Source organism: Marmota monax, unplaced genomic scaffold (genome assembly GCF_021218885.2).
Source record: "Marmota monax isolate L192 unplaced genomic scaffold, Marmota_monax_Labrador192_F-V1.1 WCK01_AAM20220418_F8-fsc00151, whole genome shotgun sequence".
NCBI classification, from domain to species: Eukaryota; Metazoa; Chordata; class Mammalia; order Rodentia; family Sciuridae; genus Marmota; species Marmota monax.
In genome coordinates this window covers 4,138,347-4,282,525 of record NW_026694226.1, presented here as the reverse complement: position 1 = coordinate 4,282,525, position 144,179 = coordinate 4,138,347, and the positions used below count along the sequence as shown (strand labels likewise).

The following is a 144,179-nucleotide window of genomic DNA, read 5'->3' as shown; positions in this document are numbered from 1 at the left end:
CTGGTTTCTGCTAACTCTTACACAAATAGCTCATCTTCCCCTAATAGTTGCTCTTTATCTTTGTTCAATTGTTCAGTGACATACTAATGTTTAAGGATGTTATGTTCTAAATTCTCACCAACAGCTCTTTCATAATTTTTAACAGTAACACATCTTTTAAACATTTTTTGAGTATACCATTTCATTAATTTCCAGGATAAATTTAACATTGCTTAATATGAACATGTTTGAAACTTGTAATAGCCCTTTTTTGAGGAGAAAGATAACAATTGAGAATTTTACATAACTCACACAAAATTTCACAAATTTTAATATATTTTTATTGAAAAATGTACTTTAACCATATATCTGTGAAACTGCAGGTAACATATCCCTTATCTCTCCAGTCTTGTTTCCAAGAAGAAGAAAGAAAACTACAACAAAAAGGGCTGTGCTCGAATTAAAAAGCTTCTGCTCAGCAAAACAAATGATCAGCAGATCAAGGAGATAATCTACAGAATGGGAGAAAATCTTGCCAGCTCTTCTTCCAGAATATATATAAAGACCTCAAAAACTTACAAAGAATCCAATAAAAAATGGGCAAGTGATCTGAATAGATACTTCTCAAAAGAAGAAATAAAATGGCCAAAAAAAAAATGAAGAAATGCCCAATATTGTAGGGATTTTGACCATGGAAATAACCAGGGAAGCGTTCCTCTGGTGAGCAAACTCCCAGTGGGTAACTGTCACTCTGTTTACTACCCTTAGAATGCCCTGCAGTTTCTCCTAGGAACTAGTAAAATAACTAATACATGTGCTATGTCTAGCTGCTACGGCAATGCCAGTAGAGTCTTATCAGCCTTGCCCTTGATCTCAGGCATACAGCTCCTGGGAATAAAGGAACTCTCTTATTAGACAACCACAGTGTTCACTGAGCCTAAACCTGTGCTCACAACAGTAACTTTATACAATGGACTTTCTTGAGAGCTACACAAAGCTCCTAACATTTCACATTGCAACTTAGCATGTAACTGAGGAATAAACTGCATAATGTTGCTAAATCTGTAATCTGCCTGGTAACACAATGAACAATATGTACTAATGATGCCAATGACCTAATGTAACCTATTGATATATCTAATAAGAGCTGGGAGCTTGGCCATTCTGCCATTCTGCCGTATTTCTCTTCTGCCTCTGCATCTTGTCCTTTTTTAAAAAATTTCCCTTTCACAATCTTTTTAGCAACCAAGGAAATGAAAATCAAAGCTACTATAAGGTTTTGTCTTACCACAGTTAATGGTTATTATCAAAACAACAACAAATATCAAATGCTGGCAAGGATGTGGACAAAAAGGAATTGTTCTACATTGTTGGTGAGGTTGTAAATTAGTACAATTACTGTGGAAATAGTATGGAAGTGCCTCAAGAAACTGAAAAATATGAAAAAAAGGATGTTTGGATATATAGGCCTGAGTATTTTCACATTTTGAACCCTATGAACAATTGGAATTATAACTGTGATGCATTCTTCCTTAGTAAGAAGTGGTAAGCAGGTGGTTCAGGGGTCTATACTATGCAAGAGAGGAAAGACTTCCCTCTGGAGCTGTCCTCATCTCCTTTCCTAGGTGCTAAGCTAATGCATTAAATCCCATATCATGTATGTGGAGACATGGTGACTTAAGAGGTAAAAAAAAAATCTATACACTGAAATAGTTGTAATCACCAAATGATGGTGGGAGAGATAGATGGTCATGGGGGACATAAATAGCCATAGAGTTGGGATTGTTAATATTCTTGAGGATGTCAGATGCCAGGTGGTTCCACTTAAGCAGAGAAGCCAGGGGTCTACCATCCTCACAATGATGGGCAAGGTCAGAGGGGTATCCAATGGACCTTCAAGCAGGAGCTGTGGAGACCATGACATAGCATCCTTATTAACAACCCTAACTGCCCCAGAATCATCTATAAATGTGTCCTCTAAATGTTAGGCACAGCCTTGTTACACTCTTGTCTTGGTGGATTTTTATCATTGCCAAAATTCCCTGTGAGTAAAATAAAATAAAAGGAGTATCTTCATAAATAAAGCTGTTTAAAACCATAGAAAAAGTGTTCTTGTAGAGTATTTTTGGGCATAGTTTATGAACAATCTCTTCTGAGAAACAGCCAGTCATATTTAACACAGTACATTTACAACTTTTTGATAATAATAAAATAATTACTATTTTTTTTTACTTCCGAACATTCTAGAAAAGTGTTCTATCATCGACCTGTATCCACACTCTGATAATTAGTGATGAGTCCTAGAGCTCCTTGGGGGATAGAGAGTTGATCATTCAGCTTGTCATATTTATGATAAGCAAAAAAGTTTTCAAGCACATTTTTTTGGTTTTTGTTTGTTTGTTCATTTTGTCTGTGTTTGCATGGTTTTAAAAATACTCTCCTCTTTTTTTAAATCTAAAAGTTATCCCCTGAACAAATTTGAATTAACCTTCTTTAATTAACCATTTTTTTTGGTGGAAATTTAATCTAAACTTCAATAGGTACTTACATTGAATTCATCTAAGAAATCACTTTAACAACTGAAGAGCACCTTCAGGAACATCTTTTAACAATTTTCATTCGTTTTGAGGCCACTAAAATAAATGAAGATGCACAATTTTTCTGGCCATTTCCTTGAAGGCTTGTTTTACCTGTTTATTCCTTAGAGTGTAAATGAATGGATTCAGTAAAGGGGCAACAGAATTATTGAGCACAGCTACTCCCTTATTGAAAGCAACTCCTTCTTTCACTGAAGGCTTTATGTACATGAAGATGCAGCTTCCATAAGAGAGGGAGATGACAATCATGTGGGAAGAACATGTGGAAAAGGCCTTTTTCCTTTGCTGAGCAGAAGGGATCTTCAGAATGGTCCTGATGATGTTTGTGTAGGAGAGGATCACCAGCACCAGTGTGACTACCAGTGTCAGAAGTGCTAAGATAAAGTCGAATAGTTCCAGTAGACTAGTGTCTGAGCAAGAGATTTCTATGAGGGGTCCATAGTCACAGTAATAATGATTTAGCACATTGGACCCACAGAAATCCAGATGACTGGTCAGGATGATTGGGAACAAGATGATCAGGAAGCCACACAGCCAAGAGCAGAGAACCATCTGGAGGCAAATCCTGCTGTTCATAATGGTGGTATAATGCAGAGGTTTGCAGATGGCCACATAGCGATCAAAGGACATGGCAGTCAGAAGGTAAAATTCAGTGGCCCCAAAGAAAATAGCAAAGAAATATTGAGTGAAGCATCCAGCAAAGCTGATAGTCTTGATCCCAGTTGAGATGCTGAATAGCAGCCTAGGAGTGAAAGTGGATGTAAAGGAAATTTCTAGGAAGGAGAAATTCCGGAGGAAGAAATACATGGGAGTCTGGAGGTGGGAGTCCAGCAGGGTGAGGATGATGATTGTCAGATTCCCAATGATGCTGAACAGGTATGTGAGGAGGAGAAATATGAAAATGATAATCTGAAGCTCTGGAATATCTGTTAGTCCAAGAAGGATGAATTCAGTCAAAGAGTGGTTTTTCATTGCAACTTCAATTTGCTGTGAAGCTGAGAAAGGGAAAAGCAGTATTGGGAAGGGGGAAGTAGCTGAGGAATATTGAGCAGAATATTGAGAATATTTAGATATCCCTTGAAACTTATTTAGAGGAAATACCTCTGTTTAAACCAGCCCTCATTTTTTTTACTTCATGCTTAATTGATCATTAAAAATATTTCAAACAAGATTTTAAATAAAAATACCCCAAAGATTAGTAGAAATTCAAATTGATAAAGATCTGATAATTCACCACTATGGAAGGGTAACATTGATGACCTCTGTACATACTCACTTTTTGACATCGAAAAGATGATGAGAGATTGTATCTCTGGAGCTACATAATGTCAGAACTGAGATGTCAGGTGTGCATGAAAAGGGTCTAATAAATTATCACATATTTTATTTCTTAATCCTAATGTATGCCCTGATTACTCACAAAGTATTCAGGCAGGCTTTGAGAAGAAGGCATTTCTGTCTGTCCCTTCATTTAACAATTGCTTATTACTGCCCTTCCTCCATTGATTCAAATCAGAACTCCTCTTACAATTTCTTAAGAAGCTGGCTTATTTAAAATCATCATAGATCAGGGACACACCCTCTTCTTTAAAGTCTTATTTTCTCCATTTTGTCTGAAGATTGGTAATGAACTTCATTGCAATTTTATACCAGTTTCAGTGGCTCACATTTCTTCTGGTTTAATCAGCAGAGTCATTGGGGGATAAATTATTGCCCAGGGACCTAGGTCCAGAAATGCTAATTAGCTCCTGGAAAAAAATAATTCTGAGAATTAACTTTGAACAGGAAGCTAGGAAAGACGTTCCAAACCGACCCAAGAGGGAGCCGACACTGAGCATCACTAAGAGGGTAAAAACCTTGTGGGAACTGATGCAGTGAACATGGCAATAGTGAAAAATGAAACATGACAAGCTTCTTTATAGTAATAATATTTTTATTAAAGCATAGGGTTATACATAAGAGTGGTGCTTATTCTAACCTGATCATACATGCATGAATACATTTTGCTCCATTTTAGTCCCCAGTACAGTTTATTCCCTCTTTTTCTCTCCTCTCCCCTCCCTGGTTCCCTTTTTTACTTTACTTGCCCTCTATTAATTTATGATTTTCATTAGTGCTTCATAGATATACATAAAGGTGAAATTCACTGTGGTATGTTCATATATGTATAAAGCATAATTTCGTAAGTTTCATTCTTCAGTTCCTCCCCTTTCCTATTTATCTTCTCCCCCCTCAATCCCCTTCCTCTATTCCACTGATGTCCATCCTATTTTAATGGAACCAATCTTTTCCCTTCTGTTTGCTCTAACTTCCATATTTGAGAGAAAACATTTGATCCTTGATTTTCTGTGTCTGGCCCATATCTGTAAGAATGTTGTTCTTCATTTCCATCCATTTACATAAATGTCATAATTTCATTTCTCTTTATTTCTAAGTAAAACCCTATTGTATACACATACCACATTTTCATAATCTGTTCATCTGTTGATAGTCTCCTGGGTTGATTCCTTAACTCCATTATTGTGAATTCTGTTGCTATAAACAATGATGTCCCTGTATCACTGGAGTAATGCTGATTTTTATTTTTTCAGAAAAATATCAAAGAGTAGAAAACCTGAGTCATAGGGATCTGGTCCTAGTTTTTTTGTTTTGTTTTGTTTTTTTAGAAATATTCATAATACAGTGATTGTATAAATTTTCATTCCCACCAACAATTTATGAGTGTACCTTTTCCTATATCCTGGCCAGTATTTATTATTATTTGTATTTTTGATGATTGCCATTCTAAATAGAGTAAGATGAAATCTGAATGAATTTTTTTCTTTCCTAATTTGCTGATTTTATTTATACATGACAATAGAATCTATTGTGACACATGTGTAGAAACATGCAATATATCTTATTCTAATTAGAACCTCAGTCTTGTGATTTACATGATAGTGAGATTCACTGCAGTGTATTTATATACGTACATAGGAAAGTTATATCAGATTCATTCCACTGTTCTCCCTATTCTTCCCTCCCTTTCCTTCATTACCTTTTATCTAATCTGCTGAACTTCCATTCTTCCTCTCCCCCTATATTGTGGGTTAGCTTCCACTTATCAGAAGTTTATTGGCTTTGGATTATTTCACTTAGCATGATAGGCTTTAGATCCATCCATTTACTGGCGATGTCATAAAGTCATTCTTTCTTTATAATTCCTATGGGTGAGTAATATTCCATTGTGTATATAAGCCACATTTTATTTATGCATTCATCTGTTGATGGGCGTGTAGGGTTGGTTCCATAGCTTAGCTATTGTGAATTGTATTGCTATTAACATTGATGTGGTGATGTCACTGTAGTATGCTTTTAATTCCTTTGGATATATACCAAGGAGTCATATAATTGGGTCAAATTATATACACATTCTATCTTTCTGAGGAATCTCCAAACTGATTTCCAGAATGGTTGCACAAATTGTTGCACCCACAATGGTGCAATGGTTGCACCCACTAACAATGTCTTAGTGGACTCTTTCCCCCACATCCTTACTAACATTTATTTGTACTTATACTCTTGATAATTGTCAGTCTGACTGGAGTGAGGTGAGATTTCTGTTTTAATTTACATTTCTCTGATTGCTAGAGATGTTTACCTTTTTTTCATATATTTGGTGACTGTTTATATTTTTTCTTTTGAGAAGTATCTGTTTTGTCCCATTGTCCATTTATTGATTGGGTTATTATTATTATTTATGTGTGTGTGTGTTAAGTTTTTTGAATTCTTTGTATATCATGGAGATTAATACCTTTTTTGAGATGAAGTTTCTAAGATGTTCTCTAATTCTGTAGGCTCTTCATGTTCTTGATTGTTTCCTTTTGTATAAAGAAGTTTTTAACCATCCAATTTGTTTATATTTTATTTTACTGCTTGTACTTTGGGCATCTTGTTAAGTATTGGGCCTGCACTTTTTTTCTAGTAGGTGCAGGGTTTCTTGTCTAATTCCTAGGTCTTTAATTCACTTATAGTTGATTTTTGTTCAGGGTGAGAGACAGGGATTAAATTTTATTCTGTTATATATGGATTTCCAGTTTTCCAGCAACATTTGTTGATCAGGCTATCTTTTCTCCAATGTATGTTTATGTTGCCTTTGTCTAGTATCAGATAATTGTATTCATGTGGGTTTGTCTCTGTTTTATCTATTCAGTTCCATTGGTCTTCATGCCTATTTTGGTGTCAATACCTTGCTGATTTTGTTACAATAGCTCTGTAGTATAATTTAAGGTCTGGTATTGTGATACCTCCTGCTTCATTATTCACACTAAAGATTGCTTTGGCTATTCTGGGACCCTAATTGTTCCAAATAAATTTTGTAACTACTTCTTCTATTTACATTAAAAATATCTTTGGAATTTTAATGGAAATTGCATTGAATCTGTATAGCACTTTTGGTTGCATGGCCATTTTTTTTAATATATATATTTTGACACAATACCTTTATTTTATTTGTTTATTTGTATGTGGTGCTGGGGATTGAACTCAGTGTTTCATGCATGCTAAGCAAGCACTCTACCACTGAGCCACAACCCTGGTCCAGTATAACCATTTTGCCAATATTAATTCTGCTTATCCAAAAATATGGAAGATCTTTCCATCTTTGAAGGTCTTCTTCAATTTTATTCTTTAATATTTTGTAGTTTTTATTGTAGAGGTCTTTCACCTCTTTTGCTAGATGAGTCCCAAATATTTTATTTTATTTTTGTAACTATGATGAATGAGATAGTTTACGCAATTTCTCTTTCAGCTGATTCATCCTTGGAATATAGGAATGCAATTGATTTATGTGTGCTAATTTTGAGTCTTTCTAGTTTGGTGAATTTATTTATGAATTCTAGATGTGTTCTGGTAGAGTTCTTAGGGTTTTCTAAATGCAGGATGAAATGTTTGGCTTTACAGATAGTTTACGCTTATCTTTTCCTATTTGTGTCCCTATAATTTCTTTCATTTGCTTAATTGCTATGACTAGAGTTTCAAGGACTATGTTTGAATACAAGTGATGATAGAAAGCATCCCTGTATTTTTGCAGTTTTTAGAGGGAATGCATTCAGTTTTGTTTGTTTGTTTGTTTGTTTGTTTTGTTGTTGTTGTTTAGAATAATGTAGGCTTTGAGTTTGATGTGCATAGCTTTCACAATGTGTTGAGGTACATTTTTTTTTACCCTAGTCTTTCTAGTGCTTTAAACATAAATGGATGTTGTATTTTGTCAATTGTTTTACCTGCATCTATTGAGATAATCACATGATTTTTGTCTTTAAGTCTGTTTATGTGGTGAATTGCATTGAATTTTGTATGTTGAAATAACCTTTCATTTCTGAGATGAACCCCACTTAATCATAGTGTAATATCTTTTTAATGTGTTTTCATATGTGTTTTGCCAGTACTTTATTAAGAATTTTTGCATCTATGTTCATCATGGAGGTATATTGTTCTGAAGTTTTATTTCCTGGATGTGTTTTTGGTTTGGGTGTTAGGGTGATACTCTCTTCATAGAAAGAATTTAAAAGGGTTTCCTCTTTTTCTATTTCATGGAATACTAGGAGGAGTGCTGGTTTCAGTTCTTTCAAGGTCTTGTAGAACTCACCTGAGATGCCATTCTGGTTGTAGGCTTTTTTGTTGGTGGTGGTGGACTTTTGATGGTGTCTTCAATTTCATTACCTAAAATTGATGTTTAAAGTTTTCTACATCATCCTGGTTCAATTTAGGTAGGTCATATGTCTTTGGAAATTTATCAATGTCTTCATGATTTTCTAATTTATTAGAGTATAAATTTTCAAAATTTCTTCTGAGTATCTTCTGTATTTCAGTAATTTCTGTGGTTATAAATTTTCTTTTTCATTACTGATTTTAATAGTGAGTTCTTCCCTGTATTTTTTAGCTTATCTAAGGATTTATAAATTTTATTTATGCTTTCAAAGAGCCAACATTTTGTTTCATAACATTTTTGAATTTTTATTCAAATTATATTGATTCTGGCTCTGATTTTAATTATGTCCTGTTTTCTACTGATTTTAGAGAAATTTTTCTTTTTCTAGTGCCTTACGATGTAATATTGGATTGTTTATATAGTGTCTTTCAATTCTTTTAATGAATGAGCTCAATGCAACAAATGAACTTTCCTCTTAGAAAAACCATCATAGTGTCCCAGAGATTGTGATATGTTGTATCACTCTTCTTATTTACCTCAGTATTTTTATTTCCCCCAGACTTCTTCTGCTAGCATTTATCATTATAAATCTATTATAGCATATTTTTTAGTCTCCAGGTTTTACAGTAGCTTCTATTTTTTTAATTTATCCTTGACTTCAAATTTTATTCTATTTAATCTCACAGAATGCAAGGTATTATCTGTATTTTTTTTTGTATTTGTTAAGAGTTACTTTGTGGTCTAGCATATAGTCTATTTTAGAAATTAATACATATGCTGCTGGGAAGAAAGTGTATGCAACATTGATGGATGAAGTATTCTATAGTGTCTGTTAGGTATAAATTATAAATTGTAATTTTTAGTGTTATAGCTATAGCTTCTTAGTTGTTTTTTTTTTTTTTTTGAAGATCTGTCCAGTTTTGTTGAGAGAAGCACATATTCACCCAGAATAATTGTGTTGTGATCTGTTTGATCCTTGATATCAATAAGGTTTTGTTTGATGTACATAGGTGCTCCACAGTTTGGGGTATAAATATTTACAATTGTTATGTCTTGTTGACATATAATTCCCTTAAGTGGTGTGAAATGACCTTTTTTGTCTCTTCTGATTAACTTAACTTGAAGTCCATTTCATCTTATATGGGAATAGAAATTTTTGAGATTCATGTGAATGATATATTTGTTTGTTTGTTTTCCAATTTTTACCTTCAGTCTGTGGATGTCTTTGCCAATGAGGTGAGTTTCTTGTAGGCAACATATTGTTGAGTCTTATTTTTTAATCAAATATGCCAAATAAAGTCTTTTGATAGATGAGTTTAGGCTTTTATATTCAATTTCAGTATTGGAGGTGACTTTTTCTTCCCTGTCTTTTGATTTATTTCTTGTTTTTAATTTGTAATAGTTTTTCCCTTGATGGACTACTCTTTTAGTATAGTTTTTCCAACTGTTGTTTTTCATTTTTATTTGTTGTTTCTTCTTCCTGAAATAATTTATTGTGTATGTTTTGTAGTGCAGACTTTATATTTGTGAATTCTTTTAGCTTTTGTTTATTATGGAAGTTTTGTATTTCATCTACAAATATGAAGCTTAATTTTGCTGGGTGTAGTGCTCTTGGCTAGCATCCATTTTCTTTCAGAGCTTGCTAATATTATTCCAAGATCTCCTAGCTTGAGCTTCTGGGCTGATTTATCAATCCAGATTGGTCTACCTCTAAATGTGACCTATTGTTCCAGCTAGCAGCATTTAAAACTCTATCCTTATTCTGTATGTTAGTCATTTTCATTATAGTATGCTTTGGTGTGGATCTGTTGTAATTTTGTACATTTGGGTTCTGTAAGCCTCTTATATTTGATTTTCCATGTAATATTTCAGGTTTGGGAAATTTTCTGATATTATTTTATTAAAAATATTGTGCTTTCTTTTGTTTGTATCTCTACAGATTCCTCTATCCTGATAAATATTAAATTTGACCTTTTTATGCTATCCCATAATTCTTGGAATTTTTTTTATGATTTCTTGCCATCATCTCTGTGTAGTCAACTTTATTTTCAAGACTGTGTATTTTTTCTTCATTGTCTGGGGTTCTGTCTTCCAAGTGGTGATACTTTCTATTGAATTTTTAATTTGGTTTATTGATTTCTTCATTTCAAGGATTTCTGCTTGATTTCTTTTTATAATCTTTCTGTTTATTGAACTGATCTTTCACCTCCTGAAATTTATCTCTGATTTTACTCCTTACATTGTCCATTATGTCATGGATCAGTTTAACTATGAACATTGTAAAATGTGTTCAAATATTTTCTACAATATAAATGATAAGTTTGCAAGTGGGTGTATGATTTCAAATGATGAACAAAGAGAACAGAAATGGTGTAGGCTGTGATGTATTAAGAAGTAGAAGGTAAGGTAGAAGTAAATAATTATAGAAAGAGTGAAGAGGAATAAATAAAGATTGGCTGCTAGCAGGAGAAAAGAGAGAAACAGAATCCAGGGAGACAGATAAGTGAGATGAGAAATATAAAAAAAATTAAAAACAAATTAAAGGAAAAAGTAAAAATAAAAGAATACATAACAAAACTTAATATATTTATTCAGACATGCTCATCCTCAATAACTGATGCATGGAAATACTTGGTTTCAAAAATAGTTGAAATGTGAGAGAGAGAGAAAGGGGAAAACAGGATCTCAACGGAAAATTAAACAATTGTTTCCATTGGAGTTCAAGTTTCTCAGTTTCCCTTCTTAGCCAACAGGTGGAGTTGTCTGTACTTTGCTGGTAGCTTCACCCTCAAGTTGCTAGGGTTGAAGGGTTAGTCCTGGAAGTGGAACTCATGGAGGTAGGGTATAGCATTTGCCACTCCATGCTAGAAAACTGCTCCCCAGGAATCTCCTTTGTGTTCCACTTGAATGATGTAAAAGCCTGATCTTAGCCCTTATGTCACCTGTGGACCCCACAATTCCTGGTCCCTGATATAGTCTACAAACTTGATCTTTCCTGCTCCCACCCTTTTGAATTTCCAGATAGTCACTACTCTCCAAGGTTGTCCTGATGGCTGAGCACTGAGACTTCTGTGCCTGTCTCAGAGAGCTGTTTAGTATTGGGTAGATAAAGACGAGGTGATGAAAGCTGCAGGCTGGCCATGTAGCTGCAAGCACTGGGCTGGGTTGGTGGCTAGGGAGGGTTAGGAAGACTGGGGATTGGTTGCCAGACTGATGCTGAATCTGGCAGGGCCAAGGGATTGGTGGATGTTGGGCTGGGAAGGAAGATGGGGACTAGTGTCAGGGTCCATTGAGTGCTGCCCTGAGTGGGCCCCAGGAACCCAGTTGGTGCTGGACCAGCTAATTGGGTGAGCCAAGAGCCTCTTCTAACCTTCCGACCCACTACAGGCAGCCTGTCTATCCCCTTGCACCTTATGACTTGGGTTTTTGGGGAGAGTCTTCCTGTCTTTAGCCTTTCTAACCTGTGTTCCCCTGGGTAAAATGCTGCCAGCATCTGCCTTTTTTCAGGATTGCTAGACCCACATAGACTTAGCTGCTAACTCACAGATCTGGGTTTCCGTTTCTGTATGCTCCACTATGCTGCAGGCCCAAGGTCTCAAAGTTATTTTAATTTGCAATGAGAGATACTACCAGGGATATGCTAACATAAAGAAGTGACCATGTGAAGAAGCAACACAATGGTGGCTATTAGCACACCTAGCATTATTAGTCTATATAATTTGTGAATCTTTTAATTTTAAAATTTTAGCATTTTATATGTATGCAAATATTACATACTTAGCAATAAACTTTAGGATCCTAAATATCAAATCTACTCAAAACACATTTATTTGGATGTGCATTTATTTTAATTTTCTTTACTTTTTAATTATATCATGTCCCTTATTGATAATTGTAATTTAAAAAAAATCTTTAGATATAGAAGATTATTAGTGAGCTAAATAAATTGAAGAATATTATAAATATTTTTCTTTTGGGTGTCAAGAGATAGGTGCTCAAAAAATTTTTTAAAAAAAAACGTATAGCATCATTTAGAGTGGAAGAGGAACTGAGAAATCTATATGAATTATTTTCTTAGAAATACAAGTACATACAAGCTAAGCTATTTATTTCCTTGTTGGGTTTTGCTTTTGTTTTATTTTGCTTTATTTTATTTCTTCTTTCTTTTATTTATTTATTTTTGGGGGGGTAGATTAAAAGTAGTGAACCAGGTTTACATTAATTACAAAAACATTATCACTCCTTTAGATTGGGAACTTAGCTTGAAAAGGGTTTGTTTGAAGGGGGACTAAAGGAGTGAATTTATGTGATGGAGACTATTTGTTCTGGGTGTAAGAAATGTTTGAGAAGGTTTATGTGAATTGAGTTCAGATCAAGCATAGATAAATAGATAAGGAATTTAATGGTTTATCCTTAGTTAATATTTTATTTCTATATTTGAACATTTTCTTTCCTCTTTGAGACCAAAGCAAGTTTTTTGAAGGAATCACTGAAAACTTGTCTTACCTGTTTGTTTCTCAGAGTGTAAATGAATAGATTCAATATGGGAGCAATGGACGTAATTAGCACTGCCACATCTTTATTGATAGCCACACATTTTTTTACTGAAGGTTTGACATAGATGAAGATAGAGCTTCTATAGGTGATGGACACTACAATCATGTGAGAAGAACAAGTGGAAAAGGCTCTTTTTCTTTGCTGGGCAGGGGGGAATCCTAGATTGGTCTTGATGATGTATATGTAGGACAGAACAACACACACAAGGGTCAGAATGAAGGTCAGCACGGCACAAACAATCACTAACTGCTCTATGAGCCATGTGTCTGAGCATGAAATCTTCGAGATAGGAGATGCATCACAGAAAAAATAATCAATAACATTTGAATCACAATATTTCAAATTTAGGAAGAGAATAAGTGGTGGGAGTATGGTCAACAAACCATCCATCCAACAGCAGAGGACAAGCTTCCTGCAGACTCTGTGGCTCATGATGGTGACATAAAGCAGGGGTTTGCATATGGCCACATAGTGATCCTAGGACATAATGGCCAGAAGAAAAAAAATTCTATTACTCTAAAGATGTCAATAAGAAACACTTGAACCACACAAATATTATAAGTAATGGACCTGTCATTGGTTACTATGTTGTACAAATATCTAGGGATACAAGCAGATGTAAATGAAATTTCTAATAGGGCAAAATTTTGTAGGAAAAAGTAAATGGATGCTTTAAGGTGGGGGTCCAATAAAGTGAGGGATATGATGCTCAGATTCCCAGTTATACTCAACATGTAAGTGAGAAATAGAAATGCAAAAATTGGAATCTGAAGTTGAGAGTCATCTGTTAGTCCCAACAGAGTGAAGGTTGTTATTGTGTAGTTTTTCATTCTAACTATTGAGGTTTATTTAGTCAAACTTCATGTAAAATTTAGAGCTATTTTATCTGACAAGAGTGACATGAAATCCTGACAGAAATAGTCACTACTAGAGACAGAAAACTAATGTACATATAATTTCTTCTGTAAGTTGCAATTGATGTTGTCAATACCCTGATGGGCGTGGCTACTCCTTTTATGCTACATTTGTAATTTATATCTAACTGGATTATTCTGCGTTGTTGGCTTTGGCTCACAATCTCTTGTGATTCAATAAAATTATAAATTCTTTTTATGGTTAAGATCTTCTGTATTTTAAAGGTGAATATTTAAATGTAATTATTTTTTTCCAGTCTTTCCTAGAATATTTGGTCTAAAATGTAAATATCTAACATCTCATCTGGACTTCATGAATAGGTTGTCAGTCCACTATGACCTGAATATCATGTTTTGCCAACTATGACAAAGCCTGTGTGTATGTAGTTTGTTTTGTATTTTAAAATGTAACTGCCACATTGTTGGCTCACTCCTTTGATTCTCCTTACATTTCTCTGCTAGTGTGTAATTTATTGCAGTGTCCACTGGGATACAAATGGGGCTACAAGTGAAGAAATGCTTGATTGAAGGATATACAGCTAGAAAAACATTACTTGTATACTTTCAGCTTGTTAAGGATGGAAAATATCCTAATCCCTTGATAACAATAAGATCAAGTAAAACATCAAATTCCAAATGCTAAATAAACTCTCCACAGTCTGCCTGTGTACATTTACTTATTGTGATTTTCAGTTTCAGCATCTGCTCTATTGGAAAGTCTTCTAAAAATCCATGTTAACTGTTCATTTTTGTTCCTGTGACAAGTAATTTTTATTTCAATTTGAGCATTTCCTCTGAGAAACTGAGTTTGTTGAAATTAGGATGTTATCTTTTTTGTTTAAACTAGGATATCTACCCAAACTAACACAATCCTAGATTTATGATCAGTTGTGTAAGAAATATTGTATGAATAGATACATATCTATATAATTTGCCTACACATTCAAAGCTAGCTTCAGTTCTATTTGGGCTTCATCTTGAAATTACTTTGTCATTGATTTTAATTATTTAAATTTCATATGTCCCGGTATTTGACATTTTTTTTCCTTTGCTAGTGAATAAAGTCATACTGTGAAAGTATCACTCATGTGCTTATGATGTTATGTTCCATGCCAACCAAACTGTTGATTGTCATCTCTTCCTTGTTTTAGCTCTTGAACAGACAAGTGTATCTTTGGTGAATTTTTGTTTTCTTGAGGCATCTGTCAGTAATGTATTCAAACCAGAAGGCAAGAAATTTGCATATCTGAATTCACAATGTTACATGCTAGTCATCTTAAAATGAATATTTTAAATACTTAAAAAGAATATTTTTACATATCTATAAGTGCAATTAATTCTAATTTCAGCCCATTGTATGTTTGTTATCAGTTTATAAATTTCTTTTTAGTTTTGCGAATTCTTATTTTTTCAAAATTTCACCTATATTAAAATAAACTTAAGAAATATGCCACAAGTTTTAAACCAATTCCTAACACAATATTATACATCTTTTTGTTTCTACAATTGTGAAGAAGTCTAAAATAAGCATATGTTTATAAACATTTCATGATTTGCAAAATACACAATTTCATAATTCTCAGGAATATAATTTCAAAGAAAAATAAAATATATATCTAATTTTCTTCAACTCTGCAACACTCAAAGCACTGTACCATATGGTAGATCTTTTTGAAAAATTATTGACACCTTTAGTTGATACAGGTTTTGGTCACATTTGGTTTTAATTCATACAATTACACCATGGTTAATCCTCTATTCAGTTTATATTTAAGGATTTCATCATTGTCTTCTACAAAAATGTTTCCCCTAGATTTTTTACTTACACCTCTTCAATCAATATTTTAATAATATTTCACAATGAGAGTTAAGGAATTTTTAGTTCTTGAATAAAGTTTTCTAGAGATTTTCCTCAGCTGTCACACAATTTTATTGCCATATTCAGGTTCATATCTCCAGTGTTTATCTTACGTAGATGAACGGGAACAGCCTCCTGCCCACCACCATTTTCTAACAAGACTCAATAAGCATATTATGTGAATGTCATTTGTTTTTAAAAATAGTCACTATTTCAAGAGATCAGGGTGGATAACCTCTTAATTATATGACCAGTTACTGCAATTAAATCCCATGTTTTGTTGCACCACCATTGAGAAGAAAAGCCAACAAAGACTTTTTGAAGACCTGTGTTATTCCTATGAACTATAGGACACAATAACTACAATGGATCATTTTTATTGAAGGGAAGGATACTCTTTTCAGCTTCCTTCTTCTCAACCCAGTTGCTCCTAGAGGTATCATATGGTAGTAAGCTCTTTCCTGAACTCTTTCCTGCATGTTAGCCCTTTTCCCCAAAATGTCCCTTACTTATTCCACTCATTAATATGTCTTGTTTTTAAGAGGCAAAGACTAGGGAAATGGTTGTAAGTTTAAAGATTTTTATATTTAAAAATGCAGGTATAACTAATTTTTTCAATAGCAAATACAGTGTCACATTGGATATTTTTAGTGCAGATACTCATTTTTTTTCCTTTAAAAAGGAAAGTTACGGTGTGAAAATAATAATGTTCCCTCGTCTATAATTTCATATTATTGTTTCATAACAATAAAAATCAGCATTCCAAAAGACAACCCAATAAGACCTGTGAATCTTTATATAATAATTCAAATAACTAATCAAATGTAATTTGGTTAAATCATGTCAAACCAGCTTCTTAGAGAAAATCATTATACAAATTTATAAAAGATGAACTTAAATGAAATAAAATAGCCATTGTATTTATTCTTCTGAGACTTAACAATAGCTTGAACTGATTCTTTAGCAAGAGTCCTAATGGCTAATTTGATGAAGATGACTTAATAGCAAAAGTTTATGAATGGTTTTCTTGTCTTAGTGTATGCCCTCTACCCCCATTTCCTATGATTGGTGCTTGGAAAATGTTAGAATTCTTGACTGCTATTTTTTTTTTTTGTACAAGTGATTGAACTTAGCAGCACTTAAACACTTAGCCACCTCTTTAGTCCTTTTTTATTTTTTATTTTGAGACAGGGTCTCACTAAGTTGCTTAGGGTCTCACTAAGTTGCTTAGGGTCTCACTAAGTGTCTTAGGGTCTTGCTAAGTTGCTAAGACTGGCAAATTACAGTTCTCCTGCCTGAGCCTCTGGAGACACTGAAATTATATGTGTGCATCACTATGCCTGGCTTCTTCAAGTGTTTCATCTCCAACAAACTGTAAAGATTTTCTAACCAATAACTTTAGTCCAATTTTACCTAGGAAATATTTTCTAGTTCTCTTTGGATTAAAAATAAAATATTGTTTCAAGTATTTCCCTCTCCTGATTTCAAGGCATTGGTATTATGGTCTCTGGATGGGGTGAAGGTTTTTTACACTATTAAAATTGCATTTATTTGTTAAACCTAAAACTAAATAAATAAATTTCAGAATAAAAATATATTCACATATTGAGGCTTTGATATTAATTTACTAAAGTACTCTCAAAAAGGTTAAACCAAATTATACAGTTGAATTTTATTTATGACCTAGCTATGTAACACACTTAATCTAACACTTGTGACTATCTCATGATCACATACAATGAGACAAATTTTCATCAGTTTATCATTTTTAAAACTTTGTTGTTTATGTTGTTATGATGTATAAAAACTCATGTTTTGGATTTTTTTTATTTTTCTAAACAGTATGGTTTCATGTTAATTTCTATGTCCTAAAGCATAGGACACAGCAAAACATAAGACACAATAAAAATTCCACATACTTAGAGCTGTCTGACACTTAACAAGGGTTCCCAAATATACATGTTGAAGAAAAGATAGACTGTTTCATAAATGGTTCTGGGAAAACTGAGCATCTATATGGACAAGAATAAAATTAGATTTCAATCTCTCACCCTCCACAAAAGTGAAATCAAAGTGGATCAAAGACCTAATTCTGGAATTAAATTAAAATTTCTGCAACTGTTAGAATAGAACAAAGAGTTAACACTCCAACATATTGGTACAGCTTCCAATTTCCTTAACAAAACCACCAGAACTCAAAAAATAAAACAAAGAATCAATATGTGGAATGGCCTCAACTTAAAATCTTCTACATAGCAAAGGAAATGATTAAGAGCATGCACAGAGAATCTAAATAAAGGGAGAAAGTCATTGTCAGCTTCTCTTCTGATAAGAGATTAATATCTATAATACATAAAGAACTCAAAATGCTTAACAACAAAACAAAATAACCAATCAATAAGTGGGAAAAAGAACTAGACAGAAATTTCTCAAAAGAAAAAACACAAATGATCAACATATGAAAAACTATTTAAAAACTCTAGTGATCAGTAAAATGCAAAACAAAACTACCAGAAGATTTCATCTTACTCTTGTTGTAATGGCAATATCAAGAAATGAAATAATATAAACACTAGAGAGGATGTGGTGAAAAAGGTACAATTATATATTATTTGTGGAACTGTAAAACAGAACAACCACTTTGGAAAGCAGTATGCAGATTCCTCAAAAAATCAGGAATGGGCCACCATATGACCCAGCTATTCCACTCGTTGGTATTTATGCAAAATAACTAAAATAAGCATATGATAATGATATAGTTTCATCACTTTTATAGCATACAATTTACAATAGCCAAGTTACAGAAGCAGTGCAGGTCAACAAATGAATATGCTAAGAAAATGTGGTATATATACATAATAAAGTTTTACTGAGCCATAAAAAAGAATGAAATTATGGCATTTTCTAGTAAACTAATGTAGCTGTATAACATCATACTAAGTGAAATAAGCCAGACTCAGACAATCAAGATTGGATTTTTATTTTTATATTTTCATATGCAGAAGCTAGAGCAAAATAAGAAGAAAATGTAAGGGGTCATAAAGGTATGGGAAAAATTTACTGGAGGAGAGGAAGATGAGAGAGAGAGAGAGGGAGGAGGGAGAGGAGTGATAGGAAAAGGGGAGGAAATATTGAATGGCCATATGAACTGGGTTCAAAGGGGCTGACTGTATCAATAACTAATAAAAGGGTGAAGAAATCACACAGCACACAAACCTAAGTTTCTAAGGCAGGATGGCTCAGCTCTGCCAAGTGACCCCAAGGGTCAGCTCCAGCGCTGGAAGAAGCAAGACAGCAAGCACACCTGAAACCTTCTATTTATTGGGGAAAAGACATTCAAAAAAGTTCCAGCCAAATAAGGCAAGGTTTCAAAGCAAGCAGTCTTGTTGGTGATGTCTTGTGGTCAGCAGTTTGACTGACATCTTGTAAGGCCACACCCATCTCAAGTGTTGTGTGGGATCAAAGGCAGAGTGAGAGAAATGGCACACATAGGTTGCACACCCCAATTAGGCAGCAATGTCAGTCCAGGTCCCTCATACACTGAAATGCGCAGAGCTCTCACACACAACTCATGGATGGCGTGCAACAACGTACATGTATAAATATACCACAGTAAATTCCACCTTTATGCATATCTATAAAGCACAAACAATAATAAATAAATAAGTGAGGGAAAGTAAAACCAGAAAGGAAGGAGAAGGAGAATAGGGGAAGGGAGGAGAGTAGGGAATGGGGGAGGGGGCACTCGGGACTGAAGTGGGATAAATTAAATTCCCTGCAGGTATGATTGTAGCAAAATGAACCTATTTACAACTATAATTGACTAATAAAAATAAATATTTTAATTACTTTGAAAATTACCAAAAATAGGAAAGATACATTATTTTTATAAAGTGAGTGCTTTTTCTTTAGCAATCTATCAATTTTTACTACCACTCATGAGCTTTTCCAACCTTTACTACTAACCCATTGGAAGTCAGAAATACTAAAGGAATTGCCCTAAACAGCCTCAGGTGTCAGGGATAGAGGGGAGAAAGAGGTAGAAAAATAATATATCTTGGAAGGCTGGAATCTGAGTTCTATATCATGTGAACTTCTTGTAAAATTTCATGATGGTTTGGTAGATCTGAGTGTTGTTTTATGACCTTTGTGCCTTTATTTATTTTTTAAAATGGTAAGTTTTTATCCTTTGAAAATGATTTGGCCAGGTGAGTGGTACATGTCTGTAATCCTATAAATTCAGGGGACTGACACAGAGGATGATCACTTGTTCAAATCCAGCCTCAGCAACTTAGTGAGACCCTTTCTCAAAATAAAAGATAAAATGGGCTGTGTTTCAATCTCTGCTATCAAAATAAATAAATAGATAGATAGATAAGATAGATGATAGATAAATGATTGGGGATAGTTCAGTCTTAAAGCACCCCTGAGTTGCATCCACAGTGCCAGAAAAAAGAAAGAAAAAAAGCAAGAAAGAAAGAAAGAAAGAAAGGTAAATTGTATTGCCATAGATATTTCCGTAGAAAGGAATGAGAACATATAGTTTTGAAACCATTGCATTTTTTAGGTCAGAAAACTACATATTCCTCTGTGCTTAGTTTCACCATTTAGAAATTAAAAGAGAGATTAAAAGCAAAACACCCTGAAGTCACAAACTACCTTTTCATTAAAGAAACTAGTTACAGTTTCTATTGAAGAAACTTAAATTACTTACAGATGTGGAAGGTTCTTATTTTATAAATATATATTACATTATTGTTACATAGTGAAAAAGTTTTTCAACATGCTTCAACTTTATTGTGCATCTATTTTATTCTTAAATGACTCCTTTTTGTTTGTTTGTTTGTTACTGATTAAAGCTGTGAAGGAATGTGGAAGGAGATATGAGGGTGCCACAGTCTGGCTGGGCACAAAATAACCGAGCCACCACAAAGCCTTGTAGATTTAAACAGCAACTCTTTATTCCTGAACTCTCACTGACACTCTGCCCACACTACCTGGGAATACACTCCCTTCACTGGGCTCTGTGTACCAATTCTTCAGAACCCCGCGAGAACTCAATGGGAACTCCAAAGGAGCAGGCACCAGAGGCAGCAGGATATGCCCTAATCCCACCAGGGTCCGCCCTAATCCCAGAGCTGCCCTATTCCCAGCAGGATCCACCCTAAACCTGGAGCCACCCTATTCCCAGCAGGATCCACCCTAAACCCGGAGCCACACTAATCCTAATCCCTGAGCAGGGTCACCTATCAACCCAAAAATGCCATGCGTCATTCCTACTTGGCTATGGCTCTCAGCATCTCCCCCCTTCTGTTTAATTAAACAACAAGCAATGTGGCTTAGGGACCGTGCCTGTTAGGTTGTCCAATTCAACATATGGTTCTTACCCGTCATCGGATGAGCTGACCTCAAGACGTCAGCTTCCTGTCTTAGGTTGGTACCATTGCAATTGGATCATACCCGTCACTGACTACCGGTCCAGAATACAGCCATACTTGTGGATAGGCCTATGCACCAGTGGGGGGGTGAGTTTCTTTGCCTCACCTCTGTTGGCCCCCAAATTTGGCCTTGGTGCCAGTGGGGGGGTGAGGTTCTTTGCCTCACCTCTGTTGGCCCCAAAATTTTAGACCATCACTAGCAGAAGGGAGGAGGATACAGAAATGCCACGACACCAAGCCAATTGACGGCTCCTTTGGAAAAATTGTATCACCATCAGCAAAGATACGCCCATTATACAAAGTCTAATCTGGGACAGAAAAGATCCATTCTTTATAGGACATATCAGGGCACATACAGGATTGCCTGGAGCCCTTAGTTTGGGCAATGATTTAGCAGATAAAACTACACATGACGTACATATTTTCTCTACACTAGAAGAAGCTACAAATTTTCATAAAAGGTTCCATGTCAATGCTAATACTTTACAAAAGCACTTTAAAATAACTAAGGAACAAGCCAGACATATAATAAAACAATGTCAAAATTGTGTGACCTTTTTACCACAAGTTAATCTTGGAGTCAATCCTAGAGGATTGATACCTAACCATATTTGGCAGATTGACGTCACACACTTGCCAGAATTTGGAAAATTAAAATATTTGCATGTTACTGTTGATACTTCTTCTGGATTTTTCATGGGCTCCCTTCATGCCGGAGAAAAAACTAAAGATGTTATAGCTCATTGCTTACAAAATTTTGCCACTGTGGGCGTTCCAAAACAGTTAAAAACAGATAATGGTCCTGGTTATACTTCTACCTCTTTTAAACAATTTTGCTCATCATTTGGCATTACTCATATAACAGGAATCCCATACAATCCACAGGGACAAGGCATAGTTGAAAGAGCTCATCAAACTATTAAAATGTACTTATTAAAGCAAAAAGAGGGAATTGGAAAGGGGTATATATCCCCCAAAGATAAACTTAAAATAACATTTTTTACTCTAAATTTTTTAAATTTGGATTCATCAGGACTTAGTGCTGCGGAAAAGACATATGTATTCAAAAAATGTACATAAACCTAAGGTACTTTGGAAAGATATTTTAACAGAACAATGGAAAGGTCCTGACCCAGTGATTGTCTGGAGTCGGGGTTCTGTTTGTGTGTTTCCATAGGGAGAACAGCAGCCGATTTGGATTCCAGAGAGACTAACCAAAGCAATTTGTACAGACAAAAAAGAAGATGATTTGACTCAAATCCATAACAGCTGATATCCAGAGCTCCAGCTTGGCTATTCTTACATCTGTGACAGTGATTAATCAGGATGCTTTTTTCAATATCTATTTTATTATTGCCTTTTCCCACATCATAAAGTTCTATTTTATTTTTTGAGTTCATACAGACCTAGGTTAATGTTTTTCTGATGACTTTTATTTTTTGACTATGGAGTTTTTAAACATTGCAATGGAGATTTCACCTGTGTAAAGCTACAAGGCCTTTACTATTGTCTTATGTGTTGTACATTTGTGTGCACACTTGTGTTTTGTGTTGTATGTCTGTGTGTGCGTATGTCCATATATCATGAGGAGCGCTCATGAAAAAATGGATCCGAATTTTTTTTTTTAATTCATGTGATTTTAATGGTTTAATTTAAATTATGTAAACAGCTGTTAAGGATTGTTTTTAAAGGTGGTTAACAGATCTGTTTGTTTACTTTCACCTTTCCTTTTCATTATATTTAATAATTCTGTTCAGGATAATGTAAATTGTTCATAAAATTGTTTTCTTAGTACCTGTTGGAATGTTACATAATTTCTTTTTAGCATCATTGCCAGAATTCCTATCTTCATCCCAGTGCCGGTGAAGACAAAGATAAAACCAAACTACAGCTTCTATGATAGCTATCACAGTAAACTGTATAAACTGATGCATCCATGAATAATAAATCAACAAGTAATGCTCAATCAAGGAATCGATTTACTTTGGGAGGAAATGGACATATTGATAGATTCCTCTGCTTTGAACTGCTTGCAGAACTTGCCTGGACTGTGTATCACTTGTATGCATTGTGAACTATCGGTTGGTGCAGTGAATTGTGGTAGTGTTGTCATATCTTTGCTGATGGTGTCACCTGTGATACAATTTTTCCAAAGGAGCCGTCAATTGGCTTGGTGTCGTGGCATTTCTGTATCCTCCTCCCTTCTGCTAGTGATGGTCTAAAATTTTGGGGCCAACAGAGGTGAGGCAAAGAACCTCACCCCCCCACTGGCACCAAGGCCAAATTTGGGGGCCAACAGAGGTGAGGCAAAGAAACTCACCCCCCCACTGGTGCATAGGCCTATCCACAAGTATGGCTGTATGCTGGACTGGTAGTCAGTGACGGGTATGATCCAATTGCAGTGGTACCAACCTAAGACAGGAGGCTGATGCCTAGAGGTCAGCTCATCTGATGGCGGGTAAGGACCATATGTTGAATTGGACAACCTAACAGGCACGGTTCCTAAGCCACATTGCTTGTTGTTTAATTAAACAGAAGGGGGGGAGATGCTGAGAGCCATAGCCAAGTAGGAATGACGCATGGCATTTTGGGTTGAAAGGTGACCCTGTTTAGGGTTTAGGGTGGATCCTGCTGAGAATAGGGCGTATCCTGCTGCCTCAGGCGCCTGCTCCTTTGGAGTTCCCATTGAGTTCTCTCGGGGTTCTCAGATAATTGGTGCACGGAGCCGAGTGGAGGCAGTATGTTCCCAGGAAGTGTGGGCAGAGTGTCGGTGAGAGTTCAAGGAATAAAGAGTTGCTGTTTGAATCTACAAGGCTTTGTGGTGGCTCAGTTATTTTGTGCCCAGCCAGACTGCGGCATGAGGGAAGACATCAATAAGTACAGGAGGGGTTCATGAGACCATCAAAACAATGAACATTTCCATAGAAATTCTTCACAGACCAGAGACAATACTTGAAGAAACTTTAGTATCAGATGGTCTATAATAAAGAATTAAGGGTGAAATACTATGCTTTTCATTTGCCAATATTAAATAAGATTAATAAAATTATGAGCATTTATACAACTTTTATGCTTAATAAGGTGCATGTGATTTTCAGCCTTTAACTATTTCAAGAACTTACTTGTGTAACACATGATGTATATCTCCAAACACTTAACTCATCATTCCAGCTTTCATATCTGATATGGTTTATGTTATTCAATACCATTTTTTAACCCATTACATCAAAATGACTTCTTATTTTCCTTCAAAGATCAGACAGATCCCTTTTATCATTCAAAATGAAAATGAAGGGTGATATTTAATATTTGTTAAATAAGAGGCAACAAAACATGGTCAGGACTTTCCAATTCCTTCTTAATGCTTACCATAAAAATAATATTAACAATGGTCCTCCAAATAGTTTAGATCAGATGTGGGCAATATATTTGATACCCAATGTGAAAAAAAATTCTCACTAAAGAATACATTATGTTTTAGTGCCTCTATCAGAGCTACCAATCTAGCAGGTACTGGTCAGGGGTTTAATGGGGATAAGAAAAATAAAAACTCACAGATGCATATCTTGAGATAATAGCTGGGGTCAGGTGCAGTGCTGCTCTCTGATGGAAAATTAGGTTTAAAGAGTTATGCCAGCAATTTTTATTTATATACATACCATTATTAGATTTAAGACTATGCAAGCATTATTCTTTGTATTTAGGAAATTTATAGCATTGGCAATATTATGCAACTTTCTCAATGTTGCTTCTACAGTTGCAATGTGCAATATTAGAAGCTTTGTGTAGCTCTCAAGAAAGTCTGTTGTCTGAAATTACTGTTAGGCAGGCAGGTTCAGGAGCAGTGGAGCTGGTGAAACATTGTGATTGTCTAGCAAGAAAGTTCCTCTATTCCCAGGAGTTGTGTGCCTGACATCAAGGTTGAGGCTAATAAGACTCTAGCACAGAGCCTCCTCATGGAGGACATTACCATAGCAGCTAGGTATCCTGCACCTTTGCACAGAAACTTTCCCAGGCACCAAGCATGCCACAGCCATGAGGTCATCAGAGACGCCAATCTCAGACACTGCTCTGCTCTCCCATTCTTTATCATCCCTCTCCACATTGGGTATCAAGGAGATAACTTAGAGTATCAAAGAGATCCTTATCTTTAAAGACTGTGATAAGACACTTTGGTTCCATTTGATTTCTGATCTCTCTCTCTCTCTCTCTCTCTCTCTCTCTCGCTCTCTCTCATTTGTAATATTTTTTGTTTGTTTGTTTTTGCATTGGGTTGAAATCTTTTTTAGAAATGAAATAACTTAAATGCTACTTTTAAAAACTGTTCAGAGTCTAGGTTAACTCATTAGACAACAGTCTAATTATTTAATACAATGTGTGGGCAATTCTAGATTATCTTCATAACCACACTAAAATGCACTCCTGGCATTGCTTAGGCATTCCAGGTTCTGGGCCATGCCATGGGAGTTGGTTCCTTTGAAAATGTCTGTCAGCATGAATAAAGCAAAGATTCCTCAAAAGCACTGATTGAGTACTTAGAATACTTATTAGAATCCATTTTTACTGTTCATCACAATCATTTAGGTGACTTTCTGTAGAGAAATAAAAATGATTTATATTTATTAATTTTTGTAATGATGGGCAGGTTTAATTCTGTGCATTTGTAGCAGTGCATAATAAAAACAACCCATGGGAAAAAATAGATTATCAAATAACATTTGACAATTATTTCATATATACTAACACTCATATATGTAAGGGATCATATTTTTATTCCATTAATTAGCCATCTATAATTTAAACAAGAAAGGGAGGGGAAATAATAATAAAATTATCATATCTAAATGTGCTTAATTTCTCATTTATGATATAAAGCCATTTTTTTCACAGAAAATATTTGTGCTTTTCTGTTAGAGAGGCATAGATTTAAAATACAAATGTACCATACAATGGATTTGTTACTTTGAGTTACTCAATTTCATTAAGCTTTTGTTTCTCTCTTGAAAAATGTAGTAGGAATTTTAAGAGTATTTTTGATAATTAAATGAATTATATAAGCAAATGTGCTGACACATAGACTCTAAGAATAGATGTATTAATTATTTTATTTTTATTTTAGCCAGAAATAATTCTCAATTCTGGAAAGTGAATTTGTAGTACTTGTGGTTTACTAAATGCACTATTTATTCCGGTGACTGAAAACTTATATTTTATCTCAATTCATATAACACAAGTATGAAATTGTTGTCCTTAAAGCTAAATAAAGTATTGAAGTTCAGAGATATGTAACTTCCTTTAATTCATATAACTATCAAATGTCAAATATAATCTCAGACTATCCAAAAGTACAGTCTATACTCTTAAGCACAGTATTAAAAGTTTGTATTTAATTAAAAACACAGAGATACAGATAGTGATTTCCAGGTTTTATCAATGGAAAATGAATAACCTAATATAATAAAAAATACTAATCATTTTTTTAATATTTTTAATATATTATTTTAAAATATAACCCAAATATATTCTATTTAATATGATTGAATGAATGTTATTGCATCAGTGCTGAAATTTGAGCCTTCTTATAACTTCTATATGTTCAATTTACCTCTGATTTTCTTGTAATTTCACTATTACTCAGAATGGCTATTGAACACTAGAAATATTAAACAATGCCATTAATGTAATCTAGTAAAACCAGCAGTTCTAAAGTTCTAAAAAATATTCCCTCTTTCATTCACTAAACTAGTTTGCTTTTGGCCATCAATGTTTTTATCTTTTTTTTTTTCCATTTTATTCAGAGTGCATCTATTTCTTTGGCTTTGGAGATTAAGAAGCAAAAATATAAAATACAGAAAATATCAGAATGTGTTTTAAAATCATTTATCATGTTTTATACATAAATTGTGTGAAGCATGAGCTACTTAATGTTTTATCCATGTTACCTCCACTTGCTCAAGGGACTCATTCAGTGAGTAAAACTTGCAAGAAGAATGTGCACCATACTCAAAGGAATATAAAGCATAATACATATTAGTATTGGATTTCAAAAAGGAAGCTGGGGAACAGTGTCCATTGAGACAGAGAAAAAATGATAACAAGAAAATAGCAATGTTGGGGGGGCTGGGATACAGCTCAGTTGGTAAGGTGCTTGCTTCACATGCACAAGGCCCTGGGTTCAATCCCAAGCCCCACCAAAATAATAATAATAATACAACACAAAGTCTGAAAAATTTTTCCCTTGATGATATTTTCTGGATAGAGACAGCAACAAAATACAGAATCTTAATTCCTACTGTGATCTCTCCTCAATGTCCATGACACTTTTCAAATTGAGGAACTGCTATATTTTACTAAATACATTTATTATATTCATTATTTTTAATCTGTCTTCATTAAATAATTTTAGCTATCATAATAATGTTCATAATTTATATATATATATATATATACACATATATATGTATATATTCTTGCTTATTCAACTGCTCATTAGCACTAAAGTTTTTTTTGATTGATTAATGCCGTAATTTATATGTTAAGTATAATATTTTAAGCTAGTATCCTCTTTGAAACAACTGCAATATAGTCATGCTTAAAAGAAATAATAGTCATATTTAAAAGAAATAAAATGATAGAATAAAAGCAAAAAATAACAGTGCACAGTATAAAAATATGGCAGACTTTTTTATTTGTTTGTTTTTAAATCAGGTTATTTTATTGGCCATTATTGCTCTATAATCTTAAGTAACTAAATTCTTAAAGCATCAATATACATATTTATAAAAAGGACATAACCTCTTCTAAATTGCCACATAACTGTGATGATTAAGTAAGATATGATACAGAACACACATAGTCCAAAAAAAAGATATGAAATAGTGTGTTTTGTAAAATAGCAATTCTTTTATAAAGGAATTTCTATCTTATCTAAAAGGAACAACAATAAAATAAGTAAATAAATTTCTATCAGATTTGCATGTTGCATAAGAGCAATGGTGGCAACCTAAACATTCATTTTTATATACAGTTTTGAAGAACAAATATATAAAGGAGAACATATAAAACTGCATAGAACATATACTATCAGCATAACTAGGAAATACAGAATATTTTCCAATTACTTCTATGGGGAAAAACAAATGTCCAAGTCCATCAATGTCTGGAAAGAATTGGACAGATGCAAAAAAACAGCATGGAAGTAGTTTGTGGCAGAAATTACTTTCATAGTTCATGTAATTTTAAAAAGGAAACTGTATGCTAGTGACAGAAAAAAGAAATTTTAATATTATTAAAACACCATTGAAATATAAAATATTTTCATTATAAGAATAACTAGTGGGGCTGGGGCTGTAGCTGTGATACAGCACTTGACTAGCATGTGTGAGGCACTGAATTTGATTCTGACCACCACATATAAACAAATAAATAAATAAAGGTTCATTGATAACTAATAAAAAATACAAAAAAGAATAACTAGCAAAGTTATTTAAATTCTACAGTAGCTGGTTTTCTATTCAGAATTATAAATCAACAATTACATAGAACCCACAGATAAATCTTCACACATGCTAAGCCATCATCCATTGGTTGCTTTAAATATCCAGCCATAGAACTCAGTACACATTTGCATGTGAGATATATTTCTAATTTCTTTTTTGCTTTTCCAATGGATAACCAATTTTCCTAACACTGTTAGGCTTGAGACAATGGTAGAGTCCGGAGAGTGAGCTGCACGAGCACCAGTGTCATGTTATGCTCTATCCCAGGATTTTCACAATAAGATCCATATGCAGTCTTACAGCTGGAGATGGAACTGAATCTATTGAAATATAACTTTGAGCTGAGACATTTATCTTTATCATTTTTGTGGGGAACAAAAGTTTCTTTCTTGCAAGGGCTTTGGCCTCTTATCATTTCAGACCATTTATATTATAATTGCCTTTTTAAAAAATATGTTTTTTGTTGTAGGTGGACACAATACTTTTATTTTGGTTTTATGTGTGGTGCTGAGGATCAAAACCAGTGCCTCACATGTGTCAGGAGAGAGCTCTACCACTGAGCCCCAGTCCCAGCCTCTAAAATTGTCTTTTGTAAAGCTGCAAATATACTCTTCTTGAATCTACTTTTTCTTTCTCCCTACCTATCATGAGGTAATATGCCAAAATACGCAGCAATCTTTACATTAATGATTCCTAATTTTATTTATGTAAACTGCAAGTGCTCATATTGCCTTAGAAAATTGTATGTTTCATTATGATCTATGACTTCACAAGAAGAAGAAACAAAAGTACAAAGTAATGGGGATTAACATTCTCTAAAGAGCAACACACAAAACAATGAATGGGCAAAGTTTTCTATTTTAGGGAAAAATTAAGAATTCATTCTGATCATTTAGAATGGCCTAAAACAATCTCCCTTATTCTACATTATAAAAGATGTATGATTTATCTTTAAGGTTTTATATTTCCTCTGACTGATAACATAGAAAACTTGGTTATGATTATAATAACTACCATTTATTCATTCAATCATTCTTTTGGAATACATCTTATGTGTTGAATTTAATCATAGTTTGTAACTTTTTACTCTTATTAAAAGTAGTGAGAATTTTACATTATTTTTAAATCTCAGATTGACTTCCCTAACTTCAATGCATATAATATTTCTCCACAGGTTATATTATTATTCATTGGTTTGACCTGAAAAGTCTCCATTCACATTATTATTTTGAGACTTTTATTTAGTTGATATTTAACTCAGAGCCCCATATATTTCAAACTCAATGAAAATTCGGATTGATTATTGTTTCTTATTCAAAACATAAGATTACTATGATAATAAAAAGTGGAGAAATACAGAGTGCACGGTAAAAAAAAAGAATCAACACAAAATGTATATTAAATTCTATGTACATCAAAATAATGTATCAAAGATAAAAATCCAGAACTTGAGTAATATGCCACAAAAAATGCTGATATTTAATTGCAATTATTATTGCAAGAATATATGATGCTTGTCCATAGACCTAAATCATTTGTAATCATACAGTATAGAGGACCTGTTAAATGAAGACAAGTAGAAAACTTGCTATAATGTATATGACTGTTTATATCTTAACTTGATTTTATCTTCAAAGTTCCTATTTTCCAAGATCATCTCCATAGTTTCCAGGAGGGCCTGACTGTCAAAGGGTATTGCTAAACTAGTTAAAATTCCAATATCATGCATATCATAAAAAATTTAAGCAAAACTTATATCTCTTGAGAATATAACAATTTATGTGCTTTCAAAATTTTTAGCAGAATCTTCCTTTATTTTGACATTTTCCATAATGGATTATTGGAACATGCATAATATAAGTAATTAAATGTAGTTAATTGAGATTAAATACACAATTTACAATAAGATATAACTGAAGGGAGGACTGATGGTGGATTAGAGTAAGGATGCACTCTCCAATTGCTCCTCAATTTGAGATTCCAGCAGCAGTATTGCTTTTTGATGAAGTGAATACCAGAGGGAATTTACTGAAATTCAACCTTGGACAGGAAAATAATCTTAGGGACAAAGACATTCAGAAGTTTTGAATGTAAAGAAATAAATAATACACTAGAGATATGCTAGCTTTGTTAGTATTAGCATCAGTGTCATAGTTCACTGCAGAAGGGAGGGATAACCCAGTCACAAAAAAGAGGAGAACCTTTGGAATAGAGAGGGATCTTAACCAACCCAGAGATAGTTGTCAAATTGATAATTCAAAAGTGATCAGAATGTCTTGACTTTCGAGTGGAGAGTCATGTTGAGAACCATCTACAAGTATCCAGGCAGGAGTTTGCAGAGGTGGGAGATTAGGAGTTCATAAAGGGTGTCAAGAGTATGTCACAGGACACTCTGTTGTAGGATCCAGAATGTGCCCGGACCAGTGTGACTAAAACACTTTACAAGAGGATGATACCCAGAGAAATTCAGGCTTGAGATACAGAGGAGACAGAAGCTGAGTTTCTGATGTTGCTGGAGGCCAATGCAACCAGCTGGGAAGAGACCAGAAAACTGGACCAACAGCTATACTTGCACTCCAGGCCTGATCTTGGGAAAATTCACATTCATGGCAGTGGAGTAAGTGAGAGTTGTGGAGGGTTACTCTGAAAGTGGCATTTTAACAAGATTCCTGAGCCCCAGACATCTGGCAAAGATTGTTCTCTGCCCAGAAATAGTGCATGTGAATCTATCTCATATATCTTCTGACAAAGTTCCAAATGCTGGCCACAATTAAATCCCTCCTAGTGGAATTTCCCATTTAGAGCCCTAAATGATTCATGGTCTAGGAGTTTGTTGATATATTTTATCCAGGTAAAACTCAATTTTCAGTATCCTTTTAAACTTCTGTTAACTTTTCAAATTTTATTTTGCCTCCCTACCTCATTTTCTCTTCACTTAAAGGACCATAATTTTATTGTCTGTTTAAATTATTTAATTTATATAATTCCTGTCTCTCATCATTCATGTTTTTGGTGGTTATTTATATGGTGATCCTCGTAGTTGACAACTTCTGTTTAATGTTAGATCTAGTTCATAGCTGTTTATTGTTAATGCTAAGCCCATTATTTTCATATGGCAATTGTGATAAAAATGTCATATTAAGTATTAGACATTTATTATAATCTGTATATTGGTTGCTACCCTTATTGCTATTCTTTGTTCCATGTTTTTTGTAAGAAGAGTTTGGAAGTAATTGGGATGCTACAAGTTCACAGCATAGAGATCCTACTGCTGAGAAACACAACTGAATCAAGTAACAATATACAGAGAATGATAAAAATTTGATTATTAAAATGTTCAAAGAGCTAGCAAAAGATCTAAGGAATGAATTAAGAAAGCAAATGCAGAAGGTAGTGGATTATTTCAATAAAGAAATAGAAATACTGAAAATCAACCAATCAGAACTTGAAATGAAAACACAATGAATCAAATAACAAATTTACTTCACCCTGTCACCAACAGATTAGATTACTTAGAAAATAAAATTTCAGCCTTGAAGACAGTAAATCAGTCCTTTAAGACAAGGTAAGTAAATTTGAACATTCAGCATGCAATAAAGGAAAAAAGAACAGACCATGATCAGAGTATACAAGAACTCTGGTACAACATCTGGTACAAGTCATCCAGACCAAATTTTGGAGTCACTATAATAGAAAAGAATATTAAGATACATGCTAATAGCATTAAGAAACTTTAAGTGAAATAATAGTGAAAAAAACACTTTTAACCTGAAAAATGAGATGGTCATCCCCACATATAAGGCATATAGATAGAATTCTAAATAGACAAGATCATAACAGGACCTTTCCAAAACATAGCATAATTTTTAAGGCAGAATATAGAATATAAAGAAAGAATTAAAACATCTGGTCACATTTAGAGGCAAACCAATAAGACTAATTTCTGAGATCTTAATTCAGATTCAAAAATCAAGGAGGGCCTAAATTGAGATATTCCAAGCTCTAAAAGAAAACAATTGCCATCAAATACTTCTAAATCTAACAAAACTGCTTTTTAGAATTGAATAAGAAAGGAAAACTTTCCATGATGAAAATAAAACTAAATAAATTCATAACCACTAATCCAGCACTACCAAAAGCACATATAGATATACTACACACAGAAATTAAAAAAACAAACTCCCAGATGGATGAACCTCTCTGGAAGAGCTAGTAACTACATAAAAATTAAGGCCAAATTAATTATAATAAACTGACCAAAATGACAGGAAAAAGTGTAACTAAAAGTTTGCAAGAGACTCATCTGATAGGCCAAGACATCCACAGTTGAAAGTAAAAGAAAAAAAACTAAAAATCCATACAAATGGAGTTTCAAAACAAGTAGTAGTAGTGATTCTTATACCTGACAAAGCAAATAAATAAATAAAAACAATCAGAAGAGACAAAGAAGGCTATTACATACTGGTAAAGGAAACAATCCAACCAGAAGATGTCATGATAGTAAATACTTATTTCACAAATGTTAGTGCACATAATTATATAAAACAAATACTTCTTAATATTAATTCCCAGATGGGCCATAATATGAAAATATTGGATAATTTAATACCCCCTTTCAATAATAGACAAGTCATCCAGACATAAAATTAATAAAGATAGTCTGACCTAAATAATACTATAAGTCAAATGGACTCAACAGATACCTACAGAATTTTTCACAGATTAAAGCCAGCTTAATTTATTTTGTTCTTAGTAGCCAGTGTAACAATATCCAAAATGGACCACATTCTAAGTCACAATGTGAACTTTATCAAATAAAAAATTATATAACCCCATTATCTTATCAGATTGTAATAGAATGAAATTAGAATCCAACAGCAAAAAAATGGAATATATATATATATATATATATATATATATATATATATATATATATATACACTACATAAACATATTGAGATTGAATCATATTCCTTTAAGTGAGAAAAATATATAAAAGCAATGAGATAAGAAAAAAGAGATTCTTGGTAACAAATGAGAACAGAGATACAGCATATCAAAATCTCAGAGATAGTATGCAAGAAGTTTTAAGAATAAAGTTACACCACTGAGTTTTTAGATTAAAAAAAAAACAGAAAGATTCCACTAAATAACTGAGTGGTACACCTCAAATCCCTAGAAAAGCAATAAGAAACTCATTCCAAAATCAGAAGAGAGGAAATAATTATCAGATCTGAAATTAATAAAATTGAGAAAAAATACAAAATATAGGTGCAAAAAGTGTTGGTTATTTGAAAAGATAAATCTAATTGAAAAAGCCTTAGCTAAACGTACCAAAAGAAAGACAGAAAAGATCCAAATCAATGAAATTAGATAAGAAAAAGGAGGTAACACCAAAGATACTTCAGAAATCTAGAGGATTTTTAAAAACTATTTTAAAATTTATACTCACAAAAATAGAAAATGTAGTAAATATGGGAATTTCTAGATGCATGACATGCCCAAATTAATACATGAGGATATAGAAAACCTAAACAGAACAATATCAAGCAATGACATTGAGCAGCATTTAAAACCCTTTCAACAACAACAGAAAAGCACAGGACCAGATAGATTCTCAGCTGACTTCTGCCAGACCTCTGAAGAAAAACTGATGATAATGTTTTTCAAAATTTTCCATGAAATAGAAATGTAGGGAACACTTCCAACTTTATTCTATGATAACAGTATCACTCTGATACCAAAACCAGACAAACACACCTCAAGGAATGAAAATCACAGGCCAAATTCTTGCTGAAAAACAATGTAAAAATTCTTTTTTTTAAAGAGAGAGAGAGAGAGAGAGAGAGAGAGAGAGAGAGAGAGAGATTGATTTTTAATATTTATTTTACAGCTTTTTGGTGGACACAATATCTTTATTTTATGTGGTGTTGAGGATCAAACCCAGCACCCCGCACATGCCAGGCAAGTGTGTTACTACTTGAGCCACATCCCCAGCCCTGTAAAAATTCTTAATAAAATATTAGCATATGAATTAAAAAATGCATTAAGAATATAGTAGACAATTATCAAAAAGTTTTCATTCCTGGGATGCAAGTTTTGTTCAACATATGCAAATCAATAAATGTAATTCCCCAATAAATAGAATTGAGGACAAAAATCACAGAACAATCTCAATAGAAATAGAAAACATTTCAGACAAAATTCAGTACTGATTCATGCTAAAAATATGGGAGAAACTAGTGATAGAAGAGACTTACCTCAACATTATAAAGGCTATATATTGCCAACCCAAAGCCAATATCATACTGAACATAAGAAAACAATGCATTTCATCTAAAATCATATACAAGACAAGGATTTTCCTTCTCAACACTGCTATTCAATATAGTTGTTGAAATTCGAATCCAGGCAATCATGTGATAGAAGGAAACTAAGGGGATATAAACAGAAAAAACAAAGTCAAATTATTTGTTTATTAATGACACAACCCTACATGTAGAAGACTCTAAAAACCCAGCAGAAGATTTATATAATTGATACACAAAGTCAGCAAAGTAGCATGATACATAGTCAACATACAAAAATCAATAGTTTTCTTATATTCCAACAATGAATCTGATATGAAAAAATAATCAGGGGAACTATCCCATTCACAATAACCACACACACACACACACACACACACACACACACACACACAAAATACTTGGGAATAAATCAAATGAAGGAGGTGAAAGACCAACCTTTACAATAAAAACTATAGAACATTGAAGTAAGAAATTGAAGATCTCATGAAACACCTTCTATGTTTTTGGATAGGCAGAATTAATATTTTCAAAATGGCCATATTACCAAAATCACTGGGCATATTCAATGCAATACCTTTTAAAATACCATTGAAATTCTTCATAGACCTAGAAAAAACAGTCCTAAATTTATCTGGAAAAAAAAAGATCCAGAATAGCCAAAGCAATGTTCACAAATAACAGTGGTGATGGATTCATCACAATTCCTGATAAAACATTATACCACAGTTACAAAAACAAAAACAGTATAGTATTGGAAGTGAAACATAAAGACAAATGGGAAAAAAATAGAATAGAACAGAGATAAACCCACACAGATATAGTTATCTGATATTTGGCAAAGTTGTCAAAAAATATGTTGGAGAGAAGTTAGCCTTTTAAACAACTGGTGCTGGAAAAAGTGAACATAGATATATCATCTGAAAATAGAAAAAATTCAAATTTTTTCTTTCTTATCCATGTTCCTTTTATTTCTTTCTCATCTCCAATTCCTCTTTTAAAATGATTAAATACTCTAGGGACATAATAATAATAAAAATAACTATTAACCTGAAACTGGAAAAAAAAACAGACATAGACCAATGACCAATGGAATAGAGTACAACACAGAGAGACAAAACAACAAAGCTATAGTAATTTGACTCTTGAAGAAGACACCAAAAAGATACATTAGGGAAAAGACAGACTCTTTAGCAAATGGGGCTGGAAAAAATGGATATCCTCATGCAGAAGAATGAAACTAGACCCTCACTAGTCACCTGAACACACACAAAAGGAAACCACCTCCAAGTGGATCAAAGACATAGGTGTATGGTGTATGACTCCCAAATTTGCAAATGTTATTTTAAAAAAATAGGGGAAACTCCAAAACATAGACAAAGGCAAGATTTCCTGAATAGAACTCCTATAGCTCAGAAAATATCGAAGCTTGATAAATGCAGTGACACCAAATTAAAAATCTTCTGCACATGAAATGAAACAACAGAGTGAAAAGACAGCCTATGCAATTGAGAAAAAATTTGCTCACTATTCTCTGGGAAGAGTATTCATATCAAGAATAAATATATGACTCAAAAAACACAATAGAATCAACAAAAAATTACAAATCACCTATTAAGTGAGAAAATTAACTACAGAGATATTTTTCAAAAAAAATAGTACAAATGATCAATAATTTTATAAAATTTTCAACATTTTTATCCATTAGGAAAATGAAAATCAAAATTTCATCAAGATTTGATCTCATTTCAATCAGAATTGGAATCATCAAGAATACAAACATCACCCAAAATAGTCAAAGAAATCCTTAGTAAGAAGAGTTAAGTAGGTGGCATCACTATACCAGGCCTTAAACTATACTGTAGAACAATAGAAACAAAAACATCATGGTATTATCACCAAAACAGATATGTAGACAATTAAATAGAATAGAAGACACAGAGACAAACCTACAGAAATACAGTAATCTCAGACTAGACAAAGGTGCCAAAAACATATATCGGAGAAAAGATAGCCTCTTCAATAAATGATGCTGGTAAAACTGGAAATTCATATGCATGCAAGAAATTCAACTCAAAGTGAATCAAGGAGCTAGGATTTAGACCAGAGACCCTGTGCCTAATAGAAGAAAAAGTAGGCCCAAATCTTCACCTTGTGGGATTTGATTCTGACTTTATTAATAAGAATCCTACAGCACAAGAATTAAAACCAAGAGTCAATAAATATGTAAATGAATGTAAATAAGTACAGCCACTATGGAAATACATATGGAAGTTCCTAAAAATGAAAGATTAAAGTACCCATGATCCAGTTGTACCAGTGCTCAATATTTATGCAAAGAATTAAAGTCAGTGTACTTTTAACATATTTATCACAGTATAATTCTCAAAAGCTAACTCAAACACTAGAAAAAGATTTGTTAGAACAGTATAATAAAATATAAAAACATTTTTTAATACAATGACATACACACTGATTTTTTGACATAAAATGTTATTGGAGATCAATGAGTTTATTTCACACAAAAAATGTTTCCCTAGGTATCCATCTATGCTTGAATACATAAAGAAAATGTGGTATATATGCACAATGAGGTTTTAATCAGCCATAAAGAATGAAATGAACTCATTTATCAGGAAAATAGAAGGAATTGGAGGACATCATATTAAGTAAAATAGGCCAAACTCAGAAAGACAAGTATCAAATATTTTTCTCACATAGACGATAGAAGGAAATAAAAGGACATAAGGAGACTATTAGGAAAGAGGAAAGAATTGGATCAGGGTAAGGCAACGAAAATACTGTATAATAAAATTGATAAAATGATATTATATGTATGTACAGATATGCCACACTGAAACCTACTCTTCTGTAAAATTAATATGTACTAGTGGAAAAACATTTTCCCCAGGATGTTTCTTAGAGCTTTTTTTAGTATCTTTATTTCTTACAGAGTAAATAAAAAGATTAATGTGGGAATGATCAGCATATACAATATGGAGGCCACACTCTGTTTTGATGACTCCCTTCATTCCTCTTTTAATTGTTCCTTGGCAATAATTAACACAAGACAAAATTATAAAGATCTGAATTAAAGGAATGAGTACTCAAAAGTATTTTCAGTTTCTATTTCCCTTCCAGCTTTTGGATTAGGATCCAGTAACTAAGTGCTTCAGAGTATCCAAAATTCCTGGCATGCTAGAAATCAAACTTTCCAAATTAATGTACATAGTGAAGCTATTTATATTTGGATCATTACTATTATTATTTCCTTTGTGTTCAACACATATAAAATATTTAATCAAGGTGAAAATTTAATTACCACTACATATACTAATGGAACTAGCTATATAGTTGAAAAATATAGTATTTTAAAAAAATAGGCATCTGTGAATTATCCATAATTGTAGGTATGAGGGAAGGACAAACCTAAAGACACATACTAGTTAAAGATTTGTTTGAACAGTATAATAAAATATGAAAACATTGTTCAACAATATGGCATACACATTGATTCTGTGAAATAAAATGTAATTAGGGATCAGTGCGAGGGTTTATCATGAAAATAATTCCCTAATCTCCAGAACATCTCTCATATCCGGGACTTTCAGGATTAATGATGTCTAAGAAGGGGAAAAAGGAAACTTGGGCAAGGAAACATCACCTGGAAAATTGTACTAACAGTACTTTTTTCATATTAAGAACAATATCATTAGTGGTCACAAGAGTTATGAAATAAATGCCACAATACAACTGTTGGAAGAGAAATAATAATCATAGGATACCATTTTTCTTTTCTAGAAGTTTTTTAAGAGCCTCTTTGACATCTTTGTTTCTTAGGGAGTAAATCAAAGGGTTCAACATAGGTGTGACTAGGGAGTAACATAAGGAGGCCACTTTGCTCAGTTCAGGAAACCTGTCAGGGGTGAGGTACATGAAGAAGACAGCCCCATACAGCACACTCACGACTCCCAGGTGGGAGCTGCAAGTAGAGAAGGCTTTCCTGCGGCCCTCAGTGGAGCGAATCTTTAGAACTGTGGACACAATATACATGTAAGAAACAATAATGACTATGATGGTTGGCAAAATAATGATGGTGGATAAGGTAAAAGATACCATTTTGTGGACAAAGGGGTCAGAACAAGATAATCTCTGAAGTGGGCGACTATCACAGTAAAAGTGGTCAATGGCCCGAGAAGCACAAAAGGATAAATTGAATGTTGCGCTAGTTTGAAGAACTGAGCTTACACAGCCAAAAAAATAGGAGCCAGCCACCAACTGAGTGCAAAGACGTGCTGACATCTCAACAGAATAGAGGAGTGGGTTGCAGATGGCAATGAAGCGATCATAAGCCATGGCTGCCAGGAGAAATCCCTCTGTCACAATGAATAGTGCAAACAGAAAGACCTGGGCCACACAGCCTGCAAAGGAGATGGACTTGCTTTCAGACCAGAAGTTGCTCATGGCCTTGGGTGCAATAACAGATGAATAGAAGAGATCAACAAAAGAGAGGTTGCCTAGGAAGAAATACATTGGTGTGTTCAGCCTGGGGTCAGTCATGATAATGGCCATCATCCCAATATTCCCTAGAAGGATCATGACATAGACAAGCAGAAATATCAGGAAGAGGAGAAGATGGAGTTCTCGGCTGACCTCAAAGCCTATGAGAATGAAGTCACTAACTTCTGTGTGGTTGTTTCTTCCCTGGTCAACCATGCCAGAAACCTAAGGAGAGGCATAAGGCAAAACAAACTCTTTTTTTGATTCTAGTATTTTAAGTGTAGAAATAGAATATTTACAGGTAAAATACTGCACATGAAAGCATTTTCATATCAACAAGCAAGAGTTTGCATTCGATATCCCTAGGCTGCTGAAACTGTAATTCTATCAAGCACATTGGTCTTTGTATTTAAATCAAAATGTATAAGGCATTTTAGGGAGAAGCAGATTTTAATAATTTTATTTTTGTACTTCGTTAATTTTGGTCATAGTTTACAGCTAAAGAATTATCTCTATCTAACATAGCAGTATTACATATATTCTAATATAGGAATATTATATATAATCATACCATGTTGTCTGTAGACATTATTTTATAACAATGTCAGTATTTGAATAATTACATGTTAGTAACAAACAATTTAAAAAATATTTTTACCTTGTTCTACTTTGATCTACCTAGTTTCCTTGTTCATGCAGCAATCTTTGAAGTATAAAAAAAACATGATTTATTAGCATGTTAAAATTTGTTGCATCAAACAAACTTTAAAGTTAGTAAAGCTAATTTATGTAAAGCATTTTCAAACATAAATGAATGAATTTCCTAAATAAATGTATTTTATTTTCTCTTTATGAAGTATTCATTTTCATTAGTATTCGATTAATTTAAAAATTTAAAAATCTCTTGGCTCTCTTTTTGAAGTGGGTCAATAAACTGGCAAACAATTCAGTTCTTCCACCGCAAGAGATGTATTTCTAACAAGGCTGATTCTATTAAGTTAAAGGGATCTCACTCTGTAGTCAGGGCAGGTAAACTTAAGTAAAAAATCTAATTTTTTTTTAAATTCTGGTATACTTATGCATCTTAAAATGAGGAAAATGGAATAACCATGGATATTTAATGACCTTTGCAATCTTGTGTCATCCAGGTTCCATGATTCTCTGCCAGAATAGAGGTTGTCTTTGATGGCTTTAGTTATTTTTATTCCGTAAAACCTTTATACAGAGTATTTCATCATAGAGGTTTTGCTCATCTCTGATGGAGTCCACTGAGAGAGGAATGATCATAAAGTCAATTATGTGCAGGCTCTTGGGCTATTGTCCATGAGGACTGCAGAAGCCTCAGATATAAACAAAGAGCCTAATAATAGTGAAAATAAATAGTTTTTTTTTTCAATCTCTGGTTGCATGCACCCTTTGAGAATTCTCTCTGGATTTTATTGAAAAGAAAATCTTTCTGGTTATTATCACAGCAAGTATTTGATAAACAAAGAGAAATAGATTTAAAGATTCTGTATTATTTAAAAAGTATTTAAATTTTGTGGCAACCTACTTTTGAATAAAATATAAAAGACCATTATTCTCCCTGAATTTTTGAAATATTTTTAATTGAATTCTTCATAGATTTGTGTGTCATCCTAGCACAGGGGCCATGACAACATTCTCTGTATCATTCCAATTTTAGTATATGTGCTGCCCAAACAGACACTCTTTAATATTTCTTATTGACCCATTTATTTCACAATATGGAAAATGCCTTTTAAATCACAAACTCAAAATCAGATTATGTTTTGCTAATTCATGCTTTTCCTTACTTAAATACTAAATAATTCAAAAAATATAATGAAAGATATGATAGCAATCGATATAGTCATAAAAAAATTCCCCAGTAAAAATGTTTCTAAGAGATCAGAATCTATGGGTAAAAATTCCTTAGAAAATACTGTGTGACTGAGACCTGGATTAAAATCATGTCATATTAGTTTTAATGAGTTCAATATACTAAGTATATCTTTTCCCCATAAGTATTCCCATAAGTTAATCACAAGGCTATTTTAGAAAATTATTTTTAATTAAAAAATATTTCTTCAAGTTCTCTGAAAAATTTTCAGTATAATGAGAACGATATTGACCCACAGGAACCCAGCCTCTGGCACAGAATTGTCCCCTTTCAACCATCAGACTACTGCAGGAGCCCAGGCCCAGCCCAGATCTTCCCACACCCTAGTGGGACCCAGGCTCACAATAGGCTCAGGTCCATCCCCTCCACTGGGGGACAGACACCCACCTGAGACCAGTCTCCAGCACAGGGTCACCTCTTCTGATCAGCAGACTACCGCGGGAGGCCAGACCCAGCCCACATCCACCCACACCGACTTGTGCAAAACCCAGGTCCAGAGTAGGTCCGAGTTTCCCCCCTACACCTGGGAGCCTAAGCCTAACTCACTTCCAACTTGGGACACTGCAGTAATTGCCATAACCTTCCCCACACAGTAACTCCTAACTTTTGACAGCAGAAAGGGCCTAGAAGCAGCTACATCTCAGAGCAGGGAACCCAAAGAGAGTGTGAGGCCCACCCTTTAAGTCCTATCTCTGTAAGACATTGCTTCCATCTTGGGGCACCTTAACTACTATCTCGAGTTACTTCTGCTATTGCCACCACCAATTTTAGATGCAGTAACATATATTGAGAGACACCAGCAGGGTCTGGAAGCCCAACATCAAGGTGAGGTACAGACAATCTGCATGGGTACTATAAGAATATAGAGAAGAAACTGTAATATCTCAGATCCACAGTGCAAGAAAGGAAGACACATAGACAACATGAAAAAACAAGGGAGGAAAGTGTCCCAAACAAACCAGGACACTATAATAACAGAACCCATGGACAGTGAATATGATGAAATGTCAGAGAAGGAGTTCAGAGGTTCATAATTCAAATAATCTGTGAATTAAAGAATGATCTAAATGAGCAAAAATTGATCACTCCAACAAAGAGATAAGATAGCAAATACAGGTAGCAAAAGATTACTTTAAGAGAGAGATAAAGAATCTGGAAAAAAACAATCAGAAATTCTTGAAATGAAGGATACAGTAAACCAAATAAAAAAACTCAATAGAAAGCATAACCAACAGACTAGATCATGTGAAAGAAAGAATATCAGATAATGAAGACAAAGTATATAATCTGGAAAATAAAGTGGATCACATAGTGAAGATAGTAAGAAACCATGAACAGAACATCCAAGAATTATGGGACAGCATCAAAAGGCCAAATCTAAGAGTTATTGGAATAGACAAGTCACAGAGTTTTAAACCAAAGGAATAAACAATCTCTTCAATGAGATAATATCAGAAAATTTCCCAAGCATGAAGAACAAATTGGAAAACCAAATACAAGAGGCTTACAGGGCACAAAATGTACAGAATTACAACAGATCTACACCAAGGCACATTATAATGAAAATGCCTAGCATATAGAATAAGGATAGAATATTAACAGCTGCAAGAGAGAGGAATTAGATCACACATAGGAGGAGACCAATTTGTATCTCAGCAGATTTTTCAACCAGACCCTCAAAGCCAGGAGATCATGGAACAACATATACCAAGCTCTGAAATAAAATGGAAGCTGACCAAGAATCTTATATCCTGCAAAACTAATCTTTACCTTTGATGATTAAATAAAAACCTTCCCTGATAAACAAAAGTTAAAAGAACTTACAACTAGAAAGTCTGTACTACAGAACATCCTCAGCAAAATATTTCATGAAGAGGAAATAAGAACAATGAAAATCAGTAGAAGTAGGTATTACACTAAAGGAAAATCTAATCATAGAAGAAACCAAGTCATATTAAATAACAAAAATAAACAAAAATGGCTGGGAATACAAATCATGTCTCAATAATAAACCTGAACATTAATGCCTAAACTCACCAATCAAAAGACAAGACTAGCAGATTTGACCCGCCCCCCCCAAAAAAGACCCAACAATATGCTGCCTCCAAGAGACTCATCTCATAAGAAAAGACATCCACAGACTGAAGGTGAAGCAATGGGAAAAATCATACCACTCACATGGACTGTGAAAGCAAGCAGGGGTTTCCATCCTCATATCAAATAAAAAAGTCTTCAAACTAAAGTCAATCAAAAAGGATAAGGAAGGACACTACAAATTGCTCAAGGTAACCATATACCAACAAGACTTAACAATTACAAGTCTAATTGTAAATATGTATGCCCCAAACAATGGAGCATCTACATTCATCAAACTTTTCTCAAGTTCAAGAGTCAAATTAAAAACAACATAATAATTTTGGGTGTCTTTAACACATCTCTTTCATCAGTAGATAGATCTTCCAAACAAAATCTGAACAAAGAAACTATAGAACTCAATAATAAAAATAATAATTTAGACTTACCTGACATATATAGAATATTTCATTCTTCAGTGAGAGAATACATTTTCTGCTCAGCATCACATGGATCCATCTCTAAAATAGACCATATATTACGCCGTAGAGAAACTCTTAGCTAATATAAAAAGGTAGAGATACTACCCTGCATTCTATCAGATCATAATGGAATGAAATTAGAAATCAATTATAAAATAAGAAACAGAAGCTATTCCAACACCTGGAGACTAAATAAAATGCTATTGAATGAACAATATGTTGCAAAAGACATCAAAGAGGAGATTACAAAAATTAGAGGTGAATGAGAACACAGATACAACATATCAAAATATCTGGGACACTATGAAAGCAGTTCTAAGAGGAAAGTTCACTGCATGGAGTTCATTCCTTAAAAGAAGAAAAAGTCAAAATAAAGGAGTTAACATCACATCTCAAAGCCCTATAAAAGGAAGAGCAAATCAACACCAAAGGCAGTAGAACACAGGAAATAATTAAAATTAGAGCTGAGACCAACAAAATTGAAAAAAAAAACAATTGAAAAAAATTGACAAAACAAAAAGTTGGTTCTTTGCAAAAATAAATAAATTGACAGATCCTTAGAGAAGGAGAGAGAAAACTCAAATTACTAAGATACATGATGAAAAAGTAAATATCACAACAGAAACTACAGAAATACAGAACATAATTAGAAATTATTTTGAAAACTTGTACTTCAATAAAATAGAAAATATCAAAGGCATTGACAAATTTCTAGAGTCATATAATTTTCCCAAATTGAAACACAATGATATCCAGAATTTAAACAGATAAATTTCAAGCAATGAAATAGAAGATGCCATCAAAAATCTACCAACCAAGAAAAGCCCAGGACGGATGGATACACAGCCAAGTTCTGGAAAACCTTTAAAGAAGAACTAATACCAATACTCTTCAATTTATTTCAGGAAATAGAAACAGAGGCAGCACTGCCAAACTCATTCTATGAGGCCAATATCACTCTGATTACCAAACCAGGCAAAGACACATCAAAGAAACAAAACTTCAGACCAATATCTCTAATGCACATAGATGCAAAAATTCTGAATAAAATCCTGGCAAAATGAATACAAAGACATATCAAAAAAATTGTGCACCATGATTAAGTGGGATTCATTCCAGGGAAGCAAGGTTGGTTCAACGTACAGAAATCAGTAAATGTAATTTATCACATCAATAGACTTAAAGATAAGAATCATATGATCATCACAATAGATGCAGAAAAAGCATTGGACAAAATACAGTACCCCATCATGTTCAAACCCTAGAAAATTTAGGGATAACAGGAACATATCTCAACATCATAAGTGGAATGAAATTCCCCAGGACAACATCATTCTAAATGTAGAAAAATTGAAAGCATTCCCTCTAAAAATTGGAATAAGACAGAGATGCTCTCTTTTACAACTTGTATGTAACATATTTTTGAAATACCAGCCAGGGAAATTAGACAGACTAAAGAAATTAAATGGATACACATAGAAAAAAAAAGGCACTCAATTTGCTGACGACATGATTCTATACCTAGAATGCCATAGTCCGGCTGGGCTAAATAACTGAGAGGTGACAAGCAACTTGAAGGTTGAAGCTGGAACTACTTTATTGAGAGTGAACTCAGCAGGAGCTGAGCGAGATCTCAAAATAGCAGGCACCCTAGATAGCAGGAGCCACTTCTCTGCAGGACAGCAGAGGTACATATACCCAACTAATTACACACAGCTTAACTTAATTAACATATTCTAGATACAGCAGTCAGTCATTAAGGAATCCTCATCATCTTAATGACTTGCTGGCATTACTTCACAAACCACTCCTCCTGGCAAAGGGCCAGGTGCCATCTTGACTTGATTTGCATCCCCAACACTAGAAGAATCTAAAAGTTCCACCAAAAAACTTCTAAAACTAGTAAATGAATTCAGCAAAGTAGCAGGATATAAAATCAATACCCACAAATCAAAGGCATTTCTGTATATCAGTGACAAATCCTCTGAAAGGGAAATGAGAAAAAGTACCCCATTCTCAGTAGCCTAAAAAAAAATCTAAACAAACAAAAAACTTGGGAATCAACTTAATGAAAGAGGTGAAAAATTTATATAATGAAAATTACAGAACCCTAAAGAAAGAAGTCAAAGAAGACCTTAGAAGATGGAAAGATCTAACTTGCTCTTGGAAAAGCAGAAATTAGTATTATCAAAATGACCATACCATCAAAAACATTATACAGATTTAATGTAATTCCAATCATTATCTCAATGATATTTCTCATAGAAATAGAAAAAACAGTCTTGAAATTCATCTGAAAAAATAAAAGACCCAATATAGCTAAAGCAATCCTTAGCAGAAAGAGTGAAGCATCACTACACCAGATCTTAAACTATACTATAGAGCAATAGTAACAAAAACAGCATGGTATTGGCTCCAAAACAGACTGGTAGACCAATAGTACAGAACAGAGGACACAGAGACTAACCCACAAAATTACAATTATCTTATATTAGACAAAGGTGTCAAAAAATGCTTTGGAGCAAAAATAGCCTCTTCAAAAAATGGAGCTGGGAAAATTGGAAATCCATATGCAAAAAAAAAAAAAATGAAATTAAACCCTGATCTCTCACCATGTCAAAAAATTATCTCAAAATGTATCAAGGACTTAGGAATAAAACCAAAGACCCTGAGTCTAATAGAAGAAAAAGTAGGCCCTAATCTCCATCATGTGGGTTTAGGCCCCAACTTCCTTAATAAACTCCTTTGGCATAAGAATTAAAATCAAGAATCAATAAGAGTGGTGGATTCAAACTAAAAAAGCTTCTTAGCAAAAGAAACAATCTGAGGGGTGAATAGAGAGCCTACATCTTGGGAGCAAATATTTACCCCTGACACATCAGATAGAGCACTGATCAGTAGAGTATATAAAGAACTCAGAAAGCTAAGCAGCAAAACAACAAATAACCCAAACAATAAATAGGCCAAGGACCTGAAGAGACAGTTCTCATAAGATGGTATATAATCAGTCAACAAATATATGAAAAAATGCTCATCATAGCTAGCAATTAGAGAAATGCAAATCAAAACTAAGATTTCATCTCACTCCAGTAAAAATGGCAGCTATTATGAAGACAAACCACAATAAGTGTTGGTGAGGATGTGGGAAAAAGACACATGCATACATTGCTGGTGGGACTGCAGCCAATATGGAAAGCAGTATGGAGATTTCTTAGAAAATTGGGAATGGAGCCACACTTGAACCCATCTACCCCACTCCTCGGTCTATATTCAAATGGCTTAAAAACAGCATACTACAGGGATACAGATACATCAATGTTTATAGCAGCACAATTCATAATAGATAAATTGTGAAACCAACATAAATGCTCTTCCATAGATGAATGGATAAAAAAAATGTGGCATATATACACAATGGAATATTACTTGGCAATAAAAGAGAATAAAATAATGTTATTTCCAGGTCAATGGATGGAGTTAGATAAGATAATGCTAAGTGAAGTTAGCCAATCCCCAAAAACGAAATGCCAATTTTTTCTTTGATATAAGGAGGCTGATTTATAGTGGGATAGGGAGAGGAAGCATGGGAGGAATAGACAAACTCTAGATAGGGCAGAGTATTTGGAGGGGAAGGGAAGGGATATGGGGTAATTAACGATGGTGGTATGTGATGATCATTATTATCTGTAGTACTTGTATGAGTATACTATGTATACAACCAGAGATATGAAAAATTGAGGTCTATATATGTAATAAGAATTGTAATGTGTTAAACTGTTATATATAAATAAAAATAAATAAATAAAAAGAAATGTAATTCACATAATTAAATTGAATAAAATTTATTATTATACATATAAAAATAAATTTATATTTAATATAAATAAAAGTTAATATAAAAGTATTATATAAATATAATAAATACATTTTTTATAATCTCTAATTTATAAATGACTAAGCTGAGATGTTGTAATTGTGATTAAGGGAACCACATTTGGTACCATGCAAGGACAGTTGTCCTATTAACACTACTGGGCTTCATACAAGTGAATGATTTTTGAGCAAATTGTATGTAAATGGTTGTATGCTATGTTGTTTAAGATAATGTTAATAATGACACTTTATTAAGCACTTGGAAAGATAGTGACATGTTTCTATGAAATTTTTAAGCCTCATCTTAATAAATATCAGATTCTCATTTTAAATGCAGGAAACACTGGGGTTTACTTTCTGATTTAAGTCCATGCACAAAGCAATCAGGAAAACTGTACAATTCATGCATGTTAAATAATGTGAGATAATATCTGGAAAATATTTTAATAAAGAAATTATGTGATATTTTAGAACACAAAATATAATATGATAAGAATAAAAACTAAAGGGACAGCAAATGAAGAGATTTATCATAGACTTAGCACAAAAACGTGCTCACATTTAGCAATTATTACAGAATTGATCATAACTCTGGTAGGGTAAACAGGTGAAAATCCAACCTTCTATCATCATCAATGATAACATTGCCTGGACGATTTCTCCCCATAAAAATTTTAGAACATTTCATGCAGAATCAGCCTTTTTGCTCACAATATCCACCAAACCTGTTATAAGATAATTAATGATAACCTGTATAATAATGATAGAAGTAATGGAAATTTCTCTAACAATTCTGGTACTTCTCAGAAACTTTTAATACAACATCCCAAGTGAATGTCAGTATTGGAAATTTATGAATCCTGTTTGTGATATTAGAGAAGTAGACTTATCCCGTAATTCCAAGGTAGAACTCTGAAATATTGAATTCTCAACATCCTCTTCACTTTGTTCATTCACTATAAATTACAAATAGCACTACTTATTTTCTAAGGGAATTTATAAAATAAATCATGCATATGATTTGCTTAGTACAAAAATGAACTAAGTAGAATATTATCACAAGAGATGTCATTTCTTACCCTTACTATTATAAACTCTAAAGTCATTTCTAGACTCTCAATTTCAGTTCTCCAGAAATTTGTTAAACTCTCACCCATTTATCATAATCCCAGTCATTTTTTTCACGTGCAATATTTTTATTACTGCATATTAATTATACAGAATGATGGGATTCATTCTGGTATTTTGTACCTGCTTATAACATGATTTAATCTAATTGATTTTATTTTTCTTGTTAAGTTTTACATTTTATGTTCTCTCATATGTATATAATTTTGGAATTATTTAATATACCTAAAGAAAAATACCTTGGAGTAATGAAAAATATTAATTATATATGCCTCAGAAAATTGTTGAAAGAATTAAATGAGCCCCTAGGTTTTATTGAAAAAATTTATATCAAAAACTACACTCTAGATTCGTAGGTAATGGCAACTGTTTCAAGAATTAGTGTTCCCCTGTAGGTTTACTGAGATCTGTGACCCACTGCAGCTGGTTCTGGGGGCAGAGGAGAAGGCGAGTGAGCCCTGCAAGCCCCAGGAGTGGTGCCTCATGGAAAGTCTCTCTTGGGTCTTTACCGAGCTCATTCAAGGATTCGGTTGCCAAGGGGCCCAAGTAGAAGAAATATGGAGTTTAGAACCTGAGAATTTTGAAAAATTAAAACCAATTCATGGCTTAATTTTTCTCCTCAAGTGGCAGCCAGAAAAACCAGGATGCACTGTGTTAAGGAGTTCAGACTAGACACAATATATTTCGCAAAGCCAGTAATTAAAAATGCATGTGAAACTCAAGCCATTGTAAGTGTGTATTGAACCGTACCCATCAACATGTCCTTTTAGGAGAGACATTATCAGAGTTTAAAGAATTTTCACAAAGTTTTGATGCAGTTATGAAGGATTTGGCCTTCAGCAATTCGGATGTGATTCGACAGATACATCACAGTTTTTTCAGACAGTAAACGTTTGAATTTGATGCAAAGACATCAGCCAAAGAAGAAGATGCTTTTCATTTTTTAGTTATGTTCCTGTTAATGGAAGACTGTATGAATTGGATGGACTAAGAGAAGAACCAATTGATTTAGTTGCATACAATCAAGATGATCGGATCAGCGCAATACCGCCAGTCAGAGAAAAAAGAACACAAAAGTACAGTGAAGATGAAATTGTATTTAACTTAATGGTCATGTGTCTGACAGAAAAATGATGCATCAGCAGAAGGTAGCAGAGTTACAAAGACAACTTGCAGAGGAACCTATGGAACAGATCAGGATAGTGATATGTTAAATGCTATTCAATCAGAAGTTGACAAAAATCAGATGATTATTGAAGAAGAAGTGCAATTTTTTTTTGAGAGAGAGAGAGAGAGAGAGAGAATTTTAATATTTATTTTTTTAGTTTTCAGCGGACACAACATCTTTGTTTGTATGTGGTGCTGAGGATCGAACCCGGGCCGCACGCATGCCAGGCAAGCGCGCTACCGCTTGAGCCACATCCCCAGCCCCAGTACAAAATTTAAAAAGATATAAGATTGAAAAAGCAGAAGAAAGAATAATTATCTGCCTTGCATAACGGAATTGTACAAGACTTTAGCAGAACACCAGCAGTTAAAACCTCTTATAGAAAAGGCAAAAGAAAAATAGAATGCAGAGAAAGCTCAGGAAAGCAAATGAAGAGAATACTTTGGGATGTGCACAAATTTCTGCTTTTACACTTATTTTCACGGAAACACAAAGTATGAGGAACTTTGAGCAACATCCTATTTGACTCAGTGCATGTTTGGCAATAGTACCAGTCTGCCTTGTCTTTAATGCATGATTAATAAACGTTTTCCTTACTTGAATCATATGTATACAGTGAGTATTAAATATAAGTGTTATTGAGAGTGCTTGCCCAGATTCCATTCTTTTAGCCATTGGATCTGAGAACTGTTGTTGGTATTCTGAATATAGAACTACACTAATGAAAGTAAAAAATGCACAAATGATATTTTTTACCTGTAATTGTTCTAACTCATCTTTTTTTTTTAGCAAAAATACTTTTGATTTTTAAATGTCAGATCTTCAATTCTTATCATTAATAAAAAAATCAATATTTCCATCTTTTGTATATGTTTTGAGGCTCTTAAAACTGAATTTTTTTCTCTTATACCACTTATTTGATTTTAATGGAGGTCATTTGAAAAGAGCATGACTGCAGTTTCTAGTAATTTCCATTGCTTTCAGTAGAAAAAAAAATATGGTTATGCATTGTAATTTTATTTTAGCAAACTTTCTTCAAGTATTTTGTAGGGAATCTGACCATGGGAATATACAGGGAAGTATTCTTCTGGTGAGCAAACTCCTGCTGGGCAACTGGCTCTGTTTCCCACCCTTAGAAAGCCCTGCACAAGATAATTAATACATGTGCTATGTCTAGATGCCCTGGCAATGCCACTAGAGTCTTATCAGCCTTGCCCTTGATCTCAGGCACACAGCTCCTGGGAATAAAGGAACTCTCTTGTTAGACAACCACAATGTTTTACTGAGCCTAAACCTGTCCTCATAACAGTAACTTTATACAATGGATTTTCTTGAGAGCTACACAAAACTTCTAACATTGCACATTACAACTTAATATGTAACTGAGAAATAAACTGCATAATGTTGCTAACTGTATAACCTGCCTAATGACACAATGAAAAGTATGTACTAATGTTGCCAATGACCTAAAGTAACCTGTTGATATAAATAAAGCTGTGACAGCTTGGCCTCTCTGCCATTTTGCCACTTCTTTTCCTGTCTCTGAATCTTGTCTCTGTGTCTCCTTTTATTTTCTTAGTGTTTGGGTTATTTTTTAAAACATATTATAGAATTATTGTAGGAAGATCTGAATAATATGCCTCAAAACAAAATTTTAAGTTAAGAACAAATTGTAATGCTTAAAGAGTTTTGGTGTTACTCTCAATTTGGCAAACTTTTCAAGCTGTTCAGGTGTGTTTTATGGAAAATTTGAGGCTTGTGTGTTTTAAGAAATGATGGTAGTGATTATAGAGAGTCCTTCTACACCAATATGAACAAAATTAGTATAGATCAGTTTCTAAGAGCCACATAATGTACAATTTGCTCACAAAGGATTTTTTTTTGGGGGGAAGGGGGTTATTTTGGATTTTATTTTATGAAATACTACTGAACTGTTTTCAAGCTTATAATTTTTTTCCAAGATAAATGCTAAAGGAAATTTTATAAAGATTTTTTTTTGTAAAGGAAATAATATACTATTTTCTTTACCAAGTACACTTTTAAAAATTGATTTGTGACTTTTTAACATTTTATTATTTATTGTAAAATAAATTTAACATTTATTTTATTAGGGAGATTGTGTACTTATAATCCAGCTTCAACACATGATGTTTTTATGATTTTTTTAAAGCTTACTAATTGTGATATTATTAAATGATATAACTAATGTGGGGAGACTTGTAAAATTGAGTAGAAAATTTGATAAAATAGTTTTCATCTAAAATTTCAGTTGAAGGTACTAAAAATATGTACTTTTTAATTTATTTGTGGATTTTTGTATTTTCTTTTATTGATGTTTAAATTTTGTAAAACAATGGCAGGATTATTATAGAAAGTAGTAGCAGTAATGAGATAAATCAGTGGAATAGAAGTCAGGACCTAAAAACATTCATTTTTAATCTAATCACTTGATTTTTAACAAAAGTGTCAAAGCAATCAAACAGGGAAGGAGAATCTTCAACAAATGGAGGCCGGATAGTGGAGCTGAATATACACTTGGAAGAAAATGATTATGAGCTCCTACCTTACAAAAATAAATTTGAGTTAAATCACAGATATAAATGCAATAGCTAAAAAATATTAAACTTCTTTTCCAGAAAATGTCAGTGAATATCTTTGTGACTTTGGAGCAGCCAAATGTTTCTCAGGTCATGAAAACTATTAACCATAAAAGATCCAGAATTAGGGTTCATCAAAATTAAAACCTGTCATTGAAAGACACTTTCAGGGCTGGGAATGTGGCTCAAGCAGTAGCACGCTCGCCTGGCATGCGTGCAGCCCAGGTTCGATCCTCAGCACCACATACAAACAAAGATGTTGTGTCCGCCGAAAACTAAAAAATAAATATAAAAAATTCTCTCTCTCTCTCTCTCTCTCTCTCAAAAAAAAAAAAAAAAAAAGATATGTATTAAAAAAAAAAAAGACACCTTCAACAAGAGTAGCTTGCATAGACATCTTTAAACTAGCTTTATAAATCTAGGTTAAAAGTATAAGCATGTTGAGAGCCACAGCCGAAGGGGCCCCAGCAAACTTCTAGCTGCCAACTGATTGGCTCCTCTGCCGTGAGGCTCATTGGGCTGTTTCCCCGCCCTTTCAGACCGCGGAGCTGCTCATTGGGGGGCTTTTTTTGGCTCTGCCCACTCGACCCAGCCAATCAGCCTCAAGAGCAGGAGGAGTGGGGGAGGTTGAGAGGCTTGTGGGAAGCCGGTGGTGGCAGTTGGGCTCTAAAGGTTTTTCCTGAGGAGCTCTGTGGTTTGGTGTGTGTGTTCTAAAAATAAAGTTCGTTTCTTTTGACAAGTGGCTCCTGAATTGTGCCCAGCCAGTGTGGCATAAGGATATTTTCCTTAGATTTAATTCTTATAAAAGTCTATGATAGGATTTTCCATAGTTTAACATGGTTCATCTGCTTCCTCATTGATGACTGCAAATGCATTGTTACATCAATTGTTTTTTCCTCCTTGTGAATAAAGAAGTATGAATTATTTAAAAAAAAAAGAATTTGTCTACCATATAATAATACTGAAAAAAATTTATTTCATCTTCTGCTCTCTTCCTCTTACTACTTCTCCTCATTATTGTCATAATTACTTTTAGCATTAAAATTTGTTTTTATTACCAGGTAAGAATGAAAATTTCTGAAGTCCCCATTTATCTTGACCACTTTCCATCAAACTAAATGCCCTTTATCTGTTCCAATGCAAACTACTTCTATTTAGAATTATAGTCATTAATCCAGTTTTTCTCCTTTGCCCAAATACATCTGAAAAAAATATTTTGAAATATAAGAAAATTCTGAAATAATATTTAGCTTTATCAAATTTATTAAGAACCATATGGGGGGAAATTTTACAAGGACATGGGGAAATTAAAAAAAAAAAAAACCCTAACAACCATAAATGAAGGAAAGTTTGGGGAGGTTATATATAGTAGAAAACAATTGTAAGAAATTTACTTTTTCTAAAATTACTAATACTTTCTTTTACCAGAGAGAATCATCACTTTTTGGATGGTGTCCTTAAAGGCTTGCTTTACTTGCTGATTCCTCAGAGTGTCTATAAATGAATTCATCATGGGAGCAACAGAAGTATTGAGAATAGCAATTCCTTTGGTCAATGATGTTCTTTCTTTTGCAAAGGGATTAAGATAAATAAATATGCAACTTCCATAAGAGATGGAAATGACAATCATGTGAGAGGAGCATGTAGAAAATGCCTTTGTTCTCTGACTGGCAGATGGGAATTTCAATAGTGTCCTGGTGATGAAAATGTAGGATAGAATTATTAATGCCAAAGTGAAAAGCAGAATCACTACTGCAGAGTAAAATTCAATCACTTCTAGGAGCCATGTGTCTGAACAGGATAATTGCAATAGGGGGAAATGGTTATAAGCAAAGTGATCAATGACATTGGAGCCACAGTAATCTAACTGGAGAAAAAGAATGACTGGTGGGAAGATGTTTAAGAATCTTGCCAGTGAAGCACAAAAGACAAGCAATATGCAGATTCTCTTGTTCTTGATGGTGGTAGAATGCAGATGGCTACATAGCGATCATAGGACATGGTCATTAGAAGGTAAAATTCAGTTATACTCAAGAAGACGGAGAAAAACAACTGAGCTGTGCAATTATTATATGAAATTGTTTTTTCCTTAGAAATAATTGTGCCCAGGAATCTAGGGATACAGACAGTTGTAAAGGTGATTTCTAATACAGAGAAGTTCCTGAGGAAGAAATACATAGGAGTCTGTAGATGGGAGTCCACCAATGTGAGAGTGATGATTGTCATATTTCCAGTGACATTCAATATATATGTAATAATTAAAAAGAGAAAAATCACAACCTGGAACTCTGGGTCACCTGTTAGCCCTAGTAGAATGAATTCTGTGGGTACAGTGTAGTTTTTCATTGTCAATCCTTTTTTTCTCCTTTTCAGAACATAAAAATATATGATTCCTTATAATGTAAAAATATTAGCATGAGATTGAAGATAGGGCATAATGCTTTAAAAAGATTCATAAAAATGAGTTTTATGTTAAATAAAACCTTGTGTTCACCAGTAACTCCCTCCCATTTCCATTGTATCTCACATCCAAATAACTTGTATTAGCAGAAGTTAAATATTGATCTCTATTCATTGAAAACATATTGTTACAGGCCATAGGTAGAAGCTTATGGTTACAATATTTAAATAAAAGCTATTTCTTCCAGTATTTCTTTAAAATTAAATTTATAATTATTTACAAAAATGTTTAATTTATAAAACTCATGAAAGTATTGTAATTGATGTTTTTTTCTTTCCTCGATCTTATAAAGCTAGTCTAAAATACAGCACAATTGAAAGAAGAGTTTCAAAAGTCTTCAAATTTTATTTAGGCTTATTTCAGATGTTATATTTTGGGAAACTAAAGCCATGTATTTTAGGCAACTTTCACAGGTTTAACAATCTGTCACTGTAATAATCATCTACTTTAGAAACTACATGTGTATTTGGAAAATATGTTGATATTCTCTCCTAAATTTCCTATTTTAAGGTTTGGCTAATATAATTACCCTCTTTGCCTCATTTACTTTTCTAGTAAAAAGACCAAAAGGACAAGAAAGGGAAACTTCTTTTCCCAAAACAAATCATTGCCTAGAAAAATTTTCATTCATAAAATACATGGTTCAGTTATTTTCTCAATATTGCTGTATCAAATGAACAAGTAGATGATCAAAATAAAATTTACTGGGAAGAAGATATTCTTTCAGATAGAGAATGCCCACTTTCAGATAGAGGAACCCATTTCTATCACAGCATAACATTGAAGCATAAGGAAAAATAAATAAATAAAAACAGGCCTATTGCTGTGTTCTTGTCTTGGGACCCCATTGATGATATTTCCAGTAATAAATAATAAGTAAGTTTGTTATTCTTTAATATAATACATATTCCATTTCATTTGTACTTTCCAAAATACAGTTTGCACATACAATTGCAGATTTAGAAACCACGTAATATTAAAAACTAAATAATTGAATAATAACAAGCTAACTTTCTGGTCTTTCTTGATGATTTTACATTTTCTGGCAAATGCTGATTTGAACAATATAAAAGAAGAACTATTTCTATGTATGTATGTTATACAAGTGGAGATGGCTTATTTTATCTGTCTTTTATAAAGTTTGGAATTCATTAAGTAAACAAAGATTGCTGAGGATGGTATCACTAAAAGATATAAATGAATCATTGACATTGTTCTTTTTTAAATTTTATTTTTAGTTGTCAATGGAACTTTATTTTATTTATTTATATGTGGTGCTAAGAATCGAACTCACAACCCCAGCCTCAACTGTCTTATCAATATTAATGAAAAAGACCAGGGCTAGGATTGTGGCTCAGTGGTAGAGTGCTTTCCTAGCATGTGTGAGGCACTCAATTCAATTCTCAGCACCACATATAAATAAATAAAATAAAGTTGATTGACAACAAAATTTTTTTTTTTAATTTTGATAAGACGTACCTGTATTGATGTTAAAAAGGTAAGTATATAAAAAACATATGGTATCAGGTGTATAAAAGTTTGATTTAGAATTTGCTTCTCCTATGGTTATTTGAACTCATGCTTTTTTCTTTGAGGAATTCTGGATCTGTCTTAAGGAATGTTAGCATATTTGCATTCCTTGAATCTTGGCAACCTCGTCAGATCTTCCTCATAATAACACAGGGATATGTTAGAAAATGCTACTTGAGTTTCTAGTCTGACTTAAGTGTCTTCTGAAATGGCCAGTGTTAAGGATTTCTGATGAGAGTTATCCCTCTATCATCATGTACATTTAGGGAGAGCCTTCTTCTACCCATAGCTAATGTCATAGCAATATTTGCTAAAAGTTACATTTACTTCCTTTCACTGTATCATATACTTTCATTGAACTGTTGCTTATGTTATACATATGACAACCTCTTACTGCAGGAATAGTTGTGAACCAAGAAAATAAATGGTTAGAAATCTGGTATTAAATACTTAAACTTATGTATTTAAAATTGTTCTACACTGATAGATATAAGTTTTATGACTAGAAAAGTATTAACACTCACATATCATACATAAGTATATATGTAACACACATTTTCCAATTAGCAATTTCTTGTTTTTTCATATATAACACGAATATCACAAGTATACAAAGCATGTGATTTTAAATTTCAGAAGTGCAATCGCTGATGGATTGGAATATGACAGTATTTGAAAGTGGGATAGAAGAGAGAAGCTAGGAAAAGCTAGGAAAAGATGAGTAAATGACTAGTTTATTGATTATCAGGCATTGACTAAATATTTTCCTTATCTCATTTTTTCTAAACAGAACAAAAACTTATGAGAAAACTCATATTCATATAAAGGGTTAGGGTTAGGGTTAGGGTTAAGGAAAAAAAGTTCAGAAGTCAGTTAAGCATCTAATCCCCCTCATTTGTGTATTTGTCAGCAGTGTAACATTATTGATATTTTTATAGGAAAAATAAGATGAGTCTCTATCAGACAAAGCATAGCATTATGTATGCTTCTTTAAAATATTTTCTCAAAATTTAAAACAATGAATGGCCTGCCTCTCTTCTTCCACAACCACTTGCTCATTTTCATTTCCTATCTTTATTTCTTAATTTTTAGTTTCTATTACATCTATAGTTTTTCTCCTGACCTCCTAATATTTAACTTTTAATTTTGACTGATCTTTCATGTTACACATCTATCCAAAATCTAATAGCACACTTACTTTTTAATAATATGCCACTTATCCACAAGATGTTCTGGGGATGATTAGTGACTAGGTTTTAAGTCAGTGAAACATAGTTCAGCTACTGGTCCTGCACTTCTTTGAAAGAGGAGTGGAATTTTCTGAATGGCATAGCAAAATGGTGGAATAGGACTCTCGATCCATCATTACTCTTTAATTTGTACAAATATATTCACATGAAATTAGTTTCACAACAGCTAAGGAAACCAAGTGAAACATCAACAGAACCTGGTTGTAGTATAAGAATAAAAGCTGACACATCAAGAAGTGTAGGATGGATGATTTTATATTATTTTTGTCACCTCTCCCCAACACCAGGCAGTACAGTGTGGAGAGAGACCATCTACTTGGGGAAAGGAGAGGTAAATAAACATAGGAATTAGCCTTAAACTTCAATTCCAGACCCACCACAGTATACACAGCACTAGATAGACTACTGACTTGGCTAATGACTTAAGATTGTACTCATGGACTGAAGTTCTAGACTCACCCTGGCACAAGATAAACCACAAATCCTTTGAGATTTACTCATGTTATGGTTCTCAAAGCCGCCAGCCAACTGTAGGGAGCTTGGGTTCTGAACAAATCTCTTCACTGAAAGACCACGGCAGTTGTGGGCTTATGGTTTCCAGAGCACTGGACCAGGCTCAATGGCCACAGAATTTCATTCCAGTTTTAAGCTACTCTTGGCAGCCCAAGATTAAAAGGCCACAGGATTACAACCCAGGATGCCAGCGTATGGGTAAAATTATGTAAATTGTTAATGTTGTGAGCAAACCTGGTAGTATTTATATCTCAATATGTCTGTAAATATGTACAATATAAAGTCTGGGACTGTAGCTCAATGGTGGAGCATTTGCCTTGCGTTTGTGAGGCACTGGGTTCAATCCTCAGCACCACATAAAAATAAATAAGTAAAATAACGGTATTTTGTCCATCTACTACTAAAAAAATTAAAATATGTACAATATATCCTTCATAGAGATACAACACTTACAAAATTACGTTGTGATCACCTATTTACTCATTTTTTTTTCTATTTTGCTTAGATTTGCATGAGAGCAAGTACAAAATTTTTCAATCACTGAATCATTTCCTTAGTGGACACATTTTTGAATAAATAAATGTAATACATATGTGAAAGTTCCTTGGAAATATTTAATTCAAAAAGCTATTGGAATACTTCAAAGTCATGCATTCATCTTTAAATCACAAAAATTCCTAAAGATTTAATTTCTCAGTGAGGCATTACCATTTTAATTTCTTGTATTGGAATCCTTTAATTTCCGGATTTTAGCAGACTGTTGAGATATAAAGACTAAGAATTCTTTGGAATGTATTAGAATTCATGTAATGGGTTTTTTATAAATAATTAAAACCATTTTTATGTTTTACTTTGAAAATTACAGTAGTCCACAAATTCAGAAATAAAGTGTTTAGTCATAAAGTTTTCTAATCAATATTACTTGGATAAAAAAATTTTTTAAAGAGTAACATTTGAAGTTGAAATTCTCCTATGGTCTAACTATTAACTGATAACTCAAGACAAAATTTTAATTATTGAGTTGATGTTCATATGATTAATATAATTATAGTGAATCCTAAATTTATCTTGTGCATTTAATGAGGGACTCAATTTACAGATAAAATGAAAGTAATGCCCTTCAATTTCACAAAATTTAGAGCCCTATAATTAAGATATAATGTAATAGGACATATTACCTATAGGGACAGAATTTTATGAACCAAGACATAGACCATGTAGAATCTAAAAACATTATGACATTATCAATATTCACCTTGAAAACATGGGAGAAATTATGCAAAATTTAAAGTTATACATCTGAAGTACAACATAGTGACACATGTGCCTTTTATGGAGTGATATACACAGAATTAAAACTCTTTACCATATCATAGATTATGTTTTATATAAATACATACCATTTCAAGAAAATTATGTAGGGGAAAATTTCAGCATATTTTTAAATACTCAGTAAACAATATGTTGGATATACTTGGGTGTGGGAGTAGAAGAAATGGACAGGGGAAATTTCCAATCAAATATAATGTGGCATATAAAGAAACCATTAGAGAACAAGGATACTTAATAAAGATATTTATGAATTTTGAGATTTTACTAAGTTGTTTCTTACAGTGTCCCTTATTTTTGACAATTTTTTTTCATTTATTTGTAGAATACCCTGCCCTTTGGAGCACATCCTTGAAGGCTTGCTTTTCTTGCTGGTTCCTCAGGATGTAGATGAAAGGGTTCAGCTTGGAGGCAACAGAGGTGTTGAGAATAGCTACTCCTTTAGTCAGTGATGCCTTTTCTTTGGCAGATGGATTAGCATACATGAATATACAACTTCCATAAGAAATAGAAATGACAATCATGTGAGAGGAACAGGTGGAGAAAACCTTTCATCTCTGACTGGCAGAGGGAATGCTCAAAATTGCCCTGATAATGTACATGGAAGATAAAACCACTAATGCCAAAGTGAATAGCAAATAACCAGAGCAAAGTAGAAACCAATGATTTCTAGGAGCCATGTATCTGAGCAAGACAGTTGTAAGAGGGGAAAATAATCATATGCATGATCAATGACATTGGAAGCACAGTAATCCAGCTGGAGCAGAAGCATGGTGGTGGTGGTGGGGGGGGGGGGGCGGGGATGGCCAAAAAACCCCCCAGCCAGGCACACAGCACAAGCAGGGTGCAGAGTTTCCTGCTCATAATGGTTGTGTAATGAAGGGGCTTGCAGATGGCAACATAGTGGTCATAGGACATGGCAGTGAGAATGTAAAATTCTGTCACTCCTATGAAGGTAAAGAAAAAGAGTTGTGCTGCACAATTGTTATAGGAAATGGTCTTATCCTGGGTGATAATAGCACTTAGAAACCTAGGGATAGACAGAGTTGTAAATGAGATCTCTAAGAAAGAGAAGTTCTGGAGGAAGAAATGCATGGTAGTCTGTAGAGGGGTTTCCACCAAGATTAGAGTGATGATAGTCAGATTCCCAGTGACATTTAATATGTAAGTGATAAATAAAAAGATAAAAATTCCAATCTGAAGCTCAGGATAATTAGAAAGGCCTAGAAGCACATTCTGTGATCTCTGTGTGGTTCATCTCTCTCTTTTACTTTTTGTTCCTGTCTCTTAGTTTCTCCTTTTTCCTCTTTTAAAGCTATTAGGGGTAAAATAGAATTAAATAGAGAAGAAACATATAATTTATTATGATCAGTACAGTCCTTAGTGATATAAGTCTAAAACATGTTCCACAATCTGTAACAATTTTGATTATCTTCTTTTCGTTATATTTTAATGCATATTTGTAATAATATTATTTGTAATAATATGACTATTCAATGTAGTAACCAGGGAATATGTTCACTTACTGATTTATATTATAATTCTCTCAAAATCTATAAAGTTTGATGTCTTTAATGATTTGTTAGAAGTGTGTGTGTGTGTGTGTGTGTGTGTGTGTGCATACATGCAGGCACACAGTATACAAACTTTTTTTATTTTTGAGCTTAAAAGAACATGTTATTTATTTTTCACTTTGTTTTGAAGCATAATTTCAAAAGTACTTGCCTTATTTTAGCAGCTCTGTCACTTGTATTATAGCACAGTATATTTTCCATTTGAACATCATCCTTCCTTATCTGATAAGTTTTATGGAAAAGTGTTTTCTTCATTTGTCATTTTGTCTCACATGAGCCATTCATTCCACTGATTCACTCATCCACAAGGATGTCTAGAAGTCTACAGGAAAACATCTTCAATTCACCTTAAACCATTTAGTTAGTCCCTAGCTCTTCAAACACAGGAGAGGTATGCTATTCTGTGGATTTAGTCTGCTAAGTCCTGACAGCTGTCTTTTCCATATTGTAGATGTTCAAATTTCTGCTGTGAAGGACAGAATGTAAAATCATTGCTTTTTTTGTCCGACACTAGCAATGTTCACACTAATCAAATTTGATTTTATATTTTCTCTATTTTATGATGAAGGAAGGGAAGTATTTTAGGAAATAAAGATGTAATGTCAAAAACTTTTGGAAAATGTGACAATACACTATGTTCTCCTCCACTAATTTGATCTAGAAGTTTAAAAAAGTAATATTTAAATGAAGAACAGAGAAACATATGATAAAATTGAGTATAGATTATTAAATCACAATCCTGCTTCCAACTGAGTGTACATTTTATCTCAAATAGTTTAACTCTACTTGGTTTGTTTTCCAAAGGTTTAATCTCCTGGGAACAAGACAAAGGCCAGGCCACATCTCTGCTATCTTATCAACCTTGAGGGATTTTTGTTAGCCATCCTTCAGTTTCTCAGAAGCCTCCTAACTCTTCTCTATTGTGGATCTCCCTTGAGAATGGTAATTTTTTCCATAGAGAATCTACAATGCTGTCTTAGACAAACTATGTATTTCCATTAATTGTGATTACTTAATATTTTATTAGTATGTAATATTTTATGAGCAATAAAAATAACTATGAAGCATACTTTGTTACAAAACCTGAATTCTAAATCTAAATATTTAATCATATTTTTAAATATAAAAAACTTCTACATAGTCCTTTTTGATTGTTAATACTTTGTCTTTGTTAGATGTTGGTCCCCTATAAACTAAAGGTTATTCTATAATGGTCAGTTTAAAAATAACTATTATGAAGTACATATTTTTTTCATAATTAACAAAATGTTATTACATACTTTAACTAACTTCATCCTCATTGTAGACTGCAATATTTAATTGCTTTGTCAAATTTCCTCATCTTTCTACTCATCTTGGCTTTACCTTTATTTATCATCACTTCAATATTTTAATAGGAAATAACCACAAAATGACTAACCTTTGTTTATATGACATTCTGGGTAGTGGATTACACATATTATTCTCTTTCACGTTCTTCATGCTTCTCAAATATTTCGACAACGAAAATATAATATCAGATGTGTTAGTTTTTCTTTGCTGTGGTTCATATACCTGACAACACTAACTTAAAGGAGGAATGTGATTTGGGGTTCATGGTTTTAGAAGTTCAGTTCATGGTCAGCAAACTTCATTGCTCTGGGCCCCAGTGAGGCAGAATGTCATGGTGAAACAGCCATGGTGGAGTAGAACTTCTCACCTCAGGGAAGCCAAGACAGAGGAGGAGGAGAAGAAAGAGCAAGAGAGAAAGGAGAAAGAGAAGGGGCAGGAGAGCATCTGAGGAAACAAGATAAAGTCCTCAAGGGCATGACCCCTGTGATATACTTCCTCCACTCCAATCCTACCAGCCTGCAGTGACCATTCAGTATTATATTCAAATTATTCATTCATCAAATGTTTTAATCCACTGATGACTTTCCAGCTATCATCATCTAATCATTTAACCTCTGAACATTCCTTTATTTTCTTTTATATGAATTTAATGGGACCCTTCATATCCAAATCATAACATTAGATACTAGCACGTATATTTAATATATAATTACACAAACTAATAACATATTATGTAATAAAAATTATTCAATATATATATAAATCTCCAATAGTAAATATTTAGATTTATATATTTAATTCAGGTTAATAGCATTTTTCCCTTTGTTCTTTTAAAACTGTTTCAGAAAGGGAATACATGCTTAACAAAGTTTTCAAAATTTTCTGAGCAGCCCATTTGTGATGAACAGTTGACTCCATTAGTTCATTATATGCTACAAAATTGTAATATTTCCAATGTATCATTTACCATTTGCTTATTATTATTACAACTCCTAGAGAAAAGATTAGATAAATGCTTTCTCTGTTGTCTATTCAGTATTCTGAGTTGGTTCTCAAGTATATTATGTTGAATCATATGGACATATGAATTTATAATTTTGAAATTTCTTTTAAATCACATTAATATTTGACATAAACATATCACAGAAAATTAAATTTAACAATCTGACCTCTTTGGAGTGCTTCAGTTATGAGCAAAGTGTTGTTTGTTTGTTTGTTTGTTTTGCTTTTGTTTTCTTTTTTGATGTTTTTTGAACATACATTTTAAATTTTGATGGCTTTCTTCGTATCTACTACATTTTCCAGATTCATAATACAGCACTTTCCTGCATTATGCCTGTAATTAGTAATTTCTCCAGTCTTCTTACACAATGAGGAATGGTTATCTGAGATAAGACTCTGTCCTTAATTTTGTCATATACATCCTTTAAAATGTTAAGGTAAATTTTTTCTGTCCCTAGTTGCCTCAGCATTTTTACCATGAATAGGTGCTGGATTTTGTCCAAGGCTTTTTCTACATCTATTGAAATGTTATTATAAATGTATTTATGTGACAAATCACATTTGTTGTTTTATGAATGTTGAGCCAACCAGAACAGTCGGGCAAGAGAAGGAAATTAAAAGAATACATATAGGAAGAAATCTAATTATTTCTATTTGCTGATGATATGATCCTAGATTTATAAGACTTGCCCTGGAAAAGAAAGAAAGAAAGAAAGAAAGAAAGAAAGAAAGAAAGAAAGAAAGAAAGAAAGAAAGAAAGCAAGCTCCACCAGAAAACTCAGAGAGCTGATAAATAATTCAGCAAAATATCAGAATTGAAGACCAACATTAATAAATCAATAGCTTTTCTATACTCCAATGGTGATGTTGTTGAGAAAGAAGGAGCTCTATGATGAAAATTATAGACCTCTGTAACAAAAAATGAAGAAGATCTTAGAAGATAGAAAAGCCTCCTATGTTCTTGGATAGGCTAATTAATATTGTCAAAGTGGCCATACTATCAAAAACAACATACAGACTTAATGCAACCTCCATCAGAATATCAATAAAATTATTCACAGAACTAGAAAAAAACATTCCAGAAATTCATTTGGAAGACTAAGAGACCCAGAATAGCAAAAGCAATCCTGAGCAAAGAAGAGCATGGGTGAACAAATCATAATACCTGATCTCAAATTATACTATGGACTTATAGTAACAGAAACAACATGTTGTTAGCATCAAAACTGACATAAAGACCAATGGAATAGAATAAAATGCACAGAGACAAACCCACAAAGACAGAATCATCTGATACTTGACAAAGGTGTCAAAAATATATGTTGGAGAAAAGATAGCCTCTTTAAAAAATGGTGGTAGGAAAACTGCTCAGCCATATGTAGAATAATGAAATGAGATCCTGATAAATGATCAGATGATGCACAAAACATCATCTCAAAGTGAACCAAAGGCCTAGGAATTAGACCATAAACTTTGCAACTGTTAGAAGAAAACATAAGGTCAATAACTCAATATATTGGTGCAGGCACCAACTTCCTTAAGAAGGCCTATAAAACTCACAAAATAAAACCCAGATAAATGAGCAAGAAGGAATCAAAACTGAATAGCTTCCACACAACAAAGGGAGCAGTTAAGAGCATGAAGAGAAGAGTCCACAGAATGGGAGAAAATTGTTGCCTGCAACTCCTCTGACAGGGGATTAATACCAAGAATATACAAAGAACTCAAACACTTAGCACCAGTAAAACAAATACCTTAATTAATAAATGGGCAAAAGAAGTAAACATACACTTTTTCAAAAGATGAAATACAAATGGTCAACAAATACACACAAAAAATGAACATCTCTAGAGATGACAGAAACACAATCAAATTATATTGAGATTTCATCTCACTTCTACTAGAATGGAAATCATCAAGAGTACAAATAATAATAATTCTGGTGAGGATGTGTAGAAAAAGGTACACTCTTTGGTTGTAGGTGGGACTGCAATTTTATACAAGGACTCTGCAAAGTAGTATGCAGATTCCTAAAATGATTAAGAATGGGACCTATAAGACCCAGCTCTTCCACTCTGCAGAATTTATCTTAAAGAACTAAAATCAGCCCAAGAGAGTGATGTATGCATACCAATGTTAATAGTAGTGCAAATCACATTACCCAAGTTATAAAACAAGCCTAGGTGCCTGTCAATAGATGAATGGATTAAGAAAATGTGATATATAGGCACATTTGTGTTGTTACCCAGTCAGAAAGAAGAATGGATTTGCTGGTAAATGGGTAGAATTGGAGAACATCATGCTTAATGAAATAATCCATATTCAGAAAGTCAATGGTCAAATGATTGCTGTCTTATACAGCAGGAAGAGCAAAATAATTGGGGGAAAGGGTGTGGTGGGATCCCAAGATAATTGGCATAAGATTTTTCATATACACACACACACACACACACACTCACACACACACACACACACACACACACATATATATATATATATATATATATATATATATATATATATATATACACATACACTATTTTTTGAAAACTTAATCTTACCATAAAGTGCAATGAGCATGGGCCTGAAAGACAATATACTTAGTTACATAAGCCAATCATTGTAGTACAAACACTGAATGATTTTACCTATATGAAGTATCTAAAGCAGACTCATAGAAGCATAAAATAGAATGCTACAGGACTGGCAGAAAAGGAAATAGGAGTTTCTATTCAAGGGGTGTATAGAATTTCCAAGATGAATAAATTCTAGAGATCTGCTGTACAATATTGTGCCTCTATTTAATCATGCTGTATTGTGATTTTAAAATTTGCCAATGTGATTAGATCTTACATTAAGTTTTCTTATTCCAATAACAAATTTTATCTGAAACTGTTCAAAACTATCTCACTGTGTCTAGAGAAAATTATAATAATTGCTGGTAGTCATTAGTATAGGTAATTGTTCTATGCGATCTACATACAGATTTGTTTTCATCCTCATAATGTTATTTATGCTTCATTTATTTGATAATATTCCTTATTTTTTTATGGGGAAATATGTGCTTTGAGGTTATAGAAAGATAGGTTTTTCAAATATTTACTTCCTAACATAAAAATTGCAATTCATTTGGAAGAAATGTAATTTACAAATCATGTACAATTTTCCTCCAAAATTTGGAATCCCATTTTATCTCTTTCAGCAAATTTCAAACTCAATCTCTCAATTGATTATAACATTAAAAATGTACCTCATTGATGAGAATTACAGCAGGTTTTCTCACATGTTAGAATACTTCTCAGTATCCATATTCTAAAGTTTTTCATACACACAGACACAGCCACATATTTATTAAAAACTTTTTAAGTATTTTAAGCATAATGTGTGGAATAGAAATTTTAACAAATGAAATCATGACTTTATATATAATGGAATATTTTTCTTTGCAATGAAGCTTTTATTTTTTACAAGACAGAAATTTTCAAAATTTTAATTAAGTATCTACTAATTTGATTACATGCCCTGTTTCTAAGTCCAAAACATAAGGATACCTATACCCATATGTATAAATTTTTTCACGCATATAATATGTTCAAAAGAGCTATATGTTAAGAGATTTCATATATATGAGTATGTACACTTACATATCATGTTTTTGATTATTTTTAAGGAACATATATCTATTTATATATACACACATATATATACACACATGTATACACATATATACATGCAAACACAGGCATGCTCATATTCAGAAAACAGCTTAATCACAATGGAATTTCAGAAAATAAATTTATCCCATGTATCCAATGCTTATTCCTTCATTATTTCTATAGTATCTGTTCATTATGTCCTTGTGTGTGTATATATATACGTATGTATGTATATATTTTTATGAGTGTCTACCTATGCATCTACTGAGAGATTGTAGGGTTTGTAAATATGAAAGTCTATTTAGCATCTAAATCTAGAGATGCATTATTAATGGTCAATGCTACTTTGTGAATAGACAAGCAGCATTTTCTTGGTTTATTTTAATTTTTAACTTATGAACTATTGTTATTATTATCATTATTTTTGTGGTGCTGGGGACTAAAGTTGGACCTTGCACATGTCATGCAAGTCCTTTACCATCGAGCTCCAACCCTAGACCATTTCTTGGTTTTTAAATGAGTAAAATTTACAGTTTTCATTCACTTAAGAAGCATTTAAGATGTTTCCTGGAATAAAAGTACAAGGAAATTTCTGTAGAATATAAATAAAATTACAATTTATATTTTGGTGTGTATTAAATAAAATATATAAATATTTGTAATTTGTGTCACTTGTATATGTATCTTCTTGTCCTGACCACAACTCAAATTGCAGTTTTCTTTGTAAAATAATTATTGCTTGAGAAGTTGTAATAAACAAGCACCAGAAAACCATGGTGTCAGAAAGTTACTCAAAAATAATTTAAATTTTGTGAGACATATATTAAACAAATATTACAATGAACTTGTTAGGAAAAAAGAGTAAATGAACAAGAAGGACAGAGAGGGAAATGCTTATTTGAATTGGCTACTGAAATTTCATTCTTTTGTACTTTTAATTACACATTAATGTGCCTTTACCTCAAGACACCACGTCTTTCCTTGTACTTGTAAAAAACACAATCTTCCTTGCCATGTTCATGAAGGCTTGCTTGACCTGCTGATTCCTCAGGCTGTAAATAAAGGGATTGAGCATAGGAGCCACTGAGGTGTTTAGCACAGCCACTCCCTTGCTCAGAGACACTCTCTCTCTTGCTGAGGGTTTAATGTACATAAAAATGCAGCTGCCATAAGAGATGGAGATGACAATCATGTGGGAAGAACACGTGGAAAAGGCCTTTGTCCTCTGAGTAGTAGAAGGAATCTTCAAAATCGTTCTGATGATATATATGTAGGACAGAATTATTAAGGCCAAAGTGACCATCAGAGTAAACACAGCACAGGAAAACCCCATTATCTCTAGGAATTTAGTGTCGGAACAAGAAAGTTGGAGGAGGGGGAAGTAATCACAGGTAAAATGGTCAATGATATTGGACCTACAATAATCAAGGTGTAGCAGCATCATGAGCAAAGGGAAGATGATTAAAAACGAGGCCAGCCAGGAAGCAAAGACAAGCATTGTGCAGACTTTGCGATTCATGATGGTCATGTAGTGCAGAGGTTTGCAGATGGCAATGTAGCGATCATAGGACATGGCAGCCAGAAGGTAAAATTCAGTGACTCCCAAGAGAATGAAAAAAAATAACTGAGCTATACAGTTGTTAAAAAAAATGGTTTTATCTCCTGAAATAATGGTACTTAGGAACTTGGGTATACTGACAGTTGTGAATGAGACTTCCAATAGAGAGAAATTCCTGAGGAAGAAATACATGGGAGTCTGAAGATGAGGATCCAGCAGAGTAAGGGTGATAATAGTCAGGTTCCCAGTGATGCTGAGCATGTAGGTGAGGAAGAGAAAGATGAATATTACCACCTGGATCCTGGGATCATCTGACAGGCCCAGGAGGATAAATGATCTTATTTCTGTGTGGTTTCTCATCTGGTTTCCAGTTGTTTATGTTTGCTCTTGTCAAACCTATAGGAGAAAGCACAAACAAAAAACTTGGGTTGATGATTAATAAATATCCCAGTGTGAAGCTGGAATTTTGCTGAAATATTATGCCATTTCCACCTTCAAGGGAAATGGAAAGCCACCTGATAATGACAACGACCCTTTAATTTCCACCCTTACAGTGAAAAACTCTTTGGTTAAGGTAGATTAAAAACTGCTTTAGTATCAATACTCCAGTGAGGTGTCCTCTCACCACGTTAGAATGGTTAAGGTCAAACACACACACACACACACACACACACAAGGAAATACTGAGGATAATATGTGGAGAAAGAATTCTTATAAACTGCTGGTAAGAATGTAAATTAGTATAGCCACTATGAAGGATAGCACATAGGTGCTAAAAAACTGAAAATAGAACTACCAAATGATCCAGCCATGCTACTACAGGGTATATATAAAAAAGAAATGAAGTCATTATACTAAAGATATACCTGGGTGCCCATGTTTATAGTGGCACACTCACAATTGTAAAATATTAAGGGCCTAGGTGCTCTTCATCAGAGGAATGGATGTATAAAATGTAGTAAGTATACTCAAAGTAGTAGTATTCAGCCACAAAGAAGAATGAAATCATTTGCAGCAAAATGGATGGAATGAAGTGCATAATTTTTAGTGAAATATGCTAGACTCAGGAAAACAAGTATCACTGTACTCTCTCATATGCGGAATCTAAAAAACAAAACAAAACAAAATAAACAACCAAGTAGAATAGTGATTAGTAGCAATTAGGAAGGATGCAGGGATGGGTTGATGGGACAGTAGAAGAAGGGTTGTTGAGTATGATCAATGAATGTTGTATACATCTACAGAAATATCACATTGAATTTCATTAACATGTATAATTAATATGTGTGCATAAAATAAGTTTAAAGATAATAAGAAAATAATTTGGTATTATACAGCTTGAAATGGTAGGGCTAACTAAGGTTTTAGCCAGACTCTTCTGATTCCAAATGTTATGTCTCATCTTTCATACCTGGGTCTACAAAATATCTTCCTTTTAGGACAATGCTCCAATCTCTATAGACATTTCCCCTTATGTAATAGTTTAGTTTCATTGAAAATTACCAAAAATGGAAAAGACATATAATTATTTAAAGTGATTTTTTTTTTATCCTTAGCCATCCACTAACATTTACTAATGCTAATAAACTTTCCAATTCTTCCTCCTATCTCATTGGAAGTTGGAAATCCTGATGCCATTTCCATAAGCAGCCTAGGTGTGAAGGATAGAGGGGAGAAAAGAGCAGGAAACAATGAACACTGGAAGGTTTGAATCTGAGGTTTATTGAATGTAAAGCTCTTGCAAGATTTTATGACATTTTAGTCTACTTGTGTCACTTTTATGTTGTTTATTACTAGTCAACGTATTTTCTTTTCTAATTGAAGCAATATATCCTTATTATTGTTATTAATATTTGAGGATAGCCTTAGATAAATAGACAAGCATATCCCAAGAAAACTTGCTTTAACATTTTTATTTTTACTTTAAAAATAATGAGTTCTAATGCTTTTTTAGAGGTGAAGTTTAATGTTATTACCAAAGATATTTCCATATGAAAGAATGGGAATGTCTGGTTGTAAATCCAATTTGCTCTTTAGGTCTTAAAATCACTGCTCTATGCTCAGTTTCCTTAACTACAATACAAATCAATCTCATTTGATAATTGTAAGATTTAAATAAGTTAATATATGTGAAGCATTTGGAAATATGCTTAACATTTAATGGAAATTGTATAGACATTTTCTATGCAGAAAATATTCTCTAACCACTGAGAAAAATACCTTGGGATTAGGATGATGTTCTGAGTCAAAGGCTATCTTAGATAAATAGGAACAAATACATTTTATCCCAGGCGAATTACACAAGAATAACAACAATAGACCAGGAATTACCTGATTGTACACACACTCTACTCCCATCCCTAGCAGGATTTGATCATTGTACCTGAGAAAATTATGTATTCACAGCATATTAACATTATCCATGGCTAGTTTGTTTTTCTGATACTCATTAGTAATAATCTTTCTGGAAGTGATTGTGAAGTTTTCAGTAATCTATAACTAGCATTGTGAGTGGCTCATTGTAATGACATCCCAAATCACCTCTTTCCATCACAAGAGGAGTATCCATTGTATAATGTTATAAGAACCCCTAGTCCTTCCTCCCAACACACCACACCTTTACTATGCTGAAGTCTCCTGTGAACTCTGTCCTTACCCTACTCATTCTTGAAAGGACAGGATCTTATCTTCAAAGCTAAAAGAAAGATTCATCCAGTTAATGCTGAGTTTGTTGTTGAAACAAATGCTGCCATCAGGCTCAGTTCCCTATTTTATGTTCTATTCTAGCCTGGGCAGTAGTTATGTCTTATTTTTCTCTTATAAGATGTATTTTCACTCATTACCTTACAAGATATACTTAAACACTTAGCTCAATGTCCCTATATGGAATGAATTTAAATTCACACATTACCTTACAAGATATACTTAAACACTTAGCTCAATGTCCCTATATGGAATGAATTTAAAACAAAAAAAAGTAAGGGAAATCACATTTTATTAATACATACATTTTTAAAAACTTCATTAAACATTATTTCTAAATTACTTTTGTAACATTTCTTTCAATTCTCTTTATGCCTCCTCCAGTAATATTACTTTTACTTTGTGTTTGTTTTTATTGAAATCAAGAGTTTTTCATAATACCTTGAAGTAATAAACTACCTTCCCATCAAATAGACCAGATTTGGTGATAGTCTCAATTTTAAAGTTCTTATAATAACTTACTGATATGGGAAACTCATACTTTTAAAAATATATTTACATTATTACTATTCCATAGTAAAATGTATGAATGCACTCCATTTATCCTTGTTTCCAACTTTATTGAATATCTATATATTTTTCTAATCTTTGTTAATTTTAACATTTTTGTGAATATTAATAATATCATGAGTCACTATTTTTTGCTACTAATTAAAGTTCTGAAGAAATGTAGGAGGAGCTGTGAAGGATGATATAAATGAACAAAAGAAGGCTTTATGAGCCCATCACACAAAGATGAACATTTGTATAGAAAGTTTCCAAAGACCAAAGAAACAGACTTAAAGAAACTCATAAACTCTAGCAGTAGGATATTGAACATCAATAATTAAGTGTGGTATACTGTGCTTTTCTATAAAAATTTGTAAATATTCCATGGATTGTTTTCATTTGTTAATATAAAATGAGCATGATAAAATTATGAGTATTTCTATTCCTTTGAAAGAAAATTAATTAAATACTGAATAAAATATATATGATTCCTGATCCTTAAACTAAGGATGTGTTTATATGGAGGATGATGGGTATCTGCAGAGATCTAACTCATCATTTTAGTTTATTATTTATGAATGTAAACTATATTTTCTCCTGAAAGAACATGTTTTTGGTTATTTAATTCTCATTTCATTTTACACATTACATCAAAATTACTTCTTATTTTCTTTCCAAAGAATCTGAGATAGATTCTTTGAATCATTCAAAATGAAATTTAATAGTGATATTTATAACTTGTTAAATAAAATTTGCACTTTCCAAATCTCTACTATCAAATGAATATTAATAATGACCATATAAATAAAGCCAATATGATATGGGCAATATATTTAATTAGAAACACTATACTAAAATATATATTAGGTGTGAAGGATCAAAGGATGTTCTTTAGAGACTGAGATAAAAGACTTTGGTTCCATTTGATTTCTGATCTCCACCCCCCTTTCTCTCTCTCTCTCTCTCTCTCTCTCTCTCTCTCTCTCTCTCTTTTGGTTGTTTGTTAAATATATATATATATATTTATATATTGCACTGGGTTGAAATCTTCTTTAGTAATGCAATAACTTTGAGACTCTAGTTTTTCAATATTTCATTTGCTCAATTCTCTTTTCTTCACTTAAACCCCAGTGGAAATCATTAGTAAAGTTTCATAGAGCATCTGATCCTGTCACACTTTATTTCTACTTTATAAATTTCAGGATCTGTTCAGTGTCTAGGTTAGTACATTACAGAACAAGCTAATTATTGAATTCGACATGTGGGCAATCTCTAGCTCAGCTCTGTAACCACACTAAAATGCACTTTTACACTTCTTAGGCATTTCAGGCTCTGAGCCAGGACATGGGAGATGATGGTTCCTGAAAAAGTCTGTCAGCATGAATAAAGCAAAGACTCCTTAGGAACACCAACTAAGTAGTTAAAACACTTGTTTCTTTCAATTATTTTAGAAAACTTTTGCCTAAAAAGTAATAGAAATAAGAATAATTTATATATTAATTTCAGTAATGATGGGCAGATTCAATTCTCTGTAATCATACCAGCTTACAGAGAAAGAAATCAAGGGAAAAGAGAGATCATTGAATTTAAATTGATGATCATTTCATAAATACTAACACTCGTGTCAGTGTTTATATTTTCATTTCATTACCTAATTATCTATAATTTAAACAAGAAAGGAAGAGGAAATAATCATCTCAGAACATGATTAGATTATTCTTTATTACATTAGGTATGAGCTTAGGTTTTAGATGTAGATAAAAAATACAGATGTGTCATGCAATGGATTGGGGACTTTGGATGCATTACTTAAATTCATTAAGCTTCAGTCTCTGCTTAAAATGCAAATGGAATTTCAAGACTGTTTTTGAGAATTAAATATAATCATGTAAACAAATGTACTGCATAAATCATGTGGTTCTTAAGTTCTAAAAATAGCTGTGATGATGATTTTTCTTTTGGTTGGAATTAATTCTCAACTCTTGGAAGGATACTAATAGTAATTGTGGTTTACTAAACAAAAGTTTATTCCAGTGACTGAAAACTTTTTATCTCATCTCAGTTATCATAACACAAATGTGAAATTGTTCCACCTATTCCTAAAGAAACATTGAGACTCAAAATTGTAAAATTTCCATTAATCCACACAGCTAGCAAATGTGGAATACACTCTCAGACTATGTACAACTCAAGTCTATTCTTTTAACACAGTACTACAAGTCGCTTTTCAATTTAAAATACAGAAATACGAATAGTAATTTTCTGCTTTTAATCAATAGAAAATGAATATATTAAATAAAGCAAAACATGCTAACCATTTTATGACTTTTAATATGTCAAGTTTCAAAATATACCTGAGTATATTCTATTTAACCTTGATTAAAAGTTGAGCTGTTAAGGATTGAATCAATGCTGAGACTTGACAGTCTTCCTCCATTCTCTGTGTATCCAACTTACCTCTGGTTTTTATCCAGTTTTACTAATAACCAGAATGACTGGAATAATAAATAAATAGACAATGGCTTTGTTGTAATCCGGGAAAGCCAGTATTCCTAAAAACATTCCCTCTTTCTTCTACTGAACTAGTATGCTTATTTTAATTGTTGCAGGTTATGTATCACTTAAAATACAAGTCAATTTTTATATTGTCAAAAATTTTATCTTATTTTTTTCCATTTTATCCAGAGCAGATATATCTCTTTGACTATAGATCATGAGAAAGAAGCAAAAATATAAAATAGAAACCGTATCAGAAGTGCTTTAAAATGGTTTGATGTGGTTTCTATAAAAATTTTATATATCATGAGCTACTTAATATTTTTATCCATTTTCTCTGTCACTGACTCAAGGGACCAATTCAGTGAAGACTGCCAGAAGAAGAATGTAAACAAAACTCAAAGGAATATAAACATATACACATTACTACTGTCCTAGTATCCCTAGACTTTGAAAGTTTCTCTCCACAGGACAGAATCCTCACTCTGTTTAGAGAGAGTGATACAGGAATGAATGTGCCACTGTGCTCACATATCAGGCCCTGGGGCATAACTCACATTCCCTGTAACTGTATCAGGAATAACCCCCCAAAATTTGAAAATTATATTCCTGTGTCCTTGGTAAATTTACTTCTTATTGTAAATTTACTTCTTATTGTACATTTTCAATTGGATCTCCCAGGAATGCCTTCCAAGTGTGAAAGTAGAAGTGTATGTGAACTCAGATCAATAATTACTTGTGCCACAGTCCCTTTATTCCATAGTCCCTTTATTCCATAGTACACGGCAATTCTGACAAGGACTATTTCATTTTTCAATTATGACAATTTTTTTTCATGTCATCTAGAAAAGTGATTTGTTTTCAAATTCTAATTTTATATAAATCTCCTCTCCACTTTCTAAAAGCCCAGTATACACCTGTTTTAAATTGGGTCTTCTTAGTTAAAAATGAGAGTAGAATCTATTTTGATAAAATTATATAAGGATGGAATATATCTTATTTCAATTAAGACCCCATTCTTGTGTATGGGGACAATGGTGGGTTTGCTTAGGTATTTTAATATGTGTACTTAGAAAAATTTTATTAGATTGATTCTACTGTCTTCCTTATTCCTTTCCCAAATCCCTTCCTTTCATTCTCCTTTGTATAACCTACTGAGCTTCTCTGATTCCCTTCTCACACATTTATTGTGATTTAGCTTCTACATATCATCAAAAATATTAAACCTTCATTTTGGGGGGATTGGATTATTTCACTTAGCATGATAGTCTCCAGATCCATACATTTACCAGCAAAAGACATAAAGTCATTCTTTTTTTTTTTTTAGAGAGAGAGAGAGAGAGAAGTTTTTAAAATTTATTTTTCAGTGGACACAACATCTTTATATTTTATTTTATATGGTGCTGAGGATCGAACCCAGCACCCCGCGCATGCCAGGCAAGCACATTACTGCTTGAGCCACAACCCCAGCCCTAAAGTCATTGTTTACAGCTGAGTAATACTCCATCATTTCCTTTATCCATTCATCTGTTGATGGGGCATCTAGGTTGCTTACATAACTTAGCTATTGTGAATTGTGCTGCTATAAACATTGATGGGGCTGTGTTAGTGTAGTACACTGATTTAAAATACTTTGGATATATGCGATGGAGTGGGTCAATGGTGGTTCCATTTCTAGTTTTTGGAGGAATCTCTATACTGCTCTCCAGAAAGGTTGCACCAATTTTCAGTCCCAACAACAATACATGACTGTTCCCTTTTTCCCACATCCTCACCATCATTTGTTGTTACTTATATTCTTGATAATTGCCATTCTTTCTGGAGTGTGATGGAATCTCTGTAGTTTTCACTTGCAATTTCTAATTGATAGAGATCTTAAACATGTTTTTTATATATTTGTTGATCATTCACATTTCTTCTTTTGAGAAGTGTCCGCTTAGTTCTTTTGCCCATTTGTTAATTGGGTTATTTGTTTTTGTTTGTTTTTATTTTTTTTTCTTTTCTAATTTTGTTTTGTTTTGTTTGTTTATTTGGTGTTAAGCTTTTTGAGGTTTTTTTTTTACATATCCTAGGAATTAATACTCTATGTGAGGTGCAGGTAGCAAAGATGTTCTCTCACTCTATAGGCTCTCTCTTCATGCTCTTGATTGTTTCCTTTGCTATAAAGAAGTTTGTTAGTTGGATGCCAACCCATGTATCGATTCTTTATTTATTGTGCTTTAGGACTCTTGTCAAAGAAGTCAGTTCCTGTGCCAAAATGTTGAACTGTTGGGCCTACATTTTCCTCTAGTATGTGCAGGTTTCTGTTCTGATTCCTGGGTCCTTGATCCACTTAGAGATGATTTTTGTTCAGGGTGAGAGATGGGAGTTAACTTTCATTGTATTACATATGGATTTCCAGTTTACCCAGTCATTTGTTGAAGAGGCTATCTTTTCTCCAGTGTGTGATTTTGGTGCTTTTGTCTGGTATAACTGTATTACACATTCCTAATTTAAATTATAACATCATTTGATTTTCACTACGAAAATACTCTTTCATGTGTTTGTCTTTGCTCATGTCCCATGATCTCTTAACTTTCTTCACCCTTTGTAAGTGTGCTTGTATTATTAGGAACATCTACATATCTTCATTTTTATCATCATGTTTATCTTCTTCATTATCATGATCACATTTCAAAGACAAATATATGCATAACAAAATTGATGTGAGTTTTTATTGATACACAAAGGTTATCATCACCTCTCTCTGTTCATTCTCTAGTTTTACAAAATATGGACAGTAGCAGGAAAAATCCTCTAATTATTTACCATAGTACTTCATTAAGTTTTAGTTTATGGTCAATGTAATAATGCTCAGTTTTAAGCTAAATTTTTAGCACATTATGAAACAATATTTATGATAACAAGGCATGTATAGGATGGCATTTGATAAATTATGTCTTGTAATTTTATCTCAATCATGTGAGTTTGTATAGATTAGTGTTTTTATTCTTGGAACTATTAACATTGCCAACATGATAAATATTTTTCTCTATGGGTATCTTTAAACAAATAATATCTGAAAAAAATGGCTATTCACATGATCAGTAACTCATACCATATATAAAACTCAAATAAATCATAGCTATAAAAATAAAGGTATAAAACTTCCAGATAAACACAAAACTGACAGTAGATGTTATCTTGGGCTAAACTGAAACATGAGCCATAAAGAAAAATAATTGATAAATATAAATAATCAACATTATGCTTTTCAAAACACATTATTCGTGAATGGAAGTACAAGTCACAATGTAGAAAATATATATGAAAATTGCATATCTGAAAAAGGACTTGTATCTGCAATACACAAAGAATCCCAAATAGAATTCTCTATCATGTGTTCTAGCATTTTATTTTATGGATCTCAATCTACTGTCAATGAAACTACCAACATTCAATTTCCAGGAGCATGTCTATTTTGTCTAGTATGATACAAGTTCCTAGATAGCTGTTTGGTGAGGTTATGAATGAAATAATGAGCATAGGTTTGTTCCCAGAATTTGTGATTTGATGACTGAGAAGAATTTGTCCCAGAAGAGCTTGGAGTTGAGATATTGTTCTACAAGGGACACATATAGATCTTAAAATCTAGACCTGTTTTGGCTTGGAAAAATTAAATTGCTTTAATAGTAATATATATGCTTATGATTGTTGCTCTTTTTCTGATTCTTCCCTGCATCAGAAATCATCTTCTATGCCCTCTAAAACTACGCTCACCAACCAGGACATCAAAGGCATCTGAAATAGCATGAGTAGATTTCATGGATGTAAGCATTCATAATTGACAGAAACTTCAAACAGTCCTTATAATTGGTTTAAATTGAACAAGAAGATGAAAAATACATCTCATTCCTTCCAGCCTGTCCACAACATTGATATCATTCTTTGAGTAGAGTCAGCAATAAAAGCAATGATTTGCACTCTCTAATATCATGGCTTTGGTTTTATAGAATCTCCATTGAACTATATATTGCTGAGTCAACATCACACAGGACCTTTCTAGCTGTTCTCTAAGAGCAGAGGACCAACTGGGAGGCCATTTCCCAGTGTTTCCATCTCACTATGGTAAGTTAAAACCAGGAGAGGACTTTGTGAAAAACTTGCAAGTAGGAAAAAAAGCAAAGTTTATTGTTCCCCAGAGGTGTTTGTAGTCAGGCAGCTGAGCCAATGTGACATCCAGAGTATCTTCTCACTAAGTGTTTGGGAATTACCTACTTTACTGCTAAGGCTTTGGGTAAATACTGTCTCAGAAATTATGAAATGCATTTCCATTTCCCATTCACACCTGCCTCACCTTCTTTGCAGACCTCCATCCTGAAATCTTAAGTATTAGTTTGTTCAACATCCTGTCATCAATACTCATACTTTGGCTTTTGGCTCCCTCAGGTCTTCAAAACCAAGTTGAGTCTTGGAGTCTGTTTAATTATAAAAACAAGTTATCAAGTTTATTTTCAGGTGAAGTGGGCCCGTGGCCCACTAGGGTTAGGATTAGGGTTAGGGTTAGGGTTAGGGTTACAGTTACTTCTTCTTTTCCTTGAGAGACAATTTTTTAAGCTTCTCTGCCTGGATGATGGGAATTGGAGAGTGGAATCATCAAAAAATAAGAAGTCCGTTCTTATTAATTTCATTTTGAGAGATTTTATTTCAAAAGGACATATGTAAGGGTAGAAATTTTCAGGGATTGGCATTTCAATTTACTCACTTTTCACATTAATCAAGGAAATAATTTACTTTTGTGGAGAGATTCCTCAGACAATGAAACACCAAACTATTGGATCAAGTGAGTAAAAACTGGCAATTTCAAAAGAACAGGAGACATGTTGCTAAATTACATTAGCATAAAGAAGAAGATATGAATGCATCCAATAGAATCGGTGAACTTAGTTATATTGAACAAAAGAAGTCAGACATGAAATTCAAACCATAGTTTCAATTATATGAAATTCAGAACAGGTCCTAATCTACAGTGACTAAAAATCATCAGTGTATCGTTTCTTTCAGTGGCTGATGGAGGTGATTTTATACACATGCTTTAAATATATAAATATTTTTCCAAACCAAGATATAAATGAATTGTAGGTTGAATTTCTTTCATGAAATAGTATCACCTGTAGTGTTCAGAAACTGTAAAGTTAGAACCAAAGCCTGGAGTTTAATTTTTTTTTTTTACCTCAAATGACAACTATTCATGTTTATGTTTAACTTATTCTTAATTATTACAATTCCACAGGAGAAAAGTTTTCAGTAGAATATCCATTCCTTTCATATGTTATAGCTCTCATCACAACATCCTTACATTTTTATTTTCCTTATCCATCTTTCAATATTCAACATAAATACTGATTCTTCTTGGAAGTTTACCTTGAACTTTAAAATTTCTTAGATTTTCTACTACTTTTCTATCACAAGAGCAATTACATTACATATAAATGATCATGTTTTGTGTCTCTGACAATTTTAGCAATGCAAAATACTTAAGAGCAGATGCAATGCTTAGCAATTAACACATATATCAAAATATTGAACTAAGTATGTCTAGCAAGGTTCTCTTGCAAAAATTTTCAATGCATAAAACTACCCTTTAAGAGAATAGACATTTCTAAGTCAAGTTAGAATTTAATGTTCTGGATTAAAGAAGACAATCTATTCATAGAAATTAGGAAAATCCACTCAGAAAGAAGAACAGAGAAGAGTAGACAGACACATGAAACCTAATAAGATATAAATATTCAATGGGTGAAATATTATACATACAAACTATTGTAATAAATAATCATATTGAATTTTCTTATTCATGTTCCAACAGCATATTATTTATGTATAACCACTGACTTGTCCTTTTTAAAAGAACAAAACCTTTGGAGCATATGCTTAAGAGCTTCTTTCACCTGCTGGTTCCTCAGGGTGTAAATGAAAGGGTTGAGTAAAGGGGCAACAGAGGTATTGAGCACAGCTACATCTTTAATTAAAGTCACCCTTTTTTTGCTGGTGGCTTCATATACATAAAGATACAACTTCCGTAAGTAATAGAGACAACTACCATGTGTGAGGAGCAGGTGGAAAAGGCCTTCCTTCGTTGTTGGCCAGAAGGGAATTTGAGAATAGTTATGATGATGAATGTGTAGGAGAGGATCACTAATAACAATGTGATGTCAAGTGTCATCACAGCTAAGACAAAAGCCATCAATTCTATGAAACGTGTATCAGTACAAGAGATCTACAGGACAGAAGATTCACACAGGAAGTGATCAATCACTTTGGAAGAACAGAAATCCAGCTTGAGTAGCAAAAGCAAAGGGGGAAAGTTGATTAAGAGTCCAGCTGCCCAGGAGCTGAGCACTAGTAGGTAGCACACTCTACTGATCATAATGACTGGGTAATGCAGAGGTTTGCAGATGGCGACATAGCGGTCATAGGACATGGCAGCCAGGAGGTAAAACTCTGTAGCCCCTACTAGGAAAAAAAAGAGTAACTGAATTGTACAACCATTGTAGGAAATTGTTTTGTCTCCACTGAGAATGCTTATCAGGAACCGTGGAATGCAGACTGTTGTGAACAAAATTTCCATGAAGGAAAAATATCAGAGGAAGAAATATATTGGAGTCTTGAGGTGGGGATCCACCAGGGTGAGGAGGATGATGATTACTTTCCCCATCAGTCTCAAGATATAATTGAAAAATAGAAAGAGGAAAATCACAATTTGTAGCAGAGGGTCATCTGTGAGTCCAAGCAAAATGAACTTTATCTTCACTGATTGATTCTTCATTTCTCTTTTGTTCTATCTAACTTACATAAAATAAAAATTAATATTACAAGAAGTTATTTCTTCCTTTTCATCCATATAAAGTTCCATTTTCAGAAACTTACCAATTCACCAATATTTCTCAAATCAGCTGAGAGTTTTCACAATTAACATATCCTTCACTTAAGTCATCATCTTTATAAGAACACTGAGAGATCCTTCTATAACCAATCTTTCAAAGGCTTTACTACAATAGGCTATTATGATAAGCTATTCAAATATTTGACTATTTTTTTGAACCAAGTATTGAATTCAGGGGTACTGAGCCATGTTCCCAACCCCTTTCTGTATTTTATTTAGAAACAGGTTCTCATCGGGTTGCTTAGGGTCTCACTAAGTTACTGAGGCTGGTTTTGAACTCCAGGTCCTCTTGCCTCAGCCTCAAAGCCCCTAGAAATACAAGCATGCACCACCATGCCTGGATTGATATTTTTAAATTTTTTAAATTTCTGAATTTAGTTAATATTTCAAACAAATTTTAATTCAAGTGATACAATGGTAATAGGAAATAGTGTTTTTTCTGTAGCCATAATAACTAAAATTTGAAGATACATATACCAGTATAGGATTTCTAAGGGAGAGAATATATATGAGGGTCTAGTGAGTATCCAGCAGGGTTAGTGTGGAAATGATCAGTTCAAAATAGTGATTAGCATATAACTGAGAAGCAGGAAAACAAATAACGCAACTTTCAAAAGTGGGTCATCATTTGAACCCACTATGATAAACACAGCCACTACTGTATGCTTTCCCATTACCATTTTCTGACTTTTATCAAGTCTGAATGGTGGGGGTTAGGGAAGAAGCTCTATCAAATAACAGCAATAGCTAGTGCTTAAGTTACAATTAGCAAAGTTATGTTTCAGGTAGAGAAATGCAATGCTCATTCATAATGCACAGGTAATTTGCTGGTAAGAAAAATAATTTGAATTTCCAGAATACTTTGACAGAAAATTAAAACTTTATATATTTTAGCAATATTATAATTCTATAAATGTAATGAGTGTTGATTATTTATATGAATAGTAAGAAGACACATAAATCCTGGAGAATGCACCTTTTTGATTAATACACAAGAGTTGAGATGGCATATCAGTTCTTGATTAGTTTGTAAAGTAGAACCATATACACAGCAATCTATATTTGCCATTTAACATACACAGAGAAACAAATCTAGTCTAGACAAGTAACCAGAGTGTGGCCATCTCTGCTGTATGAAAGTTTAATATGCCTGAATATTACATGACTTTTATGGCTAATTATACCACTGGTCCTCAACTATTTCCAAACAACCAAGGTACAATCTATTTGCTTTTCTTGTGACAATTTCTATCTCCTCTTCTCTGATAACATATATTCCAGATGACACACACTTCCCAAAATATTTTTGTTATGAACAATTTGGTAATGCTGTTATATATAACAAAAAATGTTTTTCTTCTAGTTATAGTTTGAAACTTGATAAGATCTAATAATGTGAAATGTACTGTAATGATTTTCAGAAGCACAGAAATATAAAAATGTGTTTGGGATGTGCTATAATGTTAGAGTCTGTAAACAAGTCAGGATAGCACCTGGCAAAATGCCAGAGGGAGTGGTTTAGGAAGTAATGCCAGTGAGCCATTAAATGTGGAAATTCCTTATTGGTTGACTGATGTATCTAGTTTATGCTAATTAAGATAAGCTGTGTAGAATGTATAAATATCGCTCCGGTCCTACAATAAACGGCTTCCACTCCTGCTATCCGGTTATTTTGCTGCAGCCGGACTGCAACACTATAAGAAGTGAAGTATAATGTGAGGAGAAAGAAAGGGTCATAGTAACCTAAAGAAAAAACTACATTTTTAAAAAGTTAGGGGAATTAGCTTAAGAAAAAATTGAATGATTAAAATACACAAAGATATATATGTAATAAGGAAAAAAATTTAAAACAGAATATGCTTCTTTATAATAACATACCACTTTGTTGATTCCACAAAGTGTAGACTACACTCATAAATATACTTTAAGTCAGCGTAATTTAGAAGAAGAAAAGTTAGTGATAAATTTTAAACTTACACTGGGTGGTTGGACTGTAGTTCAGACAAATTTTGGATAGCATGTAGAGCCTTCCCAACATAATAATATTCATATGTCAGGCAAACAAGTTACTAAGTCTATGGCTATAATCTGGTGCCCACTGAGAACTATATATAAAACAATTACTTTCTTAATGCTCTGCATGTGTTATGTGGGACAAATGAGATTAAATATTAACGAAATGTGCTCAGGTTTACATTTAGAGCAAAGGGTCACATTAATAGAGGTTATTTTCAGAAGTCCTGGCTTTAAAACTGCACAGGTTTCTAAAAGCTTTTATGCAAGCTTTTTGTTTTAAAGTTTTAACTAGAAGCTGATATAGAATTATAGTATAGTATAGAATTATAGTATAGAATTAGTGATACCCCTATGTAAAAATTCTTTCTTAGGTGTTTTATGATCATCACAAAATATTTAAACCTATTTTAAATGGTTGCTATGTAAAATCTTGTGTTTTGAATTGAGTATATTAACAGAATTACTTTCAATCTAAAATGCATAATTTATCTTTAAGACAGCAGAATACATGTAAAAATAAACATAAAAGAACCGAAGGTGAACCAAAAAATAGAGGTCTTACCAGTGTTCTGTACAGGAATTTAAAGAAGTAGATATTTGAGTATTTGGATCTTTAGATGGGCCTTAGGAGGAGATAAAAAGATGAGATAAGATATGCTAGACAGATGAAGCAGGATAAGCCAAAGAAAATCAATGGCTCCAACATAGTTTGGTTGAAAATAGTATTTAGAGTTCCCCTGTTTAATCATCTTTAATAAAAGTATAAACCAGTGGAAAGAGCAGTGGCCCGTGTCCAGAGTTCTTTACCACATTAAAATGAATGTAAATTGTATATTATAAATTTATCTCATTTACACAAACCATCCCAAAGGCAACACTAATATAAATGTTTAATTATATAGTAAACTACAATTTTCTCATGGTTGATTTTTCCTGATTCAACAATCACACATACCATGTATCTGTACAATGCATATTTTGAGAGAAAATAATATAACATCATATGAACATTGGCCAATAAGTACACTTATATGCAGTTTTTTTGAAATAGTAAATATAACATAAAATTGAAACTTAAAATGCTAGTTATTTTTAAATCATTATGTTATCTTATCAATTACCTTTCACCCATATCTACAAGCTGAAGTACAGATAATAGTTAAAACACTAACCTTTAATAGTTTAACACAGATTTGTATCTGCTTCTGTGGGCCAACCTTATGCACTTCCATACTTAACTCATCATCCTGGTGAGCAGAAAGCACTGAGGATTCAGTTTTCTCCCTAAGCACTTAATTCTACATAAACATGACTGATTTAAATGTTATTTTAGAAATATTAATTTTGACTAATTTATTATATGTTCTTAGAAAATTTATCAAACTAACTTCTTTCTAAAATTTACTATAACCCACTTATCTGAAGTATTATACCACTTGCTAAATGTGATGTGCTATACAATATGAAAATTAGTTATCACTTGATACTGTGAAGGATTTATGTCTTCTGTTTTACAGGAAAATATCTAATAAGAACAAAGAATTCTCAGGATAACTGACATCCCAAAATATCATTTCCTAAGAAATGGCCAAATTGTTTTCTACAAACACACACACACACACACACACACACACACACACACTTTTATATGTTCTAACTATGCTTTCAATGAATTCTGTATATGTTGCTATACTAGTTGATTGCCTACCACACATCCAGTCCCAGATACATAGTTAGGAGTTTAGAAGTAGACAGAAAGAATAATATTTTAAGGTTGATATGAGAAGTGAGAATATAAGATATAAAAATATAGCCTCTTATAGACTAATTAAGCTCAGGCTAAATAAGTTATAAGACAGATACCCTGTTTCCTTTTGGTTTATTCACTAAACAAGAATATCCTTTCAAACACATACATCAACACATGGAGATATTTCAAATTTGTTAATGGGTGCATAGTCCTTCTTTGTAAGGATGTGTCACAGTTGATTTAATTCCTCTCATATTTGGCTAATAGATTGTTTACAATTTTGACAAGTAGAGAGCACAAATGAATAAAATTGTGCATATATATTTTCATAAGTTTTTTTAATAAAATTTAAATTACATAATCTAATATAAATTATTAACATTGGGATTTCTGAATCAAAAGCAAACCCCATTCACTTTCAGTTAGCAATGTTAAACCATTTTCTACACACAGTATTTTAATTCCCATTAATATTGTATTATTAGGGTTCTTGTTTTTCATTAACCTTAACAACAGAGTAAATTTATATAGTTACAAAATGTTAGCTATCCTATGTCTTAGACATTGTAGTTGAGAATCATTTTACTTTGCATTTCTCTAATTATATGTTGGACTGAATATCATTTCACAAATCAAACAGCCATTTCCTATATAATTATGAGTTGTCTATATATGTCTTTAGCTAATTTTCTCTATCAAGTTTTTATTTTCATACACCTTTTAAGAGTTGTTTATAAATCATTAATATCATCTTTTCATCTTTGCTGTGTGATAGATATTTCCTCCTATTTGACCATGACTTGATTTTTTTTTATGAGTTTGTGTCTAAGTAGATGTAGGGGGAAAAGATCTTCCTTTTTGTGTCTTCAAATGTGTCAATCATTTTTATTGTACTTGTATTTGATTATAACAGCTAGAAATCTTTTTCTTACATCAAATATGTAAAATAATCCATCATATTGACTGTTTTCTTTCTTGTATAGCTTTTTTTAAATATAATTCCATACTGTGAACGTCTAGAGCGTTCGGGTCCCTGGGTAAGGGTCACGAAATAACCGGGACACAGGGGATGCAGAGCCAAGGCAGCAATCGAAACGGCATGCTGAAGTTTATTTGCAAGTTCCTTTTATACACTTCTTATAACAAAGCAAGCAATTCTTCAATAACACTTTACCCACATTGTCCAAATATCATGCCTCAGCGGATACACAGAGCTAGATTCAAATTGTTCCTGTTTGTTTGATAAGTACCCTCCTAAAGTTCTTTGTAGACATTATCTAGTCCTCTGAGGATGCATTTGTTTCTTCAGAATGTACTGTTCCCAGGATAAGTATGCAGGAAGCTTCTTCCTCTTGGCCAAACCATGCAGAACTTGTGACTTGCGATAAGGGGAAGAGAACTTTTCCTCCTCCTAGCTGAGGTTTGCCTCAGCTGACCTAAATCACAGCCACAGCTCTTGCAAAAAGTCAGGCCTGAGGGAGCTAAACTCTGCACACTTAAACCCCAACACCATACATTTTTTGTTGTTGTTATTGTTGTTTTGTTTTGTTTTGTTTTGTTTTGCTTTTATGTCTGTGGTTTTGGAGTCTTATCCAAAAATATTTGCCCATTTCAAGGACTTAAAAATGCCCTCTCGATTTTCTTCTGGTAGTTTCATAATTTCACATTTAACTATTTCTTTCTCATTAAGTTAGTTTTTGGAACTGGTGAGAGATGGGATCTAGTTTCATTTCTTAGCATTTGTATTTTGAAATTCACCAGCATGGTTTATTGAAAAGACTGTCTTTTCTCCAATGCTTGTTGTTAGCATCTTTGTCTTGAGTCAGTGGCTATAGGTGTGTGGGTTGCTTCTAGGCTTTCTATTCTGCTCCACTAGTCCATGTATCTGTTTTTATCTCAATACCATGCTCTTTTGATTACTATAATTTTTCAGTATATTTTGAAGGCAGGAAGTGTAATGCCTCCTGCTATATTCTTTTTGCTCTAGAATGTTTTGGTTATTTAGGTGTTGTAAAGAAAATAAAAAAGAGACACATATGCAAGATTCAGAGGCAGAAAAAAATGGCAGAATGGCAGAATGGCCAAGCAACCAGCTTTATTTATATCAATAAGTTACATTAGGTCTCTGGCATTGGTAGTACACTATTATTCATTGTTTCATTAGGAAGGTTATAGAGTTAGCAACATTATGCAGTTTATTCCTCAGTTACATACTATAGTTGCAATGTGCAAAGTTAGGAGCTTTGATTAACTTTCAAGAAAGTCTATATTTTAAAGTTACTGTTATGTGGGCATGTTCAGGCACAGTGGAGCTTGGTGAAATATTGTTGTTGTCTAACAAGAGAGTTTCAGAGCTGTGTGCCTGAGATCAAGGTCAAGGCTGACAATACTCTAGCACAGAGCCTCCTCATGCAGGACATTGCTGCAGCAGCTAGGCATTCCGTGTCTTTGCACAGAAGATTTCCTAGCAGCCAGGCATTCTGTGTCTTTGCACAGAAGCTTCCTAGACACCAAGCATGCCACAGTCATGAAGCTATCAGAGACCTAAACACAGAACCCTTACATTTAGGGTCTTCTGTGGTTTTATATGAGTTTTAGGATTTTTTTGTCCTGGTTCTTTGAAGCATTGCCACTGGTATTTTGATAAAGCTTGCATTAAGTGTGTAGACCACTTTGCGTAATTTAGACACCTTAATTTTTGATACTTTTAATTGAAAGACATGGAATGTCTTCTTATGTTTTGTGACTTTCATCTTTGATTTCCTTCTTTAATACTTTTTTTTTCATTGCGAGATTATTCCTACACACTTTATGTTTTTTTCTAACTATGACAAAAGGATGTCTTTCCTGATTTTTAGATAATTCACCAGTGACTTATAGAAATGCAACTGATATTATATATTGATTTTGTATCCTGTAATTTGGCTGAATTCATTTATTACTTCTAATTATTTCCTGGTGAAACCTTTAGGAAGATCATGTCATCTGCAAACATGAACAATTTGACTTCCTCATTTTTAATTTGGATGCCTTTTACTTCTTTTCTTGCTAGAATGCTCTGACTAGGACTTCCAGTAGTAGGTTGAATAAAATTAGTCAAATAGGCATCATCATTTTGTTCCATATCTTAGAAATCTTTAAGCTTTTCCCCATTCAGTATGATGTAGTATTTATTATGTTGGGTTACTTTCTTTCAAAATCTAATTTGTTCAGAGTTTAAATCACAAAGGGATAATAAATTGTATCAAATGCCTCTTATGTATGTATTAAAATTATCATTTTTGTCCTTCATTCTGATGACATAGTGTATCTCATTTATCAATTCACATGTTGAATGATTCTTTCATCTTTATGATGAATAACATTTGATTATGCAGAATAAAATTTTAGATAGGAGTAAGAAGTTCTTTGCTATTGCACAGAAGGGTGAATATAAAGACACTATATATTTCAAAAGCTAAGAGAAAAGAAAGTATATGTTTTCACCATGAAGAAATAAAAAGTATTTGGGGAGATATATGTGTTTACCCTTATTTAAATAATTTATAAGGTAAACATGAAAACTTCAGATCATATTCCATAAATATAATTTTATGTTCTGTGTATCAGTTAAAAATTCAAAAAGAAATTTACACACATTTTCTTTTAATTATGTTTATTTTCATTTTTTATATTTAGATCCCTAAGCCATTTGAACTCAATTTTTATATTCATATTTTAAGAAATGAGTGACCTTTATATCCAAATTACTTTTCAATTTGCCCTATAATATGTATTTAAAAGTTCATACATTTCCTGTAAACTTCTATCTTTATTATATGCAAAATTTCATATATAAAATAGTATATATAAATCTTTTCATTCTATTCCAATTTACCTATTTATTAATACTCCTACAACTTGATATTTTATTAAATATTTAATCCCTGATAATTGTTGTTCCTTGTAGATTTTCTTTTCTTAACAAATTCTTTAGGCAATAGTTGCTTTACTATTTTTTTCATATATAATTGATTTTACTTACAATTATAAGAAAAATCTTGTTGGTATTTTTATTGAGTTCTTATTGAACTTTTAGTAAAATAATTGAGAACTTTTATCATTTTGTAAATAATTATTCTATTGAATCATAAAGAAAGGGTTTGTTTGTTTCTTTCTGCCTTCAGGAAATGTGCATAAGGTTTTACTTTTTCTAAACAAGAGTTATTTTCTTCAAAATAGTCAGTCAACAAATCCTAGGACAGTCTAATTAAAAATAAAATGAGAGAAAAATAAAATTAGTAAAATCAAAAATGAAAAAGAAACATTACTATAGATGCCTCAAAAATAAAAGAATCATAATGGACTATTATGAAAAATTTTATGCCCCCCAAATTGAATAAACCAGAGGTAATGAACAGATTCCTAGAAATATATACCCACCAAGACTGAATCCTGAATAGTCTGAAAACAAAGTAAAAATAACGAAATTGAAGTTATAACCAAACTTCCCTCCAAAAAGTAAAGCCCAAGATAAAATAGTTTTAAAAATGAATTCCACAAAACTTCAAGGAAGAATTAATACCAATTCTTCAACTCTTTGAAAAAATTAGAAGTACAAGAATACTTAAAAATACATGTTCTGAGATATCACTGTGATACAAAAGCCAGAATATCTCAAGTATTTTGATCATAATAAAAATCCCAACTCAGCTTTAAATTTAAAATATTATGAATGGAATGTAAAATTAGCTCAATAAGTAAGTTAGCAAACAGAGAATCTGTTACTAAAAATTTTAAGTTATGACCAGTTTTAGAAAATGAATATAATTTGTAAGAACATCTGAATATGGGGATTATGACATGTTTGGAGATAGAGAGCAATAAAGATAAGAAATTAAAAATTAGAAACTTATATTTTGTATTATTCAAAAAAAGACTTCAAAATTCTGAGAATTTATTTCATGTGTAAATGACATAGAGCTTTTAAGGAGTCTAATCATAGATTAATGCTAACATAATATTAAATTACTTATTCACTTACTAAAATTATTGAAGAAATATTTACATTAAAATGTACAAATACAATGATTTATTTAGAAGATAAGGGATTTTATATCACTATTTAACTGATGACATTTTTGAGATATTTGTTTTGATATAATAATAAACATTCTGACAGTTTTCTTTTTTCAGTTTTGACATCATATATATTTATATAAACTTTCCTATAAAATTTTACCTATATTTCCATTTTTCACTCATTTATACAGTTTTTAAATTTATTCTGGTTAGTTACATGACATGAGAATGATTGACATATCATAAATAAATGGAGAATAACTTCTCATTTTTCTGAGTGTACATGATGTAGAACTACATCAGCCCCGTGTAGTCATACATGCATACAGGGTATGGATATCCAATCCATTCTACTATCCTTCCTATGCCCCTACCCCCTACCCTCCTTCACCCCGCTCTGCCTAATCCAAACTACCTCTATTTGACAGTTTTGTTTTGAATAATAAATAAAGGTCTTTCACTTTAAATACTTTATTTCAATTCAGGAAGATTAATTTGATGAGTAAAAAACATGGCTGTATGCATAGTCAGAATGGAAGTGTATAACTATTAGAATCTATGTTGAAAGAAGTTAATTCAAATACTTAATTTTATGGGTAAATCAACTGGCAAATTAGAATGACTTGTGGGATAGGTCATTGAGTTACAAAAAAAAAGTTATGAAATAAGTAGCACAGAGAACTGATTGATAACTCTGCATTGAAATGAAAAAAACAGATACTTAAGAAAAGTGATATATGAACTGAATACTTAGAGGGCTCAGAAAAGCTAATATATGAAGTATTTCAGAATAAATGACAGGTAGTTTAACTTGAATGGTATTGTTTTAAGCAAATCGGTCCTCACTGATACATAACAGAATCAAAATTAATGAATCTATTGAGAGTACTTTAGGCTTGACTTTTATTTTACATTGTTACAAGATATTTATACATATGTGTGTGTATATGTACATACGCATGTGCACACATAATTTTGTGTTCTCGTCATATCTCTAAACCTTAGATAATGCTCTACAATCATCAGGTGTAAATGGACAATTTAGAAAAAAATGTATACTAAATGAAAAGAAAAACTATAAATAATTTATAATCAATTGTTTAAATAGGTTTTTTCCTGAAATTATGTTTATAATCTAAATATCTTCTAATATTCAATTCATTCTACAAATTGTACAGAAACTTATATAATTGTCTAATTATATGCTATGTTTATTTTTCTCCCTGGTTATATTTAATCTCATCCCTTTGGGTGATATTTTCAAATATATTTTTTCCAACTAAGATTCTCACTTTTAAAAAATGAAATGAAAAAAGGAAATCCGATCTAATACAGATGTTTATAGGAAAATGTTCATGAAATTAGATGTGTATCTTTAAAAATACTATTATATTTTATTCTTTTGAAGTTCTGTTTATTCCACAAAATTTAAATTTCAGAGTCTCCTAATAGATTCAGTCCTAAACTAGGAAATCAGTAAGCTAGAAATTGAATCTTCTACTATCTTGGTATCACTGGTAGGAAGTATATCTATATCAATCTGCATATATGTACTAATATATACCTAGGTCAGACATAAAGGTCAGACAAATAAAATGTGAAAACAAAATAGAATTAGCATTGCTCTTATTTCACAAAGATTCACAAATCATTTAGAATTTGCTTTAGGATTATCTCAAGTTAATCAGAGGAATTTGGGGGAGATTGCGACCATCAAATAAGTATTATATTATTATTATTGATTTCCAAAATGAACCAGTAATATATCACATTTTCTTTTAACCATGATAAAAATCATTTATAAATGAAAATTCTTTCATCTAAAAATTAAGTGATTTGTTATTTTAGAGCTTATGCACATATACATAGATATGTGTGAATATACACTTAGAGAAACACATATAAAATATTTGAATATGCATGTCAAAGATAAATAGTGCTCAAAGGCAAACATGAAAAGCTCTGCTATAATTTTCTTTTAAACTACTTAAATACAATACACATCAGTTAATTGGAAGCATAAAAATAAATATTAATTCTAAATTAGTTTGATGGGTCATAAGTCAAATACAATTTTAAATGAGATAAACTTTTATAATCTTACCTTATTGCAATTCTTAAGGGACAAAAGAGACATATTGAAAGTGAAAGCTCAATGTTGTCATATATCCATAGAAAGAAAACTAAGAGAAGGGAGGAAATAAAGTCAAAAATAAAAGGCAGCTTTAATGGAGATTAAAAGAAAAATTAGCATTTCAAACCCCAAAGTTTTATGAAAAAAAATATTTTTCAAAGGATATAAAGTTAAATGTCAGAGCAATGAAATAAAAAGTAAAGGAGGAAACTATCTCTTGGAAGCTGCTGATACTACCTGGGCATTCTTTATTCATATCCTTTGTATAACAAAGTAAAACATTAATTTTTTGAGAAAGAGACAATTCTGTGTAGCAGATTAACAAAGGCTTTTTCACTTGTTGATTCTGTAAGGTACAGATGAAAGGGTTCAAAAGTGGAGCTACTGAGGTATTGAGGACAGCAATTCCCTTGGGAAAAGATATTCTTTGTTTGATTGAAGGTTTAAGATACATGAAGAAGTAGCTGCCATAGGAAAGGGATATCACGATCATGTGAGAAGAACATGTGGAAAAGCCTTTTTTCCTCTGACTAGTTGAAGGGATTCTTAGAATGGTAAGGGCGATATAGGTGTAGGATACCATCATCATGACCAGTGTGACCAAGAGTGTCACCAAAGCTGAAATGAATCCCATCATCTCCAGGAGCCGTGTGTCTGTGCAGGAGATCTGCATGAGAGGTGTAGTGTCACAGTAGAAATGATCAACAATGTTGGAGGCACAGAAGTCAATATTTAGACCTAGGATGAGTGGTGGGAATATGACAAGCCAGCAAGCCAACAACTGAGGACCAGCTGAATGCAGATTTTGCTGTTCATGATGGTCATGTAATGAAGGGGCTTATACAGATGGCCACATAGTGGTCATAGCACATAGCTGCCAACAAGTAAAATTCTGATGCTCCAAGTAGGAAGGCAAAAAACACTTGAGTAGCACAACGGCATAGGAAAAGACATGTCCCCAATTGCCATAATAACCAGCAATTTAATAGTATTGGAAATTTCTAAGAGAGAAATTCCGAAGGAAAAAATACATGGGAGTCTTCAGGTCCATATCCACTAGGGCGAGTGTGGCGATGGTCAGATTGCCAGTGACACTCAACAAGTAGGTAAGAAGCAGGAAGACAAATAACACAACTTTCAATTCTGGGTCATCAGTCAAACCTGCCAGGATGAACACTGTCAGTCTTGTGTAGTTTCACATTATGGTGCTCTTACTTTCACCAAGTCTGAATGCAAAAACAATCATCATCATCATCATCATCATCATCATCATCATCGCTTCCCCCAAAATAACAGTGGTAACTAGGTTTGAGATAACATTAACAAAGCAATATACCAAAAAAAGCTATGCAATGCTCATTTATGCTTTAAAAATGATTAAGCATTCCTTGTTTTTTCAGGCTATCTAGTCAGAGAACTAATAAATTAGTTTGCAGTTCTACTGGAGAATAATCTATATTGTGTAGCAATTGTTTATTCTGTTTTATGAATAAATTAGAGGGAAATTAAAGGAAGTTAAAGACTAAAAATACTTTTTCTTTCTTGATAATACATAAGTTTTGGTATATAATTTCACTAGTCATTTAAAGGTTTTTTGTTGTTTTTTTTTTTAACCTTAATTTTCTTTATTTATTTTAATGTGGTGCTGAGGATCGAACCCAGGACCTTGCTCGTGCTAGGCAAGCACTCTACCGCTGAGCCAAAACCCGAGTCCCTCATTTAAAGTTTAATTAAATAAAATTCCATCACTTTGTGTAAACCTTGTGATTCTTGTTATTTTCAATACATCATTTTATTTTGTATTTTTGCATAGACACACACACACACACACACACACACACACACACACACCTAACCCTCCTCAAGGTTTAGGGCTTTACAATGTACTCAAAATCTTCATTCCTTTATCATTTGTTTTCATGGTTGAAACTCAATTTCTAATAAGAGAAATGATACATAGGAAATAATTTCATTTACTCTTCTTTTTACTATGCCAGTATCTCTGGAATAGTCTTTGTTGGCAACCCCATTCTTCCTATTCTGTACCTCAATACAAAATCAGTAGGAACACTATGATAAAGTCAGTGTTAGGTCAGCCAGGAAATTGAATAATAAGATACATGAATATAGAGGCAAAGAGAAATAAAAGAAATTGGAATTAGGAAGTTGTATGTGGTGGGACATGAAGACATTGCTTTGTGGAAACCAAGACAGATCAGGATTCTTAGAGATGGGATATGAATAGAAGAAAAAGAAATATCCATTTATATTTATGCTTAAATGGACCTCTCTCAGTCCATTTTCTAATGCTGTAAAAGAGTGTCTGAAGACTGGAAAATTTTTAAAGAGGTTTATTTTGTCTCATGATTCTGGAGTAAGGGAGGTCCAACATCAAATAGCTGCCTGAGGGGAGGAACTCATACTCATTAAATACAAAATAGAAGAAAAGCAAATGGTTCTATGCAGGAAGGAGGAAAGAGAATTAAGTTCCCGCAATAAGAAGCCTATTCCTTGTTTTCTCTGATACATGGATGCTGATCCATAATGGGGGTGGTGGGAGCATGGAAGGAAAGGAGGAACTTTAGTTAGGGCAAAGGGCAAAAGAGAGGGGGTATGGAGATAGGAAAGATGGTGGAATGAGATGGCTATCATTACCCTAAGTACATGTATGAAGACATGAATGGTGTGATGCTACATTGTGTACAACCAGAGAAATGAAAAATTGTGCTGTACATGTGTACTATGAATTGAAATGCATTCTGCTGTCATATATAACAAATTAGAATAAATAAATAATTTTTAAAAAAGAAGTCCATTAACATGATAAAGGTATTCAGGTATTCATGAAGACTCTGATAAGTTGTCCCAAATTCCTCCCACTAGACCCAACCTTTCAACACTGCTAAATTGAAGAATTAAGTTTCCAACACTTGGGCTCTGGGGAACACACTTAAACAATAGTATCTACCTTGTATCCAGATTAAAACCCTGAGGCTATGCCAGTCAAATCCAAAGGGGTGATGCAACTTGCCATTATTATGACCGAATTATGGGGCAAAAAGATTAGGTAGGGGCCATGTGGATTGTCATTCCAATGTTCTTTCTTTAAATAAACTTTTAAAAAATTCTTAGAATCAACTGAGAATAGACATAGAACATACCAGAAATTCTGGGACACTTTGAAGGTTGTTCCAAGAGGAAAGTTTATAGCTATAAGTGCCTACATGAACAACAACAGAAACAACAACAAAAACTCCAAATGCCAGAGAGATCCCAAAGAAACAATCTAATGATGCATCTGAAGGTCTGAGAAATACAAGAACAAACCAATTCTAAAACTAATGGAAGAAAAAGAATAAGAAAGATTGAAGGTAATATTAATAGAAAATTTTAAAAGTACAAAGAATAATGTAATAAAGGTTTGTTTTTATAAAGATAAACAAGATTGATAGACTTTTAGCCAAACTAAGTAAAAGAAAGAGAGAGATGCGATAAAATGACAGATGAAAGAAAAGTAACAATTAGAGATGAAAAAGGACATAGCACCACAGACATCAGTGAAATCCAGAGGCTCATTAGATACTATTTTGAAAAGTTCTGGGGGCATAAATATTTAGTATTATGATATATTCTTGTTGGGTTTCTTCCTTTATAGTGTGAAGGAAAACGTTTTGTCTCTTCTCATTAATTTCAGCTTCAAATCTGCTTTGTTGGCTATTAGAGGAGCTACTTCTGCTTGCTTTCATTCTCCATATCCATGGAATATAATTTTCTGTCCTTTTACTTTAGCCTGAGGATGTCTTTGCCTCAGAGGTGTGCCTCTTGACAGCAATAAATTTTTGGGATTGTCTTTCCTTTTTCTTTCAATGTTGAGTATACTGTTAATAGCTCCAAAACTAGTTAAATTAGTTCTCTAATTTTTGAGTATTTTCTTCATTCTTCCCTAGATCTTAATTCTAATCTATATTAACATTTGTATCTCCTAGTTTTTTTCCTATTTTTCTCACGTTATATCCTTGATATCGTTATAAAAAAATTTTAACCCAGTTGTGGTGGTGTATGCCTGTAATCTCAGTGGCTGGGGAGGCTGAGCCAGGAGGATAGTGAGTTCAAAACCAGCCTCAGCAAAAGTGAGGTGCTAAGCAACTTGTGAGACCCTGTATCTAAATAAAATACAAAATAGGGCTGAGGAGGTGGTTCAGTGGTCAATTCAATCCCTGGTATACCCTCCACTCAGGAAAACACACACACACACACACACACACACACACCTTTATATATATATTTGTGTTGATTTAACTAGTTTTCCTATTTGTGGGAACTTAAAGTTTGGTGTCCCAATTACCTTTTATGCAACTATTGTGTATTAGTAACCCATAATAGGTTATTTTATGTTTATATTGCTTTAAATTAAGCATTTATCTTTTAAGTGATACTGTTCTTTTATATAAGGAAATATCAAGTAAATCTTGTCAGTAATTATAATGATATCTCTATTTCTTCAATTCTGGTTAATCATAAACTACTATAGACATTTTTTTTCCCAATTAGTTTAATGGACCTGGAATGTCTTATCCGGTTCATTATTTTCAGCATATCTCTGCTGGGTTTTTTTGTTGTTATTGTTGTTTTGATAGTTGCATTTGTGTTGTTCATTTTGTGACTTTTATTACAGAAAGAAAGTGACTAGCACTATTGTCATATAATTTAACCCATAGAAAATTTATACAAATTTTTAATATTACTTTCCTTCCCTAGAGAAATGTTATTTTCTGTACTTCCCTATCTCATAAGTGGAGAAAAACAGAATTCCTTGGAAATTATATATTTCAATTTCACAATAAAGGAAAACAAAGTGTGTGAATTTGATTTGAAGTTATAAAGAGTTTAATAAAGGTGTGGTCAGTATGAAATATTAAATATTATTGAGAAGGCTAATCTGACTGAAATGTATAAAGGAAATCATGAAGTAAGTAAGAAGGCTAATTTGACTAAAATGCAGAAAGGAAACAATGAAGTTAGCAGTAAAACAGTCACGGAATGTTTCATTTTCCTTTTATTCATCAAAACTTCTGCTTCTTTGAGAGAAACACAATCTTCTTTATGCAGTCATTGAAAGCGTGTTTCACTTGCTTGTTTCTCAAGGTGTAAATGAAAGGGTTCAGCAAGGGCGCTACAGAAGAGGTGAGAATTGAAACTCCTTTATTTATGGCCACCTCTTCCTTTGCTGAAGACTTGATGTAGATGAAGATGCAGCTGCCATAGGTGATGGAAACCACAATCATGTGGGATGAGCAGGTGGAAAAGGCCTTTTTCCTTTGCTGAACAGAGGGGAATCTCAGAATGGTCCTGATGATGTACGTGTAGGACAGAACTACACAGACTAATGTAATAATGAGGGCAAATACAGCCACAATGATAGCCATCTGTTCTAGTACCCATGTGTCTGAGCATGAGATCTTTAGGAGGGGACTTGCATCACAGCTGAAATGATCAATGGCATTAGAATCACAGAATTCAAGCTGCAGACCTACACTTAGGGGTGGGACAATAATCATCAAGCCAGCTACCCAACACAAGAAGACTAATAAGGTGCACACTCTGTTGTTCATGATGGTCATATAATGAAGAGGTTTACAGATGGCCACATAACGATCGTAGGACATGGCTGCCAGGAGAAAAAATTCTGTTGCTCCAAAGAGAAAAACAAAAAATATTTGAGTTGCACAAGCATTGTAGGAAACAGTATTGTCTCCAGTTGATAAACTGTACAGGAATCGAGGAATACAGACAGTAGTAAATGAAACTTCTAGGAAGGAAAAGTTTCTGAGGAAGAAGTACATAGGTGTCTTCAGATGGGGATCCACCAGTGTGAGAGTGATAATAGTCAGGTTCCCTGTTACACTCAACATGTAGGTGAGCAACAGAAAGATAAAAAGCACAATTTGCAGTTTTGGGTCATCCGTCAGTCCCAGCAGGATGAAAGTGGTTACTGCTGTGTGGTTCCTCATCATAGAACTTTGATATTTACCTAATCCTTGTGTAAAAGTCAAGATTTTTGAAAGAAAAACATATTCAAATTCTACAACAAAAAGGTGTGCATATAGAAGATCAGCAAATTAGACTATGTTTATCTTCTCTTTTTACATCGTAATCAATATTTGTACTATTCCAGTAGCCTTACTGAATTTTATGTCTACAAGTAGTGGAGATTTCCTTAAGGAATCATGTTATTGTAAAATAATCCAATGGTTTCTTTGATCTTTTGTTGCCCTCAGAATTTACAAATGTAGTTGATTTATCACATACGAATCATTATGTGGACTGGATTTCCATTTCTGTGAAATCTCAAGATTATTAGATTGTTAGAGTGGATAGAAAATGTACTCTAAAAATCAGAAATTTGTTCTTTTTCTGTTATATCCTTTGTGGCCACAAAAAAAGTGTCTAATACATAACACGTGTTCACTAATTTTTGAAGAAATGATTTATCATATAATTGTATTTCAATGTTTAAAAAAGTAGAGAATGTTTCAGATAACACTCATAGCTAAAAGGCTTTTACTGCAATGTCTGGAAGAGAAGAATTGCTGTGAAATCCTGATTGTAACCAAGGTAGTTTTTTATGTTTTCTTCTTTGTTTAATTTACTTTCCTATCTGTATCCCAAAACCATTTCTGTCACACGGACACTCGGTGATATACATTTTTGTCACAAGGTGATATAACCAAATGTAATTAGTGATAAAACCTTTTCATCTTTGTAATATTAATTCTACTCATCTCTTCATATCTGTATTAGAATTTTTATTTAGCCATCCAGTTTTCTGTATTTTTCATAAGCAAATTCAGTGGTAGTGTTTCTAGAGGAAAAATGCTTGTCATAGATATAAATAAATAAACATACCTTTTGTAAGGGAAAAATAATGTCATCACAATTCTATGGCCCAGAACAGTCACAGTCTGAAAAACTGTTATTCCACTTTTTTTTTTTTTTTTGCCTGGCCAGGTTTTCTTCTCTTTTCTCCATTCTTCTAGTCTATTGATTCACCTAAAATATTATTAAATTATAAATTTCTTAGGATCCAACAGTTTTGAGGTAAGGAACACAATAGCAGTGAATTTTTCTTTTGCAGTGAACAGAAACCAGGTACATGATGAAGACAAGGCTGAGTGAGGAGGAAAATTCAAGTTTTTTGTTTGTTTGTTTGTTTGTTTCTTTTTAACTTCTCTTTGCTGGTGATTTTGCTATCCCCGAGGAGGTGTGCTCATGGCTTACAATCTTTGTTACACTGGAAATCTTGGGTGTTTGGAGTCTACAGTTAAAAAAAAAAAGTTGAATATTCAACTTTCAAACAGCTCATATTAAGTTGTGAAATACAATCAGATGTTACTTTATATCTCTTATGTTATCTATTAACAGCAGCAAATATGTGTTTTGATAAGGATGTGGAGAAATTGAAGTCTGTGCACCTTTTGATGGGAATGTAACCTGGTATAGTTACTGTAGAAAACATTATGAAGTTTCCTCAGAAAACTAGCAATAGACTGGCTGTATAATCTAGCAATCCCACTTTTTGTCATGCTTCCAAAAGAATAAATAACAGTATCCCAAAGAAAAATCTGCATTCCTGTGTTCATTGCAGAAAAAAAATAGCAAAGCTTTGGAAACAACCCAGATGTCAAAATGGATAAAAAGAAAATGTGGTGCACACGATCATACACACACACACACACACACACACACAATGGAATATTATTTAACTATAAAAAGAAAGAAGCCCTGCAATATGGAACAACATGAATGTCCTGAAAGATATTATCAAAGTGAAATGGGTTACAGAAGGGCAAATGTTCCGTGATTCCACTTCCATGAAGTATTTAACATAGTCAGATTCAAACAAACAGTGATTCAGAAGGGTGGTTGCCAGGATCAAAGGAAAAGGAAATGGAGAGTTATTCTGTGGCTATGAAATTTCAGTATGGAAGATAAGTAATTCCAGGGATCTGCTGTGCAAATGGTGCTATTATTAGCACTGCTATTTTGGGCACTGAAAAAAATTTAAGAGGGTATATGTCCTGTTAAGTGTTTTTACCAAAACAAAGAAATAAACAACAACAGTTATAAACAAACAAATGAAACCAAAACCTAAAAGGGAAACAAGGATAACTACAAATTACTAGATGGATACTTAAACATGCCCTGACCAAGTCATTAGTCTTGTCAAAAATCTGGTGAATAATTTAAAAACATGTTTCTTACAATTTTCCATAATAAAAAGTTAAAGCAAAGCTTAAAAAAATTACAGGAAAATACAGCAACAGATATTTATTTCCCTGATCTCTCAAAAGGTAAAGCAGTTCTCACGTCTACCTTACATTACTTACTCTTGATAAATTTTCATAATTTTGGCTGGAAGCTCCTTAGTGGGTTTAACTGTGTTGTGTTAAGGAAGATGTGACTTGTCCAGGGCTAGCACCATCATCTAAATTTGCTCTGCACACATATTTTGGAGAGTCTTGAATTTTCCTAGTTTCCAAGTTTCACGTAGTTATGTTATATCTTTAGAAACTCTTACTTTGAATATTGGAAACATTTTCTTTGCTCTCCATCATTCTGATAAGAAAATCTGAGAGAGAGAAGAAAAAAAGAATTTTCTTTGGGTTGCAAAGAGTGATGCTCTGATCTTTCTGAGCAGACAGTTAATATTTTCACTCCCTGATATTTATGTTTTCTGCTCTATCTCTGCAAGGCACACTAGGATTACCTGAATTAATAGTCAAGTATCCTTAGTGCCCAGGTTCAGACATCACTTACTGAGCCCTCTGTGTAATTAGCCTTGGCAAAGCAACTAGAATAGGCAGCAGCAGAGACACTTTCCTTTGAGACAGTAAGATAGCAAACAAGAATCAGCTAAGGGGTAGGTGCTCATCTTAATGAAAGAGAAGAAAAGCCCAAGTCACATTCAACTCCCCATTCACTCCATTAGAATGTGTAAGGATATAATTCTGTCTGTTAATAAAATATTTTACTGAATCCTCCATGATAAAATGTTTGGTAGCATATCTACTACATGTGAAAATTTTAATTGACAAAGATTATCATGTATACAAAGTTATTATAATATCCATCATTCTGTTAATCTGAATTTACATTTGAAAACAGGAGAACATATATAAGATGGACATTATTTGTTCTGTATGAAAACAATGCATCTTCTTATTGGTTTGTGTTTGGAGACTTCCAGCTTCTGTCTTTTAGTTATTTATAAAATACAAAATAAATTATGAATTACAGTTGACCCTGTTCTAGAGAATATTATCGCTATTGTACAATGCAATCAACTTTTTTTAAACATCCATTAATGAGAAAGAATAGATAATATTTGTCTACATGTGATTTATTTTACTATCCATATTGTTCTCTAGTTATATCCATTTTTTGGCACTTGATATTATTTTTATAGCTGAAGAATCTCTCGTGATTTCTAATTCAGACAATTAGCTATTAGTTCACAGAAACACTAAGGATTTTTGTAAGTTGTTTTTTGTATCATGCTACTTTGCTGAATTAATTTTAGTTAGCTAAATAGCTTTTTAGTGGAGTTTGGGGGATTTTCTGTACATAAGAACATATTGCCTTACAAACAATGACAATATGATTTCCTCTTTACCAATTAAGATGCCCTTTATTTCTTTCTTTTGCCTGATTATTCTTGCTAGAATGAAAGTGGTGGAAATAGCATTATTATTCCAGATGTTAGAGAGAAAGCTTCCAGCTTTTCTCCATTCAGCGTGGTTGCAACTGTTGACTTACCATTTATACACTTTATTGAGATACTTAAAGTGTTCTGTTTTTATCATGAAGGGATTGCAAGTTTGTATCAAATGCCTCTTATACATCTACTCAGGTGATTATATATTTCTGTCCTTCATTTTGTTGATGCTGTATATCTTGTTTATTGATTTGCATATTTTGAACCATCCTTGCATCCCTGGCATGAGTCCCACTTAATCATGGTGCATAATCTTTTTAATATGTCATTTGGTTCAGTTCAGTTTGCTAGTTGTTTTTGAGAATTTTTGCATCTACATTCATTGAGGATATTGGCCTGTAGCTTTGTTTTTTTGTTAAGTCCTTGTCTAGTTCTGGTATCAGGGAAATTAATGCTAGCCTGATAGAAGAAATTTGGAAAAATTCCTCCTCTTCAATTTTACTGAACCACTTAAAAATGAAAATAACATATGTTACATATTTGATAGAACTTCATAGTGAAGCCATCTAGTCCTGGGTTTTTCTTTGAAGGGAGATTTTGTTTACTGATTGAACCTCATTATTCACCATTGGCTGTTCAGTTTTTCTATTTCTTCATGATTAAATCTTGGTAAGGTGTACATTTCCAGGTATTTGTTTTCCTTTCTTCTAGCTTATCAAGTTTTGGTATAAGTTGTTCATAATAATATCTAAGGTTTCACTGTATTTCTTCAGTGCCAATTTTAATAATTTAATTTTCATCTCTGATTTAGTTTGTTTGAATATTCTCTGTCTTTTCAATAGTCTTGCTAGGGAATTGTCACTTTTCTTTATTTTTTTGAAGGAGCAGCTCTTCATTTAACTTTTTTTGGTGTTTTTTGTTTTATTTTGTATTCCACTCATTTTGTCTTAGATCATTATTTCTTTCCTTTTACTAATTTTGAATTTTGTTTGTTCTTTTTCTACTGATTTGAGATGCAAAGATATATTCTTTATTTAAGGTCTTTACTTTTTTGGTGCACGTGTGACTGCTGTGAACATTCTTCATAGTACTGCTTCTGTTGTATAACATTGGTTTTGGTATGCTGTGTTTCCAATTTCAATTGTTTCAAGAATTTTTTAAACTTTATTTACTATTGGTTATTCAAAACTGAGTTTGTTTAATTTCCCTGGATTTATATAATTTCCAAAGTTTTTTTATTGATTTATAGTTTTATTATGTCATGCTATGTTTGGAAAAGTTAAATGAATATGATCTCGAGTTTTAAAATATTTATTGAGATTTGTCTTGTAGCCTATCATATGATCTATTTTGAAAATTATCCCATGGTTTTAGAAGAACATGCATTCTTCATTTGTTGGATGGAAGGTCTGTAGATGTCAACAGACAATTAATTCTGCTGTTTCTTTGTTGATTTTCTGCCTGAACAATTCTGTGCATTCCTGAAAGTGGGGTGTACAAGTCCCATACTATTATTGGTTTGGAGTTGATTTCTCCCTTTACATCTATTAATATTTATTTTATATATTTGTATGCTCAAATATTGGAAGCATATATAACTATTATTTCCTTTTGCAGAATTGACCCTTCATCACTATTTAATTACTTCCTTGTATCATTTTTTAGAGTTTATTTTTTATTTCCTTTTTTGGTCTTGGTTGTGCTGGGGATTAACCTCAGGGCCTCACACATTCTAGGAAAGCACTTTAGCACTGAGCTACACCTCTGACCCTATAGATTTTTATTTAAGGTATGGTTTCATGATGTAACTGTGGATTCCCCGACTTTATTTTAGATTCTATTTTCATGGAACATCTTATTACATACCCTCACTTCTAGTCTCTGTGAGTCTTAAAGGTGAATTGTGCTTCTTGTCAGAAATGTATAGTTGGTTCTTTTCTTTTTTGTTGTTGTCATTTAACTACTTCACTTCTTTTATTAGAGAATTTAACATGCTTACATTTAAATAAATTATCAATAGGGAAAGAGTTTTTTCCTCATTATTTTTTTAAAATTTATATATGACAGCGGAATGCATTACAATTCATACTCCACATCTAGAGCACAATTTTTTATACACAGTATATTCACACCAATTCATGTCTTCATACCTGTACTTTGGATAATAATGATCATCACATTCCACCATCATTAATAACCCCATGCCCCCTCCCTTCCCCCACAACCCCTCTGCCCTATCTAGATTTTGTCTATACCTCCCATGCTCCCACTCCTTATCCAATTATGAATCAGCCTCTTATATCAAAGAATACATTCAGCATTTTTTTTTCGGGGGCGGGGGGGATTGGCTAATTTCACTTAGCATTATCTTCTCTATCCATTTACCTGCAAATAAAATGATTTTATTCTCTTTTTTTGCTGAGTAATACTCCATTTTGAATATATGCCACATTTTTATTATCCATTCATCTATTGAAGGGCATCTAGGTTGGTTCCACAGTTTAGCTATTGTAAATTAAGCTGCTATGAATATTGATATGGCTGTGTCCTGTGGTATGCTGTTTTTAAGTCCTTTGGTTATAGTCCGAGGAGAGAGATAGCTGGGTCAAATGGCAGTTTTATTCCCAATTTTCCAATTGATCTCCATATTGCTTTCCATATTTACTACACCAATTTTCAGTCCCATCAGTAGTGTATGAGTGTACCTTTTCCCCAAAATCCTCGCCAATACTTATTGTTGTTTGTAAGCATAGTAGTTGCCATTCTGACTGGAGTGAGATGATACCTTAGAATGGTTTTGATTTGCATTTCTCTAATTGCTAGAAATGATGAACATTTTTTCATATATTTGTTGGTTGATTGAATATCCTCTTCTGAGAATTGTCTCTTCAGGTCCTTGTCCCATTTATTGATTGGGTTACTTGGTTTTTTGCTGTTTAGCTTTTTGAGTTCTTTATATACCCTAGAGATTAGTACTCTGATGTGTGAGGGGGGAAGATTTGCTTCCAAGATGTAGTCTCTCTATTCACCTCACAGATTGTTTCTTTTGCTGAGAAGAAATTTTTAGTTTTAGTCCATCCATTTATTGATTCTTGGTTTTAATTCTTGTGCTGTAGGAATCCTATTAAGGAAGTTAGGGCCTAATCCCACATGATGGAGATTAGGGCCTACTTTTTTTTCTACTAGACACAGGGTCTCTGGTTGTATTCCTAAGTCCTTGATCCATTTTGAGTTGAGTTTTGTGAATGGTGAGAGGGGTTTAATTTCATTTTGTTGCATATGGATTTCCAGTTTCCCCAGCACCCTTTGTTGAAGAGGCTATCTTTTCTCCAGTTCATGTTCTCGGCACCTTTGTCTAATATAAGATAATTGTAGTTTTGTGGGTTGGTCTCTGTGTCCTCTATTCTATACTGTTGGTCTGCTAGTCCGTTTTGGTGCCAATGCCATGCTGTTTTTGTTACTATTGCTCTGTAGTATAGATTAAGATCTGGTATAGTGATGCCACCTGATTCACTCTTACTGATAAGAATTGCTTTATCTCTTCTGGATCTCTTATTTTTCCAGATGAAGTTTATAATTGCTTTTTCTATTAGTATGAGGAATGCCATTAGAATTTTGATCAGAATTGCATTAAATCTGTATAGTGCTTTTGGAAGTATGGTCATTTTGATAATATTAATTCTGCCTATCCAAAAACAAGGTAAATCTTTCCATCTTTAAAGGACTACTTTAATTTCTTTATTTAGGGTTCTGTCATTTGTATTGTATAGATCTTTTTCATCTCTTTTGTTAGGTTGATTCCCAAGTATTTTCTTTTTATAGGCTATTGAAAATCTTTTTTCCCTACTTTCCCTTTCTGAGGATTTGTCACTGATATACATAAATGCCTTTGATTTATGGGTGTTGATTTTATATCTTGCTACTTTGATGAATTCATTTACTAGTTCTAGGAGTTTTCTGGTGTAACTTTTAGGTTCTTCCAGGTATAGAATCGTATCATCAGCAAATAATGCCAATTTGAGTTCTTCTTTTCCTATGTGTATCTCTTTAATTTCTTTCATCTGTCTATTTGCTCTGACCAGTGTTTTTTAAGAGCTATGTTAAATAAAAGTGGTGAAAGAGAGAACCCCTATCTTGCTCCAGTGTTTAGAGGGAATGCCTTCAATTTTTCTCCATTTAGAATGATGTTGGCCTGGGGCTTAGCATAGATAGCTTTTATGATGTTGAGATATGTTCCTGTCATTCCTACTTTTTCTAGTGTTTTGAACATAAAGGGGTACTGTATTTTCTCAAATGCTTTTTCTGAATCTATTGAGATGATCCTATATATGATTTTTATCTTTGAGTCTATTGATATGATGAATTACATTTATGAATTACATCCTGTATGTTGAATCAATCTTGCATCCCTGGGTTGAATCCCGCCTGACCATGAGGCACGATCTTTTTGATATGTTTTTGTATTTGATTTTCCAGAATTTTATAGAGAATTTTTGCATCTATGTTCATTAGAGATATTGGTCTGAAGTTTTCTTTCTTTTTTCTTTTTTGATATGTCTATGCCTGGTTTTGGCATCAGAGTGATATTGGCCTCATAGAATGAATTTGGAAGTGCTGCTTCTTTTTCTATTTCCTGAAATAAATTGGAGAGTATTGCTATTAGTTCTTCTTTAAAGGTCTTGTAGAACTCAGCTGTGTAACTGTCCAGTCCTGGGCTTTTCTTGGTTAGTAGATTTTGATGGTGTCTGCTGTTTCATTACTTTAAATCGATCTGTTTAAATTGTGTATATTATCCTGATTCAATTTGGGCAAATTATATGACTCTAGAAATTTGTCGATGCCTTTGATATCTTCTATTTTATTGAAGTACAAGTTTTCAAAATAATTTCTAATAATCTTCTGCATTTCTGTAGTGTCTGTTGTGATATTTCCTTTTTAATCATGTTTGTTAGTGATTTGAGTTTTCTCTCTCCTTCTCTTCATTAGCATGGCTAAGGGTCTGTCAATTTTATTTATTATTTCTAAGAAGCAACTTTTTTTTTTTAATTTTTTATTGTGGGTTGTTCAAAACATTACAAATTTCTTGACATATCATATTCCACACTTTGATTCAAGTGGGTTATGAACTCCCACCTTCACCCCATACACAGATTGCAGATTCACATCAGTTACACATCCATTGATTTACAAATTGCCATACTAGTGTCTGTTGTGCTCCGCTGCCTTTCCCATCATCCGCCCTCCCCCCTCCCCACCTCTCCCCTCCCCTCCCCTCCTCTCTCTCTACCCCCTCCACTGTATAACCCTGAGGGTCTCCTTCCATTACCGTGCAATTTCCCTTCTCTCTCCCTTTCCCTCCCACCTCTCATCCCTGTTAAATGTTAATCTTCTTCTCCTGTTCTTCGTCCCTACTCTGTTCTTCGTTACTTTCCTTATATCAAAGAAGACATTTGGCATTTGTTTTTTAGGGATTGGCTAGCTTCACTTAGCATAATCTGCTCTAATGCCATCCATTTCCCTGTAAATTCTATGATTTTGTCATTTTTTAATGCAGAGTAATACTCCATTGTGTATAAATGCCACATTTTTTTATCCATTCGTCTATTGAAGGGCATCTAGGTTGGTTCCACAGTCTTGCTATTGTGAACTGTGCTGCTATGAACATCGATGTAGCAGTGTCCCTGTAGCATGCTGTTTTTAGGTCTTTAGGGAATAGACCAAGAAGGGGAATAGCTGGGTCAAATGGTGGCTCCATTCCCAGCTTTCCAAGAAATCTCCATACTGCTTTCCAAATTGGCTGCACCAATCTGCAGTCCCACCAGCAATGTACAAGTGTACCCTTTTCCCCACATCCTCACCAGCACTTGTTGTTGTTTGACTTCCTAATGGCTGCCAATCTTACTGGAGTGAGATGGTATCTTAGGGTGGTTTTGATTTGCATTTCTCTGACAGCTAGAGATGTTGAGCATTTTTTCATGTACTTGTTGATTGACTGTATGTCCTCCTCTGAGAAGTGTCTGTTCAGGTCCTTGGCCCATTTGTTGATTGGGTTGTTTGTTCTCTTATTGTCTAATTTTTTGAGTTCTTTGTATACTCTGGATATTAGGGCTCTATCTGAAGTGTGAGGAGTAAAGATTTGTTCCCAGGATGTAGGCTCCCTATTTACCTCTCTTATTGTTTCTTTTGCTGAGAAAAAACTTTTTAGTTTGAGTAAGTCCCATTTGTTGATTCTAGTTATTAACTTTTGTGCTATGGGTGTCCTATTGAGGAATTTGGAGCCCGACCCCACCGAATGTAGATCGTAGCCAACTTTTTCTTCTATCAGATGGCGCGTCTCTGATTTGATATCAAGCTCCTTGATCCATTTTGAATTCACTTTTGTGCATGGCGAGAGAAAGGGATTCAGTTTCATTTTGTTGCATATGGATTTCCAGTTTTCCCAGCACCATTTGTTGAAGATGCTATCCTTCCTCCATTGCATGCTTTTAGCCCCTTTATCAAATATAAGATAGTTGTAGTTTTGTGGATTGGTTTCTGTGTCCTCTATTCTGTACCATTGGTCCACCCGCCTGTTTTGGTACCAGTACCATGCTGTTTTTGTTACTATTGCTCTGTAGTATAGTTTGAAGTCTGGTATCGCTATACCGCCTGATTCACACTTCCTGCTTAGCATTGTTTTTGCTATTCTGGGTCTTTTATTTTTCCATATGAATTTCATGATTGCTTTCTCTATTTCTACAAGAAAGGCCGTTGGGATTTTGATTGGCATTGCATTAAACCTATAGAGAACTTTTGGTAATATCGCCATTTTGATGATGTTAGTTCTGCCTATCCATGAACAGGGTATATTTTTCCATCTTCTAAGATCTTCTTCTATTTCTCTCTTTAGGGTTCTGTAGTTTTCATTGTATAAGTCTTTCACCTCTTTTGTTAGGTTGATTCCCAAGTATTTTATTTTTTTCGAAGATATTGTGAATGGAGTGGTTGTCCTCATTTCCATTTCAGAGGATTTGTCGCTGATATACAGGAATGCCTTTGATTTATGCGTGTTGATTTTATATCCTGCCACTTTGCTGAATTCATTTATTAGCTCTAATAGTTTCTTTGTAGAGCCTTTTGGGTCTGCTAGGTATAGAATCATGTCATCTGCAAATAGTGATAATTTAAGTTCTTCTTTTCCTATTTTGATGCCTTTAATTTCTTTCGTCTGTCTAATTGCTCTGGCCAGTGTTTCGAGAACTATGTTGAAGAGAAGTGGAGAGAGAGGGCATCCCTGTCTTGTTCCAGATTTTAGAGGGAATGCCTTCAGTTTTTCTCCATTCAGAATGATGCTAGCCTGAGGCTTAGCATAGATTGCTTTTACAATATTGAGGTATGTTCCTGTTATCCCTAGTTTTTCTAGAGTTTTGAACATAAAGGGATGCTGTACTTTGTCGAATGCTTTTTCCGCATCTTTCGAGATGATCATATGGTTCTTACTTTTAAGTCTATTGATGTGGTGAATAACATTTATTGATTTCCGTATATTGAACCAGCCTTGCATCCCAGGGATGAATCCTACTTGATCATGGTGTACAATTTTTTTGATATGTTTTTGTATCCGATTCGCCAGAATTTTATTGAGGATTTTTGCATCTAGGTTCATTAGAGATATTGGTCTGTAGTTTTCTTTCTTTGAAGTGTCTTTGCCTGGTTTAGGTATCAGGGTGATGTTGGCCTCATAGAATGAATTTGGAAGTTCTCCCTCCTTTTCTATTTCCTGAAGTAGCTTGAAAAGTATTGGTATTAGTTCTTCTTTAAAGGTTTTGTAAAATTCTGCTGTATACCCATCCGGACCTGGGCTTTTCTTAGTTGGTAGTCTTTTTATGGTTTCTTCTATTTCCTCAATTGATATTGGTCTGTTTAGGTTTTCTATATCCTCCTGACTCAATCTGGGCAGATCATATGACTTGAGAAATTTATCTATGCCTTCACTATCTTCTAATTTATTGGAGTATAAGGATTCAAAATAGTTTTTGATTATCTTCTGTATTTCTGAAGTGTCTGTTGTGATATTGCCTTTTTCATCCCGTATGCTAGTAATTTGAGTTCTCTCTCTTCTTCTCTTCGCTAGCATCGCTAAGGGTCTGTCGATTTTGTTTATTTTTTCAAAGAACCAACTTTTAGTTTTGTCAATTTTTTCAATTGTTTCTTTTGTTTCGATTTCATTAATTTCAGCTCTGATTTTCATTATTTCTTGCCTTCTACTTCTTTTGCTGTTGTTTTGCTCTTCTTTTTCAAGGATTTTGAGATGAAGTATGAGATCATTTATTTGTTGGTTTTTTCTTTTTTTAAGGAATGAACTCCAAGCAATGAATTTTCCTCTTAGAACTGCTTTCAATGTGTCCCATAGATTCCGATATGTTGTGTCTGTGTTTTCATTTATCTCTAAGAATTTTTTAATTTCCTCCTTGATGTCTTCTATAACCCATTGATCATTCAGTAACCTATTGTTCATTCTCCAAGTTGATGTATGCTTTTTCCTTCCTTCTTTTATCGTTGATTTTCAGTTTCATTCCATTATGATCAGATAAGATGCATGGTATTATCTCTACTCCTTTATATTGTCTAAGAGTTGCCCTGTGACATAATATATGATCTATTTTTGAGAAGGATCCATGTGCTGCTGAGAAAAAAGTGTAACTGCTTGATGTTGGGTGGTATACTCTATATATGTCAATTAGGTCTAGGTTATTAATAGTGTTATTGAGTTCTATAGTTTCCTTATTCAACTTTTGTTTGGAAGATCTGTCCAGTGGCGAGAGAGGTGTGTTGAAGTCTCCCATGATTATGGTGTGGTGGTCTATTAGACTCTTGAACTTGAGAAGAGTTTGTTTGACGAACATAGCTGCACCATTGTTTGGGGCATAAATATTTATGATTGTTATGTCTTGTTGGTGTATGGTTCCCTTAAGCAGTATGTAGTGTCCCTCTTTATCTCTTTTGATTAACTTTGGCTTGAAATCTATTTTATTTGATATGAGTATGGACACGCCTGCTTGTTTCCGAAGTCCATATGAGTGATATGATTTTTCCCAACCTTTCACCTTCAGCCTATGTATGTCTTTTCCTATCAAATGCGTCTCCTGTAGGCAGCATATTGTTGGGTCTTGTTTTGTGATCCATTCTACTAGCCTGTGTCTCTTAATTGGTGAGTTTAAGCCATTAACATTTAGGGTTATTATTGAGATATGGGTTGTTCTTCCAGCCATATTTGTTTATTTCTGTTACTAAACATTGTTTGTTTTCCTCTTTGATTATTCCCCCCCCCCTTTACTGTCCTACCTCCCACTGTTGGTTTTCATTGTTATTTTCCATTTCCTCTTCCTGTAATGCTTTGGCGAGGATGTTTTGAAGAGATGGTTTTCTAGCTGCGAATTCTTTAAACTTTTGTTTATCGTGGAAGGTTTTAATTTCATTCTCCATCCTGAAGCTTAATTTCGCTGGATACACAATTCTTGGTTGGAACCCATTTTCTTTCAGTGTTTGAAATATGTTATTCCAGGATCTTCTAGCTTTCAGAGTCTGTGTTGAAAGATCAGCTGTTATCCTGATTGGCTTACCCCTAAATGTAATCTGCTTCCTTTCTCTTGTAGCTTTTAAAATTCTCTCCTTATTCTGTATGTTGGGCATCTTCATTATAATGTGTCTAGGTGTGGATCTCTTATGATTTTGCACATTCGGCGTCCTGTAGGCTTCTAGGATTTGGGATTCTGTCTCATTCTTCAAGTCTGGGAAGTTTTCTTGTATTATTTCATTGAATAGACTGCTCATTCCTTTGGTTTGGAGCTCTGTACCTTCCTGTATCCCAATGACTCTTAAGTTTGGTCTCTTAATGTTATCCCATATTTCTTGGATGTTCTGCTCATGGTTTCTTAACAGTCTTGCTGAGCTGTCTATGTTCTTTTCCAGTTGAAATACTTTGTCTTCATTGTCTGATGTTCTATCTTCTAAGTGTTCTACTCTGCTGGTAGTATTCTCCATTGAGTTTTTAAGTTGGTTTATTGCTTCCTGCATTTCTAGGATTTCTGATTGCTTGTTTTTTATAACCTCTATCTCCCTGTATAGTTGATCCTTTGCTTCCTGGATTTGTTTGCGTAATTCGTTGTCGAAGTGATCTTTCATTGTCTGATTTTGCTGTTTAATGTCTTCCTTGATACTCCAGATCATCTGAAGCATGTATATCCTGAATTCTTTATCTGACATTCCATCTGCTGCAGCTGTTACCTCTTCTAAAGTTGCGTTGACCTGCATTGCTTGTGGTCCTTTCTTTCCTTGTCTTTTCATACTGCTTGCGTATCTTTCCTGCAGGTGCGGGCGGCGGCTCTGCTCTCTCCTTATTCCAATTGGGGTGTCGTGGCTACCACGCCAGCAGGTCACTGGGCCTGTTCTGGGAGCTGGTGGCGGCTCTGTTCTGCCCCTACTCCAATTGGGGTGACGAGTGTACCACGCAGGCAGGCCACCGGGCCTGATCCGCCGGTCGGTTGCAGGTTTGCCTACCCTGCAGGCGCGGGCGGCAGCTCTACTCTGCCCCTACTCCAAATGGGGTGATGTGTCTGTCGTACCAGCAGGCCACTGGGCCTGTCCCGCTGGTCGGTCGCAGATCTGCCCACCTTTCGGGCACGGGTGGAGGCTCTGCTCTGCCCCTACTCCAATTGGGGTGTCGTGACTACCCCGCCTGCAGGACGCTGGGCCTGTTCCTGGCAAGGGAGGCGACTCTGCTCTGTCACTACTCCAATTAGGGTGGTGTTTGTACCATGCTGGCAGGCTCCTGGGCCTGATCCGCCGGTCTGTTGTAGGTCTGCCTACCTTGAAGGCGCGGGCGGCGGATCTGCCCTGCCCCTCCTACCACGCCTGCGGACCCCTGGGTCTGATCTGCAGGTTGATCACTGGTCTGCTCACCCTGCGGGCACGGGTGGCGGTTCCGCTCCGCCCCCACTCCAATTGGGGTCACGTGACCACCACACTGGCAGGGCCTGATCCGGGCGTGGGAGAAGGATCTGCTCTGCCCCTACTCGAGTTGGGGTGATGTGTGTACCACACTGGCAGGCCACTGGGCCTGACCCGCCAGGCTGTCACAGGTCTGTTTACCTTGCAAGCGCGAAGGGCGGCTCTGCCCTGCCCCTCCTACCATGCCCATGTACTACTGGGTCGTGGGTCTGCCCACCTGGCGGGTGTGGGTGGCGGCTCCGCTCCGCCCCCTCTCCAATTGGGGTCACGCGGTCACCACGCTGGCGAGCCGCTGGGCCTGCTCCGGGGGCTGGCGGCTGCCCGGCTCCTTCCCTCTGGCTCGAGGACAAATTGAGGAGACTCGGGTGACTGAGCCTCACCCCCCTTACCAGGAGACCAACTGCTTATGTCACCGCTGGTATTGATGAAGATCTCTCCTCCACCGCTTTCTGCTGATATCAGATCTCTGCCATGTTGGTATCCTATGCGAATGGCAGCATTTTGTTCCCCTTGCCGGGCAACCCAAGCAATGGGTGAGTCCTGACCGGCCCTCAGCAGGACCCGGACCGAGACGCAGTTTCCGCGGGCTCCTAGCCCCGGTCCAGGGAAGTTCCGGGAGCCGGAACTCGGCCGCTCCGTGCTCGGTGTAAGCTCCTATAAGTGTAAGCTCCAAGAAGCAGTCCCCGCGGGCTCAGTTCCGGGAGCCGGAATTCGGCTTCTTAGTGCTTGGTGTTTGCTCTGATAGTAGCAGGGTCCAAGAAGCAGCCTCCGCAGGCTCCGCAGCCCTGAGCCAGGGCGGTTCCGGGACGGTTCCGGGAGCCGGAACTCGGCAGCCCCGCGCTCGGTGTTCACTCCGATAAGATCAGATTTTAAGAAGCACCCAGGCGCTGAACCCTAGCAATCTGTCTGCAAGCCACAGGCGAATTGCAGCCTGAAATTACCTGTTCTATGGTTGAATGAGCTGCGGTCAGTCAAAAACAGGTATGGTGACGTCAGTTTACCAACATGGTGGCTGCTGGCCTCCTCTGTGGTCTGACCGGTGTGGAGAACCGAGATGGACCACTTCCTTCCCCCGTCTCGAACCCAGAATTCAGCCCTGAGTGCGGTGCTTGCGCGTCTGGCAGAAACTGCAGCGCTGTAACCCTGCGTCGCTATCCCAGCGCGCCTTGCAGACTCTAGCCGCGGGGCGATTTGCTGAATAAGCAGTTTTACCCTCCGTGCGACAAACCTCTCGCGTTTGAGTCCCCGTAGCCGATCCTCGTGCGATGGAAATCCTTCCTCCAGGTTCCGGCGCACCCCACTATTGCTGGAAATTCCTAACAAGATATTCTTTAGCCGTCCTGACTTGTCATACTCCCACACAGTGAAGCAGCACACGGGGGTAATGCACTCCCCTCGCCGCCATCTTCCGATTGTCTGGCAAGAAGCAACTTTTTGTTTTGTAAATTTTTTCAATTGTTTCTTTTGTTTCAATTTCATTGATTTCCACTCTGCTTTTAATTTTTTCTTGTCTTCTGCTTCTTTTAGTGTTGATTTGTTCTTCTTTTCCTAGGGCTTTGAGATGTAGTGTTAAGTCATTTATTTGTTGACTTTTTCCTTCTTTAAGGAATGAACTCCATGCAGTGAACTTTCCTCTTAGAACTGCTTTCATAGTGCCCCGGGGATTTTGATCTGTTGTATCTGTGTTCTCATTCACCTCTAAAATTTTTTAACATCTTTCTTGATGTCTTCTGTAACCAATTGTTCATTCAGTAGCATAATATTTAGTCTCCAGGTGTTGGAGTGGATTTTATTTCTTATTTTATGATTGATTTCTAATTTCATGCCATTATGATCTGATAGAATGCAGGGCAGTATCTCTACTTTTTTGTATTTCCTAAGAGTTGCTTTGTGGCATAGGATATGGTCTATTTTAGAGAAGGATCTGTGTGTTGCTGAGAAGAGAGTATATTATCTCATTGAAGGATGAAATATTCTCTATGTGCCAGTTAAGTCTAAATTATTGATTATATTATTGAGTTCCATCTTTTCTTTGTTCAGCATTTGTTTGGAAGATCTATCTAGTAATGAAAGAAGCATGTTAAAGTCACCCAAAATTATTGTGTTGTGGGCTATTTGACTCTTGATCTTGAGAAGAGTTTGTTTATTGAACATAGCTGCTCATTGTTTGGGGCATATATATTTATAATTGCTAAGTCCTGTTGGTATATGGTTCCCTTTAGCAGTATGTTGTGTCCTTCTTTATCCTTTTTGATTGACTTTAGTCTAAAGTCTATTTTATTTGATATGAGCATGGAAATCCCTGCTTGCTTCCACAGTCCATGTGATTGGTATGATTTTTCCCAACACTTCACCTTCAGTCTGTAAATGTCTTTTTCTATGAGATGAGTCTCTTGGAGGCAGCATGTTGTTGAGTCTTTTTTTAAAATCCAGTTTTCTAGTCTGTGTCTTTTGATTGGTGAGTTTAGGCCATTAACATTCATGGTTATTATTGAGACATGATATGTAGTCCCAACCATTTTTGTTTATTTTTGATATTTAACATGACGTAGTTTCTCCTCTGATCAGATTTTCCTTTAGTGTAATCCCTCCCTCTCCTGATTTTCATCATTGTACTTCATTTCCTCTTCTTGGAATATTTTGCTGAGGCTGTTCTGTAGTGCAGGCTTTCTAGTTGCAAATTATTTTGACTTTTGTTTATCATGGAAGGTTTTTATTTCATCATTAAATTTAAAACTTTGTTTTACTGGATATAAGATTCTTGGTTGGCATCCATTTTCTTTCAGAGCTTGGTATATGTTGTTCCATGATCTCCTGGCTTTGAGGGTCTAGGTTGAAAAATCTGCAGAGATTCAATGTAGTCTCCCCCTATATGTGATCTGATTATGCTCTGTTGCAGCATTTAAGATTCTATCCTTATTCTGAATGCTAGACATTTTCACTATAATATGTTTTGCTGTAGATCTGTTGTAATTTTGTACATTTGGTGTCCTATAAGCCTCTTGTATTTGGTTTTCCAATTCATTTTTCATGCTTGGGAATTTTTCTGATATTATGAGATTGTGCATTGCTTTGATTTGAAACTCTGTGCCTTTCTCTATCCCAATAACTCTTATATTTGTTCTTTTGATGCTGTCCCATAATTCTTGGATTTTCTGTTCATGGTGTCTAACTATCTTCACTTTGTGATCAACTATATTTTCCATATTATATGCTATTTCTTCACTTTCTGACATTCTTTCTTCCAAGTGAGCTAGTCTGTTTGTTATGCTTTCTATTGAGTTTTTTATTTCATTTATTTTTCATTTCAAGGATTTCCAGGTTTTTTTTTCCAGAATCTCTCTCTCTCTCGAAGTAATCTTTTGCTGCCTATATTTGCTCTCTTATCTCATTGTTGAAGTGATCAATCTTTGTTTGTATTTGCTAATTTAGGTCATTCTTTAATTCACAGATCATTTTATTTATGAACCTTCTGAGCCCCTTCTCTGACAATTCATCAACTTTGCTGTCCATAGGTTCTGTTATTATAGTGTCCTGGTTTGTTTGGGGCACTTTCCTCCCTTGTTTTTTTCATGTTGTCTATGTGTCTTCCTTTTTTTGCAGTGTAGGTCTGAGATATTACAGTTTCTTCCCTATATTTTTATAGTACCCATGCAGATTGTCTGTACATCACCTTGATGTTGGGCTTCCAGACCATGCTGGTGTCCCTCAATGAATGCTACTGCATCCTGAGTCTGGGTCCTGCTTAAGTTGGAGTGGGTGGATCTGGGCCACTGGGCTTGACCTACTGCAGTAGTCTGCTGGTGGGAAAGGGTGGTCCTGAGCCTTGGCTAGGCTCTAGTGAGTGTCTGTCCCACCAGGGGAGGGGCGAACTGGGTCTACTGAGAGCCTGGATCCTGGGTGGGCTGGTGTGGGCACTCTGGCCTGGATCTCATCTCCCGCGATAGTCCACTGGTCAGAAGGGGTGGTACTGCACCAGAGACTAGGCTCTGGCAAGTGTCTGCCCTGCCTGGGAAGGGGTGTACCAGGCTTGCTGTGTGCCTTGGCCCTGCAGAGGTCTCAATATGCAAATACTTACTACAGCCATTTTGCAACTTCTTTTCTGGTTTTAATGTAGTTCCTTCCTATCCTTTCCACTTTCTTAGTCTCCTTTTCTGATTAAGTGATTTACTTCATTTGTGACAGTGTTTTGATTTCTTGCTTATTATTTTTTGTTTACAGATTTTTTTTGTTTTTCCTCTGAGGGTACAAAGATATCTTTGAGCAAAACAAGTTATTTAAAAATGATTACAATGTAGCATGATTATAAAGCTAAGAAAAAAAGAAACTATAACAATAAAAACACTACATTAGTACTCCACTCCTCCCCATATTTTGAATTTTTAATATCCTACCTCACATCTTTCATGTAAACATATAATGTACTTATTAGGCTTGTTTTGTTCATCATCTTCATGCACACTACTGTACAACATTAAGGCATTGTGAATTTGTCTGTGTGGTTACTCTCACTATTGAGTTTTAAATCTCCCCATTTTTCCTTCTTACACTTCAACGTCACTTTCTTTCATTTTAAAGAATTCCCTCTAGCATTTCTTGGCATTCAGTTCTGGTGGTGACTAATTCTCCCAGCATTTAGCTAAGCACACCTTTTCCTCTTTTTCATTTCAAAGAATAGCTTTGATTGGTACAGTATTTTTTGTTGATAATTTATTTTCCCTTCACTGTTTTAAAAATCTCATGCCACTCTCTCCAATCCATAATATTTCTACTAAAAAGTCTGTTGTCAGGTGAATTGAGACACACTTATGTGTTGTATTTTTTCTCCTGCCACCTTAAGAATCTTCTTTTCTCTTTATCTTTCACATTTGATAACTTCATTTAAGTTTATCTTGGAATAGACTTGGTCAAGCTAAGTCTGTCTGGTGATCATTAAGTTTCCTATATATGGATATTTGTCCCTTATTGGTTTGTGTATTCCGTTATTGCCTTTATCGCTTCTAATAAGCTATCAACTGATTCTTTTAAATTCATCCATGAGGGCTGGGGCTGGGGTTCAGTGATAGAGCACTCACCTGGCACATGTGAGGCACTGACTTCAATTCCCAGCATCACATAAAAATATATGAAATAAGGTATTGTGATTTCCTGTTGTTGGTATAGGAGCAAAATTCTATGAGTTGGACCTATGTCCCCCTGTAGCCATTCTTACGTGAGATCTTGTCATTGCTTTGGGATTTTTGTTTCCTGAATTCTTTGTGTTGAAGTATTGCTGAAGTTTGAACATGGTTATGTTGTGTGTGAATCAAGGTTCACTGTCTCTTTACTGGGTTGAAGTGTGCCTCAGCAACAGAGTGTCCGTAATGTGAGCTTATCATCGAACTGAATTCTCAGTCCCTTATAAAAAGGGAAGATAAACTATAGTAACAATAGCAGTGAACAAAATACGGCATTACAGCAAATACTACTTGCATATCATGACCTTTATTACACTAATAACTACAAAAACAGGAATGGCAGAGTCAGAAATTAACACCAGGTCGAACAACAAAGTGTTGTGAACAAGATAGTGCATTAATATAAACATCAATTGTCAACAACATCCACAATACTAATAACAAAAAAAAAACAAGAAAGGTGGGTAAGAAATTATATAAACTAAATAAACAGTTGGTGAAAGTACAGTTAGTTAGGAGAAAAGAAAATAGGGAAAGAAGGCAAAGAAAGTTTAGAATATTCAAAATGAGAAATTGAAAAAGCAGGAGAGGGGAAGCTACTGAAGCCCATAGAGTAAAGAAAAAAAAATAAAATAATAAAAAAATACATTTATATGTAATACACAGAGAGAGAGAATGTGAGAAGGAGACAGAAACAGAAAGAAGGAACAAGACATTCTGACTACAGAAAAGGAAAGAAAGTATAACAAACCAAACAACAGTTAAAGGAAAAGCAAAAGAGAAAACTCATCAGCTATCAGGGAAGAAAATAACAAAAGGATACTAAAAACAATAAAGAAAGATGAAACTAAAAAAGGAACAAACATGTATGTATTTGCATATACATGAACTAATCTGCAAATGTAATGGGAATGAACAAAAAATTCTTAATGAAAAATGAAAGAATTGTGTACACTGAGGTGGCCAAAAGTATGGACAAGGAGAGATATTTATTATATATGCCTTACAGCTCTTATTTCCATTTTTATTGGATTGTGTGCCCTTTAGAGATGACAAAACCTGCGAATTACTTAACATTTCCTCCTTTGGTGTCCTGGGATCAAAACTGGAGTGGCCTGGAATCAAAGTTGGTTGAAATGGCTCTCAGCTTCCCTGCTCACCAATAAAAGGTAAGATAGAAAGGGAAGTATGAACTGTTAAAACCTTTTTTATAGAAAGAGTAGATAAATGCATTCCAAAGAAGGGCTGATACAGAGTTCTAAATGGACTGTTCCTATTGCTGGGGTCAAGCTCTGATTGCAACTTTGAGAATTTGTTGGGTGGTACCTATTTTGGAGAGATATCAACACATCCCTGAGGCCAGAGAGATGCAATTATCTGATGGGTACCTGAATCTCTGGACACTACTCCCACCAAGAAGTCTATTTATTGGCAGGATGACCAGCTGCCTTGGATGTAGGGTGTATAGCTGGTATTGTTATTAAAAGAGAATATTACAACTTGTAACTCTGAGATATTTGTAAGTCCAGAAGAATAAATTCTACAACTGATATTTCATTTGGCATGGCTATGCTCTGAATTCTGAAACTTCTACAAGTAAAAGCAAAAGTGAATGTCAACTCATAATACAATTTCTTATACATTTTTTGGTGCTCTTATTCTGCATAAAGAACATCACTAGACACATTCAATAAGAAGTGGCAAAACAGCTGTCCCTCAGAAGTAAAGCTCATATCAGAATGTGTTAGGGTTGAAAAAGACTAATCTACATCCAATTACTTTAAAACCTCGGTTTTGATAATTCTCTCTCATGTTTTTGGTTACTTAGTTAATATACAGAATGGAGTTTTTTTAAATAAATAGTAATAAAATGAGTAATAATGACAACTGCTTGGCTTTATTGTGCTTGAAGAAGATGAAACAAGTCATCAAAACAAGTAGCAACTTTCAAAGTTAGTGACCATAAACCATAAGTTCAATGTCTTATTGGAAAACATTGTTTAGCTGCAACTCAATCATTGTAAAAATGATTCTTGATCTACAGTTACAGAAAAAAATGTCAAATAAAAATACTATATTTGGAGAAAATTCAGTGAAATCCTTCTTCTCTTGCAATTATGTTAAATTGACCCTATTAGTTCTTCTTTCACTAAAGTTGACTTAAGTTGACAAAACTTTCTTGGGCAAAAGCACCTCACAAGGGCCATCTCATATATCATGGAAGCCAGACTGAAATATACCTTCCCAGGGTCAGGAATTTGTTGAAAAAGCCTTTAGAATACCATAGGCTTTTACTTGTGGCAATTGTGTGAGCTTCATGAAAGCAGTAGTTGAAGATTAAGGCAGAGTTGTAAACAGCCTGACTTACATTGAAGGAGTCCCCTTTCTTTGAGTCAGGTCACAAGATCAGATTTCTACTTATTTTTTCCTTTTTTTCCTTTTTTTTAGGGGGCTGGAACACTACAGATGTTTAAAAAAAATTCTAAGGAGTCACTATCTGAGTACCGAGATGAAAAAATGGAGACCACTGTGATTGCACCTGATAATGGAAGGAGTCTTATAAAAACTAATAAAGTCTCTAAATCAATATGACTGCAGTCTTCAACAAACAACAGCAGGAAAACTCTGCAAGGGAAAAGAATTAAATTCTCAGAATAACCAAATTATAATATTAAAAATGTCCAGTTTAAAAAAATAATAGTAACAGGCTTACAAAAAAATTTAAAAAGTATGGCCTAGTCAATGGGGTTTGGAAATGGGGAAGATACAAGAAAAAATGGTCAAGAATAGATCCTCAGAATGTGCAGACATTGGACATATTAAATAAGTACTTCATATCCAATGTGTTCAAAGAGCTGAATGTAACTATGGGCAAATATAGGAAGCAGTAAAATGAAAAATAAATAAATAATGTATTTAACATTTCTTCCTTTGGTGTCCTGGAATCAAAGACTGGAGTGGCCTGAAATCAAAATTGGTTGAAATGGCTCTCAGCTTCCCTGCTCACCAATAAAAGGTAAGATAGAATGGGAAGTATGAACTATTGAAAACTATTAAAAACCAAAAAAATAAATAAATGAAAAATATCAACAAAGTGACAGACTACAACAGCAAATCAAACAGAAATTTCAATCTTCAAAGTACAGAGCTAACAAAAAACTTACAAAGGACTTCAAGAGCAGCTTTTAGTGCACATGAGAAAGAAGGGAAAATATTGAATGTAGGTAGGAAAATTGAAATTATGTAGTTAGAGGATACAGAAATAAAAAAGAACAGAGAAAAAGTATCTGAGACAATAGGACTTGCAGTGTATACATTTTAGGAGGCCCAGAAGGATGAAAAAAAAGGGCAAAGAGATTATTTGGAGAATTAACTTGTTAAAATTCCTCAATTTGAGGAAGGACATGGATTTACATGTGCAAGAGGTTCAATAAATTCCAGTTAGGAAAATCTCAAAAAACTACAAAGAATAGGTTAAAATCCAACGTCTAGAGCCACCCAATTTCTGGTTCTCAATACAGCAGTACTTATAAATGAATGTGTTTTCTTACCATTTTACTCTGGAAAGGTTAACATTGGTTTTCAAATATTTCCATTTTTTGACTTTTAGAATAACTATCTTCAGATAAATTTTGAATAAGATTTTATAATTTTATTTTATTTACCTTCAATATCTACCATTACCCTCTATGTATCTATGTATCTGTATTAATTATGTATGATAGTATAAAGTTAACATTTATCCTATTATTTAACATTTACATGTGTTTTAGTCAGCTTTTCACCACTGTGACTCAAATGACCCAACCAGGACAATTGTAGAGGAATAAAAGTTTATTTGAGGGCTCATGGTTTCAGAGGTCTTAATCCATAGAAGGACAGTTCCATTCCTCGGAGCTCAAAGTGAGGTAGAATATTATGGTGTAAGAGTGTGGCAGAGGGAACCAACTCTCATGGTAATCAGAAAGCAGAGGGAGTGTCTCCATATGCCAGATACAAATGTATACCCTAGAGCCATGTCCCCAATTTGCCACTTTTTCCTACCACACACACCTGCCTCCAGTTACCACTCAATTAATCACATCACTGATTAATTCACTGATTAGATTAAGTCTATAGCTCGATCATTTCTCCTCCAAACCTTGCATTGTCTCACACATGAGCATTTGGGGACACCTCACATCCAAACCAAAATAGTGTGCTTTATCCACATCTCTCATTTTCCCTTTTGCTTTTTTGCTTGAATGTTATAGTCTTACAAAATGTCTTGTTTCATATCTTCGTGAGTTGTGTGCAGCAATAGGAAATTCATAGACAAAATAATCATAGGTTTATAGTTTTGTGTTAGTATAATGTAGAGTGGATTAAATTATCAATAATCAATTTGCTGTTTTAAGAAAATCTCTGTTAAATTGTAAGGTTGTTTTCTATGGGTCAAAAACCATTGAAAATGTTTATTGGGAAGACTATATTATTAAATAAAGATGGCTGGATGTTCACTTTGGCAGCACATATATTAAATTTTCAACAACACAGAGAAGTTTAATATAGCCCTTGTGAAAGGATGGCATATAAATTCATAAAGTGTTTCATATTTTTTAAGAAATCAAATGGCAGGAAATGATCATTTTTATAAAAACACTAAATATCAATGGTCTCAACTCTCCCATTAAAAGACAGACAGGCAAATTGGGTTAAAACTGGCCTCACTCATATGTTGTTCATAAGATATATGCCTTATATGAAAAGACAGCCACAGCTTGAAATTGAAAGGGTGGAAAAAGATATGCAATGAAAAGCAGACTCAAAGTAAGCTAGAGTAACTACTCTCTTGTCCAAAAAAGCAGACATCAAGCCAAAATTATTCAGAAGAGCCCAGAAAGGTCACTTTACATTGGTAAAGGGAACTATCCTATGATGGCATATAACAATTTTAAAAACTTATGCCCCAAACATAATTTCATAAATAAAATACTACTTAAAGACTCAGATATACTCTAATCAATAATACTAGGTGATTTTTCATATACCTCTCTCTCAGATAGATTATCCAGACAAAAACTAATGACACTATAGACATTAAGAATGATATAAACAAAATGAATCTAACAGATATCTATAGACTACTTTATCCATCAACAAGTGAATTTACTTTTTTCTCAGCTGTACATGGAATCTTCTCCAAAATAGAACATATTTAGGGGCACAAATCAAGTCTTATAAAATACACAAAAGTATATATAATTCCTTGTACTTAACCTATCATAATAGGATGAATTTTAAATTGATAAAACAATAAAAAACAAATCATTTTGACATGTGGAGACTGAATAATACCCTTTAGATGACGAATGGGCCATGTGAGAAATTTAAAAATACCAATTCTAAAACTCATAAACAACAGGAAATCATTAAATCATAGATCAAGTTAATTGAATTTAGGATAAAAAATAATTCAAAAGACCAATGCAACAAAAAGTTAATTCTTTGAAAAGATAAACAAGATCAAACCTTAGCCAAACTAAGCAAAAGAAAGAGAAGACCCCAACCAAAAACACTAAAGATAAAAAAAAAATGTACAGACATGGCTGAAATCCAGAGGTATAAACAAGTATTTTGAGCTGAGCAAGGTAGTGCATTCTTTTAATCCCAGCAGCTATGGTGGCTGAGGCAGCAGGATTATACATCCAGAGCCAGCCTCAGCAATTTATCAAGGCATTAAGCAACTCTATGAGTCCTTGTTTCTAAATAAAATACAAAAAAGTCTGGGGATGTGGCTCAGTGGTTAAACATCCCTGAGTTCAATCCCTGTTACCAAAAAAAGAAGAAAGAAATAAATCAAAACTATTTTGAAAACATATTTTCAAATAAATGAGAAAATCTAGAAGATATAGACAAATTTCTAGATACTATGGCCTACCCAAATTGAAACAAAACAGAAAACCTAAACAGACCAGTATCAAGGAATAATATTAAAGCAGTAATAAAAAGACTTTCAACAAACAAAAGCCTTGGATAAGATGAATTCTCAGCTGGGTTTTACCAGATCTTTAAAGAAGAAATAAATGCTAATATATTCAAATTATTTTGTGAAACACAAAGAGAAGGAACACTCCCAAATTCATTCATAAAGTTAGTATCATTCTGATACCAAATCCAGATAAAGACACATTAAGGAAAACAAATTACAGAAAAATTTCACTGATTAATGTTGATCCTGGAGTCCTTAGTAAAATATCAACAGTTCACATTTAAAAATACATTAAGAAGACTATAAACGATGTTCTAGTTGGTTTCATCCAAGAGATGCAAGATGCAAGTTTGGAGATATATATTATGTAACTATAATTCATAACAAAAATAGAAATAAAATTGAAAACCACATGATCATCTAAATAGATACATAAAAAGATTTTGATACAACTTAGCATTGGTTTCCATTAGGGGTTGTGACTCAGAGGTAGAATGCCTGCCTAGCATGCATGAGGCACTGGGTTCGACCACATAAAAATAAAATAAAGGTATTGTGTCCACCTACAACTAAAAAATAAATGTTTAATTAAAAAACACTGAAAAGGTTTGGATAGAAGATACTTACCTCATCATCATAAAGCACATGTATGGCAAACCTAAAGCAAACATCATAAAGAATGAGGAAAATCTGAAAGTATTTCCTCTAAAATCAAGAACAGCATGAAGGTATCCAGTCTCACCAAACCTATAAACATAGCTCTAGAAATTTTGGCCAGAGCAATCATTTAAGAAAAGGAAATTAAAGGGATACAAATAGGAAAAGAAAACATCAAATTATCTTTATTTGCAAGTGATATGATCCTATACATAAACAGAAACTTCTCCAGGATTCTTCTAGGGCTGATAAAGTAGCAGCAAAGTAGCAGGACACAAGATAAGAATCCAAAAGTCAATAGCTTTCCTATATTTCACTAATCCACTAATGAATCTGCTGAGAAACAAATCAGGAAAACAATTCCATTCACAATACCCTAAACAAACAAACAAACAAAAAATACCCAAACAAAAAGTACTGAAAATAAATCTAACTAAAGAAGCAATGAAGACTGTGGATCACTGAAGAAAGAAATTGAAGAGGGAATTAGAAGATGGAAAAGCCTCCCCTGTTCTTGGACAGGCATAAATAATGTTGTCAAATGGGCCATAGTACCAAAAGTAATACAGAGATCTAATGTAATTCCCATGAAAATACCAATGACATTTTTCATGGAACTTGAAAAACACAGTTCTAAAACTTATATGGAAGAATAAGTGACCTTGAAGAGCCAAAGTAATCCTAACCAGTAAGAACAAGGCTGGTGTCATCACAGTACTGAGTCTCAATTCTACTGAAGAGCAATAGTACCAAAAACTGCATGGCACTGACATCAAAACAGACATGAAGACCAATGGAGTAACATAGAAACACAGAGACAATACTACACAGATACAGAGAAGCACCAAAAACATACATTGGAGGAAAAACAACCTTTTACAGAAATGGTGCTGGGAAAACTGGATATCTGTATTAGAAGAAAGAAACCCAATCCCGCTCTCTCGCCCTGCTTAAAAGGCAACTCAAAATGGACCAAAGATATACAAAGTAGAGGAAGAACTTTGCAAGTCTTAGAATAAAATGTATGGTTAACATGCCAACATATACATTCAGACACTGACTTCCTTAATAAGATCCCTAAGATCAATAAATAAAACCAACAATTAATAAGTGGGATGAAATCCAATTTTAAAACTTCTGCACAGAAAAGGAAACAATTAAGAGTGTGAAAGGGTAGCCTATAGAATGGGGGAGAATGAATGACAGCTATTCTTCTGACAAAGAATTAATATCCAAAATATATGAAGAAAAAAAACTTAACACAGAAAAAATACCTACTCAGTAAATGCACAAATAAACTCAACAGACATTTCTAAAAAGAAAAAAATGCAAATTGTCAACAAATACATGAAGAAATTTTCAACATCATTAGCATCATGCAAATAAAAAGTATACTGAGATTTAATCTCACTCTGGGTAGAATGGCAAGCTTCAATAACATATATAATAATAAATGCTAAAGAGGATATAGACAATAAGGTACACTTATACACAGTTTGTGGCACGGCAAATTAATTCAGACTCTTTGGAAAACAGTATGGAGATTCCTCAGAAGACTAGAAATAGACTCATCATATGACCTAACTGTTCCAATCCTTGACATTTACCCAAAATACCTAAAATAGGCATATTTTAGTGATAATTGCATTCCAATGTTTATAGCAGCACAGTTCATAATCATCAAATGGTGGAAACAGACCAGGTGTCTTCCAACAGATGAGTCGATAAATAAAATGTGATATGTATACACTGGGGTTCTACTCAGACATAGAGAAGTCTGGAGTTATGTCATTTGCTGATAAATGGACAGAATTGCAATCATCATGCTATTATGTTAAATAAGACAGATTCAAAATCAGAAGTGTAATGATTTCTTTCGTATGTGAATGGAAGAGAGAAATAAAGAATAAGAAAAGTGGTGGGGGTGAGAACAGTTGAATGGAGAAAGTGAATTGAGAAGAAGGAAGGAGGGGTGGGGAAGAGGAGAAATTGTGTAATGAAACTGACCGAATTGTGCTGAGTACATGTATGAATATATCACAATGAATTCCATTTTTATGAATTACAAATTTTTCACCAATTAAAAAGCAAAGACACTTGGAAGCATATGCCTCTAATCACATCGAATGGGAAGGCTGATGCAGGAGGAGCACAAGTTAAAAGTTAGCCTCAGCAATATAGAGAGAGCCTAAGCAACTTAGACCTTGTCTCAAAATAAAGAATAAAAAGGGCTGAGAATGTAGCTCAGTGATAAAGTCCTCCTGGGTTCAATAATCTGTATGAAAACAAACAAAAAAAACCAAAAATAAAACCAATGTAACAACAATAAAAGAATAAAAATAGAAAAAAAGACCAATAGAGTAAAAAAGGGAGTCAATATTAGGTACTAAAGTCAAGTAATGAAAAAAATTATGTTACATGCGTTTATGAATATGTTATTCTGAACTGCACTATCATATACAAACATAATGTACTAATAAAACAAAAAATAATAAAATTAAAATAAAGCTATATAATGGAGAAATATAAAGACAGATGGGAAATTGTAACAATGTGCATAATGAAAATCCTAGAGGTGTATGGCAAATGCAATTGTAATGAATACCCTAACACAGACTTTTTGTCCTTAATTTGGAAAATAGAAAGTAATTCCACCATGTCAAGATTTTAAAAATCTTGAGAGGAAGTTATTAAACAATGCCATGAATTTTAAAATTAATTATACAAATGTAATTAAATTATATTCAAAATTAATTAAATAAGACATTGCTTCTCAGACTTAATGACAATAAATCTATAGGAAAAAGTGGATTAAAATATGACTTTGTTAAACTGATGTTGAACTGCAACATTTTCTCCTCATAGATTGAAATTTGATAAAAACATTCTGTGAAAATGAATTGGGTGTATAAAATTTGTGGTGAAGATGAAGGTATGTTTTATTATTATTATTTATAAGTTGCATTTGTAAAATTTATGTCTGAACATTTTTTATTATAAACTAGTTGTTAAACAATTACCAGAACATTATTTTCCTCTTTCCAAATGCATTGAAGGAGCTGGACTTTACTGTTACAGAAGTGTGGATATTTTAAATAATCTTAACCCCACAACACTCCTAAGTCTCCAAAGACACCCCTATCTTTTAAAAGAGTAAAACCACACAAAACTTGAAAAATAATTCAGTATATGATGAGTGTACAAGATATTTTGAGAACAAGGTGAGAGAAAGGGCACATTTGGTATATATAAACTGCCAAAAAAATAGACAAAGAGGGTATTGGATCCAGTGAAACTAAAGGCAAGACAGGAACTTTCCAAAGAAGTCTTAAGATGAAGTCAAGGCTCAATGTTAGCAAATTAAAAAGGAAAATAATGAGTGATTAACCAATCATCAGAAAAGCTTGTTGAAGATGCTTAATGTTGAGATAGCAGGGGTCTTCCAGAAATACCAAGATAATCCTTTAATAATCTTGAAATGAAAGTCAAAAAACATGAAGCAACATGCATTATGACAATGAAAGATAAAATGCATCATGAAGATATAACACCTATGTATTGATACCTTAGGAACAATATTTATGATGCAAAAACCATAGAAGACACAAGGAGAAATATAAACGTGCACAAAGACACTACCTCACCAAAAAAAAAAAAAAAAACTTATGCACTTGGAAAAATAATTTTCAAGGTTGCATGAAATAACATTTATTTTGCTTTGGCTTGGTACTCTCAAAGAAAGTTCTTCAAGGACACTTAAAATTCTAGCATTAATACTAAATATCATTCTCTCATTCTCATTTTTGTGACATTAACACATGCTGAGGATTTTCAGCACACATAAATGTAAAATGGTGGCTGTGCCAATGAAGATCAAAATGAGAAACCTGACGAACAAAACATTCTGGAAAAAGAAGTTGATTTTGGAAGACAATGGACAAATGGAAGAATACTAGTACTGCATTAGATATCAGGTTCTATTTATACTCAGGCACTACATTTCTTTATCATTAAAATTTACTTGACCAGCAAGCATTTTTTGAGAAAGTTCTTAAAAGATTGTTTTACCTGCTGGTTCCTTAAGGAGTAAATAAAAGGATTTAACATTGGGGCAACAGAGGTATTGAGCACAGCTATGACCTTGGTCAATGCTTCCCCTTCTTTGGCTGAAGTTTTGACATATATGAAAATGCAGCTTCCATAAGAAATGGAGACAACAATCATGTGTGAGGAGCAAGTGGAAAAGGCCTTTTTCCTTTGCTCAGCAGAGGGGATTCTCAGAATTGTCTTAATGATGAACACATAGGACAGAATCACTAATGTTAAGGTTGTAATGAGAGTTAATATGGCCAGGAGAAATGCCAAGAGCTCTAGTAAGGACGTGTTTGTGCAGGAGATCAGGAGCGTAGGAGAGGTGTCACAGGTGAAGTGGTCAATGATGTTGGAGTCACAGAAATCCAGTTGTAGTCCCACAAGCCCAGGTGGAAAGATGATGAGGAAGACGGCCAGCCAAGAACCAAGGACAAGCAGGGTGCAGACCTTGCTGTTCATTATTGTTGTGTAGTGCAGAGGCTTGCAGATAGCCACATAACGGTCATAGGACATCGCAGTCAAAAGGAAAAATTCTGTTGCACCAAGCAATATGAAGAAAAACACCTGGGCCATGCAAGAATTGTAGGAAATGGTCTTATCCCCTGTTATGATGCTGACCAGGTATCTAGGAATAGTAACTGTGGTGAATGAGATTTCTAGGAAAGAGAAATTCCTGAGGAAGAAATACATGGGTGTTTTTAGGTGCAAGTCTACCAGAGTGAGGGTGATAATTGTTAAGTTTCCAGTAATGCTCAGTATGTAGGTGAAAAGTAGAAAGAGAAAAATGAAAAGACTGAGTTTTGGGTCATCTGTTAATCCCAGAAGAATGAACTCAGTTGCAGATGTATGATTTTTCATTTCCTATTGTTCCTTTCTTCCAGGTCTAAAGATGAAAATAAAAACCAATTCTTTAATAAGTTTAGGACAGACTTTTCATCACTTTTTCTGAGTCAGAAAACATAAAAGGCCTGTAAAGAAACAATAAATTAATCATCAAAATACACTAAATTTGGAGACTGAGGTTGTAGCTCAGTGGTAGAGCATTGGGTTGGATTATCGGCACCACAGAAAAATAAATAAACAAAGATACTGTGTTCATCCACAACCAAAAAAAAAATATTTGAGAAAGAAGATGCACTAAATTTGGAAAGCATACATAAACCACACCAAAATAATCTATGTCTGTTACCTGCAGTGTACATCTCCATCCATTTAATAACAAGTTAGTTTCTTCATAGGTTTAACAACTGCATGTGCATAAGAAAATTATATTGTCAAATGTGCCCTACTTTCCTTTAAATATCTGACCATGTGTGTGTAAAAACTAAGTAAAACATCTTAAAATATAAAATATTTGTTGTTAAAATACTGTTGCAATGAGCACATGTTCTGAATTTCTGAATGTGAAAACTTTTGAAGTGTGTTTCTTAATTTTCCATGATACTAAGTATCATTCTTACTGGCATGGAGAATTAATAATTTCACAAATGAATCACGACAATGAAAAGCATTATTTATGTAATTCTAAAGAAGCAAACTCAGGGGGCAGGGGATGTGGCTCAAATGGTAAGGCGCTCGCCTGGCATGGCTGGGTTCGACCCTCAGCACCACATAAAAATAAAATAAAGATGTTTTGTCCTTCAAAAACTGAAAAATAAATATTAAAAAATTCTCTCTCTCCTCTCTCTCTCTCTTTAAAAAAAAAAGAAGCGAACTCAGAATTTTACAATGTATTAAAATTTTTCCTTTTTGAATTCAATAATAATTTATCACTGTATAGATGACTTTCTGAGGGCCAAAGTTAAGTGATGTAGGTTATACAATGATTAGAAAGGAGAAAAAAATAAATGAAGCAAGAAATTTAAAAATGCACTTACATTGAGATAATCCCACATGGTAGCAGTTTAATGCTGAAACCCAAATGCTAGGTTACTTTTCCTTGAGTGACAATGTTGGATGCTCTGCTTTCAGATCTTTATATACACTTCTCAATCTGTGCCTACCTCTGATTTTCTTGCATAATGACAAACTTATGTAGCATATGGATGGAATTTGGGCTGATGATATTTGCTATGTACAGTGAACCTGCTGTAGGAATGCTCCACTAAAAACATTGCTAACATCACAGAGGCCCCAGTGGGATTGGGACATGGCCTCAAGTACTGTCAGAAGGTCCTATAACCAGACCTAAGCAAAGAATCCAAGAAGTTCTGCTGTTTATAGTCTGGGAACAAGCTTGTGACCTCTTGAGAAATCTGGTGTTCTGGGCGGTGGCAGAAGCTCTAAGGGCAATCCCAAGTAATCAATTCATGTTAAGTCTGAAAGTGAGTTTCTCAGGTAGCTTTTCAAAATTGTCATTGAGTAAAAGTGTATCAACTTATTATTTAGGAGTAGACGTATGAGTTTGGAATTGGAGATGGCAGTAGAAAAATGGACAGTTTAGAACTGGTTACAGGGAAGGATTTCAGAGCCAGAGATCATGCTTTCATGGAATGCAGAAAAGCTGGGGATGTGGCTCAAGTGGTAGCGCACTCACCTGGCATGCCTGCGGCCCCGGATTCGATCCTCAGCACCACATGCAAATAAAGATGTTGTGTCTGCCGAAAAAACTAAAAAATAAATATTAAAATTCTCTCTCTCTCTCTCTCTCTCTCTCTCTCTCTCAAAAAAAAAAAAAGAAAAGCTATGAGAGAGAGAGAGATTGAAGAAATGAAAGAAGGAAGGAAAGAATATAGGAAGGGATAAGGGGAGAGAGAAAAAGGGTGGCTGAGAAAGGAGGAAAGAAAACAATGGAATTGTTTAGGTATTTGGGGGAAATACTTACAGATAAATAGACTTGATAAAGGTGTATATTTTGTTTGTGAATCAACTGAAACTAATTAAGAGAGGTTTCATTTCATGAATGAGAATCAAGGAGCAATAACAACGGAAAAGAGATAAGCTATTATGCATATGAAATAAAATTGTTGAGATGATTAATAGTAAAGGAATATTCCAAGGTTGTATGATCCAAGACATATCTTGTGTCCCAAAATTTCTTTAAAAAGAACAAAGTCCTGACCCTAGGTGCTAAGAAACCTGAAATACATTTTACTTGGCTCTCAGTAAGTATTGTTTAAATAAAGATGAGCTGTATTTTTTTATTGCTTTGCTCACCTTCCAGTTAGAAAACTTAGTTTTATAAATGTTCTTTCTTAAATAAACAAGCTAGTTTTATCTGCTTTTTTACCTCCTCCAAACAGACACAGGGGATTCTTGTTGGAGAGAAGAATTAAACTGTCTCGGGAGACCATGGTACTGATGACAGCACCCTAAAGAAAAGCTGAGCAATTTTAATTAGGCACTTTTAGAAATTGTATTTTTGTCCTCAATATTAAATAACAGAAAAGTGTATAATGCTAGCCACAACAAGGAAGAAATGACAGTCTTGACTTTCCTTGGACTTCATATTGTTCATATTCTTTTCTTTCAACCTGAAACAAATACCTGCCAAACAATATTTATTTATTTATTATAAATAAATAAAGATATTGTGATATAATACCACTTCATGGGAACATGTAAAAAAGCAGGAAATAGAAAGAGGAGAGGCCATAGAATATTGTTAGTTATGATTTCATTGCTCTGACCAATGAATAGGATAGGATATTTCTTTTGGATGACTGTTTCATAGGTTCAGACCATGGATGGTTGATTCCATTGCAGTGGGTCTGAGGTGAGATGGAGCATCATGGCATAAAGGTGGGGGAGCTGATAACTTAATGGCAAATAAGAAGATCAATAGATCGATCAATCTATCTATATCTGTCTATATATATATATATATATATATATATATAGAGAGAGAGAGAGAGAGAGAGAGAGAGAGAGAGAGAGAGAGACATATCAATCATCCCCAGGACAAATATAAACTCCAAAGTCATGCCTCCAGTGACCCACTTTCTCCAACCACACCCCTCCCACTTATATAGTAAGTGCACAGTTAATACATTCATTTTAAGATGGCTTGGTTAGTTCACTATTCTCATAAGCTCATCACTTTGTCTCTGAATATTTCTGTAATTGATTCAGGAGCTTTAGAGGGACACTCCATATCCGAACCATAACATATTAACTGTTCCCATTATATTCTTATTTTTTGATAGGAAGAATATTCATATGTATTTCAGGAAAGATAAAGTTAGTAAATAATCACATCAGAAAGTTACAATAAAAATTGAGAGTATAATATAAACATAAAACTCATGAAATATATATATCTGAAAAAATTCCTCATATATCATTTACTTCTTTTCTTTAATTTTTTTTAGTTATAGATGAACACAATATCTTCATTTACTTATTTTTATGTGATACTGAGGATCAACCCCAGTGCCTCACACATACAAGGCAGGTGCTCCACCCTCTTAGCCCCAGCCCCAGCCCTCATTTACTTTTATACTCCATGTTTTCATAAATAATTGAAAATATACTCTACTGACATATGTATCAAAAAGAACAAATAAAAATAAAAAAAAATATTGTTCCTTTCACATTAGAAACCAAGCAAGCATAGTTTATATCCTGATTTCATTTTCTTATTTGTGATTTTTCTATTGGACAATTTAGGGTCTGGTTCATCATTTCAGATGCTGAATTCTTTGAGTACAGTATGTATGATATATATGCTGAATTTGAATTGTTTTTGTCCTAAGAATTGTGTAGTATCTATCTGGATGTGCTATGGAAGATGAATCTATGGAAGTGGGGGAGAAATACTGGTGACTTACATTGACTCTCTTATTTTCAGAGAATGGTCAATGAAGGACAGAATTTTTCTAACCAAAATTTAAAAAAAAAAAAAAAAGGTATCTTTCCCTGTTGAGAGCCAATGGCCAGGTCAAGATGGTGCCTGGCATTTTGCCAGAAGGGGCGGTTCTTGCTGCCTTGGGTGCCCACTATTTTTGAGCTCTCATGGAGTTCCTAGAGTTCGCAGGGGTTGGTTGAGTTCCGGTTGAGCTTGCGGGGAGTTCCTGGAGGGTCTCATGGGTGGCGTCCCGTGAGTTCGAAAATAAGGTTCATTCCTGCTTGAATCTACAAGTGGCTCAACCTCCCGGTTATTTGTGCCCAGCCAGACTGCGGCATTTCCCATTTATTGTGTTTTTTAATTGATTTCCCTTAGTTATACATAACACTAGGATTCACTTTGGCATGTATAAAAGCATGGAATATAATTTACTCTAATTCAATCCCCACTATATCCCCTTTCCCTCTTCTCCTCACTCCCCCTGTTCCCTTTCCTCTACTGAGTTTTCTGCCTTTACTTATAGTTCTTGCTTATAAATTATTGTCTTGTGGATATGCATAATGGTGAGATTCACTCTGGTACATTCCCCTGCGTTCATAAGACAAATAGGTCAGTTTGTCCCACTGTTCTTCCCTTATCTGTTCTTCCTCTCTCTTCTTCAATTCTGTCTTCTAATTGATTTATCTTTCCTCTCTTGGGATGGAACCCCTCATTTTCTTTGCTTTATCTCTTTCCCCTTATTTTGGACTCGTTTCTACATATCAGAGAAAATATTTGACCTTTGACTTTCTGGGTCTGGCTTATTTCACTTAGCATGATTGTCTCTATTGAGCTTCCACTGATCAGCAAATGGCATCGTTTCACTCTTCTTTATACCTGAGTAATACGCCAATGTATATGTGTACCACATTTTCATTACCCATTCATCTATTGAAGGGCACCCAGTTTGGTTCTTAGCCCTTCTTAGGGCTGAGGCAACTTCCTGGCCAGGCCTCCTGTGTAATGATGAGCCTGTATAATGATCTTGACAGCTTCTATTTCCTCTATTTGTGCTCAAACTGCTTTCTCCCCTGGATATGAGCTCTCACTTCCTGCACAGAGAATTCTGGGTGGCCACAATTATGGATGCCCTTCTCTATGATTCCTGAGGAGAATGTGTGATGTACTGTAGTAGGCTTTAACTTCGTGGAGTGGGTCTTTTCCACACCACTCCCCTTGCTCTTGATGAGAGGGAGGGAATTCAGCTATTTTATCTAGCAGTGATCCCTCAGCAAGTTCTTTCTAGATATGCGGGTCCCTCTGGTTTAGTCTATTGCTTACTGTAGGTGGCAAGATGCTGTATTAATTTAAAGGGTGTGTGTTCAGCTGTGGGATCCACAAAATGGCTGCAGAGCCCAACTCACCTTTCTCTTCAAGATTTGTTTAAATTGCCTGATCTGAGCCAGGGGAGGTGTTGTACTCTGGTAATCCCAGTGACTTGGGATGCTGAGGCAGGACCCTCAAGTCCAAAGACAACCTCTGCAATGTACTGAGGCCCTAAGCAACTTAGCAAGACCCTGCAGAGCATGTGGTTTCTCCTGTCAAGTTTATTTTGGTCTATTTGTGTTTTCTACTTCAGTAACCAATCTTCAGGTCTCTCTGCCGCAGTCTGGCTGGGCAAAAAATCACGAGCCACTCAAGCAGGAACAAACTTTATTTCCAAAACTCCCAGGAACGCCACACATGCGGCCTTCTCCAGGGACACACCACACCAACAGGAAATCCCTCCTCCGGAAATCCCTCCTACCGCACTTCCCCAACCAATGGGAACTCTCTGGGAGTCCCGTGAGAGCTCCAAAGTAGCAGGTGAAGGCAGACAGCAGGGGTCTAATATCCAATTGAATGCACATCTTAACATAATCATTATCATCTTAATGGCTTGCTGGTGTCCCCTTTCAACCAAAAATGCCATGCATCATTCCTACTGGGCTATGGCCCTCAGCATCTCTCCAGGTCTCATACTTTGTAATATTGGGTCTTACAGGATTTATTCTGCAACCACCTATCAAACCAGCCGTCCCTTCACTGCCTCTTTTCTACGTTGTCAAGGATGGGGAATGGCTGCCTCGCTCTGTACTCCCATCTTCTAATCCTCCTCTTCCCTCTGTTTCTAAGATTTTGTAAATGTTATGTTTAGTATGTTTCAGGCAATAAATTATTATTATTATTTTTGCTTTTTACACTAGACATGAATAACAATATTTCCTTTATGAGATGTGGCAAGTAAGCTGTAAGGCAGGATTCATGATCACTGTGTTCATGCCCTTTCATAGCCTCTTTTTCACCAGTGTTAAGGCTGTTCCTTGCTTCTAACCAACACAATATGCTAAAGATGATGAGCTGTCACTATTGTGATTATGCTATCTAAAAACTCTTGCCAGCTTAGTTGACCTCCAGTATCTTTCCACTGCTGGCTCAGAAGAAACAGTTTCCAGGGATTCCAAAGCCATGATAAATGTGATGGTGGCAACAACCTGAGTAATCTTGGAAGTGAGCCCATGATCCCAGTTGAGCTTCAGGATAAGGACTGAACCCACAAGATGACTTGGTGGCCATACTGTAGAACACCTAGGTTCTCCAATCAAAGACATTGTAAAAATTTATACATGTGTTTTTTAAGGTTCTAAATATGTGGTAACTAGTTACAGATCATTTGAAACTCACACACAGAAGTGAAAGCTTTGGAAAAGAGGTCAGATCCTGCAACATTTGTAATATATTTCCTTTAGGCTTTTTTTTCTGCTTAAATTTATTTGGTATTTATATGTTATAGTTTACATATTTGTGAAGTTCATTTTGACATATTCATAAATAAATGTAATGTAATTGTTCCATTTCAATCTCATTACCTCTCTCTTTCCTGTTCTCCATCAGGACTGATTACCAGATTTGGACCTAGCATTCAAGTGAGATAGAATAAGACAGGGAAAAAAGGGAGGAAGGAAAAAGAGATGAGCATAGCTTCAGTCTGGCGGATCTTGGGGATGTTAGAAATAGGATTTGAAAACAGATAAAAGATTGAAAAGTGGGTGAAGATCACTGATCCTGCATGCAAACAATCATGTCCCTTTTAATATGGACCCTCGTCCCAGTCCCAGTTCTCACTTTCTCCAGCAGGGAGAGAAGATCAGCTCCCCAGTGCAGATCTGTTTCCATATCTTGTGGGTTCATGGTTCTGTACTTTGCAAGATGCATGTTGTATGATGGTGTGGTCTTTAATTCTTGAGACCTTTATGATATTTTCACTCCTTCCAAGTACTCAGAAAGGGAGTTCCGCATTTCCTCTGAGCAACCACAGTCCAGGTGTGCTTGTAGACTGTTACTCAGACTCACCTCACCCCTGCAACTCCCTTATTTTCTAAAAATTCATTATTTTTGTGCTTTTGCTGACTGCTGCACTAAGCTGGAATAAAGTCTGCTCTTCTGTCCTTTGGTGGAGCTGCACAACTATTGATTCAATTCAAACAGTCAATATGATCTGGCTGCTATTCACTCACCACTGTCCTCCATAATTGTATAAGTTTTTACATACATAATAATGCAAACTCCATAAGGGATATAAACCACAATCCTATGAGAAGAACAAGTGTAAAAGGCATTTTTCCTTTGGAGGAGGAGGGAATCTTTAGAAATATCAGGGATGAGTGTGTAGGAGAGAATCAACAATGCTAAAATTGCCATGAGTGTGACTACTGCTAAGGAAAATGTCATGAACTTTAGAAACTTTGTGTTGGTGCAAGCTATCAGTAGCAAAGGAGAAAAGTTCCAAATGGAGTGGTCAATAGTATTGGAGTCACAGAGATTCAATTGGAGGCCCAAGATCACTAAGCAGACATAATGATAAAACTGGTCAGCCAAGAGCTGATTTTAAGACAGTTGCAGATTTCATGTTCATAATAGGTGTTGAAGTTTACACATTGCCACATAGTGATCATAGGGCATGTCAGACAGAAGAAAATATTCTGCTGATCCCATAAGGGATAAAAAAATAAATAAAAACAACAACCTGTGCCAGGCAAGAATTAGAAAAATGATTGTGTCCCCAATAACAATGCTGGTCATAAATCTAGGAATGCAGATTGTTGTAAACAAAATTTCTATGAAAGAGCAATTCCCTAGAAACAAATGCATAGGAGTCTTAAAATGAACTTTTGGTAGTGTTAATATAATCATGGTCATATTTAAACTCAATAAATATGTGATCAACATAAAGAAGAATATCAGAGCTTGCAACGCTAGGTCATCTGTAACTCACAGAAGAATTTCTAATTGATATTTTATTTGGCATGGCCATGCTCAGAACTCTGGCATATTTATAGGTAAAATATGAAAAGTGAATGTCAACTAAAGATACATATTCAAATACATTTTTGGTGCTCTCATTCATCATAAAAATATCACTAGACATATTCAACCAAAGTGGAAAAATAGCTGTCCCTCAGATGTGAATCATATCAGAGTGTGTTAGAGAGGGCAAGGATTAGTCTGTATTCTATCACTTTAAAAGACACATTTTAATCTCAGTTTTAATAGTGTCTCACATATATTTTATTACTTAGTTAACCAGGGTTTATAACAGTTAATTAAAAAGAGTAATGCTGATAACTGCCTAGCTTCATTGTGCTTGAGGATATTTTAAAATGTTGTCAAAATAAATTGTCATTTTAAATGTGGCAACTATACACAATGGAATATCACTCAGCAATAAAAGAGAATAGAATCATGGCATTTACAGGTAAATGGATGGAGTTAGAGAAGATAATGCTAAGTTAGTCAATCCCAAAAAACCAAAGGCCGAATGTTTTCTTTGATATAAGGAGGTTGATTCATAGTGGGATAGGGAGCAGGAGCATGGGAGGAAAAGACGAACTCTAGATAGGGCAGAGAGGTTAGATGGGAAGGGAGGGGCATGGGGTTATTAATGATGGGCATAGATTTTAAATTGTAAGCTTTCTGTTTGTATCATGAATTGTCCTGCTTCAATTCCTTATTTTCTGTCTACTTCTTTTCTGGTGTGTTTGATATATATGTACTCACTCATTTTTAAATGAAAATATTATTTTAAATTCAAACTAAATTTAAAAATAAATAAATAAATAGATTGTTTTTGAAAAGTTAATGATCATAAACATAACCTTATTATTCAATCTTTGGAAATCATATTGTTTAGTCATAAGTCAATTTTTTAATGATTCTTGATCAAAATTCATAAAAATTAAATAAAATTTTATTTTATTTTTTTGCAAATTCAGTTAAATCTTTCTGCTCTTGCCATTATGAGAAATTGACCCTAATATTTCTTCTCTGACTGAAGTTCACACAAATCAACCTCAGCCGTTATACACAAATAGTGTCCTGGTATAAAAGTTATAATTTTATTTCTCAAAACATCAATGACATAAAAGTGAAATAAATCAAATTAATATCATTAAGATTAATTTTCAGAATATGTTCATATGTAAATACATGACCAGTGTAACTCCACATCGTGTTCAACCATAAAAAAAAATCCTAATTAGAAAAAGTTATACTCCATGTATGTATAATATGTCAAAATAAACCCTACTATTATATATATATATATATATATATATATAAAATGAGCAAATATAAAAGATTAATTTTCAGAAAGCCATTGTATAACAGCTTTTATAAAGTTCCTATTTGAAAAAGAATAATCTGATAGCTTTCTTTATTTTCAAAGGTGTGATAGAAAAGGAAATACATTAGAAACAAAATAATATATAATCATAGTATGTAAATATATAATAATTTGTTTTCCTCCTCCACCTTGTTTTACTTTCTAGGATAGAAAACATCTACCTAATCATTACTTTATGCCTCACAATCCTCCTCATGTGTTCTATTTTTTTGCAAGGAAAAAAATAGAACAACAAAATTGATATGCAAGAGAGGAATGCCACTTGCCCAAAGTAATATAACAGATAATGCTGCATCTCTTTTTGTCTTATACTATACCATTTCTAGTATTTGGCATGGACTCAGCTTCAATTTTATTTAAAAAATGAATAAGTGAATTAATTATTTGTTTTAGCTCTATGGGATAAGCTCTGCATCCATACAACAATTATTTTGAGTTGGTCAGTCCTGACTGACGTACAGACCAGTAGTGATGTGTACCAACAAAATGGGAATTTTAGGTAATGAGAATCTTATAATCCAAATGAGGAAGGTACTCAACATCTTGAGGACATTTTCCTGGGTTGCTAAGTCTTCTGTACTGCTACCAATACTAAGAAAAGAGAGACAAGCTGAGAAAACCTTGAGGGAACCTTGAGGTTAGTGTGACTTAAAGGGTAGTCAAATTAATTAGGAAGGGTGCACATGATGGTGAAATGGGGTAATTCCTGCTGTGTCTGTTATGTTTCTGTTAGATCCTGCCATAGAGGTTTAGCTAAGATGCTGCCTTCTTCTTCCTGAGGTGGGGTTGTAGCATTTTCAAACTCAGTTGTTACAAAAATTCAAGAAGATCTAGGCAGAGAAAATAATGCAAAATTTGACTTTAGTGCCTTCATGATATACTTCAAAGAAATGAATTGTTAAGAGTTCCACAATTTTGAAAGATAAGTAACAATGTGGATGGAAATAGATATACTCATGTCTATGTCATTACAGTCACAAATCGAGCTCTTTTCTGATTATCTGTACTAACATAAAGAAATGTTTTAGATTGAAAAAGATTATTTTTATATATTTTGTCAAGTTTTTCTCTGTTGTACAGCTCCTCAGTTACTTAAAATTCAAAAGTTTTGCCCTTTGCCTTAAATTATCCATTTATCAACCCAAATTTCAATTGGTAATTACAAAACAGGTCCAAGGTGGCTATTGTTAGACTCCCTCATGGAAGCTTTTGGCAGGCTATGCTTTTAGTATATAGCCAAGTTCATGAATGATTCATTCACTCACTCATGTAACCTACTTGCAATGTGCCACCTTTGAACTGCATATAAAAAGGGTTTGTGAGATGACTCAGGGACTAGGGACTGGCTAGGGATTGCTGATGCCTCTGAATTAAACACCTTCATTATCCCTAACTGTGCCTCACATCTTCCTTCAACTGCCAGAGTCCCAAACCTTCCTTCCTGGGCCTGAGCTCCCCTATGCCAATTGGTGTACTTGGCATGATCTTCCACAGGTGAGAGATGCATTGACTAGTGGACAGGAGGTCTTTCAGGACTGTGGGTTGGTTGCCATGGTTCCATTAAGATGGACTCCTGTGGAGAGTTGCAATAGGGCAGATAGGTTCCCTGTGAGCATACAGAAGATATTATAAGAAGTTAGAAGTTATAAGAAGTTAGCCTCCACCTATAAGGAGGAAGGTAGCAGCAGTGGTATGGCTAGAATGAAGAAACAGCCCGAGAAGACACCCACATGGCCTCTGGGGTCACAGGATGGGTGTTTCTTACAGCTCTGAGAGCAAAACTTAATGCAGCTCTGTGAGAGACTGCCAAAATGAGAGAGTTGCAAGATAAGGAAGAGCCCTGGGAGGCCAGAATACAGTTGCTGGAGGAGGATCTCCTCACCTTGAAAATAGCCCTTGGCATTCCCTCTAAAATCTGGAACAAGACAGGGATGCCCTCTATCACCACTTCTATTCAATATAGTTCTTGAAACACTGGCCAGAGCAATTAGACAGATGAAAGAAATTAAAGGCATAAAAATAGGAAAAGAAGAAATTAAATTATCACTATTTGCAGATGATATGATATTATATCTAACAGACCCAAAAGGGTCTACAAAGAAACTACTAGAGTTAATAAATGAATTCAGCAAAGTGGCAGGATATAAAATCAATACACATAAATCAAAGGCATTCCTGTATATCAGCGACAAATCTTCTGAAATGGAAATGAGGACAACCACCCCATTCACAATATCCTCAAAAAAAATAAAATACTTGGGAATCAACCTAACAAAAGAGGTGAAAGATTTATACAATGAAAACTACAGAACCCTAAAGAGAGAAATAGAAGAAGACCTTAGAAGATGGAAAAATATACCCTGTTCATGGATAGGAAGAACTAACATCATCAAAATGGCGATATTACCCAAAGTTCTCTATAGGTTCAATGCAATGCCAATCAAAATCCCAAGGGCATTTCTTGTAGAAATGGATAAAGCAATTATGAAATTCATATGGAAAAACAAAAGACCCAGAATAGCAAAAGCAATTCTAAGCAGGAAGTGTGAGTCAGGCGGTATAGCGATATCAGATTTCGAACTATACTACAGAGCAATAGTAACAAAAACAGCTTGGTACTGGCACCAAAACAGGCGGGAGGACCAATGGTACAGAATACAGGACACAGAGACCAATCCACAAAATTACAACTATCTTATATTTGATAAAGGGGCTAAAAGCATGCAATGGAGGAAGGATAGCATCTTCAACAAATGGTGCTGGGAAAACTGGAAATCCATATACAACAAAATGAAACTGAATCCCTTTCTCTCGCCATGCACAAAAGTTAACACAAAATGGATCAAAGAGCTTGATATCAAATCAGAGACTCTGCACCTGATAGAAGAAAAAGCTGGCTCCGATCTACATATTGTTGGGTCGGGCTCCAAATTCCTTAATAGGACACCCATAGCACAAGAGTTAATAACTAGAATCAACAAATGGGACTTATTTAAACTAAAAAAATTTTTCTCAGCAAGAGAAACAATATAGAGGTAAATAGGGAGCCTACATCCTGGGAACAAATTTTTACTCCCCACACTTCAGATAGAGCCCTAATATCCAGAGTATACAAAGAACTCAAAAAATTAAACAATAAAAAAAACAAATAACCCAATCAACAAATGGGCCAAAGACCTGAACAGACACTTCTCAGAGGAGGACATACAGTCAATCAACAAGTACATGAAAAAATGCTCACCATCTCTGGCAGTCAGAGAAATGCAAATCAAAACCACCCTAAGATACCATCTCACTCCAGTAAGATTGGCAGCCATTTTGAAGTCAAACAACAACAAGTGCTGGCGAGGATGTGGGAAAAGGGTACTCTTATACATTGCTGGTGGGACTGCAAATTGGTGCGGCCAATTTGGAAAGCTGTATGGAGATTCCTGGGAAAGCTGGGAATGGAACCACCATTTGACCCAGCTATTGCCCTCTCGGACTATTCCCTGAAGACCTTAAAAGAGCGTAGTACAGGGATACTGCCACATCGATGTTCATAGCAGCAGAATTCACAGTAGCTAGACTGTGGAACCAACCCGGATGCCCTTCAATAGATGAATGGATAAAAAATAAATGTGGCATTTATACACAATGGAGTATTACACAGCACTAAAAAATGACAAAATCATGGAATCTGCAGGGAAATGGATGTCATTAGAGCAGATTTTGCTAAGTGAAGCTAGCCAATCCCTAAAAAACAAATGCCAAATGTCTTCTTTGATATAAAGAGAGCAACTAAGAACAGAGCAGGGAGGAAGAGTAGGAGGAAAAGACTAACATTAAACAGAGACATGAGGTGGGAGGGAAAGGGAGAGAAAAGGGAAATTGCATGGAAATGGAAGGAGACCCTCATTGTTACACAAAATTACATATAAGTGGTTGTGAAGGGAATGGGGAAAAAAGAAGGAGAGAAATGAATTGTAGTAGATGGGGTAGAGAGAGAAGATGGGAGGGGAGGGGGATAGTAGAGGATAGGAAAGGTAGCAGAATACAGCAGTCACTAATATGGCATCATGTAAAAATGTGGATATGTAACCGATGTGATTCTGCAATCTGTATTTGGGGTAAAAATGGGAGTTCATAACCCACTTGAATCTAATGTATGCAATATGCTATGTCAAGAGCTTTATAATGTTTTGAACAACCAATAAAAAAAGAAAAGAAAATAGCCCTTGGCTTCCCTCAAATTCATGACGAAATCTGAGAAGAAGGAAAAAAATTAATACTTGTAAGTCTGGCCAGTGATAATGAAGAAAATGAAACAGCAGTATCTGATAGCTCTGGTGGGCAGTCAGCAGGGCTGTCCCAGGTAACCAAGTTCACCATGTGCCTTCTGATAAGAAAAGTTGGTGAACTTGGGAAAATAATCTAGGCAGAGTTCAGTAGAGCCCCTGGCTATTTTGTTGGTACACGCGTGAAATTTAAAGATGAATAGTATTATGTATGTGCCCTAAAAATGCAGAGCTTAGCATGCTTCCTTACAGCAGAGGTTGCAAAATTGTCAATGCTGGGGAGGTGTTTAGAGGAGCCAAGAGAGAGCCCAGGTGTGCTTGGGTGAGCCCAGGTGAGAACAGGAGTTGGCAAGGACAAGAAACTTCAGGAGGTGGTAAGGCCTATTACCTATGTAAGTGACCAGAAACAAGCCCA

The 144,179-nt window shown here is 34.1% G+C and overlaps 5 protein-coding genes, 2 non-coding genes and 6 pseudogenes across 7 annotated transcripts; 2 read left to right on the top strand and 11 right to left on the bottom strand.

Moving 5' to 3' along the window:
* Positions 1-2,612: 2,612 nt before the first annotated feature.
* Positions 2,613-3,548, bottom strand: LOC124108218 (olfactory receptor 6C4-like). The gene has a single exon (XM_046466614.1). It carries the CDS (start codon positions 3,546-3,548, stop codon positions 2,613-2,615), a length of 936 nt encoding a protein of 311 aa, XP_046322570.1.
* A 9,148-nt stretch (positions 3,549-12,696) lies between these two features.
* On the bottom strand, positions 12,697-13,652 carry LOC124108330 (olfactory receptor 6C2-like; annotated as a pseudogene).
* Positions 13,653-38,613: 24,961 nt separating this feature from the next.
* On the bottom strand, positions 38,614-39,585 carry LOC124108159 (olfactory receptor 9K2-like). The gene has a single exon (XM_046466484.1). It carries the CDS (start codon positions 39,553-39,555, stop codon positions 38,614-38,616), a length of 942 nt encoding a protein of 313 aa, XP_046322440.1. The 5' UTR covers positions 39,556-39,585.
* Positions 39,586-40,935: 1,350 nt separating this feature from the next.
* LOC124108342 (U6 spliceosomal RNA) lies at positions 40,936-41,045 on the bottom strand. Its single transcript, XR_006856655.1, has one exon. It is a non-coding gene; the product is annotated as a U6 spliceosomal RNA (small nuclear RNA).
* A 6,391-nt stretch (positions 41,046-47,436) lies between these two features.
* On the top strand, positions 47,437-50,395 carry LOC124108217 (ubiquitin carboxyl-terminal hydrolase isozyme L5-like; annotated as a pseudogene).
* Positions 50,396-53,968: 3,573 nt separating this feature from the next.
* On the bottom strand, positions 53,969-54,906 carry LOC124108216 (olfactory receptor 6C3-like; annotated as a pseudogene).
* A 5,048-nt stretch (positions 54,907-59,954) lies between these two features.
* Positions 59,955-60,901, bottom strand: LOC124108329 (olfactory receptor 6C3-like; annotated as a pseudogene).
* A 7,267-nt stretch (positions 60,902-68,168) lies between these two features.
* On the bottom strand, positions 68,169-69,125 carry LOC124108215 (olfactory receptor 6C1-like). Its single transcript, XM_046466613.1, has one exon. It carries the CDS (start codon positions 69,123-69,125, stop codon positions 68,169-68,171), a length of 957 nt encoding a protein of 318 aa, XP_046322569.1.
* Positions 69,126-80,365: 11,240 nt separating this feature from the next.
* Positions 80,366-80,976, bottom strand: LOC124108214 (olfactory receptor 6C6-like; annotated as a pseudogene).
* Positions 80,977-92,370: 11,394 nt separating this feature from the next.
* Positions 92,371-93,600, bottom strand: LOC124108213 (olfactory receptor 6C74-like; annotated as a pseudogene).
* Positions 93,601-97,462: 3,862 nt separating this feature from the next.
* Positions 97,463-98,416, bottom strand: LOC124108212 (olfactory receptor 6C2-like). The gene has a single exon (XM_046466611.2). The coding sequence runs from the start codon at positions 98,411-98,413 to the stop codon at positions 97,463-97,465; it is 951 nt and encodes a 316-aa protein (XP_046322567.2). The 5' UTR covers positions 98,414-98,416.
* Positions 98,417-122,774: 24,358 nt separating this feature from the next.
* Positions 122,775-122,879, top strand: LOC124108344 (U6 spliceosomal RNA). The gene has a single exon (XR_006856657.1). It is a non-coding gene; the product is annotated as a U6 spliceosomal RNA (small nuclear RNA).
* A 6,046-nt stretch (positions 122,880-128,925) lies between these two features.
* LOC124108268 (olfactory receptor 6C76-like) lies at positions 128,926-129,858 on the bottom strand. Its single transcript, XM_046466699.1, has one exon. The coding sequence runs from the start codon at positions 129,856-129,858 to the stop codon at positions 128,926-128,928; it is 933 nt and encodes a 310-aa protein (XP_046322655.1).
* Between the last annotated feature and the right edge of the window lie 14,321 nt (positions 129,859-144,179).

What these genes read in the sequence shown, in the direction of transcription:
- LOC124108218 (XM_046466614.1), bottom strand. Translation starts at nt 3,548, where the DNA reads ATGAAAAACCACTCTTTGACTGAATTCATCCTTCTTGGACTAACAGAT.
- LOC124108159 (XM_046466484.1), bottom strand. Translation starts at nt 39,555, where the DNA reads ATGGTTGACCAGGGAAGAAACAACCACACAGAAGTTAGTGACTTCATT.
- LOC124108215 (XM_046466613.1), bottom strand. Translation starts at nt 69,125, where the DNA reads ATGAGAAACCACACAGAAATAAGATCATTTATCCTCCTGGGCCTGTCA.
- LOC124108212 (XM_046466611.2), bottom strand. Translation starts at nt 98,413, where the DNA reads ATGATGAGGAACCACACAGCAGTAACCACTTTCATCCTGCTGGGACTG.
- LOC124108268 (XM_046466699.1), bottom strand. Translation starts at nt 129,858, where the DNA reads ATGAAAAATCATACATCTGCAACTGAGTTCATTCTTCTGGGATTAACA.